This window comes from Beta vulgaris, chromosome 2 (assembly GCF_026745355.1).
Source record: "Beta vulgaris subsp. vulgaris cultivar EL10 chromosome 2, EL10.2, whole genome shotgun sequence".
Lineage (NCBI taxonomy): Eukaryota > Viridiplantae > Streptophyta > Magnoliopsida > Caryophyllales > Amaranthaceae > Beta > Beta vulgaris.
In genome coordinates this window covers 33,010,728-33,154,906 of record NC_079203.1, presented here as the reverse complement: position 1 = coordinate 33,154,906, position 144,179 = coordinate 33,010,728, and the positions used below count along the sequence as shown (strand labels likewise).

Genomic DNA, 144,179 nt, shown 5'->3' with positions numbered 1-144,179 from the left:
CATGCAATTTGGGGAATTACACAAAAGAGATCCAGAAGGATTACTCTTAAAATGTGTAGATGGTCGAGAAGCTTTAACCCTCATGGCAGAATTCATCAAGGACCGTGTGGTGCTCACCAAAATGGCCTAAAAATGAGATGGTTGTTACATGAACATGGTTATTATTGGCCTACTATGAGAATGGATTGTATAAATTATGCTAAAGGTTGTAAAAGATGTCAAAAGTTTGGACCCATTAGTAGGCCTCCAGCCTCAGTGTTGAAGTACATTCTTAAGCCTTAGCCATTTAGAGGATGGGCAGTAGATGTTTTAGGAGAAATTAATCCTGCATCTTCTAAAAAACATTCATACATCCTAGTAATTACTGATTATTTCACTAAATGGGTAGAAGCACAAGCTTTTGTTAAGATCAATACACAGGTTGTGATAAACTTTTTGGAAGAAAAGATATTTACAAGATTTGGGGTTCCAGAAACCATAACCTTTGATCAGGCTATAATGTTCAGAAATCCTGATTTATTGGATTATCTTACCCAATTTGGGATTACTAAGTTGCATTGAACACCCTACTATGCTCAGGCTAATGTTCAAGCTGAGGCTACTAACTAGATCATAGTAAAGGGAATCTCAAAATGGTAGATAATAACCCTAGGAAATGGGATGAGTTGTTGTTATATGCTTTATGGGCCTACAGGACCTCTAAAAGAGAATCAACACGAGTTACTCCTTTCAACTTAGTTTATGGACATACTTCAGTAATCCCTGCTGAAGTAAATATAAGATCTTCTAGAGTAGCCCAACAAATAGGATTTTCAGGAGATGATTACTCTCATGCACTGAATATTGAAATAACAGATGCTCTAGAAACTAAGGAAGAAGCCTTAGCTAAAACGAGAATCCAAAAAGAAATGGTCGGTAGAGCATATAATAAAAAGGTAGTGCTAAAAGAACCTCAAGAAAATTATAAGGTTTGGAAGATGTTTCTACCAGAAGTAGCTTATAAAGACCCTCAATTAGGAAAGTTGTCACCTAAATGACAAGGTCCTTTTATCATTCACAAGAAATTATCTGGAAATGCATACCTGTTGAAAGATATAGATGGCAATGTAGTAGATAGGGCTTTAAATGGCAAATTTCTTAAAAAGTACCATCCCTCTATCTGGGAACAACATGATCCTGTGTTTCAACAAAAACATGCAGAATTGTTTCAAAGATCCAAGGATTTACATTATTACAAAACTAATGTTCTTAGACGTTCCAGCATTGTCTAACAGCTAAGCTAAGATTTTTTATGGCTGACCAAGCATTACAAAGTTTTTCCCTTTGGAGAATCAAGCTCTGTTGGACTGCTATTTCCTTGAACATTTGTTGCCTCAAAGTGGCAAGTTTGGCACGTCCTTGGTCCAGTTTCCCTTTCTCAAGATCAATGGATCTCCGAAGGGAAGATTTCTCATTATAATGCTTATTTCTTCTTTGTTAATCTCAGCCAGACGGTTCTGTAAGGACTGCCTTTCATTAGAAAGAGACTTCAATTGATGATCATAAGAGTCTAAAGACTTTTGGGTCTGTGCAGTGAACTTTTAAAACATTGGCTCGGGCTTCCAAAGAAGTCACTTCTTCTTGAAGTTTATGAATAATAATTATAAAAAACTTGAGAGATTGAACTCCTATTTAAGTATTACATTGTTGAAGAAGAAGAGTTTCCTTTACATAGTCAAGACAAGGTATCCGATAATCAAAGCCTTAGAATATTAAAGATTCCAAAGTCTGCTTAAGAGCTTGTCTCGAAGCTTGATCATGAGGATTTTCTGAGAGAGTAAGACAAAGATTCCATATCTTGTCTTCTTGCTTGATGTGTTGTTCATCAGGCTAGAAGCAGGTTGTTCCCTCACAACAATGGACAAGCCAACATTGACTTCTTTTCCTCCATCAGACTCTTTCATCACACCTGCTTCTTGATTGCTTCCCTCTGCATCATAAAGAAGAGAAGCTAAGTTAGCAAGATAGTGAAGTATGGTTTTATGAGGATGTGTGTTCCAATAGAGAAAGTCTAAAATGAATCTATGAGGAAAAGAATGCAAACCAATCGCAGAAAAGGATTGTAAAGATGAACAATCCTTTGATGGAGGAGTGTCTTCAAATGTCCAATATCTAAAGGGATGACATCTGTTAGAATCTCTTCCCTTAGAATAGAGGGGTTTGTTATGACAACCGTCGAGGAAGGAGGAGAATCTGGAAATTCAAGATTCAATGGAATTGAATCCATAAGATCTTCGTCACCTTGAAAGAAGAATTTTTCTTCAGCAGATGCCATGTTATGATGCCTAACTTCTCCTTAGGGGGCATTGTCTTTTTCCAAAGTACCTTATCCTTCCAAAGCAAGGACGGCTGTTGACTTCAATTGGAGGCCAATCTCACTTGGTGTAGAGACAATGGGCTCATCAGCATGTGTAGAGTTTCGTTCATCAAAATGAGTACCCTCCATATTTTATCCCGGACTAACTGTTGTGGGAACGTATGCAGCAGTTGGACTGATACAGTTGAGATCTGAAGGCTTCCTAAGTTTAACATTTGTCGGCCTTCCGAAAGACGGATCATCAAGATCTTTAGACTTAGACTTTGTTGGGCCAGATGCACCTGTAATGCACAATAGATTATGCAAAAACAGGTTACTGCTAAAAATAAAGCTCCATATCAAGGAATAGAAATAGATGTACATACCTGTTTTGGTTCCTTGAAGTTTTATTTTTGGGAAGATTTAAGATATGGTCTTAGCATCCTCTTCATTAGAAGAAACATCAAAGTGCTGGACTTTAGAAGATGCTTCTAATTTGGGACGTTTTTCGTAGGAATGTCTCAAGGGTTTTGGATCTAAGGGGGAGCTAACATCTTTTTTCATGGAGATCTTCTGAACAGATTCAGATTGCTCCACTAGCTTAGGGGATGAAGTACTCTTGGAAATAGAGAGTCAATTATAATCTCTCTTCCTAGCAGTTCTTTTGGGAGGATCGATTTGCTCCATTGCTTCCATAGTCTAAATGTCCTCTACAGTTTGGACATCTCCATAATAGACTCCTTGATCATTGCCAGCATCATATTCATCTTATGAAAGAGTGGGCTCAGGGATTTGTTTTTCCACAACATTTCCAGTATAGCTTGCCATACCTAGAGTATATTTCCATTCCCTTAGTAATTTTCAACTTCTTCTTGCCAGCTTTTGCTAAAAAGTAATGAAAGGTAAAAAGAAATTAAATAAAACATCTTCTCCTTAAAAAAAATACTAAGAAGACAGATCACTTACCACCTAGGAAAAGTTGATCTTCAAAGTATGCTATAGCATCAGCACATTGTTAATCACTTAGGAAGACATGATCCCACCATGTTTGGAAATCTTGAACAACTTCAAAAACCCATTTCCAAGGAGTAATGGACATAAGGGTGATGTTGAGAGTGTTGCTTCGAAGTGCTTTACCTTCTTCAAAACGACCCCTTGAAATTTAAGGATCATTGCGGGTCAGGAAAAGGATACGACTAAAATCTGAAGTAATCCAAACTGCTTAGCTACTAGTTGTGGATTATAAACTACAAAACCATAAAGTATTCAGGTTCAGCTGCTATTAAGTCACTGGATCTAAGGACACTACTCCAGAAGTTCCCACTGCATATGGAACTAGAGTGAATGTCTAAGGATTGCATCCATTCAGGCACTACATAAAGGGTTATGGCTTTTCCTTAACATAAGCAGGTTCCTTACCTAGGAAGACGTTCCAGTTGCCAAGGTGGCGATAAAATACCAAGAAATGTGAGAAAAGTAAGCTGGGTGCCAGACTACATCTGGAAATATGAGGTTGAAGCCAACTTGACCATAGCAGCTACGGTCTTCAAGCTTGGAAAGGAATGAAAGTGGATCAAAAGAAAGGCCTTCTCCATCTATTCCCTTAGCTGCTTCAAAAGTAGGAGGAGGTTTAAGTACCAACAAGCTTGAAAAATATGTATGGCCCGAGCAAGCTAAGAGCCACAAGTAGGGTCCAAACCCCTTATCAGTGGAGAAAATGAGAGATTCAAAGGTAGGAAAGCCAAAGCCTTTGAAAGATTTCCTACTTCTAAAGAGGCATCTGTAAAGTTATCCTAATAAAATAGGAGCTAAATCAACTTCCTCAAAAGTGTTGGAGATATTAACAGTTAAAGATAACCATAATGTTACTACACCTCCAGCCCTGGACATCATCAGTCTGGAAAAGGCAAAGGTAAGGAATAATACTTCCTTTTGGGGAGTCACTGCCTCACTTGAATCCTTACTGGTGAAGAAGTCAACAAACCTTTGAAAGCCACACTTGCTAGCACTGCAAAAGGACTAGCAATTTGGCGAAAGATAGATAGACATTTACTATATAGTTCATCGTATTCTTTCACATGTTGAAAGATAAGGCGGTCGATCCCATACTTACCAATGGGAGAAGTTCCAGTGATAAAAGCAATATCAGCTAAGGTTATAGTCATTGGTCCCCATTTGAACAAGAAACAATTGATGACAGAACCCCAACAAGCCAAAAAGGCAGTAGAAAGGGCTCCATCAAAAGGAATATTTTCATAAGAAGCTAGTTTGGTCCATTTATCATGAAAGGGTTATATGCGCACAAACCATGCCCTTGCATCCACTGCTGAAATCCAACCTTTAAATGGTTTACTAGATAAAGGCTAATGTAAATGGATAACTGACCTTGAAGTGAAAGGAAGCGTCCTAGGTTTACAATATTCTAAGTTGATGTGATCTAAGAATTGGTAACACTGCTCCAGTAGGTTGATGATGTTGGTTCCCTAGCTTAAAAGGAAATCCAGGTCCAATAGCAGCCGTTTTATCCTCTAAGGGCATATCAGGAGTATTAGAACGTTTATTCGCATACCAGAATACTTGGGATTTATAGTGCCTAAGGTTCACCTTTATGGCGTTGCATAGTTGACCAGCAGCTTCAAATTGCATGGAAGTGGCCTTTGTGGCCAGCGCCTCACTAATTTCGTTTTCACGGTGAGTCCTGCTTCTTTAGACATGGTTTATTTAAATTCAATTGATATATGTGAGTTTACGAAAGAATCAAATTGGTCTAAAATATTTTATGTTTTCCTGAAATCCTTAAAGGGATATTAATGGAGAAGACAACCGAAAAATAGAACTCATGTAGGAAGCGTGTCATTTTAGTCTGGGTCATCTTTTAATGGGCCAATTTAGCTAATTTAACGTGAAGTTCTAAATATAAGGGTTCAAGGTCATATATAAATCCATTTTAAATGAATAAGTGACTAAGAGGCCCAAAATTTTAAAATGTCTGGTTAAGGCCCACTTTAAATCAAAGAGGCACGATTTTTAACTTAAAAGGTTTTCAAGAGATGACAACTTTCCTTATAAAAGGGAATGATGTAATGATAAAATTCATATCCATATCCTGATCTTTCCACAGTCAGAACTTCTCATCTCCCCAACTTTTTCTCTTTCTCTCGCACAAAATCATCATGGATTCCCAGACATCTTCAGACTTCTCTCTATCTGATAAGGTTAACTCCTCAGAAGTTAACCAGCCTCAGCCCCAGGGGCAAGTCCCTCTCCCTCCTCCTATTTTCATAGAGAAGTCAGAGGAAGAGGAACAAGAGGAAAAAGAGGACTCCTCCACTGAAGAGGAGGAAGAGGAATCATACGATAAGAGGGGAAATCCCTTCTCCTCAGAGGACTCCTCCTCTGAACACTCATCTTGTTCTCCATCAAATGACTCTGATGGAGATGATGATGATGATGAGGAGGAAGAGGAGGAGGAGGAGGAAGAAGAAGAAGAGGACATCCCTCCACCTTCCCACCAAGAGGAGGAGGAAGAAGAAGAAGATGACCAACCTCCTGCAAAGAGGAGGAAGGTCCATGGGATTGGCAGTCACTCCGAGGCCAAAAATGATTATGGTCCTACTGAAGGAGACACTTAAAGCAATGATTATGAGGCTGACTCGGACGCCTACAAACTGTCGTCTCCAAAAAATTAATGTAGCCTAAACTTCGGAATTTAGAATTAGTTTATAAGTTTAATTAAAGATTTTTAAAATCTTTAATTTTGTCTAGGTTGTATGCTTTTTTTTATTTTTATCTTTTAATGAAATATATAAAATATATTTTGGTTTATCTGTTGTGCAATTTACATTATTGCGATTTTATGTACATTATTCATTTTTTTATGCATCTATATTTGTCCAATCAAAAATTAGATATTTAAATAAGATGAATGGTTTACAATAACCATCACATCAAATAATGCATGTCAAATTAATTCCAATTAAAACTTGGAACATGATTACTTCTAATAGTAATGATGAAACTTCCACTTGTACACACAATTAAAGCTAATTGGTTACCTCTAGAAATGTACAAATGCAATTCAAGAGTTAAGGGACACATTATGGATAATCCATGTTTACCCACTTTAACCACTAAGGGGCTAAAAATTGGGGATATGGAATCACTAATCAGATTTAAAATAATTAAGAAACTTAATTAAATATTTATAAAAGAAACGTGACCCTTAGTTATCCCTAACAAATAGGAATAACTGTTTAAAGGAATATATTATAAATATATCATTAAGTTGTTAAGTTTGATCACTGCTATAAAATCCCTTACTCTACACAAAAAAGTTATACATTCCAAAACAATGGCCAATCCTCAAGTTGAGAGTATTCGTAACTTTCCTGGAGAATGTTGGAGGCATAGATTCAACATTGACATTGTTAAGGAAGATTGGGAAGAATTCAAATAAATTGAAATCAAGAAGTGGCATGAAAAGGTTCTCAAATATTTTGGGGAGGCTTCAAATATCCAACCATGAGATATAGAAAGAAAGACTCTAGTGCCACAAATGTGGGGAATAGCATAGTTTTCTTGGCGACTAATCTGTGGCCCCTACTAGGAAAGAAGGATTTACCCAACCTTCTAGTAGTTTGCAAGGCTTTGGGTGAAAACATTGCCAAATAATTTTTTCCTCCTGATCTAGCCTATATGTACCATACCTCTAGATCCCTCCAATATGAAAGTTCTCACAGAATAGTCTCCTTTTTCCAAATTCCCTTAGCACCATCACCCGCTCCTTTGCCGAATATCGTTTCAATACCCTTAACCTGATCAAAAACCTCAATACCAGTAAATGGCCTACGAGTAACCCCTTCCTCAATTTTCCTATCGAATGCCTTTTTCTTATTACGATAAGGATGGTTGCGACGAAGGAACTTTCGTGTCCGCATATAAACTTCTTTGTGACAAGTAGAAATGTATTTAGATTATGTGTCGTCGATGCAAATCGGGCGTGCTTTCTTCCTTTTGTTCTTGTACCCGGATAAGTTCCCATAAGTAGGAAAGTCATTAAGAGTGTATAAAAGCATGGTAAGCAATGTGAATACCTCATCAGCATGTGCATCATACACAGAAACTCCTTCATCCCACATTTTTATCAAATCACCAACAACTAGTTGGAGGTAGACATCTATGTCGTTTCCAGGTTGTTTCGGCCCTGAAATAAGAATCGACAGCATGATGTACTTACATTTCTTGCACAACTAAGGAGGCAAGTTGTATATAACTAGAAGAACCGGCCATATACTATGTTGAGAGCTAAGAGTGCCAAATGGGTTTATCCCATCCGTACATAGGCCAAGCCTCAAATTTCTATCCTCGACACCAAATGTTTTATGCAGACAATTGATACATTTCCACTCATGAACATCAGCCGGATGTTTGAGAAAACCATTATTTTTCCTTCGTTCTGCATGCCACCTCAAGTTCTTAGCATCGTATTTTAAATGAAAACATGCGCTAGAATCGTATTATAATAGGAAGATACCACATCACCTTTGCTGGAGGCCCTTTCTTATGAACAACCCCTGCACACCGGTAACGCGACTTCCCACATCGAGGACACTCATTCATATTTGTATATTCATTTTGATATAGCACACAATCGTTTGGACAAGCATGTATCCTTTGGTACTCAAAACAGAAGGGACAAATCAGTTTCTTAGTATAGTAGTTTGACTTGGGTATAGTTCATGGTCGTCCGGCAACATATCACCAAATGCTTGCAACAAGGAAGTGAAAGTAGTGTCACTTATACCGGCTTTCGTCTTGATATTAAAGAGTGTTATCATGGCTGTCAACTTGGTATACCTCGTACAAACGGAATACAACGGTTTTCGAGACGCCTCGGCCATGCACTCAAAAATACGAGGTTGTTTCCCAGCATGATCATCCACCCCCTCCATCATATCCTCGATATGGTTCCCATCATCATCATCATCCCCTACTTCAATATTCTCATATTCGTCCTCGAGGTTCTTGTCATTCTCAATGACATCAAACTCACCTCTTTCATGCACATCGTTAACAATAACATTTCGACCATCATATATACCCTCCTCACTGTGCCAAATCCATACATGGTACTATTGCCTAAACCCACGATGAAATATATGTTCCATCAGCGACCCAATTTTACTAACCATGCCCACATTACTACAATCAACACAAGAACAATAATACCCCTCAGTTCTTGTTGCAGCCTAATGACTTAATGCAACATCACAAAATTCAAAGACCCCATCCACGAATTCACACGTGTCACATGTACCATACATCCATGCACGATTCATTTCAATCATACCTCTAATTAAACACAAGCAACAAGTACCTCATGTCAATAACGAACTTCATTACATGATTAGAGTTTATGAACGATGTACATTTAATGGAATTAGGCATGCTTTCCAAGGGTCCTTATCACTGCAACATAACCCATCCTTAGATGTCTAATCTCACTAGTGAATGTATGTCTTCTTTTCGATTCTACGAAAAATTCAGCAGCATTTTCCTACAGTCTCCAAGTACACGATGTAGATATATAGTTACTTATATCTACATATGTACCCAGAGAACAAAACTAAGGAAACGACGAGCCAAGATTTTCCGCAATAGAATTGTAATAAAGACATACATTCACCACCCAAGTGAGATTAAATATCTAAGAACAGTCCCAAATCAGGGACTATTCAAGCATTACTCTTAATGATTAAGTCTCGAACGGGTATCTAGGCATACGATATGATGATGCTTACATAGGTTTTTAAACAACAAATCATTTTACATATAAATTTATTTTAATGATACATATATACATATCTGCACATATAAACCAATTTACTATAAAGAAAGTGAAATATGAGCAATACCATACCAATATCAAGGTTGTAAATAGGGAAATCGAACTCAACACTCCGTCACTAGCTATCTTCAATAATAAACAACAAAGTTTAAAGTTAAAATTAGTATAAATTAGCAAATCAAACAAAACAAAACAAAACAAAACTATAAACTAAGGGCCCGTTTGGTATTACTGTGGTTTTTGATTTTCAAAGTCATATGATATACGTCTTATAATGAATAACAAATTAGTCAAATTTATTGGGAACATTATGAATTTGAAAACTGACAACTAAAAAGTGAAAACCACTTTTTCTGGTTTCATGTTTTTGGTTTTTAGTTTTCAAAAAAACCGAAAACTGAAAACAAAAAACAATAACGAACGGGGCCTAAACCAAACTAAACTAAAATAAACAAAACTAAACTAAACTAAATTAAGCTAAGCTAAGCTAAACTAAAATAAACTAAACTAAACTAAATTAAACCAAACTAAACTAAACTAAACTAAATTAAACTAAACTAAACTAAACTAAACTGAACAAAACTAAACTAAACTAAACAAAATAAAACAAAACAAAACTAAACTAAACTAAACTAAACTAAACTAAACTAAACTAAACGAAATTAAACTAAACTAAACTAAATTAAACTAAACTAAACCAAACTAAACTAGTTACTAATTAAGTACACAATAACAACAACCACCATAAAAATAACAACCACAACTACAACAACCCCACCAAAGCCCTAGTTTTTTTAGCCTATAAATCAAACTAACTAGTTAAACTAAAATCAAAGTAACTGAAATCAATCAGATTTAAACCCTTTAACAATTATACAACCTAATTTCACTAATAATTATTCATAAAATTACAATTAATTATAAATTTTATGGGATCACAATAAAAGTAATGAAATTTTAGTTACCTAGCTACGAAAAGGTGGAGGAGGAATAATGTAGTTGTTTAGGGGAGGGAGAAGGAATGTAGTTGTTATGCCGTGCAATCTAGCTAGGGCAACAGTGGTGGCGCGCGAAGCTAAGGCAGTAGTGGTGGCGCGGCTAGCTGGTGGTGGAAGCTTCGGGTGCGCAAGTGGTCGGCGATGGTGGTGGTGCGCAAGCTTCAGCTAGTTGGCAGTGGTGGTGTGCAAGACTTAGGTGGTTGCCGGTGTAGTGTGGTGGTGCCCGGAGCTGAGGCAGTGGTGTGGAGCTCATGGAGTGAGTGCAGTCAGTTTTGAGGGAAGGGAAAATAAGAGCTGAAATGAACGCGGGATTTTTTTGGGGAGGGAATTAGTAACTGATTTTTGAATGCGGTCCCAAGAACCGCATTAGGTTCGTGAAAAACCGCATTTGTTTTACAATCTCTATTAGTCCTATTGTGGACCGCATCAGATTGTTCTGCCAACTTTTTCTCCCATTTTTTATCTTGATTTTCGGATGTGGATTTACAAAAACTACAGCTATTACTAAGTGACATATAAGGTTTTTCCACTAGTGTTATTTTACCAATTTATTCTAACAAAAGGATTTTAAGTCGGGAAAAAAAAGGGTGTACTAGCTAACAAACATGATGTTGATACTTTATCCACTTTTCACATTGCATATTTACAATGTCATTGGTATTTATTTTAATGACTTGTAATCATTTATAAGTAGAAAAATCCCATGTCAATGTCCATGGTAATGAGAATTTTTCCGTGAGCATGTGTTGTTCTTCATTAATTTGCATTATCGCGTTCGATGTATTAATTGAGAATATATGTTTTTAAAGAAAACCAGATGTTTTGGAATGAGATTTTCTTCTACGTCAATAAGTAGGGTATTTTTTATACAATGTTTTTAGATAAATAAATATGAATTCCTTGTAACAAGAAGGAATTTCGAAGTTTTTTCTTACAAAGTATGAGACTGGATCTCATAACCTCTAGGATAAAAGGTGGTTCTAATAGTTTTGGGCCATCACATACTAGTCGTTTTTTATACAAATTATATATTGTGATTTGATAACCTTACTTTCTTTAGTATTTTCTAGCCATGAGACAATAGGGTTGTCTGACAATAATTTGCTCATCATTTCCTTATGTTGTGTTCACTGGATCAACCTAATTAATGTAATGAATGGAAAGTAAAGCAGAAAATGTAGGTATGATTTACATACGGAGGTGAAGCTACCACGTCATAGTTAAGATAGTAAGAAAATATAACGTTAGCCTGCCGGCATCTCTGAGTCGAAAATTTTGAATCAGTTAGAATTTTGAATCGTCTTTGTTATGGCTGAATTTTTTGACAGGATGACATTGGCGCTATGACGGGATGATTCAATGACGTAGTATCATCTGACGTAAGGACACAGAAGCTGCAAGCCAAAGACATAGCGGAAGATGTACAATTAAGAGCTGTGCATTGAATGGTAACGGTCAAGCCAAATAAGGCAAGAGCATTTTTAGCCATAAATTCAGCCGTTAGAAAGGACAACATTGAAGACGCAGGAGCGTGAGCATAGAAGATTCTCCATGATTCAAGCATAGAGATTAATGTAATAATTAGTGAATTGATTATTGTATTCGTTAGAAGAAAAAGCCAAAGAAAGAAGAAGGCATATAAAAGGTAGAGAGAGGTGAATGACATGTTTTTTACGCAACATTGTGAGAAAGACATTAGAGTGAACTAAGCATTCTTGTAAACGACGATCAGTCACGAAGAAAGATAGTGAACTATATTAGTTTGGTGGATCTCCAACCACCCGCGGTTTTTCACCCATCCTCATTGGGGTTTTCCGCGTCACCACTTTTGTGTGTTCATCCCCTTTGACTCCCCTTTGCATTCTTTTGTCGCATCGACTTTAACATCATCTGGTTGACACGTCCCACAAACTTCAATTTCATCAAAAGTGATAAATTTTAGCATAAACAATTTGGCGCCCACCGTGGGGCATAACCAGACCATCTACTATTCAAAATCCGTCAAATGGGAGAAGCACCTAACCTCAAGGAAATGCGAAGGCAGTACGAGCAAATGAGAGTAGAGATGTTCGAAATAAAGCAAGCTAACGAGCGTCTAACTACCGACTTTTCAACATCACAGGAGAGGATCCAGAAGTTGCAAGAGGAGTTAGCATCGTCCAGGGCCTCAAAAACCCGGCGTCGAGAAAATCTGAACGACATCCCTTTTATGGGGAATCTCTCTGAGTCGGATGATGAAGAGCCTAAAGATGACGAAGAGCCCGAGGACGAAGAGCCCTTGAACAATGAAGAGAACGACCAAGGTGAAGGAGAAGCGAATCTTATGACAAAGCGCATGGCTCAAATCGAAAAGCAAAACAAGTGCTTGATGAAGCTCATGTCTCAGCTCCCCGGAGCCCCAACACCAGGCATCGTGGAACACCCCGACGGCTATGCAGAGTGACCCTCCATTGATAGGATCTCAAGGGCCGTGCTCCCCAAGAAGCTCAACCTGGCTACCTTAGCTGCTACTTATGATGGTTCAACCGATCCAGGCGAGCACGTCGCGCAATACAAACAACGGATGTGGCCAGCGTCAATTCCCTGGCATTTGGTAGAGGCATGCATGTGCAAGTCGTTTGGAGCCACCCTCACCGGTCCCGCTCTTAAGTGGTTGGGATCTCTCAAGCCAGGAAGCATTTGCAATTTCTCCACCCTCGTCAATAAGTTCTATGAGAAGTTTGAAGGCAGTCGGAGCCTGAAGTATCCGTGCCAGACGTTCAAGGAAGTCAAGTCGCGAGCATTAGCACAGATGAGGTTGGAGGAAGACGATGCCTTCCTCAACACCATATCCACCCGACGCGCACCAGATACTCCCGCCGATCGGAAGGCCTTTGTCCCTAAGAAGAACAACAGGCGAAGTCACCCTTATAGCCATTCAAACCAGGTAAACAATGTTACTGACGTTGTCGAAAATGCAGGTAACAACTCAAGGACGGAGTCGTCAACCTTCCCTGCTCTAGACTCCTACGGATTTTCCGTTGACGTCGGAGGCGTCGTGAATGCCTTATCTAAAATCGGAGCGCCTGTTCGTTGTCCGAAGAAGAGGACCGTCCGGAAGCGCAAAAAGATCAGTCAAAATAGTGTCAGTTCCATCATGACCATGGTCATAAGACGAAGGAGTGCATTGCGTTGCGACGAGAAGTCGCGTTCATGCTCAATAAGGGGCATCTTAAGGATCTCTTGAGCGACAAAGGTAAAGCGTCCTTTGGAAGAAATACCGCACAGTCCGACCCTCATGCGTCTCCCACACATTTAAAGGTAATTAACGTCATATCTGGTGGATCTGATGTATGTGGACTAACGTATTCCGCAGCCAAAAGGTTAGCAAGAGAGGGTACCCCCTCGTCCGCCGTTTATAAATCTTGCAGGTCAGCTGAGGAGCACAAGCTCGAAGCGATGGCGATAACCTTTGACGATGACGACGTCTGCGACGTGGAGCATCATGACGGATTAGTCATATCCCTGACTGTCAGCAACTGCTTGTTGAAGTGAGTATTGGTCGATGGGGGCAGCTCAGCCAACATCATATTCAAAAGCGCCCTCGAAGGTATGGGTCTGTTTGATAAAGATATTACTAAAAAATCTACTGTTTTAGTGGTTTCAGTGGAGAGCTCAACATACCGTCGGAGAGATCACACTGCCAACGCTAGCCAAAGGCGTCAACCTCCCAACCAGGTTCAACGTTGTGGACTGCCTGTCAGCATACAATATCATTCTCGGTACCCCATGGATACATACGATGAAGGCCGTCCCTTCAACCTATCATCAGTCACTGAAGTTTCCTACCAAATGGGGCGTCCAAGAAATAAAGGGCGAGCAGAAGTCTGCAAGGGAATGCTATAGTTCGTCACTCAAACCCCCAAAAGCGACTATCTAGCAATTAAAGGATGGGTCAGCGCCCGACGCGCCCAGCGAGCAGGACGTGGATAAGTGATGCTCGATCCATCCATCCCCGATCGCGTCGTTCGAATCGGAGCGACATTGTCACAAGAGATACGAGGTCAGTTAGTCGATTTTTGAAAGCTAACCAAGATTGTTTTGCTTGGTCCCATGAAGACATGACAGGAATCAGTCTGACGTCATCACGCATAAACTCAACTCGACCCGCTCACAAGCCTGTAAAGCAGAAAAGACGCAAGTTCGCTCCTGAAGGAACCAAGTCATCAATGATGAGGTCCAGAAACTGATCGATACCGGAAAGATCCGCGAAGTAAAGTATCCAGATTGGCTAGCCAACGTCGTGGTGGTCAGCAAAAAGAACAGGAAGTGGAGAGTCTGCATCGACTTCACAGATCTAAACAAAGCATGTCCCAAGGATCCATTTCCTCTCCCTCATATAGATGCAATGGTCGATGCCACAACCGGTCACGAGCTTTTAACGTTCATGGACGCGTATTCCAGGTACAACCAAATATTGATGCATCCGGACGACCAAGAAAAGACCGCGTTGTTACATAAAAGGTATATATTGTTACAAGGTTATGCCTTTTGGTTTGAAAAATGCAGGTGCCACATATCAGCGCTGGTTAATCAAATGTTTAAAGATCAACTGGGTGACACTATGGAAGTGTACACGATGATTGCTCGTCAAATCCAAGCAAGCAGGCGATCACATTCAACATCTGTCGGAGGCTTTCGACGTATTACGAAGGTATCATGAAATTAAATCCTACTAAGTGCACCTTTGGAGTGTCCGCAGGAAAATTTCTAGGGTACGTCGTGACGCAACGAGGAATTGAAGCCAGCCAAGATCAAATAAAAGCCATCATCAACATTCAGTCCCCACGAAGCGTCAAGGAAGTGCAAAAGTTGACCGTGCCGTGGCTGCGCTAAATCGTTTCATATCCCGGTTATCTAGAAATGTCATCTATTTTATGACGTCCTGAGAAAGAACAAGGGTTTGAGTGGACGCAAAACACGAAGACGCGCTGCAAAAGCTGAAAAGCTACTTAGCGTCGCCGCCATTGCTGTCAAAGCCGAATATCGGGGAAACTTGCAGCTCTATCTTGCGGTAAGTAACGTGTCCGTCAGCTGTCCTGACGCGGGAAGCGGAGAGCCAGCAGCTACCAATCTACTATGTCAGTAAGTCTCTGCTAGACGCGGAGACCAGGTATTCTTTTAGAAAAGCTCATTTTACCATAGTCGTAGCTGTTAAAAAGCTTAGGCACTATTTGAAACACATATGTTGTCGTTATGACTAATTATCCTTCAAGTCTGTCTTGCGACACCCAGAATTGACGGTCGCATGAGCAAGTGGGCAATAGCACTCAGCGCGTACGACATCCAGTTTCATCCAAGAACCGCTGTCAAGTCACAAGCTTTGGCAGATTTTGTGGCAGACTTTAGCCCAGAGCTAGAAAAGCTCACAGACGACGAAGTTGCAAGGATTAATCAATTGAACGACGACTCCTGGATATTGTTCGTTGATGGATCTTCTAATTTTCGTGGTGCAGGTCTAGGCATTGTGCAAGTCACAAGGGGCATAGTACGAGCCATTTGTGTGAATTTAGAGCGACGAATAACGAAGCCGAGTACGAGGCGCTCATAGCCGGAATGACGTTAGTAGAGGACATGGGAGCGAAAGCATTAAAAGTCTTTCAGCGATTCACTATTGATAGTCAGCCAAGTCAAAGGCGAATTCGCAGCAAAAGACTCTAAAATGGCCATGTATTTAGAAATAGCTCAGAGTAAAAGTAAAGTGTTTAATTCGTTTGACATTTTGCAGATACCTAGGGACCAAAATACACAAGCGGATGCATTGGCCAATCTCGGATCTTCTTTAAGGGGCGTTTCGTTACGTCCGTCCCTATGTTCATTTGACAAACCCTGCTATCCAGGAGTATGGGGAACCGTCGCAACAACGACCGATCAGCCTGAGACAATCATGGGGTCGTCAATAATGTTGATAATCCGCATAAAAAGCGACCTGACGACGAGGAAGTAAGTGTCAGTTGGACAAAGCCATTTTATGATTTCCTTGATAATGATGTACTCCCAACAGATAAGGCGGAAGCACGCAGATTTTGTTTCAAGGCGTCGCGATACGTATTCATTCAAGGAGTATTCTTCAAAAAATCTGCCCCAGGCCCCTACCTACGTTGTTTGGAAAAGGAGCAGTGGGGGCAAGTCCTGAAGGACATGCATGACGGCACCTGTGGGAATCATTAGGAGGAGCAGCTTGTCAAAGAGTATTGCGCATGGCTATTATTGGCCAACAATGAGGAAGGACGCAATAAGGTATGTTGCCAAATTGATAGTTGTCAACGACATGCAGGTATGACGCACAAACCTTGTGAACTTTTGCATCCTACTCTAACACCTTGGCCTTTCATGAAGTGGGGCATGGACATAGTTGGTAAATTACCTCCACCCCAGGTCAGAAGGTCTTTATGTTGGCACTAACTGACTATTTTTCTAAGTGGATTAGGACGGTTCTTTTCAACGGTACGCGATAAGGAAGTGTTTCCTTTATATACACTAACATTATGCAGTTTGGCGTCCCGTCCGAGATAGTATGCGACAACGGGTCAGTTCTCAGCAACGAGACAAGACGCTTCTGCGATGAATGGGGCATAGCTTGCTAACGTCAATGCCAAGATACCCGCAAGCCAATGGACAGGCGAGTCCAGCAACAAAACGATCATTGACTCTTTGAAGAAGCGGCTCACAGCCAAGAAAGGTAATTGGGCGGAGGCGTTGCGTTCCATCTTATGGGCTAACCGCACGACACCACGCACCGCTACCGGACAAACTCCGTTTTCACTAGTCTATGGTTGCGAGGTTGTCTTTCCTTCGGAGGTGAGCGTCCCAACTGCGAGATGCAGCCTAGCGACGGAGCGACGGAACAGGGATGAGTTGATTAAAGACCTAGATACCATTGAGGAATTGCGTGACGCAGCGCTGGTGCGCATGGCGGCACAACAGCAAATAGTAGCGAGGAGCTTCAACAAAAACGTCCAAGCCAAGTCCTTCGTCGAAGGAGATTGGGTCCTAAGGAAAGTATTCCAGAACACACAAGAGGCTAACGCTGGCAAGTTAGGTAGAAGTGGAAGGACCATATCAAATCAGTAAAGTAGTAGGCCATGGAGCCTACCAATTGGTCCGACGTGACGGAAGCTCCGTACCTCGTAGCTGGAATGCCACACACCTTAAACGATACTACTTTTAAAGCTAAGTGATAAGCTTTGTTTTCCCATTTTAAGAAAAAAAAAAAGAAGAACATGTTGGTAATGCTATTATATCTGGGTCACTAGGTGTTAGCGACCATAGTGTTCTCTCACTGGGTACTTGTTGAGTTGCAGGCAAATTGTCCCCATTCAACTTATTAACGTCCCCGACGATTTTCACAAGGCACAGGTTAGACTTGCATCTTGCCACCATAAAAAGTGTTTGATCTACTGTTGCTAACTAACGTTACGACAGGGGCACAACATTTTAAAGTGATAACTACCGATGACATTTCAGCCATCTCCCTGACGAATACATGTAAGTTGTATGTATTTCCTATGTGTATTCTAAAAGTCATTTAGTCCAAAACGACACGTCTGAACGACCAGTGCGACTTTTATTAAGTCCAAACAATACGTCTGAACGACCAATGATGACTCTTATTAAGTCCAAACGACACGTCCGAGCGACCAAAGATGGCCTATTGGACGCCTGGCTAATACTCTAGAAACATAAGAATAACGACCGAGACACATGCATGTGACACACAGTAGAAACATAAAATTATCTATGTTAAAAATTCAAAAGCAACAAAGTAAAATGTCACCCCCATAAGTGACCCAAAAGTATAGTGCAAACAGTCACTCCCTTGAGTGACTTAAAACGTAGTTTGATTAAAAGTTTAAACAAAAGAAGCACGACGCAAGGGACTAAGAAATTAAATGTCAGGAATCTTCTAAGCTTCCTTCCCCTCTGACGCTTTAGCTGGTAGGACAGTGGCTGGGGCTTCTCTCTCAGTATCAGGGTCAGGAGGCACATCTGACGCTATGAACCCAGCACAAGACGGGGCGTTTTCATCCACCTTTGGTGAAGAATCCGCTGTCGCAGCCAAGTCCTCCTCATCCATAAGATCTTTCATTGACCCCGCGAATTGGATGTATAGGTCAATGTCCTTCTGTGGCGTCCACGACGCCATCTTCTTCATTAAAAACTGGTACATCAGCTTATCCCTGACCCTAGTCGTCACCTCAACCTCGAGCATGTCCAGCTCGTTCTTCTATGCGTCGACACTCGCTTGGAGCGTCGTGATCTCATGACGAGAAGACTCCTCCAACTTAGTCGCCCTCTGCCTTATCTCTTCTAGCTCCTCCCCATTCTTCTGCAAAGTCTTTTTCATGTCTTCCATGGCCTTCTTGCAAGACTCCACCTCGTCGCTTTTGGACTTTGCATCCAATTCAGCCTTCTCCATTCTCTGCTTCATGGTCAGATGACCCTTCAGCAGAGAGATCTCCCTCTTAGCCATTAGGAGATGTTGGGAAGACTGCACAAAAGATATGATACGCGTCACTTAGAGAGTCACAAGTTATTGTCGTAAGTAGGCATAATGTCTGAAAAAGGAAATCGGAAGTCTATACCTGAAATAGGAGTTCCAGGCCATCCGACATCATGCGAGGAAGAGTATGTTCCTTGATCCTTTCCATTGCGCTAGGAAAAAGGAACCTGTCTGCTTCAGGCCATATGGACCATTCCAACGACATGAAGTCATTTGGGACGGTCACAGAATAGGAAGGACCGCTTTTGTTTGGGGGGACTAGGAAGTCAGTCTTGCGCGTCTTAGACGCAACGTCCAGCTTGTCGTCCAAGTGAACGACAACCGTTGTGTCCTTCTTAGACGACGCTGACGCAGCGTCAATAGAGGACTCCTTCTTGCGTTGGCGCAGCATCTCAGCCTGTGCCTGCCCATCTAGACTCCCCCTAGGACGCGATTGAGACGAACCTGTCCGGAAGTGATTAAGTCGTTAGTATACAACTTTCCATGGTAGAATCCTACTAAAGAGTAAAAAGCAGAGGAAAAATCTAAACTAGATAAACTAACCAGAAGCCATAGATGAACAACTGTCTTGAGAAGCAAAAAGAACCCTTCTGAACTGCCTGTCCTCCTCCGACACCTTCAGAAACTTGTCACAGAGACTCTGAGACTCGTCGCGATTTGACAACAGTTTTGGATTAAGACCTGTAGTAGAAACGATGTAAGAATGGTGTTAACGACACATCACGAATTTAGAAAAACTGAAAATAAACACACCTTCGGTATTCCAGCCACCAACCAGAGACGCCCCGGCTTCCCCTAGCGACGATCTCTTCACAAAAACAAACCTGTTTTTCCAACCTCTGTCATTTGACTATATCCCCCCGACCAGAGGTTCTAACCTCGCCTTTGCATGTAAAGCTATCCTATTTTTCGCTTTGACCCTAATTTCATAATGTAACAGCAAGTCGTGAAGCGTGAAGGCTTCATCCCATGATGCCGTCACCCTGTCGATGACACTCAGGATCCTCCATACTTGGGGCATAATCTGCCCTGGGCTGATTTGGTAGATCTGCATTAAGTCCCTTGCCAGAGGGGTGAAGGGAAGTCTAAGACCTATTTTGAAAGGATATTCATAGAGCACTACCCATTTTTGGGGACACGACTCTGGGGGTTCGTCAGGTTCAGCATTTCTAATGACAGTACTCTCAGGCAAATTTCCTAAGTCTAAAAACCTTAAAAGGTCCTCTTCTGACATAGTTGACAGTTCGTCCTCATTTCCTACCCTTAGTTCTACAACTTTTTCTTTCCCTTTCGATTTCTCTTGGTTTTTCACAAAAGTCCTAATGTTGCGTCTACTGGGCGCCATGAGAACGATAGAGGAAGAGAAAATAGAGCGAATCAAAGGAAAAAATGAGCGAAAAAGTGCGAAATTACCTGGTGTCAGCGATCGATTTTTCCGGCGGAGAGAATAATGAAAGTTAAGGAAGTTGCCTTACTTAAAGAAGAGAGAAATATTTGATGAAATTGGAAGTGAGGATTGAGTTATTTAAAAACCGCCTTAGTTATTTATGCCAACTAGAAGTAATCATGACAATTGGACCAACAGTTATAATTAAAACGACAATTTAAACAAAAACTACCTTTTGCAGTTGGTGACTCTTGAACTACAAAAGATAAACCGCTCAAAGCATATCTCCTTTCCCTCCATGCGTTTCTTTGGAAATTTTCTTTCTTTAAATTGACAAGGGCGAGATTTCTTGCGATTTGTGATATCTTGATGACTTGTGTAGGATTTCATTTCATTTGTTGATGTTTTAACAATTATTTCATGGCTTTGTGTCACCCCAATTCAACAATTGGGGGCAAACTGTTATGGCTGAATTTTTTGTTAGGATGACATTGACGTGATAATGCGATGATTCAATGACGTAGTATCATCTGACGTAAGGGCACAGAAGCTCCAAGCCAAAGACATAGCGGAGGATGTACAATTAAGAGTTGTGCATTAAATGGTAACGGTCAAGCCAAATAAGGCAAGAGCATTTTTAGCCATAAATTCAGCCGTTAGAAAGGACAACATTGAAGACGCGAGAGCGTGAGAATAGAAGATTCTCCATGATTCAAGCATAGAGATTAATGTAATAATTAGTGAATTGATTATTGTATTCGTTAGGAGAAAAAGCCAAAGAAAGAAGAAGGCATATAAAAGGTAGAGAGAGGTGAATGACATGTTTCTTACGCAACATTGTGAGAAAGACATTAGAGTGAACTAAGCATTCTTGTAAACGACGATCAGTCACGAAGAAAGATAGTGAACTATATTAGTTTGGTGGATCTCCAACCACCTGCGGTTTTTTACCCATCTTCATTGGGGTTTTCCGCGTCACCACTTTTGTGTGTTCATCCCCTTTGACTCCCCTTTGCATTCTTTTGTCGCATCGACTTTAACATCATCTGATTGACACGTCCCACAAACTTCAATTTTATCAAAAGTGATAAATTTTAGCATAAACAGTCTTGTATGAATTTTTTGTAAGCTTTTGGCAGTGAAACAACAATAAATACTTTATCTCGGCAGTGAAACAACAATAAATACTTTATCTCTTGTGACAACTTGTCCCTCAACTTTTTTCTACATGTTATGGCCCAAGGCATAACCCCGTCAAAAATAATGGAAAACTTTAATTGCTTCAACGTCTTCTTGCCACATTATTACTCTTTGTTTCTTTTGTTCTTCTTAATTGGAACTGGGAAAAATCCATCAGCATTTTATGTAAGAATATGGCTGTGACTTGCGATAGAATGTAAAATTATTGGATCCTACATGTAGAGTAAAATAGTATGAAAATTGAACAAAGTTAAATTAAATAGGGAATAAAATAAAAGTAACAAAAAGAATGGATTTATGGGCCACAATGTATGATGATCATAAAAGAGCCATGGGCCAAAAATCATGATTATTCTATCCTGATAAGTTGAGAGCTCTTAAAGAAGAACTCAAAAAGTGGAACAATAGTGATTTTGGTATGATTTATGATCATATAAAACATGCGAGGATAAGATTAATTATTTTGATAAAATTACAAATTCTCGTTTTTTGTGTACTAACGAATTGTAGATAAGGAAATAGGCTCAAATGGAACTATGGTCGTGGCTAATGCAACACAAATATTATTAGGTTCAACTCTGAAGGGCCAAATGGATCAAGGAAGAGGACCGAAACACTAAATATTTTCATACTCTTGCATCAATCAATAGTCACAAAAATCAGGTTGAGAGAATTATTGCTGATGGTGAATGTATTCACAAGCCATCTGAAATTAAAAAGGAGGCAGTGGCATTCTTTCAGAATATTTTTCACGAAGAGCATGTAATTAAGCCCACTTTCAATGACTTGGGCTTCAAATAACTCTCAGTCTAGGACTGCTCCTCCCTCATTGTCCCTTTTTCTCGAGATGAAATTGTTGTCGCAGTTGTATCTTGTGATTCCCAAAAAGCATCGGGCCCTGATGGCTACAACTTCAAGTTCATCAAGAGTTCTTGGGATGTAATCAAGCAAGACATTTACAACATTGTTGAGGAATTTTGCGGTTCATCTAGACTACCACAGGGCTGCAACAGTGCCTTTAACGCAATCATCCCAAAAATACAAGACCCACAAGGCTTTAAAGATTTTCCTCCGATAAGCATGATCGGATGCTTGTACAAACAAAATTGTCTCACAACTATTGGCTAGGCGCCTACAAGTTGTGCTGGAACGCCTCATTAGTCTTAGTCAGCCTCCCTTCATCAAAGGGAGACAAATTCTTGATGGTGGGCTCATCGCTAGTTAATTGATTGACTCGTGTAAGAAGTGTAAGAAGGAAGATGTGGTGTTGAAACTAGACTTTCACAAGGCGTTTGATTGAATCTCTTGGAGCTATTTGGATTGGATCCTTGGGCAAATGAATTTTCCAACTTTATGGAGATCTTGGATCAAAACATGTGTTGTGAGTGCTTCGGCTTCGATTATCCTCAATGGCTCTCCTACTTCCTCATTCAATCTTCAAAGGGGACTTCGGCAAGGGGATCCCCTATCCTCTTTCCTCTTCAACCTCGCGTTCGAGTTAATCCAAAAAGCTATTTTCAAGCGACTTTGGGATGGGGTTGAGATCTCAAGAGGTGGTATAAAAATTTCAAACCTTCAATATGCGGATGAATTCATTATCTTTTTTCCTAAAGACATGTATTCCCTCATGAACATCAAGAAGACCCTTATAATCTTCCACCGCGCATCGGGTTTGCAAGTTAACTTTCATAAATGCAACATTTTAAGATCAAATTTGGATCCTTCGTGGCTCTACTTGGCGGCAAAATCTTTGCAATGCAAGATTGGTTTCTTTCCCATTCATATATCTTGGACTACCAATAGGCGGTAACTCGTCCTTATAGAGTGCTTGGAATGCGATCATCGATCGCATAAAAAAAGTTGGCAACTTGGAAAGGTAAGTTGCTATCTCTTGGAGATCGTATCACCTTAGTTAAACTTCCCTAGCTAGCCTCCCATTATATTACATGTCCTTGTTCCCCATCCCTGAAGGAGTCATAACAAATATAGTATAATTCCAAAGGCAATTCTTTTGTAGTGGTGAAATTGGAAAGAACCATTTTCCTTTGGTTTCATGGAGTTTAATTGAATTGCCAAAGTATTTAGGAGGCCTAGGTGTAGGGAATCTTCTAAAATGAAATTTGGCACTTATTTTCATGTGGTGGTGGAAGTACTTCAGTGAACCAAATGGCTTATGGCACAAGGTCATAAGAGATAAGTATGGATACTCATCATACACAACAATGGTTGAGTTCTAGATCCCCAACCATGGCGGGCCATGGAAAAGCGTTTGCTCATCTACGCTTCATCATCCCACTAACAACTGCTTTGCAAAATATAATGTGAGGAAGTGGATGGTTGATGGCTCCTCTACTCACTTTTGGTTGGACATTTGAATAGGCAACTCAGCACACTACAAGGAAATAGGTTTTGGGCAACAAAAAATATTCGTTGCCCAATAGGACAATTTCGTTGCACAAGGGTTTGGGCAACGAGATTTTTGCGCGCCATTTTCGTCGTCTAAGGTTCGACGCCCTTTCCATTTTAGGCGTCGAATATCATGTTCATTGCACAAACTGTAGTTTGGGCGTCGAAATGCTTTCGTTGCACATAATGCTATTTTGTGCTACGAGTTTTTTGTATCATTGCCTAAACTTGACATAGTTTTGTCACGAAAACTTAACTTTTGTTGCCCATATCATGGAACTTTGTGTAACAGTCACTATTTGTCGTCGCCCATTGTGTGTTGTAACCTTAACAGAATGCTATCTTGGGCAACAACAATTTCGTTGTCCAAAGTACTTTACGCTACGAATTGCTTTACATAATTTTAACTCTCACGCTTTATTCAAATAACAATGTGTAATACCTAATTAGTTACCCAAATATTCATATATAAGTATATTAACTTATTTAAAAACAAAAGTATGATATAATAAAAGAAGTATTTATGGAATATCAAATTGTAGACAACCGGTGAATACAAAATAATCTTCAAATTCGACATCCAACGTAACTTAAATATCTTACAAAATTCAAAGTAAGTCTAAAAAAGTTATTTAGCACTACCTATAATCTACAAAGAAATTCACATAATCCAAGCCTTGTCATACTTCATATAGCTTTCCTTTGCTAATGTGGGAAGATAGTCACGACCTATTATTCCCGATACAAGCGAAAACGTTAAAATTAGGCACCCATGTGATATAAAATGGCGGGGGGGGGGGGATGATCTTTTTTTTCAACAATGGGTTCCCAGGGTGTCTTTTTGAAGTACTAGTAAGACCACATAAAACTAACACCCCTAAAAAAAGGCAGGGTGAATAACCTTATTTTTGGTCTTCCAAATAATCTGACATAGTATGGTTCCTGTTCCACTTCAATAGGTTTGGATGTAACTTCAATATGGTGTTGGAAGAACGAGTGGCTCATTCATCTACATATTATACAACAAATGATTACATATATACCAAAAGAAATATATAGAAATTAAGGGGATCCTTTATTAGGGGTTTTCCGAATTTATTGAATCTATGAATCAATTAACTAAAGACCATCGAGAGAGGATTTAGTTGATTGATTAAATGATTACTCTTGAGGACCATTCGAGAGAGGGCTCGAGTATTTTAGAGGGAAACTAAACCTTGCATGATAATCTCCATTTCTTCACAATCGCATCAACAATCATTGTTCATTCTTATTCATACTAGTAACTTTAACTCTAGTGTCTTCCTATTTGATAAATTAAATCTTGTTGTTTTCTAGTTCTAGTTTTTAGCTAGTCATAATTGTTACAAAACCTCTTTCAAACCCTCAAATACCATTCAATTAGGTAGTCAGGACTAGATAGACTTTAATCAATTCCATTTTCCCTGTGGATCGACCCTTGACTTGCCCTTACTATTCTCTTAGTAATTGCTTGTTAGGATTTATAAATATATACATTATTTTCGCCATAGATTGTGAACAATTGGTTGGTGATGTATTAAGTTTTCACATATGCTACAACTGCATGAGAAAGTAATCAATTAGGAAAAAATCTTAGTAAATGAATGTAGTGCGACCTGCAAGTATGATTACAAAATACTAAAATTTAAACCAATATATGCCCCACTGACCTACTCTCAAGCAATTAAATCTGCAAATGGATCCGAAAAAAAAAACATCGGCACACTACACTGTAACATAATTTTTCTACATGAGACCAGCAGAAAGCTGCTATAGGCAAGTACGGGGTATGTCTATCACAGGAATGAATTGCGTTCAAATATTAAAAACAAACCATGGAAGATATAAACACCAAAAGTAGACTGCTTATGAGAATCTGAAATTTCTCTTTCTGTCAAGTTAATAAGCCTTTTAAAGAACCTTCAACACTATCTAGTTTGACAGGTCTTGATATCTTTTAATTATGTTCATTACAAGAGAAGAGGATATCCACACCACCATCTATATACAAAAATTTGCCTCTACCTATGACAACCATATATTGCTACAAAATAAGAACGGATAGATATACAGATTAACACAAGTACAAAACCAGTTCCCACTGAAATGAATACCAAAAATGCATTTTCAATAAGCAATCATAGTCCACATGCAAAAACTAAGAGATCAACGAAAACATGAGGGCCAAGAATAAACTCCACGCTTTTTTATTTAGAAAGAAAAAAGAAATGGTGGCCAGGGAGATGGTGAAGGGATGGGTTGCTTGTTGCTTCTGTCATTGCCCACAAATACTTAGTTACTAAAAGGGGGAATGTAATATTGGCTTTTGGAAAAAAGAGAAGAGATTTCCTAATTTGGGATGTATTGTATGCAACTAGCGAAAAAAAGCTCAAATGCTCCAGTCAAAAAGCCCACAAATGCTCCGTATTTCACGCATAGCAGACGTCATGCGAGCATTTGACCATTTTACAAATGCTCCGGTTGTTTTGGGAAACCGGAGCATATGACTATCAAATGCTCCGGTTATTAAGGGAAAACCGGAGCATTTGTAGTGCAAATGCTTCGGTTTTCCTTAATAACCAGAGCATTTGCCAATTATATATTTTTTTCAAAAAAAGTAGAGCTCACTGATGCTGTTCAGCAACAGCAAGCATCAAGCTATACAGCAGCCAGCACGTTTGAAAGACATGTCTAGTTGCAGCAGATTGTGCAAAAACCAGACAATTGTGGATGAAACACCTCTTGGATGGCAACTTATTTTATAATAGCGCTCCAAAAACCATGTGTGCACACATGCACAAGCACTCTAGCGACAAGTTAGGAGTATCAAATAGCTAAAAAACAAAACAATATTCCATTTGAAACCTACCCTTGGTCAAAACTGAGATTACAATTAAAAGGTATGGAGAATCTGCTTATTCATAACTCTTTAATGGCTTCCTAAATTTTGTAAACACAAAGATCTTACATTTATACAATGGACTACAATTTGAAGGCTTGTATAATTTGTCAGATGATGCAACCATCGCAGCTACAAGTAAAGGGAGTTCCCCATCCCCAGTCAGTTCCTCCCTCACGTATCTTAACCTGAGAATTTTGGATAAATTATAAAATAAGTAAAAAGCCAATCATCATAAAAACCTGCTAGTAAAAGGTATGATATTATGATTCATGATTATTAAAAAAATATCAAAGATGTTGAAGAATGATTGACAACGAGAACATTAAAATATAGATGATTACCAATCTCCCAGGAAGAAGGTAGTAAAGAACTCTCTCCGGCCTCGTAATCTCGGACATCATCTTCTTCTCAAGTAGCGCTAAATCAAGTCTTAGCTTATGGTATTCTGCAAATCAAGTCTTAGCTAAATCAAGTAGCGCTAAATAGCCTCGTAATCTGTGAACCATCAATACTACGAACTTTAATGAACCTAATTAAGGATAAGAATGTCATATCTATTTTGGCAAATAACTTAGACTTTGGTGTTAACTGTTAACCAAACCCAGCCAAAATGCAACGAAATTGACAAACGAAGACAAACAAAATCAGACAATAGGAAGGAAATTGGGTGATTACATGGAACTCTAAGCCAATAGAAAAAGGAAGACGTTCTTTTAATTGTTTTGATTCACTTCAATCTAACTGAGTGTCACTTGAGCAAACTCAAAATTCTACTATTGCAGTCTAGGGAGCCCACAATCGGGTTATTAATTAACAAGGCCATGAAAGTGAGCTAGTTGTCTGTTAGTTTACATGTTGCCCAAAAATAGAAGTGAAATATACATAGGTTTTGATTTAAAAGCCGTCTACCATAACAAGCTTTAGTAGTTAAATTAAAACTTCATTAAGGAGTGGAACTAAACACATAAAAGGGTTAACCTGATCTATATTATCGCATCTTTTTAAAGGCATCACAAGTAGATGATCCAGAATCAGAGATAGTTTCAGTTTAGAAACAACCACAACCTGGTATTTATCCTATTCAGGCTAGCTTAGAGTTGGGGTTAAACTACTACAGAAGCTGTTTCTAAACAGCCATTTCTTTTCATCCAACAAAAATTGAGTAAAAAGGCATACAACAAAATGAAGTCGGAGAAAATGAGGCCTAAAATTGATGTTAGAACATTAACTTTCTACATATATTAAGGTTCTGAAGATACTAATCTATACTTTTTAATCTATAAAAGCAATAAACACAGGAACCAAAAGGCAGAACTCTGTGGAGTTAAAATTTTTTAAGGTTGGATATGACACTACAAGAAAATGCTACATTAACGACGGCTGGACAGCGACGGCTAGTAAAACAGACGGTATTAGGGTAAATAACGACTGCTTCAAACCGATGGCCCCCACCGACGGCTTTTAACAACATCACCGACGGCTCAAGCGGATGTTAATATCAACGACGGCTTAAAGTCGTTGGTGCCTGTACTATTTTGAATTTCGGATTTTTAGGATTTAGGCGATGACTTCAAACCGTCGCTGATTTAGATTAGGCCGTCGTTAGTTAACACGACTTAAAACCCCTGCTTCCTAACCACGACTGTTTTTCAAAATTTCCTCCTTCCCACTAAGTGTAACTCGTTTTTGAAGAACTTGGGTTTGCTAAGCGCGAAACAACCGGCGAAACATTGAAGGCAATTCCGGCGACCGGGTATCATCGACCGGCGACAAAGACCACAATTTCGACGGTAATTTCTACCCCTCTTTTTTTTAATTTTTTTTTTTCTTTTTTTACCCTAAAAATTGGGTTTTTGGATACAGTTAACTACAAGACGCCGCCTACAAGACAAAGGCCACAAGACGCCGGCGGAAATCAGTATTTTAGCCGCCGCCTCCTCCGACACACAATTAACTACATCACGACCGCCGCCTACGCTGCCTCCGCCGCGCGAATCCGTAGCTTTTATCTGGTAATTCATGTTGTTGTTTAACAATTGTTGTTTGTTGTTGTTGTTTAATTTGTTTAATTTGTTGTTGTTGTTGTTGTTATAATATTTGGTAATTAGTGTTGTTGTTGTTTAATTTGTTATTGTTGTTGTTTGTGGTTGTTGTTGTTTGTTGTTGTTTGTTGTTGTTGTGTAAGCATTATGCTGTTCTTGTTTATTGTTGTTGTTTATTTTGTAAGTAATGAGAAGTGCGAGGAAGTCTTTGTTCTTGTTGTTTGTTGTTGTTGTTCACTTGCAAAAAATGAAGGATTCTTTCACATGTTTTGCAATTTGTTGTTGTTGTTGTTGTTGTTGTTGTTATTGTTGTTGTTGTTATTGTTGTTGTTGTTGTTGTTGTTGTTGTTGTTGTTGTTGTTGTTGTTGTTGTTGTTGTTGTAATGTTATAAATATAGTTTAAGCATTATGTTGTTGTTGTTCTTGTTGTTTACTTTTAAGCTTTGTTTTCCATCAGAAACTACCACATTTTGGTTAGTCATTTTCTCTGATTCTTGCTTCTTCTCCTTCTGTTGAAAAACAATTCACAAGTGTGTCTAGCTTTTATCTTTAATTAAGCGAGAAACCAGGCAAACAGAGAAAAACAGGGGAAATATAGAAGTGAAAGAAAAACTTAGAGAGAGAGCTAGTTGAGAAAAAGAGTTGTAAGAGAAGACACAAGTAACTTAAGGGGGGATTTGTCAAAAAAAAAAAAAAACTTAATGGGGGGAAGTGGACTCAATTTATAACTTGTTCGAACCACAAACGGACGAAACTACCACAACCTTTCCAGCTTTTTGTAAGAGTTACTTTCAAGTGCACAAGTCTTTCTTTTAATGTGCATTTTATTTGTAGAAAAGAAAGTGATTTAGCATAATAACAAATTCATATCAAGTACTTGTGATTAAAAAGGTAGAAACAATTCCTTAAGTTCATATTGTTGTTGGTTCGATATTTGTAGATTAGCACAAAGTCACTATCATGTAATGTTATAAATATAATTTAAGTATTTAAATAAATATGTTTACATCGTCATGTGCCTAGAATTGTAGAATTGTACGTAGGTGGGTTGTTAATGACTATTGTGATTGAAATGGTTTAGTATTTGTAGAATTGGTCACTATGAAATGGAAGGAGCGTTGGTGGATGTATGATAGATATGACAATGGGCGTAACTTGAGGCCCGAATTCTTGAGGGGGGTTGTTGTTTTATATAGGTAATCATGTCTAATCCTAAGGGGCGCGGAGGTCGAGATGGCTTAGGTGGAAGCCAAGGTCGTGGGCAATTGATTCCCAGGGAGCTTTTTGAGTCACCAGGAGCTCCAGAAAGCTCGAACCTTGGCTCTGAGACGCAACGAGATGATTCTCAGGCACGTGACATTGGTGACCACGTATCGGAGATGCCGAGCAGCCAGAGGAAGGAAGCTGAAGGGTCAAACAGTGCATCAAAAAGGGTTTTGAGCCCTACTGGATTGTGGTAAATTTCTAAATTAATATATGATTCATAATATTTATATTTTCAATGATATTGACAATTTAAGTGTTTGTTTTCAATTTAGGTTTGATGATAACAAAGTTAGCGGGTCTATCACTGACATTTTCCAGGGTCATTTTCGAGAACCTTGGTTTAACTACGGTGAGGTGGACGATGCAACAAGGACGCATTGGTGGAACTCATTCACAGTATGTATGAATCAAATTATGAAGAATTAAATTTATTATATTAGTTTATTAACTTGTTTTAATGTTTGTTAAAGGGTCTTTACGAATGGGCTCCTGAGTTAGATGGCCAAGTGAGAAAAGCATACCAGATGAAAGCTGGAAATCGTTTGAGAGATTTGCGGTATTGGTTGCTCAACAAAGCTAATGAAAGGCCAAAATGGTTGGGGAAAACCATTTATGAAACAATGAAAAAGAAAAGTCGGGAGCCTGCATTCCTCGAGAAATCTGAGAAGGCGAAGAAGAACCGAAGAGGTGGCTCCATCTCTAATCCAGTTGAGCCGTCGCACTTTCAAGGTTCCATCTCGGCGGCACAACATGCTAAAAAGATGGTAAGAATGTTTCATATCTATTTCTTAGTTTGAATTTCATGATTTTTTCTGTATATGTAAAAAATAAAGTCTATGTTCAACAATGTGTACTGGCAAAGAGTAGAGGAGGAGTACTCCCTACCGCCCCCGAGTTGTTCTTGAAGACTCATTTCAAAACTGTTGCTGGAAAAGGAGAAATTGCAGCAAACAAGAGAGCAAAACAAATTTCGGTACATACCTTTAAACATATATTTAAGGCATTATAGGCTATTTTATTTGAAAAATGAATGAATTTGAGTAGTTTTAAGTTAGTTTGAATCATAAACACCTCAAACATCCTATATATACTTAGTTCTCAGTGTTAGATTATAGTTTTCATTGAAATTACAAAATATAGGAAAGTTAGAACCAAATATAGGTCATTTAGCTCATTTTAGCCCATATTGCTTGAAAATGAATGAATTTGAGTACTTTTAAGTTAGTTTGAAGCATAAACACCTCAAACATCCTATATATACTTAGTTCAATGTGTTAGATTATAGTTTTCATTGAAATTAAAAAATATAGGAAACACTACAAAAAAAACTACATATAGAGGCAATCCAAAATTGCATCTAAATATATATTTGTAGCCTAATGGTGTTTAGAAACAATTTTTTGGTTGCCTCTAATTAGTCCGTCGCTAATTATAGGTTGCCCCTAATGCCACGTTTTATAGGCAGACAAGTTATGGAGCTGCTAAAGACTCTTATGTTTAGAGACAACCATATGCCTGTCGCTAATTATAGGTTGCCCCTAATGTCGCGTTTTAGAGGCTGACAAATTATGGTATCTGCTAAAGACTCTTAAGTTTAGAGGCAAACATATGACTGTCGCTAATTATAGGTTGCCCCTAATGCGTCAGTTAGAGGCAGACAAGTTATGGTGCGGCTAAAGACTGATATGTTTAGAGGCAACCATGTGTCTGTCGCTAATAATAGGTTGCCCCTAATGCCACCTTTTGAGGCACACAAGTTACAATTCTGCTAAAGCCTCTTACGTTTAGAGGCAACCGTATGTCTGTCGCTAATTATAGGTTGCCCCTAATGCCACCTTTTTGGGGCACACAAGTTATATTGCTGATAAGACCACTTATATTTAGAGGCACCATAAATCCATCTCTAATTATATGTTGCCTCTAATGCAACCATAAGTTAGTCGCTAAAGGATGTTTTTAGGTGCAACTTTTGACATTTTTATTAAAACTATTAGGGGCAACTACACATTTTACAGTTTAAGATTTATGAATTAATACATATATATGCTATAGTAATACTAAAAGTAAACAAACAAAACAATTTAATGAATCAATAAAAAGCTACTATATAGATAAAAAATAATTGTCATTTATATAAACACCTTAATCAACTAACAAGTCTAGTTGGTTGTTCATAATTGTTACAGTAAAAAGAAATTGGAAACTACAAGAGAGAAAAAAAAAGATATCTAATAGTTTGAATAGTGTCATTCCATTTTTCAATTGCCTCAGTCTTTGTTAGTGTCATGCTATTTTCTTCCTCATATTATTCTTCAATTGTTTGAATAGTTGGATTCCGCAAGCACCTGCAACACATGCATATAGTAAATATTAGTTTAATAACAAATATTAGTTTAACAAAGTTGTAATAACTTGTACAATAATTGGCTTAGCCGGTAGTAGTAGCACGCAGTGGCACGACAACTTGCACCGGAAACAACTAAAAAGCATAGCAACCGCTGCAATAACACAAGATTAAGTACATGAACAACAATGATCATGCAAAAACAAACATGAGCAAGTCAGCAGCACAAACCTTTCCAGATTGACCAAAAATACTTATTTAACAGCATCAAAGCCACAACTAGAAGGATTCAGGTAGCAATTTTATTCACCATTATTTACAACTGTTATAGTAAAAAGAGCAGTGATTTTTACTTTTTCTCTCCTGGCCAAAATCGGTGATTTTTAGGCTTGAACAAGATAACCTCAAAACTATATATCAGTAAAAAGAGCAAATTCATTCTGTTCTCATACATGACCTGAACAAACTCTAGAAAACCTCACACAGAACTGAACCTTATAAGTCCATATTCTAGTCAATAGGTGCTATCACTGGTATCCAGGGCTTAAGGAAACAGAAGAAGCGCACCATTTAAAGCCATAGCTCTCCATCGAACTCACTATGCATTTAATGTTCTCTTGACAGTTTCCACATACTCCCATCTCATTAAACCAATTAAAGTTCCTTATAGCCATTGGTTATTTTCTTAAGTCTATAGATAAACCCCTGGGAAGGATGTTGGAGTGAACATTGTAAAAGAGGAAACATAACCTATTTTCCCCTTTCGTGAAATTCTAAAATTTCAGTTTTTCCCTCCAAAAACTTCAAACACCAATATGTTAAAAACCCACTGACCAATGTCCACCTTCCCACTTTCTCACGAAAACATAACCTATTTTCCCCTATCTGATTTCTCTCTTATCTCTCGTTCTTAACCTCCATGATCCATATTCTACATCTCAACTCTCCTCCAATAGCTGAATCAATCCTCTCTTGTATCGGAAAGTTTCTTCACTTTAACAATAATTCGGAACAATCAGGGGTTAAATTTTTTTATTGTGCGTTCATTTGGACTAAGTTGAAGCAATCACTTATTCCGGGCATTTTTGTTGAGGTCCAGAAACGAAAAATGGTATGAGGGATCTCAGATATAAGGGCTTCTTCATTTTTTGCAAGAGGTGTGGTAGAAATAGAATAGGCCATAAAAAAAACTTTTCTTGCACCACTTCGTGGGAAAAGACAAAATCTTTGATTGACAAAACCATTACTCAGGCTTGTAATTCAGATGTCTCGGTTATGTTTTAAATTCAAATGTCTCTCTATACTCAAATAGGCTGGTCGGTTTTGGTTTGAAGTCTCGGTTATGATTCAGTTCGATTGGATGAACCTCGAATCCCCCGACCCCTGTGTGTCAAATTCGCGATGCCCAGTTGAAGATTATCGAGCGTCGTCGTGATTCGAATCATGATAAAGGTAAAATTTGAACTGGAGGTGCACTTATCTGTTTCATGTATAATTTTCCTTATTTTCCTCTCCACCTCTGTTTTTCTTCGTTATTCTTTTTTATTTTTCATATTGCAGTGGTTTGATTTTAGATTTTATTAATTATAGGCATTGGGTGCTATTTATTTCATTCCCCAATTGGAATTTCTGGTTTCTTTGATCAAAGCATAAGTTAAATATGGTGCTCTTGTTTTTGCAAGCAAGATGTTCGATAAAATGCCTATGAGAAATTTGATTACTTGAAGTTCCTTGATTTTGGTTTACGGTCAAAATGATATGGTGGTTCTGCCTTATGCTCTAACTAGTGATAACTATGCATTTGGTAGTGTATTAAGTTATTTCTACTTCAGCTGTTAATGATGTGTATCAAACAAAACAATTCTCTTGTCAATATTGTCGGGAACATAGCATCAAATTACCTGCGTATGATACATCAGACTGATCACATCCTTTTCTTATTAAGCCCCCTTCCCGTTGACCTCTCTCTCTCTCTGCTGCTTGCTCTCTGTCCCTGTATATATATATACATACATATATTACACAAGCACACACAAGTTTTTCTGTCAGATTACTGAGCTTGGCATGCATGTGTATCTTTGTGCTTGTGCTTGCTCTATTGCCTGATTTACTCCTTATCTGAAAAGGTTTGCTTCTGCCTGCTTATACTGTCGACTGAGTGTGTCGTTTCCTTTTCACAGTGCTGGAGCATCTGTTGGCTAATTGAATTAGGAACACATTTTTGAGGCAATGTATTTGATTTCATATTGCTTCACAGGTAACTATATTCAAGCAGCGTGCTAGTAGATTGGCATCCCTCAATGCAAAGCTGATTGGTTGTTTTCTCACTTCCAGATTTTAAAAAAAAATTGAAACTCTATATGTTATTTTTCTTTCTGGCTAAAGTGAAGCTATCCTTTTGTTTTGTATCTGGGTTAAGGATGAAGAGAACCTTTGATTAAAATTCAGTCTTCTAATAAGATTCTGAAACTTTGTATGTTCAGTAGTATATTTTTAGGATACATTCGCTTGATCTCCTGTATTCAGTAGTTTTTTCCCCTCCTTTTCAAGGACTTAAATTTTTGAACTTTGGTAGTTTGACGAGAGTTTTAGATTGACAACAGTAATTTCAACTATGGCCTGTATCCTTAAGGTATCCTCTACCTTTGTGCTAGTTAGTAATCTCTCCTGTATGTTCCTTTTGTTTTTTTAGGAGTTCTTTCGGAATTTTTTTGTTTTGGTTTTCAGATTGTTTTGTTTTGGTTTTCAGATTTGTGAGGAGTTGTTTCAGATTGTTATTTGTCATTTCTTTTAAGTTTGTTGTATTTTTTGGTAATTATTGTAAGACTATGATGTTTATTGAATATATGAATTTGATGGATAGTTTATTGGAGTTATTTTTGTGTTGTAATTTTTGTTGAGAATTACTGTAATATTTAAATTTCAGAAAAAAAAAACTTAAGTAGTTCATCAAATGTCTGAAAAATTATATTCGAACTCAAATTAAAGTATGTGTAAACTACAATATTGAAATTTATAAACTTATAGTTGTGAAATCAGTCATTACCTAACCTTGAATTTTTATGGAAGATTCAACTTTCTTCAGTTTCTTATCTCTGACTTTTGTAGTAGTGAAATTGTTAAAATTGTCTTTTATGAAAATCCAGTTTATCAGTTCTCAATTTTCTGTTCTCATAAACAATTATTTTCAAATCAATTTAGTTAAAGTTAATTTAATTGATCAGTTCAGATATTTTAATCTGAAACCAATCTGATTCAACTTGATATAATTCGAATAGTACCTACACCCGACATCTGATATAATCCGAATCCGCCACAATCCGATATTGAAAGATCTAAAATCCGAGTTGCCAGAAAAAGACTATCCGAAATCAAAATAATATCAACTCGTAACAATTGTCTATACAATAAGATTTGTCAATGTAAATGGGTGAATTTAACATGTTTTTTTTAACCTTACATTATTAAATTTTTAATAAAAAAATAGTAGATTATTATTGGAATTTTAATATCTAGAATAAACTATTGTTCATTTGTGGACCTTGTGAGTGTGTCCCTATGAAATATTATATGACACTATATACATGGCTTTAGAGACAACTAACTAAATTTGATGCTAAAAAAATTGGCTTTAGAGACAACTAAATTCATGTGATGTTAAATACATCGCTTTAGAGACAACTAACTACAGTTGATGCTGAAAAAATGGCTTTAGAGACAACTAAATTCATGTGACGCTAAATACATGGCTTTAGAGACAACTAACTACAGTTGATGCTGAAAAAAATGGTTTTAGAGACAACTAAAGTCATGTGACGCTAAATACATAGCATTAGAGACAACTAACTATAGTTGATGCTAAAAAAAAATGGTTTTAAAGACAATTAAATTCATGTGATGCTAAAAATATGAATTTAGAGACAACCAATATTCATGTGATGCTAAAAACATGGTTTCAGAGGCAACCAACATTCGTTTGATGCTGAAATGTATCTTTAGAGGCACCAGAATATACTTGACACTAAAAACCATATAATTAGAGGCAACCATGTTTATGTGATGGTAAAAGGGGGTTTTAGAGGCAAGTCGGCCAAATGACGTGCCTCTATAGCCAATTTTTTTTGTAGTGAAAGTTACAACCAAATATAGGTCATTTAGCTCATTTTATGCCATATTGCTTGAAAATGAATGAATTTGAGTACTTTTAAGTTAGTTTGAAGCATAAACACCTCAAACATCCTATATATACTTAGTTCTCAGTGTTAGATTATAGTTTTCATTGAAATTACAAAATATAGGAAAGTTAGAACCAAATATAGGTCATTTAGCTCATTTTAGCCCATATTGCTTGAAAATGGATGAATTTGAGTACTTTTAAGTTAGTTTGAAGCATAAACACCTCAAACATCTTATATATACTTAGTTCAATGTGTTAGATTATAGTTTTCATTGAAATTACAAAATATAGGAAAGTTAGAACCAAATATAGGTCATTTAGCTCATTTTAGCCCATATTGCTTGAAAATGAATGAATTCGAGTACTTTTAAGTTAGTTTGAAGCATAAACACCTCAAACATCCTATATATACTTTGTTCAATGTGTTAGATTATAGTTTTCATTGAAATTACAAAATATAGGAAAGTTAGAGCCAAATATAGGTCATTTTGCTCATTTTAGCCCATATTGCTTGAAAATGAATGAATTTGAGTACTTTTAAGTTAGTTTGAAAATAAACACCTCAAACATCCTATATATACTTAGTTCAATGTGTTAGATTGTAATTTTCATTGAAATTACAAAATATAGGAAAGTTAGAACCAAATATAGGTCATTTAGCTCATTTTAGCCCATATTGCTTGAAAATGAATGAATTTGAGTACTTTAAAGTTAGTTTTAAGCATAAACACCTCAAACATCCTATATATACTTAGTTCAATGTGTTAGATTATAGTTTTCATTGAAATTACAAAATATAGGAAAGTTAGAACCAAATATAAGTCATTTAGCTCATTTTAGCCCATATTGCTTGAAAATGAATGAATTTGAGTACTTTTAAGTTAGTTTTAAGCACAAACACCTCAAACATCCTATATATACTTAGTTCAATGTGTTAGATTATAGTTTTCATTGAAATTACAAATTATAGGAAAGTTACAACAAAATATAGGTCATTTAGCTCATTTTAGCCTATATTGCTTGAAAATGAATGAATTTGAGTACTTTTTAGTTAGTTTGAATCATAAACACCTCAAAAATCATATATATATACTTAGTTCAATGTGTTATATTGTACTTTTCATTGAAATTACAAAATATAGGAAAGTTAGAACCAAATATAGGTCATTTAGCTCATTTTAGCCCATATTGCTTGAAAATGAATGAATTTGAGTACTTTTAAGTTAGTTTGAATCATAAACACCTCAAACATCCTATATATACTTAGTTCAATGTGTTAGATTATAGTTTTCATTGAAATGACAAAATATAGGAAAGTGAGAACCAAATATAGGTCATTTTGCTCATTTTAGCCCATATTGCTTGAAAATGAATGAATTTGAGTACTTTTAAGTTAGTTTGAATCATAAACACCTCAAACATCCTATATATACTTAGTTCAATGTGTTAGATTATAGTTTTCATTGAAATTACAAAATATAGGAAAGTTAGAACCAAATAGAGGTCATTTAGCTCATTTTAGCCCATATTGCTTGAAAATGAATGAATTTGAGTACTTTTAAGTTAGTTTTAAGCATAAACACCTCAAACATCCTATATATACTTAGTTCAATGTGTTAGATTATAGTTTTCATTGAAATTACAAAATATAGGAAAGTTAGAACCAAATATAGGTCATTTAGCTCATTTTAGCCCATATTGCTTGAAAATGAATGAATTTGAGTAGTTTTAAGTTAGTTTGAAGCATAAACACCTCAAACATCCTATATAGACTTAGTTCAATGTGTTAGATTATAGTTTTCATTGAAATTACAAATTATAGGAAAGTTACAACCTAATATAGGTCATTTAGCTCATTTTAGCCTATATTACTTGAAAATGAATGAATTTGAGTACTTTTAAGTTAGTTTTAATCATAAACACCTCAAACATCATATATATACTTAGTTCAATGTGTTAGATTGTACTTTTCATTGAAATTACAAAAATATAGGAAAGTTAGAACCAAATATAAGTTGTTTTTGCTCATTTTAGACCATATTGTTGGAACATGCGTGCATAAGAGTATATTATTTAACCAAATGCAGGAGACGTACAACAAGAAGCTAGATGATTGTAGCACTCAAGGGTCACAGCCAAACCCTGATTTGTTGTATTGGGAGACAGTTGGTGGGAGAAACAGAGGAAAAGTGCAAGGGTTGGGTCAGGGAGATCATTTGTACTACAACTCTTCATCTGGGCGAGGAGGAGTTGGCTCTTCACAACCATATGAGCCATCGATTTTTTCTCAGCTAGAGGCGCAGGTGGAGGCCAAGGTCGCTGCACGGATGGTAGAAGTGGAGGCAAAGGTCGCAGCACGTCTGGAAGAGTCAAACCGGGCCCTCGTGCAGGAAATGATGCGGAACATGACTAACTTTGGCCACTTGTTCTCATGTTGCAACACAGGCACCTCTCCACAACGCAGACCAGAGGATGACCCGGGGTTTGGTGGTGGCGGCACAAGTGCTACAGAGACACCCGCCACAGTGTAGTTGGTTTGGTTTTGGCAACTAGCTAGATTACAAACTTATTGTTTCCACATACTTAGTCTAACTTTATATATGCACTTAGTGTCTATATTTATCGGCATATATCTAGTTTTTTTTTTAGGTGTCTCGGTATATTTTTTTGGAACTCGACTTTTACTCGATTTCCTGACACCGAGATTTATTTTGCGTACATATAATTCATCAATGTAGCTTGTTTAATTATAGACATTTAGTGTCTAAATTTCCCGACATTGGGATGTATTTTGTGTACATAAATCTAATCTATTTCATTTTTAAGTTGCATATTTCTTTAGTTTTTAATATAGAATGTGATCGAGGCGACGCAGGAACATGTTTAATGTAGTATATATTTCAGTGTTGGCGTGCAGTACAGGTTTAAGTATAATTTTGGAAAACATTATTATATTATTTAATATAATAAACTTGAACCAACGACGGCTAACCAGTCGTTGTACAAGAGATCAATAACTGCCAAGGAATTTAAAGTCAACGACGGCGTCCGGCAATCAGCGACGGTTTAGAGCCGTCGGTGAAACACCGACAGCTACAAACCGACGTTGAAGTAGCGACGGTCTGAAACTGTCGTTGATACACCGACGGCTACAAACCGTGGGTGATAAGTATTCAACGACGGCCCTCCAAGCAGACGTAGAAAACCGTCGTTGAGAAGCCACCAACGGCCAAACCGTCGTTATTTTCTAATTCAACGACCAAAACTGCAACGTCAGTTAGTTAACGACCGTTGGCCGTCAGTGTTTCATTTAGCGACGGCTTTTGAAGAATCAGCGACGGCTTTAAGCGGTCGGTGACTGGGCCTATTCTTGTAGTGGATGAGACTGTGGGGTATGAATGTAATGCTCTGGAAATTGTTAGAAAGGTGAGTCACAAAGTAACAGGAGGTAGCCTAATTTATTTGTTTCCGGATAATATTAGTCGCTTTGGTGCTCTATTCTCTTGCTTTCCTTGTACTCATGTGAAGAGGGTGGTGAATGTAGTTGTTGCTCGTATGTACCCCAAATGAAGAGGAGCTTGTTGTACTGGATAACTTTCCCCAAGGTATCCAAGCCTTAGTGGCTTCTGATCTTGTATAACGAAAAGCTTCCCCCTCCCCCCCCCCTGCTTGACTCTTGAAATAAAAAAGTGCATATAAGATAACACTGTTTGGTCCATGTCCAAAATAAAAAAATCTAGAGAGTCAAAAGGAGGAGAAGAAGTTAGGAAATCAGGTATTGAAATGGATTTAGGATCAGATAAATCAGTAATAGCAGGAAGATATATTTGAGTAGGATAAATCTTAGACAAAGGAGTATTTGTGAGAAAAAAGTGATGGAATGGGAAATGTTTTTCGAAGAAAACAACATCTCTGATAGTTATCTTGTGTTTTACAAGATCAAGAAGTTTATAAGCCTTTTGAGCAAGGGATAGCTAAAAAATATACAAGGATTCGCTTTGGGATCTAGCTTGGTTATGTAAACTGAAGTAAGTGTTAGCATAACAAAGACAGCCAAAGATTCATAGATGGCCAAGAGTGGGCTTGTAACTAAACAATTTTTCAAATGGTGTAATGTTATGAATGCTTCTGAGAGGCATTCTATTGATCAAGTAAGTAGCTGTTAAAATGGAATCTGCCCAGTACATGGAAGAAACCTTGATTGAAAAACGAGTAAGGTAGAAGAAAGGAAAGAAAGTTTACTATTGAATAAATATTATTTTCCTCTTTTTCTTTTATCTTATAAATCGAAAAAATTCCCATTGTTTACCTAAATTCCCAACACTATGTAACTTGGTAGTTAATGCGATTACTTAAATTTTATGTTTTGACTAATTAGTTAAGCATTAAAAATATATTTTATCCTTTCATTATAGTTAGTTAGTCATGGTTTAGTTTTTACCACTAAATAAAACATGGTTAGTTTTTAGGATATTACAATCTCTCACTATCCTTCACTTTCCCTCACTTTCCTCTCTCATACTCGAACCCTAAACAAACCACCACCACCATCTCTCACCCTCGTTCACCATTTCTTATTGATGAAATTTATGATCTAACACTTTAGATCATAATCATTTGGAGTATTCAATCCAAATAAATGAGAAGCAAAGGAATGTATAAATTTGATTTCATTAATATAGAGAGAATCGTATTATCTCATAAGAGAATGAAAATTATATTATGAAATCTAAATTAGATGATTACAATTGATAGATATATATAATTACATAGGAAGCTAACAAACTGTAGAGAGAGAATAACTAATCTCAGCTAAGCTGTATTAGTTAGTTACAACATAAACAACAGAAAAGCTGAGCTGGCTATTGCTGCTTGTTGCTTGGGTTGGCTGGGCTTCGTACGCTGGTTGGGCTTTGCTTGAGCTGGTAATCAGTAGGATTAGTAACTCCAACACTTATCTCTCACCGTCGAAACTCAAACAACTACCACCACCATTTCTCACTCTCCATCACCTCACCTCTACTCTGCCATCTTTACGCTCCCTCACCTCCGCTATCCATACTATCTTTCACCTTCGCCACCTCTGCCATCTCTTCTCTAACTCACCTCCGCCTAAATTAATGATGTAACAGCTCGCTCTTCCGAGCTGCTAGTGAAACATACTCAACAACCATATACTAGAATCCAAATATTAATTAATAAAATCGCAGCGGAAAAATATCCTTAAATACACCAATAGTTGAACTAAAATTCCCAAAAATTATATACAACGATATATAAATAACTATTCTCGAACCAGCTATCTAAAATACAAACTCAATCCTTAATCTAGGACGACATCATAATCTTGCTTCATTTCCAATTCCGAGCTCTGAATATCAAACCTTCAGGGAGAAAATACAAAACAAACAAAATTCCAAAATGAGTGGAAAACTCGTAAACTTTACTTCAGCCCGTTATAAATATTTTATTTGTCAAACCATTTTCATCTTGTTACAACGTTGGCATAGCTCATTCTCTTAAACAAATCAGTGGCAAGTACGGGCTTTGGACAAAGGACAAACGCTGCCTCTAAGGTTCGTTATGGAGCCTAGCAATACTACCCGCAAGGTTTGTTATAGAGCGTAGCCGACCGTATCAGGTCAAAAGAGTAACCATCCTCCACCCATACCTTGCCCACTTTCTATTTTCAGTTCATAAACTAAGCCAGCAAAACAGTTGCGTATTGATAACATCGAATAATGTTTCCACAATCCACACATTCATAACTATGGCCATAGTACGAAGTTATTTAAGAAACAGAATAGAAAGATCATATACAGATGGGCATGAGTAAATGATTTTACTGAACATAAAAGTTACCCGAACTGCAATTCAGATTCCACCAACATAATCTCCTTCATAATCCCGAATGGTTCTTCATTCCAAAATCATCCTCCAATAATAACCTCACAACCAGAACGATAATCAATAACCAATCTTAACATTCTAAACTAGAAACATAATCATAACCTTTCCTAGAAAAGATATAACCATCATACTAGCCATAACACTTCTAAAAATGAACTCTAACTAATCTAAACTAAATCTGCAAAACATAAACTAAGCAATTCTATAACTTCTACACTTATCTCCAAATATATCAACTCCAACAACATAACATCAACACAATAACAGAACAACAACAACAACACTCCACCACCAACAATAACACCAACACATGGCCACCAACAGAGCTTCGGGAGAGCAACAGCAGGGAAAAAACAACAACAAGAACAACACTTCAACCCAACAACAACATCAATTACATTTACAATTTAACAACAACAAATCCACAAGAGGAAAAACAAGACAAGAAAACTACCTCTGCTCACTTGGAGCAGGGAATAACACGCACGGCAGGGGAGCGAGCTGCTGCAAGCATCGACAGCAGTGGTGCGCAACACCATCAACCAAGAACAACAGCAGCCCGACAACCGACGTCCACCGAACAGCAGCACACCGACGAACATTGACAAACAGGGCAAGTGCGAGGAGGACGAAGAAAAAGAAAGATAAGCAAGGCGCCGCAACTCGACGCAGCCGCGGTGGCCCGACGCGAGCACAGTGGTAGTGGTGGCGCGAAGCCGCGAAAGAGGGGAGATGGAGGTCAAGTTTCACGGGGGTTCTAGGTTCTCTTTTGGGTTTTCAGTTTTGAGAGAAATGACGAGAGAGAGAGAAAGAACTTGGGGTGGGTTTATTTGCCCATTAACCGACTAAAATAAATGGAAGGAAGGAAGACCGACTTTGGCTTTCTAATTTACGAAATACCACTCAACTAATTACACAAACCCAAAATACAAAATAATAAAAAAAAAATAATCTCATATAATTAAATAAATAAATACATTACAACTCGACAAATAAAAATCACATTCCACAACTCAAATAAGATAAGAAATTTCGAAATAATATTAACTTAATAATTATGTTTCACATTTAAATAAACGCTCTTAAAAACAGGGCTATTACAAATGACGACATAAACTATCACCAACTTCTCCTTATTTCATCCTCAAACTTGTTCAAAATGTCGTCAAGTTTTTGAGGATCTAGTGTTTGTAATGACAGATTTTAGTTGTCGTTCTCATCAACGACGCTTAGTGGATCTAGAGTTTGTAATCTATTAAATTTTTAATTTCATTTTTTAAATTCTAAAATTTATGTAATTCCTTAATTTTTGTTTTCGTTAATTAATTTTTAGTATTTATAAAATTGTCCATTTTTGTAAGCTTTTTGTAATTTTATTCGGTCTGTTTGATCTAAGATTTGTATTTTCGTAATTCGTTAAATTTTCATTTCATTTTGTATTTCTTGAATTTTTTTATTAATTTATTAATTTTTGTTCTTGTTTTGATTAATTTCATTTGTCTAATTTTTTGTAATTCCTCAGTTTTTGGTTCATTTCAGTTAGTTTTTGATTTTGTTGTAATTGGCTAGTTGGATCTTGCCCAGTTCCTTTTTATAATTTCATTGACTAATTTAATCTGTGTGTCATTTTTTCTGTTTAGTTTCATTATTTATTTGTATTTGATATGAATCCTTGTATATATATAGATGAGCTTTGAGTGTCGTGGTTCAAATCATGAATGTGAAATTTGTATTTAAGCTCATTTTAACGAATGAGTTAGCCGTTTCTATACTAGTATTAGCCAAACAACTTTATGGGAACTTTTATTTCTATAACTATTTATCATGATATGTTGTTTACTAATACTATTTGGAGATAAGTTATATGATATTAAATCTAATCTATGCCACTTACTCTTTCCTTCAAAAACGATACACCTCTAATTATTCAGACTCACTTGATCCTTTAGCGGTTTAATTAAATTACATGGTCGGCCACATTTCACCCTTTGAGATAAATAGAACAAAATATACCTCGGATCTTCCGCCTGTATATATACTGAAGTCTCTGAAATACGACTACTCATTTCGATGATATCTATATAATTAATGTACAATATCAAATTGATCAATTTTTAAAGAAAAATAAAATCATGGTCGGAAAATATAACATGTATAACTACATACATACTCCCTTCTAATGGAAAAATCCAATTCAATGAGGATTTGAGGATTTGGTTCATCTCCTGTTGCAGCCTCCCTTCCTCCACCATCCCATTTCGTTGCCTCCTATTTCTCTCTCTTTCGGTCCCACTTTCCGCCCTTCCACGAATTCCGATAATGGTGCGTCGAGTCCAACTATGATGTGGTATGGTAATGCGCAGATAAGTACATGCACCCAAGTGCATGAAGAGCATGGTGCACCCTTTTCTAAACTACGTCGTTTTATTTTTAGAGTCTATAATTTTAAAAACTTATTGTTATTTGCTTCCTTAAATTTTGGAACTGAAGATTCCTTTTTTCAAATTTAAATTTAAAAGGTATATGTTCTTTTACCTTAAGTGTAGATGTTCATTTACTATATGTTTTTTTCATTATAACCTTTTCTCTTTTATAAATATAAATTTACACGTTCTTTATTATTAGTCGTGTGTTCTTTTTTAAAGTAGAAAAGTTGTTGAGAAAAGTTCATGCCCTTTTATATAAATGGTATGTTCTTTTTGGGTGCACAATAAGCATTGTGCACTCTAGTGCATAATCCACGCTTTGATGGTAATGGTGGTTGACTGCGCGGAGATGTGCGACATAGGAAGTGGATATTTTGCCTCTTGAGATTGAATCCATCTTTCTCTGTAATCTCTCTCCAATCATCCTAAATTGCTTTCGTTACGCACCTAATCATATAAAGACATTGATTATCCCCAAATTAATTTGAATATTTCTACCCCTATCGCAAAGCTTGATGATTAGTATTTTCCGCAATCTTATTTTTGTTGATTGGCTTTCACAAACTAAGCAAGATACTGAGTTCTTTTGTCAACATTGAAAGCACATGGGAGGAGCAGATTATTATGACATAATAATATAAAACCATTGATACAACATTATAATAAACTACTCCCTCCGTCCTCTATTAGTTTACCCATATTCCTTTTAAGGGTGTCCTTTATTAGTTTACCCCTTTTTTTTTTTGCAGTTTTTAGAATGGGACCACAAACTTTTCATCACACATATATTCAACTTTTTTTTTGGTAAAAGGTAAGAAATTTTATTACCAAAAAAGCAGATCAAGCTCCACTAAATAACAACCATAACAACAGCATAAAACAACAAGCGCAACAACTACAAAGCAACATAAACACCCCAAAACACTACAAAAAAACTACATTACACTTTGTTTCTCCTACCCTGTACCCATTCCTTATCATCAAACACTAGTGGTAAAATAAGGAAGGGCTACGCTAAAAAAGGCCCTTAGGGCTGTGCTTTTTTACAGCAGCCCTTTCAATAGCAGCCCTTCAGTTATTAAGTAAGGCTGCGGTTTACAAGCGCAACCCTTCTAAGCTTGAAGGGCTGCAGCCTTCATTAGCCCTCCTACTATGAAGGGCTGCGCTTTTAAAAGAAGCGCAACCCTTCTTAGAAAGAAGGGTTGCGCTTTTTCCAACAAGCGCAGCCCTTCTTAGAAAGAAGGGTTGCGCTTCTTCCAACAAGCGCAGCCCTTCAAGCATGAAGGGATGCGCTTTTAACAACAAGCGCAACCCTTCTTATTAGAAGGGTTGCGCTTGTTGAAAAGCGTGCAGCCCTCCTTGCTAAATTTTTTTTTTTTAAAATAAAAATCATCCTACCCACAGCCTGCATACCCCATCCCACCCACAACCCCTGCCCACCCCAGCCCACCCCCTGCCTCTGCCCACCCCTGCCCACCCTAGCCCACACCCCCTGCCTCTGCCCAGCCCCACACCCACCCAGACCTGCTGCCCATCCCAGCCCACACCCCTACCCACCCCTACACCCACCCAGACCTGCTGCACACCCCCTACCCACCCCCACCCACCCCTGCCCACCACTGCACAGCCCCATGCCCACCCCTGCCACACCCCTGCCACCAGCCCTACACCCCATCCCAGCCCACCCAGCAGCCCTCAGCACCCCACCCCCACCCCCCACCCAAAACCTCCCTTAGACAAAAAAAAATGCAAATGCAATAATATATGACAAGTGGAGAAAGGTAATAATTAACTTCAAATATATATTAATAATGTAAAAAGTGAACATAGAATTGATAGAAACTAGTACATTCGAGCTAAAATGTATCATATGCAATCATCGGTAATGTGGGACGCCAACTTATCCCAAACTTCATCTATTTCTTCTTTGATGAAGTTCCTCGAACTTGGTGTGGAATTCTTATAAACCTTGCAAAACAACCAAGGAATAAACACATATATAAGAATTCAATCATTTTACCGTAGTTAGTAGTTCTGAAAATGACATATACCTTCCCGAAATTCAATCAAAAACAAATGCAAGCCTGTAAGTCTACACACTAGTTATAATATATCTTATTTTATCATATTCAAAAAGAAAATGAAGTTAAATGACTCGAGAAATAGGAATTGGATGCAAAAAGGCATAAATAGGCCTAAAATCACATTTATGTTCCTGATATACAATCAACAACAAATGGAAGCCTAAAAATCTACACAATAGTTACATTATGCCTCATATAATCATGTTCAAAATGAATTTGGGGTTAAATGAATCAATAAATATGATTTGGAAGCGAAAAAGGCAAAAATAGGCAGAAACTAACATATACTAATTAATTAATAAGTTACATACATTTTGAAGATCATCAACATGTGTGCAACGGTTGATGATATCGAGCATGAACCTCATGACGTAATACCCACAGGCAAGTCCACCTTCTTGTAGCGGACACTAAATTCACCAAAGGATGCAATAAATGACATTGATGTTAGATGTGTATTATGTGTTTCTATGTAAGGAAAAAAAATTAGTCATGTTACCTCGACTGAATGCCAAACCGGAGATTTTGGTGCTCGAAGTCCTATTGCATTGACATCCTTCATCACACTACATCAATAAATTATTATAAGATTAGATGTACATTTAATATTAATAATATAAGTGCGCATATATTGAGTTTCGATTAGGCTACCTATTTAACAATGATTTGACTAGTAAGGGCGGTTTGTTTGTTTACGCAAAGAATCAAAGTGGTAGGCTTCGTTACGTGACAAACATATTGCAATCAGTGTCCAATGATTTCTACAACAATAAAATATAGTTATTATTAATCGTAGAACAACTAATAGGTCAATTTAATTAAGGTAAAGTGAGTTTAAGAAGCATATGATTCAATATAAGGAAGAAGAATGACCTTATATCCAAGACGAGAACATGCTTTCCAAGAAGACTTGAGATAGTCTTTCACCTCCTTTTTGTTTTTTAAGCAACTGTCATCTCGTACTAAGCTTGGACATAACCAAGCAATCATTGGCTCACTAGATGCAATCAATTCATTGTATAATAGCCTGAGAAATCATATTGATTAAAAGAAAACTTACTTATTATGGAAGTTAGTTGGATTGAAAACTACTTAATTAAGGCATATATATGTATATATAATATGCATATTTAATTTATATACTAAAGTATTACCTCATGAATGTTTGTATCATGGAAACATTCAACTCTTCCCAAGTAAGAATTCTTTAATATCACCTTAGAAATGAAGGTCGATGTATCCTCAAAGTAGTGGAATTGGTGGTGCGACAACTGAATCTCAATCATTGTTTCATCGTCTACATCGCTACCGCACTCATGTAGCCAAAAGCACGCAGAATTAAGGCCTTGCCCCACCTCGATCTCCGTAATGAGTCGACACTTTGCCATAGAAACATTTACTTTCTCCACTTCATCACGTCGGCCTTCCTGAGGTGAACATGCCTTTTTTTCCCTTACTGCCGGCCTTCCCCGAACCTTAGTAATTAGTTAAATTAAAAAGATATTACTGACAATCATATATATATAGGAACTATATAAGAAAATAATATAATATACAATATATATTATGTTAATCATTGTACTTCATCTGGTAACCGCACCAATGCACGCGGCCATAGAACATAACTGCCAAGGGCATCAGTCACTGACTGTAGACCAACTTCTGCATTCGGCAGCGGAAGAGGTAATTCTTCGAAACCGGGCACAATCTCTGAAACGCTGACCACATAGTGAATATCAACGACTGCCGGGTTGTGCAATCCTACCCGGTCCCTATGGGGTTGTACTTGGCCATAAGCAACGACAATGAAACTGCCATGACGATCTCCTCGAGCTAATAGCTCACATGGTGTCTCTTCCTTTAAAAAAAACTCTATTCATAGTTAGTCTATGAAACACATATATAGTAAGAATTTCATGCATTTAAGAACAATAGTAACGATATTAAGTAATTATCGTGAACTCCGGAACTGGATCAGGCTGCGTAGGAGCACTGCCCTGCTGGAAAGCACCAAAAATCGGTAAGCCCATCTGCGCCAAAATGGCGTTGAAATTCTGAGTCATCTCCGATCTGAGCTCCTCCCGAATTTTGGCTTTCATAGCCTCCACATCTATGGAAGCTGCCGAATTGACACTGGAGGCACTGGATTTTGACGTAGAAGTGTATTGATCATCATACACCTTTCTCACCCCGAGGCGGACACCTCATGCGCCCCTCACACGTCCATATTTGTCCCGTCCTAATGTCTCGTGTAAGGCATCAATTTGTCCTTTACGAGTGAACTCACCAGCTGCCTCCTTTTCCTTCAAGCCAATCTACATAAGGATAAGAGAGAAATGCTCGTGAGCGCAAAAGTTATATTATAAGTACCTTATCAAAAACTTATAATATGTACTTACAATGGCATTAGCTATCTGTTTTGTTCCGGGATCAGGCAAGACTCTATGTCCCTTTGCATCAACCCCATACATCGAACACCACCAATCGAGCACTCTATCTGGTTATCGAGGCTGTGCAACTATTGTCGTAGAGCTAGTGCCCGTTGCCTTTGTCGACCCAATCGTGGGGTAATGGCTATACATACACGTATCTCTTGCCTGACCGTACCACTGAGCACCCAGATGGTGATAGTACTTCCTAGCTTTTGCATTCGCGCTACTTTTCTCACGAGATGCCTGAAACACACAAATATAAACAAAGGTTAGTATGTGTTATACAATAATATTGGATCTAAAAGTATTAAATCTTAGCTAGTAAAAATTCTTACAACAGCTTCGGGGTTGTTTTTTGTGCAACAAATGCTGCCACTCCTCAGGTGTGATATGCCTCCATATCTGATATGGAACTTGGAGGGCCCTCAAATGATGTGTCCGGTGAAGCCTCAGAAGAAGTGTGTGTTCTCCCCCGTAGATTTTCTTCTTCTTTGTACCCCACTTTTCTCCGCTTCGTGATCCACCCCGACACTAGCTTGGCCTTGAAGTCTCGAACCTCTGGGCAACCGCGGATAGAAACACATTCTTCTTGCTTCATCATTTGAATATTGAATTGATTCTACAAAAAACGCATTTCACAAATTAGTAAATATTACATAGTATATTTAACTAAAGTGTTAAGATTGTAAACGTTATTGTACACGAAGCTTACCATAGTATCTTCCCAAATCATCTTTTTCAAAGACTCGGGCACCTCTTTCCATGATTGCACTAGTAGAAAAATGCTAATTTGCGTCGGACCTAGGAGCACCATTTGCATCGGACTTAGGTCCGACGGCACAAGTCTCGACGCAAATTAGTGATACAGATCTGCGTCGGACAAGGAAACAACGCAGATGAATGGCTATTTGCGTCGTATCCTTGTCAACATGCGACGCACATCACAAACCTCCGCATCCGAAGCCCAAGGAAGACTAATGTGCGTCACACATGGTGCCACATGCGACGCACATTATTCTCCTGCGTCGGATCAAGTAGGACATGCGACGCAAATCTTAGATTTTTCAATAAAAAAAATAAATACCCAACCATAGCCTACACTAAATAATTGCAGATATGGCAGATCTAACACAAAAAAAATACAAAGAATGAAATACACTAACGAATGATGTTTGAAATATATACAAGCAGATCTTACACACAAAAAAATGAAATAAAAAAACCCAGAAACGAAATAAAAAAACCCAGAAACGAAATGAAAAAAATTCAACAAAAAAAAAAATCAGATCTAACACAAAATATAGTAAAAAAATGAAATACAATAAACGAGATACAACAAAATACGAGATCTAACAGAAACAAAACGAAATTAAACGAGATAATAATAACCAGTGAGCCTCAAGGGTACAAATTGTCTTGCGTCGATTAAGAAACGAAAAAAATCTAACAAATATCAAAAATGAAAAATTCAGATCTAACATACAAAAAAAAACGAAATTAAAAAACTAAACCTTAAAAAAAACCAGATCTAACAGACAGAAATTTCACTAAATATATTTTTGAAAAAAAATACAAATCGCCAAAAACCTCGTTCTTCTTCAAATCTCGTTCTTCAAATCTCTTTCTTCAATCTCTTTCTTCAAATCTCGTTCTTCAAATCGCCAAAAACCAGATCTAATAGAAAGAAATCTCGTTCTTCTTCAAATCATGCTTCTAAGAAAGAAAACGTGCTTCTGATCGAGAATGAAAATGCAGAGAAATCTAAGCACGAAAATCGTGCTGAGAATGAAATCAAAACGAAAAAGTGAGAGAGAAGATTTTGAGAGAGAGAAGAGTTAAAGAGAGAGAGAGGAAATCTTGGAGAAAGAGGGGGGAAACCGAAACCTTGGGGAGAGAGAGAGCAAACGTTTGAGAAATGCGACTGATAATAAGAAAGTATGTTTGAGAGTTATAATAAGAAATTAGGTTAGAGAGAGGATATAAAACACGAGGTTGGGTTGGGCTTTTAATCTACGTCGCACCACGGGCTTCATGCGACGCAGATTACTTACTATGTGCGTCGTAGCAGGAGCATAATACCCCCACCAATCTTGTTGTTTGATGTACACACTATGAATCCATTTTATCCACAAAAGGTCTTCTTTTTGAGACACCTGCCAAACATACTTCTCCATGGCTGATAAGTTCCATATAATGCAGTCTCTAATGCCCAATCCACCATTTTTCTTTGGTTTGCACAGATCTACCCAAGCTACAGGAGGAATTTTGTGGAGAACTACTTTTCCTTCCCACAAAAAAGCTCTGCAAATCTGTGTAATCTTCAACATAACACCTTTTGGGATTAGAAAATTTGAGCCCAGTATATGTGTAAGCTCAGTAGCACAGAGTTCACTAGGACTACCCTTGCAGCATAAGATAAGTTTCGAGAGCTCCAGCAAAGAATTTTTTTCATCATTCTATCTGTCAACATATCACAGTCAGCCTTAGTGATCCTTTTGGATGTAATAGGAATCCCTAAATATCTAAATGGAAATGCACCCTTCTGAAACCCAGACATTTGCACAATTCTCTCATGCACCTCTACAGACATATTTCCAAAGTACACAACAGTCTTTTCCTTCACTAGTGGAAAAATGAAGAAGGGCTGCGCTGAAAAAGGCATGTAGGGCTGCGCTTTTTGACAGCAGCCCTTTCAATAGCAGCCCTTCACATTTTAAGTAGGGCTGCGCTTTTTAGGTAAAAGCGCAGCCCTTCATAGCTAGAAGGGCTGCGCTTTTTAGGAAAAAGCGCTTAAAAAGCGCAGCCCTTCTAGCTATGAAGGGCTGCGCTTTTACCTAAAAAGCGCAGCCCTTCCTACCCAAAAAAATAATAAAAAAAAATTTTTTTTGACATTTTTTTACTCATAATCTCACATTTTCTGAAATTAAACAGAAGATAAGAGAAACGAAACGAAAATGAAAATACTAAACCCAAAACAAAAAAAGAATGAAACGAAAATGAAAAAAAGGAACAAAAACATTAATCAAAATAAACAAAGAGAAGAAATTATAGATCTGAAAATACAAGAACATTAATCAAAAAAAGATGAAAATACAAGAACATTAATCAAAACAAAGAGAAGTATACAAGAACATTAATCAAAACAAAGAGAAGTATACAAGAACATTAATCAAAATAAACAAAGAGAAGTATACAAGAACATTATAGATCTGAAAATACAAGAACTACCTCCAAACATTAACCTAATAAGGTTTAAATACATGAAACAAAACCCTAATACATAATTTAAGGGAAAAAAAATTCGGAAAAACTTAAAATGCCTATTTGGAGGCTTAAACGAACTCGGATGGCTTAAAAAGCCTAAACGTCACAGCACAGCGGTGAGTTTGACTTGTTGGCCCGTTCCGCTTCCGAAAATGTATCACAATAGGCAATCGGACTCCATCGGCATGTTTAGTGCAAATCATTTCAGGGTTTTTGTCGCAAATATTTATGGGAGTTTTTGAGAGAGAAGAGAGGATGAGAGAGAAGGAGGAAAGGAATAATGAGGGACGTGAGAGATGAGAGAGAATGAGGGATAATATATTTGACGAATCCCGCTTAATATTTGAAGCCCGCGAACTTTTTTTATTTCAAATTTTTTCAGGAAGGGTTGCGCTTTTTTTAAAAAGCGCAGCCCTACATAGCAGAAGGGCTGCGGTTTTTAAAAAAGCGCAGCCCTTCTTACCTACAGAAGGGCTGCGCTTTTCCTAAAAGCGCAGCCCTACTAGGTGAAGGGCTGCGCTTTTAGGAAAAAGCGCAGCCGATCTGCTATTTAGGGCTGCGCTTTTTAAAAAAAGCGCAGCCCTTTCTGTTTTTTCCCCTAATGCTTACTCGCAGCCAGACCAGAAGCCTCTTGAAATGCTTTCAGAGTTCTAAGCAATAAATCACTGAGTTAACTTGCCTTTTACAAAACATCATCAAGTCATCTGTAAACACTAAGTGGGTAAGTTTTAGTGGGGCACATCTATTGTGATATTCAAAATCACCTTTGTTGCTCATCCTTTTGAGAAATCTTGACAAGTACTCCATAGCAATCCCAAATAGTAAAGGAGATATGGGATCTCCTTGTTGCAACCCTTTTTTTCCTTTAAAAAAACCACACATGACACCATTAAAGCTCAAGGAAAAGCAAGGAATTGTAATACACACCATTACCCACTAAACAAATTTCTCCGGGAAATTCAAAGCAACCAGCAAATCTCTTAGGAAATCCCAATTCAGAGAATCACAGGCTTTCCTAAGATCAACCTTAATCGTACATCTAGTAGGCCCATTCTTCCTCATGTACTGTTTCATCAAGTCTTGGCACAAGAAGATGTTATGCATAATAACTCTTTTCTCCACAAATGCACTTTGCACAGGGTTAATGATGTGTGGTAAAACAATTTTCAATCTCTGACACAGCATTTTAGAAATAATTTTATAGAGCACATTGCAACATGCAATTGGTCTATATTTAGTGACATCATCAGCTTGCTCACATTTAGGGATGAGGCACAAGTTAGTAGCATTCACCTGCTTTAGGAGCTTTCCAGTTCGAAAAAAATCCAAAACTGCAGTGATAATGTCTTGCCCAGTGTAGTTCCAGGTCTTCTTAAAGAACCCACTTGAGTACCCATCAGGCCCAGAGGCTTTGTTGTCATCAATATCAAACAATGCTCTCTTCACATCCTCCCTAGTGAAGACCTCACATAACCCTATCTTCTGCTCATGTGTAAGAAGAGGCCCTTCATTCACAATTGATCTGCTCACCTTTGCTTTCCAACCCTCTTATGTGCCAAGTAATATCTTATAATACCCAACAAAAGCCTCCTCAATCTGCTCAGGGGATTCCTGCCAAGCACCATTTACATCCTTGATTCTACTAATATGGTTTTGCATCCTTCTCTTCCTCAGACACGCATGAAAGTAGGAGGTGTTATCATCTCCTCCTTTAAGCCAATCACTCTTCACCTTTTGTTGCAAGAAGCTCATTTTAGCCTTATTTAGGAATTCAAAAGTCTTCCTAGCCTCCTCTTCAGCTGTGTGCAACTCTCTATTTCTAGGATCCTGGTGTATTCTCCTCTGCACCTCCACAAGTTTCACTAAAGCTGCAGCAGCTTCATTCTCAATATCTGAAAATTTACTCTTATTCAAGGCTTTAAGCACAGGCTTCAACTTTTTCAGCTTAGACACTACCTTGTACATAGCTACACCATCCACATTAATCCCCCAGGTTGCTTGCACCTTGGCCATAAAATCTAGGGCATCCATCCACATGTTATAGAACCTAAAAGACTTAGGTTTAGACACCACTGACTTCACCAATTTGATCATACATGGCCAGTGGTCAGAAATACCCTCTGGAAGGAACTTAGCACAACAGTTTACAAATGTATCCATTCATACATCATTTGCAAATACCCTATCAATCTTAGAGAAGACTCTATGCTCACACTCCTACTTATTAGACCAAGTAAAAAAAAGATCCAGAAATTTGATACTCCGTTATCTTACAGTCCCTCACACATTGCCTAAAATCACCTACTTACTGCTAACCCACTTCTATCCTCCAAGTTCAGCACATTATTAAAGTCCCCCATCATTATCCACGCCCTCTGCATATGACTCCCTAATTGGCAAAGCTTACTCCATAACCTCTGTCTCTCAGCTCTATCATTAGAACCATAGACAATACTTCACAATGCACAAACTGATCCCCTTGACACCTTATATCTACAACAAACATACTAGGTAACCAAGCCAGCCATATTCTGCCACCTGGATGATAACTATAATTTTCATATATTCAACTTTTAGTATAAATAATCTTTTCTCTCTCTTTGTATGCCTCACAATACTATTCCTCCTAAAACTTTGTGCCAAAGAAAGGGGTAAACTAATAGAGGACGGATGGAGTATTAATTTAGGCAATAACATTGAAAATTATGTTCTAGTGCGAGGCTGGAGGTGGAGGTGTGCCTGTGAGGTCTGGAGGAGGGTGCCCATCTTAGAAAGTGGGTAATTTGGACCACAAAAGTCGTGAATCTTAGTAGAAGATGAAGGTAAGGTACACCAGTGAAGAAGAACCATTAATGGCGGCTCCTAAACACACAAATTGGTGAGAATATCTCACTCTTGATTTCCCACAAAACCACCAAACCCACCACCACGAGGCTAGGGAGGGGCAGTGGCAGAAAGGGGTTCAATTTTTATGGATGGGGTGAGGATGGTTGGGTGAGGGGTTTGAGGGCAGTGGGTTGTGGGGTAGGGGCTAGTCAAAGGGGATTAGGAGTTGTTGTAATGTTGTTTTAATTAATTTATAATTAAATAATAGAATTTAGGTGCTTAATTAAGGATTTAACTTTAAGACACATTAAATTAGTTATTAATCACACAATTACGGTATTCAACTTGTATTTGTAAGTTACCAACAGGTAATGATCCATTGTGAGTAAATACACCACAAAAGTTCAGATTATTTCCAGAATTTCAAAAGTTGGCACCATTTTGAATAGACTGACCAAAGGTGGGACTAAAACTATCAATTTTTCTTTTATTTGACATGACACTTTAATCTTGTTTTATGCTCATATTTCATGGAAGTTGTAGCAAAATGGCCCATATTTAATACTTATTATCATTTTTACATGGAACATTGTGGCCACATTTAATAAGTTCCTTAATTCTTTTGCAAAATGAGAAACAAACACTATAAACTAGGATGGAGGGAGTACTAAACATCTATACTTGTATATTAATAGTAATTTAACTACTGTACAAAAATAGTCAATATATATATATATATAACCCAAAGCAAACATTTGTCATGCTGCCACATGTTCTCCCTCCTCCCTATTAATTGACTAAAAATAAATAATAAAAATGTACTCCCTCCGTTTCCTAAAGATCTTCCCTCTTTCCGTTAAAGGGTGTTTCCAAAAGATCTTCCCTCTTTTGCTTTATTCCTTATTTGGCAAAACAAATTTTTCTATTTACCCTCTCATGTCACTATCATATGGTCCACCATTACATTATTAATTCAATTTTACTCCCTTTCTCTCTCCTACTTTAACCCCTTTTTATTTGTTTATTTATCTTAACCCCTTTCTCTCTCCTACTTTACTCACACCATGCCCCACACAACTTGATTTTCCTTGGTATCTGTAGGAACAGTAAGTGGGAAGATCTTTAGGAAACGAAGGGAGTATGTTCTAAGACTCGAACCCACAACATCTCCTTTGATAAAAAAAAAAATACACTAACCAACTAAGATACAAGCTCATATTGATTTTTTTGTTGTAAGTAGAAATAATTATGCTTTTTAAGTTGACACACCAATTCAAGTTATACCTTAATTGACTTGTCAAGTAAAGGAGTAATGTTTGGATAAAAAAAAGTAAATGAATAATATACTAATATATCTCCCTGATACAAGTTATATTACCTATCAAGTCTCCGTTTACCATAATAGTGATAATAAAACATCAAATCAACTTTACAGCATTATAAATCTCTAATGGATCCACCGCACCTTAGTTTATACTTAGCCTTTTATAACACAGAAAACACAATATTACCTAATATGAAGAAGAAATTTGAGAGAAATATATATATACAACTAGTTTTCCACCCGTGCAAAAATGCACGGGAAGTTTATTTTTTTGATTTAATTTTGTATATCAAATATGATATGTGTATATATTATGTTATATATGGTAAAACACTACAAGTCTGCATGTAGCAGTTGTTGAAGAGGAAACAAGAAAAAATCATGTATCTCAATGAAGTGGATGAACAACACAAATGAATTATTAAATAATAGTAATAATAAGAGTATTGTAAAAACATTTTGAACCACGTCTTTGTACTATACATTTGTGATAACATTTAAGTTTTCACGTTCTTTATCAGCTATTAATATTTTTCAAACCCTTTTTGCTATTAACTCTTGATACGACAATATATATTTAAAATTATATAATACGTCCCTTGATATCATGGTATATATACTTGTAAATATGTAATGAAATAGTATAAACATAAAAGTACAGCATGCAACCAAGTTAGGCTCGCAATCAGTTCAGGTTGGGTTGGATTCGTGTTTGGGTTTACTAAACATTTAATAAACAGATTGAAATACTCAACCTTGACCCGACCTATTTAATAAACGAATTACCCGTTTAACCCATTTAATCATAATTTCATTATCCAAAAAATTAATTATTTACTTAAAAGTACATATGAGAGAGTTCACTATTGAAAGTATACATGTTTAATATTTCTTAAAATAATTATGACCTATTTTAGCAATATTTACTTTTTTAACCATATTTTAGATTTACCAATATATTTTCGAGAATTTTTTACATATTCGTAAGTTAATAAAATTAAAGCATTTCAATTTCGAGTCGAAAATGTCAACCTCAACCTAACCTATTTAATCAATGGGTTAGAAAATCTGTCAAAGTTCCAACCCTAACCCGCTTATTTTGGGTTAGGTTTGGGTTGTATTTCGTATTGAGTTAGCTTTTGCAAATTCTACATAAAGTAGTGACATTATAATTTACACTGTATAGTAAATGTAAATTAACAAAAAAAATTAAAGAGAAAAATACAATTTTCAATTTAGTTTATTAGAAAAATAACCTGTAATTCATCTTATCAAATAGACAATAAATTTCATTTATATTGTAATATATAATTGAAATATATATTGTAATGTATAAATTTTTCTTACTAATATATATCTAAGAATTGAATATAGAAATATCTTACACGATATTATTATCTTGTAATGTCAATAGTCTAAAATAGGTTTAACCTTAAAACAAAGAACTAAATGGGCTTGTTATCTAAAATGATATGATATTTTATTGAGAATAGTCGAAAATTGGCTTACAACCCGTGCGATGCACTATAATGAAATATAAATAATTATCTATAATAATCAGTATTATTGTTATTATTATCCATATAAATGATCAAATGGTACTAAGTTAAAAGTACATACATTGCTTAGTTTAATTTAATCAACTTTAAGTAATAATTAGTGGTCAAACTTGTCTCAAACTCGCTTTAAGTTCATGTAAATTTACTTAAAATGAATCTAATTGTTTATATCAATATCGTTATATATGAAAAAATGTCTATCCTCCCTATATATCATGGTTTCATTTGCGGGTTAGCAAAATATATGATGATAATTAATATTAATAACATATATCTAAGAAAAAAAAATGAAAACCCAAAATTTTTCAATTTAGAAATTTAGTATTTTGTGATCTTTACATTAGAATCATGAATTGATCATACACAACTAACTATTGAAATAATTTAACAAAAATATAAATGAGAAATAAAAGATTATTGACTTGTGAAATAATTTATATCTTCATTAAAAGATTAAGATTATCTGGACCCGTGCATAATGCACATGATTTTTTTTTTTAGTTCTTAAATATATTTTTTTTATTCCAAAATTATTGAAATGACTACATTTAAAATTGAAAGATTATAAATTGTAAATTTATATTTCATGATATAATCTTTTCATTAGGGCTGTCAAAATTAAAGCTAACCCAATATGATAACACGACTTCTATCTAACCTGAAATTTTTGGGTTAAGGTTAAAATTTTCGACCTGAAATAAAAAATGGGTCGGCCCAATCCGACCAGAAAAAATAATGGGTTATGTTCAGGTTGAATTTTTCAACCTCAAAACAACCCGAATAATCTGATTTAAAAGTGGGGTCAAATTCAAGTCAGGTCAGCCTGAAATAAACTTTACTTTTGTAATTTTTATAACCTATTTTATGTTTATCTAACTTGTATTAGACCAAACCTGTTTCTTGAATCTTCTAAATTTGATTAAGTTGACATTTGAATTCAAGACTCACTCAATGTGTTGAATTATTGCAATGATTAAATTTGAAGTCATGTCATTTTAGGTTGGTTTCGAGTCAACCTGAAACCGAAAAGGTCGGGTTCAAATTCTGATTTTCGACCTGAAATCAGAATCAAGTCGGGTTTGATTTAGGGGTAAGTGACCCGAAACATAATTCAGGTGAACTTGAAATTGACCTAACTCGAACTGATCGCTACCCCTACATTATTAATGTAGACAAATAACAACACGTAAAGACAATTATTGTATACTACTATAATATCTAATAATAATATACTCTAGTGAAGTAATAATTAAGCATTTTAAAAAGTTGTGAAAATTATCTATCCTGCAACTCCAAAATAAATTGTCTACATTATAAATCAAAACCTACGACTAAGGGTGTGTTCTCTTCCGTATAAAACAACTAAATTGAACTAAAATGAATTGAACTGAGTTGATTGCAACTAAACAGAACTGAAATGAACAGAACTAACTGCAACTAAATTGAACTGAATTAAATTAACTTGACTAATAGTAATGAAAATAAATAAATTATGAGCTGAATTGAAATAAGAGTTTGTTCTCTTCGGCATAAAACAGCTTAACTGAACTGAATTGAACTGAACTGAACTGAACTGAACTGAACTAAACTTATTGGAGCTGAACTGAACTGAACTGAACTGAACTGAATTGAATCAAATTAAATTGAATTAAATTGAATGTAATAAATATATAAATAATATTTTAAACAATAATAATATGAATATTAAATAATAATTATAATGATAAGTAGTAATAATGAATAATAATAATAGTATTTTGGATATTTTTAAATGATAGTTATAAATAAATAATATTAATAATCATAAATTAATAATAATAATAATTAATGATAATAATGATAATTAAAAACTATTATTTTATATTATTTGTATTAATATATTAATACTTGATGATGATATATAATAAAAATAATATCTAAGAAGTAAATTAATATTACTATTTTAATAATTAGATTTAATAATATAAAAATATTTAGTAATAAAAATAATGATTAGGTTGGACTTCGAAAATTACATCATAAACCGTCTTGACACGATTTGATTGGTTTATGGGCTAAAAAAAGTGGGTTTCTTTGTGCTTTGACCTAAACCATGTTCCTCCTAATAATAATAGTAATAACAAGGAGTAAAGCTCTAATAAACAAAATAATAATAATAATAATAATAATAATAATAATAATAATAATAATACTTAATAGTAATGATATATATGTAAATAATAATAATAATAATAATAATAATAATAATAATAATAATAATAATAATAATAATAATAATAATAATAATAATAATAATAATAATAATAATAATAATAATAATAATAATAATAATAATAATAAGAGTAATTAGAAAATAAAATAAATTATACCTACATAATAATAATATTTAACAAAATGGTTATAAAAGAATGGAGCTGAGCTGAACTGAACTGAACTGATTGGAGCTGAACTGAACTGAACTGAACTGATGGGAGCTGAACTGAACTGAACTGATCTGAATTGAACTGAAAATAAGCTGGGGAGAACATGCCCTAAATTGAATTGATTATAACTGAACTGAACTGAACTGATTGGAAATGAACTGAACTGCACTTAACTAAACTAAAAATAAGTTGGGAAGAACAGGCCTCATATTTGATGAATAATATTAGATGCAACTAGAAGTACTCTAAAAGTTAAAAATAAAGACAATGAAGAGTTGCCAAAAGAAAACAGGAAAATTAAAATATAGTATGAAGATTGAAGACCATATGTCAAGGGCTATCAATTTTCTATCTCCTAGTCGCCCTCTGTCTTCTGCCTTCTTCTTTCGTTCCTCTGCCTCCATGGCTCATGGGTATGATTCTGTCTTCTTCCTCCTTTCCTCTGCCTCCATGGCTCATGGGTATGATTATTGTTGGAAAATTCCAGATCGCCAATCTCTCGCTTTAAACTTATTCTTCCCTCTCGGTTCAAAATCGCCAGTTTTTCTCTTCTTTTGTTTTAATTTCTCTTATGAACCCAAATATCTCTAACCTTCTCTCTTCAGTTCTCTTGGATCAACTCAACTTTTTACTTGATTTTAGCTCAAAAGTTTTAAACAACAAAACCTATTGAATTATCTCAATTTTGTGAGTTCATTTTTTTTAAATTTTGTGTTTGGTTTTAATCTTGCTGGGTTACTTTCTCTTTACTCATTATGAGTATATGACATGGAGAAGAGTTTGCTTTCAATTTTTTTGAACAACAAAACTTATTGCTTTTATCTCTCTTCAGTTTTTGCGAGTTCTAGATCGAGGTTTGAAATAAAGTACTAAATGTAAATCATTGGCAGATGTTTGAATCTATCCAATGGTTATGATCAGTTTTATTAGAGGTGGGTGAAATCTTTATAAATGTAAATCATGCATCGATTGATCCTATAAAATAATTAGAATTTTATGTTTGACACTCTCCTTAAGAATAATTAGGATTTTATGTTTGACACTCAATTATAGGTAGGACCAGAAATGGAACATGTCTCTACGACCCGAAAAATGATATTACAAACTTTGCCGTATTGAATCAACTAATTTAAAAGGACCTATCCATTGTATAATATGAGTTTGTGCGCGAGTAATTGATTGTCTTAAATAAGACACTTTTATTTACTAGTTGTTATTATTGAGTAGTAAAATATTTGTTTAGCTCGTATTCCCAAAAGGCGGTACCTACAGAAGGTGTATTGAGTGCATTAGGCAAATCAATTAATAACGATGTGCAAACACGGTTTTTTTCCTGATAAATTTCATTTGCAAAAGAAAGTACATAAATAAGTTTATTTCAAGTGCAATTCTAATAGTTAAGTTAACAACTTTGATTCAATACTTATTGTAACTTGAAGCTTTTTTGGAGTGTTTTTAAAGCGAATCTACAATCTATTCCTGCAAGATATAGAGTATACTCCATTGCAGCACCCTGTTCATGAAAGTTGATGCTAACAGTGGGTAGTTATACATAGAAACAAGGATGTGAGCATGATGTTTTAACCGCCTGCCTACGCACGCGGCACTCCAAAATAGCGTACTTGTGATATTTAAATTACATTGGTTTCAAAAAGCAAGATGGTTGTAAAGTAATTATTCCAAATCCATGGGTACTTGCTGTTTTGATTGCATGGGGTAAAGCACAAAAGTAAGGTGTACCTCCACAATTAATTTGTGGTTGTTTGAAGTGCAATTTAAAGATTAAATGTAACAATTATAGAGAGTTCTCTAAACTGACACTTATTGCTTAGTTGTAATTATTTCACATGTCTCTAAAGTGCTTTTGAAATGGAGCTTCAACATACTCTCAGAAAATTTATATAAGCTCCCATTGCATGATCATATATCTGACATCAAGGGAAAAAAAACAAAAGTATCACTCATAAGTTAAGTATATAGTAAGATTTGAGCGAACCTATATAATTACACTATAACAAAATAGAAATTATTTTATATAGTACGACTTCATCGCACCTAAGATGCAGCATGTCCATCAAGACTCGTATCAAATAGCATTTATGTCGTCAAAGAAAATAAAAAACAGAAGTATCACTCTAATCACAAGGCGTTCATGTTTAGCAAGAATTTAGATAATTGAAAAATATAGTAATGTTCAATACTTAATTTTAAAATTTGTCAGGTGCATCTTGTCACTGCATAGTGTAATTGCGGTACTCATAATTTGTCAGATGCATTTTAGATTTCAATACTTTACACATGCGGCACCCCAAAATAGTGTAATTTCGGTATTCATAATGTGTTAGGTGTAATTAGTACGATAGCATTTTTGCAATTGATTTCAAATAGGTAGTAAGCACATGGTGTATTTGAATTGCATTAGGCAAACCACGGAGGGTATGTGCTCGTATTAAAACTGGTTACACGTCCATATAATGTTGAAAAAAAAATACATGATATTGGTATTTAAAGTACAATTTAAATGCCGTATCTAGCAATTTCCGATAGCAATAAAATGTTGAACTGGTTAGCGTGGAGGGTTCCCACATGTCTTTGAAGCATTTGTCAAATGGTGGCTTGACTTACTAACGTAAGATGTTTATAATGTCTCAACGTAGCACCCTGTTTTTGGAAAATGATGTGTTTGGTATGACTTGGATTAAAAAAGTCGTGGTCTTCAGTTCATGAAATGTGTTGGCAAATTCCTGGGTAGAGAGTGCAAGTCCACAAGGACTTAGATACTTAAAATCTAAAGACATTCCACCTTTTAATTCACATAGCCATGAATGAGAGAAGTAGTAAAAAGTAATTCACATAAGACCCAAACTAAGAACAAAGATAATTTAAAATTTAAAGACATTCTAACTTTCAAAATAGATTGAATTCACCTAAACTATTCCAGTTCATTGTGAAAACATAAGTAGATGTTGCTTTCTAACAAAGAAAGCATTGTACTCATCATGTACTTTAAAGGAAAAATAGCCCATTTGAAGCTTAAGATTACCAAAAACAATATTAAAAAAGCACATCGATGATATTTTCACAAAATCTACAAAAGGAAAAAAAGTTACACATGTCCAACTTTACATTAAGATTACCAAAAACACTCAACATTGTATTGTTGCTCTAATCCTCTCCATTCTTCACCCTCCTTCAAATGAATACTTCAATAAAAAATATAATGTAATTTGTGGTGATGAGAGGATCCTTGACAATGACGATCTCAACATTATCCTTCTAAAAGATTCCTCTTGTGATCATATGACTGATTCTCCCAAATCCTGTGTAATTTCAAAAAATTCAAGATTGTTTGAGATGAAAGCATCAACACACACATATGTTTGAGTTCGAATTAGAGATTTTTAAGAAAAAGAAATCAACATTAGCTAGAATCCCTAGCCTTCTAAACTTATGATGCAGGTATAAACAACAAAACAACTTTAAATCTAGCAATAGTACATTAACTTGATCCCATTTGAATCACAATCACCTTTAGAAGATATACAAGTGAAATAGAACGCCTCAAATATTTTGTCCTTTCTTTTTTAATCATGGACTAATTACTTAATTAAACCGGTCTAGAATTAATCAAGGTCTAGCTCTTAACCAACTTCATACAGAATTAATTCAAGAATTGTTCCTAATATCTAACTATTGATCGATATTGGCTTATGTATCAAATAACATGATAGTTTATATAGGTCTTGAAGACAACCAAATAGAGAAAGAAATGGAATTGGGATAAGCATGATGGTGAAAACAAAAGCTTAGAATCAAATAAGAGTTCATATGTTCTTTAATGACATGTTACAAATATTGAAGAAATAAGCTCTTGCTTTTATATCAATGCTTCGATGACATGTTACAAAGATGCAAGATTATTCAAAACATGGAAGAGGGTTTTGGTGAAGGATTTTGGTGAATTTTCGTGAATTTTGGTAGAATGATTTGAAAGAAATGGAAAAGGGTGGTAGAGGGGAGGTTGTGGTGGTGGTTCTTACGGCAGTTTTAGCAGAGTGGTGGCGTGGTGGTGGTGGCGGCAAGGTGATTGTGACGCGGACTTTTCCAATTTAATAATTATTGTAGTTTTTCTAATAATGTGTGTTTAGTTATTAAGATACAAGGTCAAAAATCTCCTCTGTGCACTTGACTCTTTATTTCTCCTTTTGTTATTCTGACCTCCTTCTTTCTTGTTCAACCTCTAACATCTTTTATCTTCTCCATCACTCTCAACCACTCTTCTTTCTACCATCTCCCTCTCTCCCCTCCCCTTCCCAACTAATAGACTAAGTGAATAGTAAGATTTCAACGATCCCATACAATTAAACTAATAAGATGAAAGAGATAGTAATTAATAAGGCTAGTTCCCCTCCTATATACACTCTTCATATTAGAAAGTCCCCTCTTACTATCATCATATTAGAAAGTCCCCTCTTACCCTCATATATACCCTCATCATATTAGTAAGGCTAATTCCTTCTTCACATTAAAAAGTTTCCTTCTACATGGTCTCTCCATCGTCTCGCTTTTTTTCTCTCCTTGTCTAGCTCCCTCCTTTCCTTTGCCCTCTTTTCACTCATAACAATTCTGGGGTATCTCACTTAAGTAGTTTGATGTTTATCTTATTTCTTATTTCAATGTTCTAATTAATCGTCGTAAAAATGTATGTTATGTCATGAATATCATAAAGCAATAATTGTTAAGATGGACTCCCTACAAGCGATTTTAGGGATAAGATTGAAAGAACTCAATATTAGCAAAGTAATTTTTTTAGAAAATATAATTTAGAAACTGGAGCTATACAAACCTTCAATAAAAGCCAAATGACATCTTTGGCTGTTGATACATACTCCTCTGTGAGATTTTCCACATAAACGCCAGATTTGACATCTTCCCTTATCTGTAATTGAATTTACAAAGCAAGTCTATGATCAACACACCAATTCACCAACGTGGCAGCATAAAATCAGAGAATCGGAGAAGCCATGATTCAAACCTGAAGATTCTTCTGAGTTGGATCCAATAAATCTGTAATTTGTTCATTGTAAATCTGCAACACCGAAATGTAATTAGTTGTATATAATTGCCTAATCAGACAAATGGACACATCAGGATCATCACCCTACCTCAAGAAAAGAGCAACAACACTGATACTTAAGTTGTTTGTCTGCGTGCTTGATTTGTTCTTGGAACACCACAAAACAGAGAAAAAAACAAAAACTTTTATACAACAGTCTCTTTTTGATACACCTTAGCACAATAAAAAGGATATGAAGTTGACCTCATTTATTCGAGCAAAAAGCAGTTCAAACACACGAGGTTTTAAACCCTGTTGCTTATTTGCGAGGTTGTCTTACAGCAAAGCATTGGCAGGTCCCCACATTTTATATGTTTTTCCGCTTCCCGTCTAATTAGAGAAATTCAGTACCATATGATTAATTAGTAACTTTCAGGACACAAAAGCTTTGCTTTTCCAGCTCAACTGTTAAAAAGATAACAAATTAGCAAGATAGTGTAATCAATCACGACTCAAGAATAACAACTCCCACAGACTATTAATTAAAGATAATGAATGCATGTGATTCTTCCAGAAAGATAAGTGTGGTTCGTTTCTGAATTCAATTTTTTTTTTTTTTTTTTTTTGCATAGCACTTTGGAATCAATTTGTTACCAGCAATTTTCCAAAGGATTGGGAAATGATGATATTTCATTCTACCCTTGGAAGTTGTAGCCACAGTACGAAAGTATGACTGACTCTCTCTCTTAAGCAACTTAACATCTTAATGTTTGTTTTATGATAGAAAATCTCAAGCACTATCCTCCATGCCCCCAAAGAGAAAGCAAGAGAGGTGAACAATTGCATCATGCGCAAAAGGGTGGCAAACCACTCTTAAGGACCAAGTTCACGTTATGATCTATTCTATACTTGGCTCCTTGCCCTCCAAATTGAAAAAAAAAAAATCAAACTTTCTATACTACAAAATAAATTTCACCGAACCTTCCTTTAAGCTCGAACAAGTGCACTTTGCTTAAAAGATCCAAAACTCTTATCCACCAAAACAAAGAGCTTTTGAGGAACCAAGCGTGCTTGGTGTAGTTGGTTGGGGATTCACTTTGTAACCTAAAGGTCACAAAGTTGAATCCCGCCAACTGTAGTATTTTAGGATAGGGATTCCTCTTACTTATGATGTGTGGACATCACCTAAAAAGCAATTGATTAAGAAATGGAGGATTAGTAACAGTTTTCCAATATTATTTGAACAATGAACGCACACAATACGTCACCCCACCAAAGAAATGGAGGGATTAGTAACCATTGCCACTCTCAGTACGCTGCAGGACCCAGAATTCTCCCCCATTTATGCTTCATGTGCCTACCCAACATCATAATTAGATGGCAAAGTGTAGTAACATGTCAATTTGAAGAAACACAACATCAAAATTGTATCAACATTAAAATTTACAACAAAAGTCACGTCTTGTTTCTTAGATTAAATGGGCAATCCGCACTACTTATGAGTATCTTCCTACATGGAATAGACAACTTGTAACATTTCTATACGATCTCAAATTCAATATCCTAACTCATCCTTAAATGCTAAATTATTTAACAAACGATAGCTCACCTCCATATTCACATTATAGTGGCTATTGAGTAGATACAGAGAGTCGGAATCCATGCACTGCTACAGATATCACAGTAGAAACTATCAAAGTATGCAACTTAGTCATTGACATCATCAAGCTAAAAACCTGCAGTATAGAACAGGCTTATCTAAAATGTCAGTATGATATGACCCAAGTATGCATCCTGCATTCCAGAAGTGCTCTGTTGAGGATAGTTCTTGAGTTGGAAATCAGCTTTAAAGTACATAATTCGATATGAAGATGCCTAAAAGAGTTTATACCTTATTAGTAATGATATCAACAAGGCACATCACCAACCTCGTTTGCGGTCATGGCTGAAAAAAACGGGAAAGCGATGTAAGCAGAATGATTGACAAAGGCAGAGGCCTACCAACATTATTAGAGAAAAAACTAAGGCAATTGACATAAATGTGTCAAACCTAGAGGTACTGTAGGAGAAGTGCCCAAATCGAAACTCATAAAAGGGACACCTTTCACTTTCTTAGCCAAACACTCTCCTTTGCATAAACATCCTATCGCGGGCTGTGACAACAAAACCTGAACTGAATTAGTTAAAAAAACCTACTGCCTGTGTTTTCTGGTTTTACAAGGTGACATCTATCCTATTCTAGTTTCACAAAGAAAGAGAAAAGTGGGGCAAAGCAAATTAAAAAAAGAGAGAAGCAGCTGGGAAGCCGAATTAGTTAAATTTTTGCAATTGTCAATTAGTTAAATTTCTTCGATTTTTCTCGCAATCTTCCATTTTTAGGTGTAATTTGGGTTCTCCCTAATTCCAAAATAGTAAAGTTGAAATCAAAGGAGGAAAAAAAGGAGGAATACCAGAAGAATTGGAGATGGGAAGCCGAGAAGAAGGCTGAGGTGTCTAGCTTGGCGATTGAGGTTGCTGTTGAAGCTTGCAATGGTGACTCGAGGCTCGCTGCCATTGAGAATATGTCACAAAGGAGAGAGAAACTACACCAAATGAACCTCCCATCCATCTAATAATCAAAACAGACCCTTCCGCAAACAAATGAAGCATAGAATCAACCAACAAGCAAGGCTAACAACAACAACGGCAGTAGAAACGCAGGGCAACAACAACACCATAATTCGAATTACTAAATGAATTTACGCTTTCGTTTTTTATGCGCAGGTAATGATGAAACTCCAAAATTCGAACTAAAATTATCCAAATCTTGGGAAAAACACGAAACCCAAAAAAATCCATGAGAAATTAGATCTTAATTGTAGCAAATTCGAAAAAGCATCACAAGATCTAAAACAAATAGCAAATAAACCCATAATCTAACTAAAAGAATTGAAATCAAATTATTAAATATATGATGAATCTAAATATATCATTCTTAAGCTAGTATGTGTAAATGTTCATAGCTATATTAAAACATGCACCAAATATCAGTTAAAAGTTCCATTCTCACCCAGGTGAAAGCTCATCATCAAATAACACCGTTTCAACATCCAATGCATCAATTGCACTCTTGATCTCATAAACCTTGCCAGAGCCAATGTATGTTCTTGGATTTGGAGCAGCAAGCCTAAATTGTACAGTAGAAACTGGTGTTATTTACCGATCATAAACCATAACCAAAATTGAAAAAATAAAAGGAAGAATGTACTTGGCTGAGTTTCAAACTGATAATTGCGCTCAGACAAGATCTCACAAGTCATTACACACTAAGAAAGAGAGTTACCCACTGATGTAGCAATATACTTGACTGATGATTCCCAATGAAAAATAAATATACCAGAAAGAGATATGAATAACTACCCAACTCGAGTTTGCATGAGCAATAATAGAATGGTGAGTGAGGAATCTTAAGAGTAGATATATGCAGTGGAGTAGAGCAATCATTTTTCCTTAAATTACCTAGCTTGAATTAAGATTTTGTTTTATTATGGTCCTCTTTGCATTAGGATGTATAGAAAGTGATTTACTTAATCTTGAAAGTTTGAAACCAGAAGATTGGATCTAATAGTTATATATGAGTATACTATTGAATCTATCTAATTTAAAGAGTAAATGCCAAACAAAATTGGATTTTGATTCGTCTCTAACTCTAGCTTTAGCTTTAGTTTGAAAAAGTAGACCGATAGTTGACAAGCCACCAACAAATATTTAGACAACCTATGTCATATCCATTAGAAGTGAAGAATTTAAAGTCCAACCTACTAATTCTAATGCAGATCAAAAATCTTGATGCATAAGAATATTATCATTTCTCTTGATCATGAGAGCTTACTAAGAGCGTAAAATATGAGGAAATGGAAATAAGTAGCTAGATAATTTAATCAAGCATGAAAACAAAATTCCAACAAACAAAAATGAACCCATAAATGAAAAGTCATCTTGAGAGCATCTCTTTCAAATGTAAAACAAATAAAAGCGAAAAAGCAAGATAGAGAGAAAGAGAGAGAGAGAGGGAGAAAGAGAGAGGAGTGTAAGTGAAGAGAGATGATAGAAGTATGAGAGAATATGGAAGAGACGGAGAACAAAAAAATACAAAAACGGCGAGTGTAGTAGCAGAAGCTAAGATTCAATAATAAACAATACCAGAATTATAGCGTCAACAAGCATGTTACTTTATAGTAGTCGCAAGGGGATAGTGGTGAGAAATGAGAACCCAGATGCTAGTGACGGGGAAGCAACAACCTAAACAGCAAAGTCTTAGTGTCGGAAAATAAAGGTAAATTATATTATATGATTTGGCTCAAAAAAAAAAAAGTTTCAATACGATAACGAAGCACCAATAATAGAAGAGTCAAACTACTACTAAGCCAGTATATTCAATTTGATATTGCTAATTAGTCAATTTCTAAGAAAGGGGAAAAGGCTTAAACTTCAAAGCTTGAACAAAACAAGATACATGAAACAAACCAAGAAAGAGAATCTTGTTTGACCCCAAATATTTACTTTCAAGTAACCAATATATTTCAAGTAGTAAGAAAATCTTTTTATACACCAACTAATTTCATTTTGGTGCTAAATGATAATATTTACATCAACAAAGAGATCGATGAAGATATAGAAGTAAAAGAAAGCATGGTTTCATATGAGTACTAACCCAGGAACTATGGGTAGTGAGACATGCCAAGGTCGTCTTTGTGTGACATATTCCAAAGGATTCCTGGATTCCTTTTTAATCAACCTTTTTCTAATCACCTTAAATCACATATAGTATAAACAAATCGCAATATTATTCTGATATGATAAGGAGATCATCAATATTACTGGATACAAACCTTCAAAAGGATTGGAAGCTTATGAGAGGTGCGGCATGAAAAACGACAATATTTCAAATAAAACTACAAGATTTAGGAATTTCCTAGATATACTACCCTTTCTTCCACATATTCTTCTGAAAGGGTGTTTGTGTATGCTTGAATTTTCCTAGATATACTACCCTCTCACGCCAGGAAAAGACTTTGCAGGCAAGCTATCATGGACAAGTTACACAAATTGAACGAATTACAACCAATAAAGAAAAAAGATCTAAAATATTTAACCTCTATCTAGTATCCAGCTACACAAATTTAACAAATATTCACACGGCTATAATAATAACATCACCAAATGCTTAGATTGTGGACCATACCATGAGGAAATTCTTTATTCCTTCTCCACTGGATTTCTATGTGATCTCCAGGTTGTAGATCATTCAAGCAATCAGATGCATGAAGATCATGTGGTGGATTATCTATTGGGGATGCCCTTAGTCTTTCCCATTGGATACCACTTTCAATTGCCACTGCCCTTCTTCCATGGGGAGGATACCTGCAACCATGAATACAACTTTAGTCTTTAGATAATTTCATGAATCAAATATTCAAATGCATGGTGTTCTTCATTTTTTTCATGCTCATAATATAATGAAGGTTCTTTAGAGATATAGAAGTATATAACTAAAATGTATAACTAATGATCCACAATAAAGTTTCACTATGCTTCTTACCTTTCCGGGAAGTATCAGTTTGGGGATCATAGCTAAGCTCAGCATCATAGCAGGACAACATAAATCCAACATGACCATTCTGTCAAAAAAAATAGCATACCAAATTCAACTTTATTTTAGAATTGCACAAAGACGAAAAATGCCTTAAATTGACACAACAAAAGAAACCTCAAGCAAAAAAACTTAAGATAATTGAGTGTGATAATTGATCAATACCTCACGGTTGTAAACTTGAGGTGGGAACCAGAACTTGCCACTTTCAAGAGCCAAATACCAGGACATAACAGTATCAACCAGGGGAGAATTTGAATCATTATTACTATTACTTTTGTCAAATCTTGATGTAAACCATGTCAAAGGCCATACATGCCAAATGAATTTGATCAAACCTTGAGATTTTTTCCTGAAGAAGGGTCGAATTCCGGCTACAAGCAATAAACCATTGCCACTCTCAGTACGCGTGGCCCAGAATTCTCCCCCATTAATGCTTCATGTGCCTACCCCAAAGGTGATCACTAATGCACCTTTCCCTCAAAGAAGTACAAAAAGCTGACATACTACACAACCCAACAGGGGAAAGCTTCTCTAAAATACAATCCAATGCTAGTTCAGGCGAATGAAGCATAAAAGGTAACAACTAATAAAAGATGTACTACAAAGTACTCAAAAATTCACAAAGTACTCAAAAACAAAGATGTAGGTAATAAAAGAAGTTTGTAGTTAAAAAACCAAAACAAATCACAAAAATCATAATCTTAAAAAATAAAATAATAGATGCGAATACTATCACTGAACTTTAGATCTCAACTTCCTTTAAAAAAATGAAGAGAGAGAAAATGGAAAGAAATTCAAAACCTTCTTACGCTAATCTGATCTTAAATATTTGACCAGGAATCATTCTAATACCTGCTTACACAATTTGCGACTGTGAAATATTTGAAAGTCATTCCAGAATTCAACGTGGAAATTGGGGAGCTTCACGGCTATGGCAAAAACATTAATTTTCTTATTTTGAGATTAAATCTAAGTTAAATTAGATAATTCAGATACTTTTAATCAACAAAGAGTGAGCCTAGGACATCCTTCCGACTCTGAAATTGAATGTATTTGTAGGAAAAAAATTATAAAATAACAAAAGGAAAAAATTGATGAAATTGAATAAATTTGTAGAAAGAAATTAGAGAATAATACAAAAAGGACACAAACCTGAAGAACAAAGAGACGACGAAGAAGGATGACGAACCCGCTAATTTTTGACCCATGTTGAACCCTAATCTTGCGCACTCCACGATTCAGGATTATTGTGCTTTGTTAATCCGAAATTTAATTGTGTTATTGAGAGATAAGTTAAAAATTCCTACAAGATCAAACCCTAGAATTTGAATAAGAGAAAAAGGAGAGAGAATTTGCTGTTGTGGGGAGGAAAAGCCAGATCCAGAGACAAAGAAAGAAGAAAGAGGAGTGGTGAAGACTGAAGAGGACAGAAGAAAGGAAAAGAAAAATCGTGTGGTTAGGAGTGAAAGAGTGATGGATGGCTCAGATTGTTTGGCTGCTTATGAACAGTGAATTTCACTCTTTTAAGACTCAGAATACTATTCATTTGAACAGTAGCATCATTTGCCACTTTTAAAAGGTTATGGATTATGGATATACAAGTGACTTAGAAGAGGTAACAACTACTCCCTCAGTCCCAATTTATTTGCTACATTTTGCCATTTAGGTGTGTCCCAATTTATTTGCTACATTTGCAACTATTTCCATATATAGTACATAGGTCCCACACTTTATTTACAAATTTGTCATCACTCACTCCTTGGTTTTTGTAAATATTTCCATATATAGTACATAGGTCCCACAATTTACCTATTTGCTTTTTTGTTGATTCTTATTATGGCAATGGTCCCCACTCCCTCCTTGGTCTTTGTGATAAAGCAAATGTAGCAAATAAATTGGGACGGAGAGAGTATTATTTGTTTAAATATGACTCTTTTTTTTAAAAGAGTCACCCATTTTGTGTGATTGATATTACAATAAATTTATTATGCAAGGCATAAGTCCCACGTGTACTAAGCCCTTTCTTTATTATATCTCATTCGATACCAAATAGTAATTGAATGTTATGAAATATTGAAGGTCTTCACATATCATTCAAACGTATACGCTGATATGGAGACATGTAATTTAATTAATTTCATAAGCAAATAATAAATGAATTATAAGCAATGACCCATTTGATTTACAAAACTTAATTCATGTAAGCAACAGACTAGCAACATCAAACAACGATAGCCTGTACACTTGCTTCTTCTTTTTTTCCTAATGACTTGCCTCGTCTTGCACAGCAAAATCTAATTTTGTTTCGATTTAACCGAACACCCTTCTAAGTTGTAAGCCGAGAAACTACACATTTAATCATTTATCATTGCGATACCGTCTCATAAAAAAGGGTCAAACATACAGATCGAATTTTATTGCTTTGCAACAGTAGAATCATCAATCTGAGGCCAAACACTCACCTTCTCTTTCTCATATTTGAGATACAAAGCACTTGCAGCAGCCATAAAATAAACCTGAGTAAAAACAATTGCTGGTGTATGATACTTCACCACGCTCTTTCCAGTAGCCAACTCTACCAACAACAATGCCACTAATCCTATACCCGCAAGCCGGCCATTGACCCTCTCAGAATACGGGCTGAACCCGAAATCAACCTTCAGACCGCCCGAAAGCGGTTCTTTTAACGGAACGGGAGGAAGAAAAACACTACCACTTCCACTTGAACCCGACCCAGGTTCTTGCTTTCCCTTCTTCATCTTTCGTGTTTCGGCCTTTTTCCCAGTTCCAGACTTGTACTTTAGTCGGACTTGAGAAATCCGGGAGTCAAAGTCGTCAGAAGTAGAGGAAGGTTCCGGGTCGGATGCCGGGTCCGGGCCCTGTTCAGATGTTGCTTTGGGGATATGTGTGGAGGTGGGGAACTTTGAAAGGTGCAGGAAGACGTGTGGACGAGGATCATTTGTATATAATGATGTATTTTTGACCGCAACTTTTGACACTGCTCTCGTCGTCGGTCTAAATAAGTTCACGTTTAATCGTAACGAATGGGTTGATGATGGTGAAGAACATGCTAATGACGGAGCTGCTACTGCCATTGCGAATTTGCCAATGAATTTTAATTTTGGTGGTGGTTTTTTTTTGGGTTTGGGGTTAGGAAGAGGGGTGCTCTGGGTGGATGTTTGAGTTTCTTTGTCAGAAAGTATGTGGTGGATAAGGTGTTTTGTGGACGCTTTTTTGATCTTTTGTTTTTCAAGGCCCTCCTTGAAGGGAAAAATAAAAAAACATTTGACTGCCTTTTGGTAGAGGAAAATTGATTCCAATAATTTAATATTTGCACAGTTTGCTGAATTTAATATATTATTTGGATTATTTTAGAATAAAGCTAACTTTGGTAGATATCTTATCAAAATACTCTAAATTCTTATTTTTCTTGCATACAATAGACACAAGATGAATTGGTGATGACAAAAATAAGAGTTAAAATTATTTTAAGAAGCTATTCAAAGTTGTGATTATCAAAAAATAATAAATAGTTAGAAAAATTTAGCGAACTGATTAAAGGTTGGATTATTAAAATCAAATTTTTCGAAAAATTAATGTAATTCTTATTAGAATAATATATATTTAGATTCTTCTAATATATTAGTATTTTTTGTTATGTTTTGTATTAGGAAAGTTGACTTTGTAAGTTGGTAGTGCATGATATGTTGCCTAGTTTGTAGATTATTCTAGGAAGTATATACCTCTATTAGGGCGTGTTCTCCCCAACTTATTTTCAGTTCAGTTCAGTTCAGTTCAGCTCTAATCAATTCAGTTCAGTTCAGCTCAGCTCTAATCAGTTCAGTTCAGTTCAGTTCAGCTCCATTCTTTTATAACCATTTTGTGAAATATTATTATTATGTTGGCATAATTTAATTTACTAATTACTCTTATTATTATTATTATTATTATTATTATTATTATTATTATTATTATTATTATTATTATTATTATTATTATTATTATTATTATTATTATTATTATCATCATCATCATCATTATTATTATTATTACTATTATTATTATTTAAATATATATCATTACTATTAAGTATTATAATTATTGTTGTTTCTATATATTATTTTGTTTATTATAGCTTTACTCATTATTATTACTATTATTATTAGGAGTAACATGGTTTAGGTCAAAGCACAATAAACCCATTTTTTTTAGCCCATAAACCAATCAAATCGCGTCAAGACGGTTTATGATGTAATTTTCGCGGTCCAACCCAATCATTATTTTTATTACAAAAATTTTTTATATTATTGAATCTAATTATTAAAATAGTAATATTAATTTACTTCTTAGATATTATTGTTATTATATATCATCATCAAGTATTAATATATTAATACAAATAATATAAAATAATTATTATTAATTATCATTATTATTATTATTGTTACGTAGTATGAAACTAGTAAGCTAATACAACAACTCCCAACTTCAGGTTCTTAATTTGGAGACTTCTACAACAATGATTGGGCTCGGATCCTAATACTGAACTCCGATCAGCAACCTGCAAAAAAGGGACCACCCTGGAGGTTTGGGTGGTATTTCCTGCTCCGATGCTTAAGTCAGATATCAGGGATATGAAGGGACTTTTAGAGAGAGAAAGTAGAGAGAGAGAGAATTTATGGCAGAATAACAGTACTATGCTCTGAAAAACGTACCTTTCCCCTGATTTCAAGGACTATTTATACTGTTTGAGATGACTGTTGTACCTTGATGTCACCCTAATTTAGGAGCATCTGATTGGCTAATCAGTAAAATGGTGACACGTGGCAGGCATTGATTGGTCAACACACCTCATCTTTATACAGGAGTATAAGATGCTTTAGCTGGGCCTAAGTACAGGTTTGGGCCATAAGAGTGATTTTAATACCTCCTTTTCTTCAGAAAAGTGTACTTTAGCCCACATAACTTTCTGACCCATGTACTTTACCTCCATAAGCTGGTGTCACTTGTAAGGCTAGGATGGAGCCACGTGTCATCTTGGTAGCCCTTGATTTTTAGGCTACACCATTTGCCCCTTAAAAGAGGAAGTTACCATATAGGTGCCAAGACGGTTGATTTCCTCTTTTTACCGACCTGGAACTGCCCTTCTTTCTTTTCAAAAAAGAGGCGCCATTTTGCCGGTCTCCACAAGTCAACTTTCAAGGGCAACGATTACTTTTACCGGATGAGGGGGTCACTTTCACCCCTCTATAAATATGTGAGTTTGTCGTTTCTGAAATCATTTTAACACTGCTGAGAAATTTTCTAGAGAGAGAGACTCCGCAATTTTTATTGAGCTTTTTTAGAGAGCGAAGTTACTCCCGTCCAAGCTCTTGCATTCTGCTACTCCGTTCGTCCGAAGTTTCATTCGTCTTTGACATTCGTCCGAACTTTCTCTACAGGTATTTCCTCATTCATTTCTTTGTATTTTCAAGCATATTTTAAGAAAATGGATTCGTCCTCTTCATCGAACAATCCCGGCCACTCAGGGGTTGGTACTAACCCTAGAACAGAGGGCCTGTCTTCCTCGGCATCTTCTAGAGTTGGACCTATCTCGGGCGGACATGCATTCTTTATCTTTAGTCATGGACGGCAAAGTCAGACGACCCAGTCTTTACCTGTGCAGGGTAATCTGGCGCGCGTCAAGCAAACAGCTCGTATCAGATGAGGGGTTAACCTGCCGGCCTCCAGCTCATAAATGAAGGCATCTACTGGATGGATTCCCGCTGATGGAGAGCGAGAAGTCCAAAGCGCTCGTCCTGCCGACCCAAGTCCTTCTCCTTAGCTCGTCCAAGAGGGATCCGAAGTTCGTGGTTCTCCAGACCCCTGCCCGTCCAAGCCATGGACGGCCTCAGATCAGTCGAACGAAGCCGAAACCTCTTCTAACCCTGTTAGCGACTCAGACGAGCCATCCACAAGTTCTTCTGAAATAATGCGGCGTCTTGGCCCCTTGTCTGACCCTAAATACATCCTAGCCGAAAGCGGCTGGCTAGGACGAGTAGGTCCTCACCTTGAACATCTTTCTTCAGCCATACCCATGCCGGGGTATCGGTTTGTTCTTCCTGGCCGGGAGGACACTATACTTAGTGCTCCTGCTGGCCACTTCGCTGTTTATCGTCTGGCTTTAGATGCCAGGCTGCGTTTTCCATTGCACCCCTTCATCAGCCGCCTCCTTTATTACTATAACATAGGACTTAACCAACTTGCCCCAAATCCATGGCAAAACATTTTGACTTTCATAGTCGTCTGCGAATTTAAGGGCGTTGATCCGTCCATGGCTGCTTTTTTGCAAATACACTACGTCTCCAAGGTTCCCAAAACTGTAGATGGGGCCTAGTTCAGCGTCTGTAATCGTCAAGGCTTCATGACGTCGTGGGACAAGACGTCCAAGATGCATGCTTGGAAAGCTGAGTTCCTGTTCGTCCAAGCTCCCAATGAGGCGGTGGCCAGACGATACCATTACACTAATCGGGCTACTACCAATGCTGGACGAACAACATCCTTTCTGGAGCTTGAAAACAGCTCGGCTGAGCAGTTGGTGGAATACTTCAAAATCTCGGAGTATTCCATCAACGACGTCTCCTTCAAGGGTCCGTCCAATTGGATCCCTTCCAAGGAGATGTTTTACAATGACGATTTCTTGGTCGCGGCTGGCTTGCGGCGGGTCGAGGATAGAGGTATACCTTGTAATAATTTCCAAGTAAATGCCCTCGTCCTATTTTCAGGGTCTTAACCATGTTTCCTTTTCTTATGCAGACTCGGCCAAGGCGAAACTCAGAAAATCTTGGAGAGGAGATATGAGTTCGTCCAGGTTCACAAACAAGGAGTTCAGAAAAACTGGTGTTGAAAAAAGGACGGACACCCTGGTATGAATTTTTTATTTATTTCTTTTTTGCTGGACGAGTCTCTTCTTTGAAGAGCAAAACGTCCTGAATTGCCTCTAGACGGGCTCTCCCTCTGGAGGGCAGAACGTCCAAAGTTGATTTCGGACGACCTTCTCCTTCAATGACTAGAGCGTCCTGAAGTGGCTCTGGACGAGCTCCCTCTCTATGGGGAGAACATCCGAAGTTGATTCTGGACGACTTTCGTCTTGTAAGGACAAAACGTCTTGGGATGGTTTGGACGAGCTACCTCTTCGTGGAGCAGAACGTCCAAAGCTATTTTTGGACGTCTTCCTTCTTCGAAGGATAGAACCTCCTGAGCTTATTTGGACGGTTTCCTTTTTCTTCCATTCTTCTCTTTTGATTAATCATTTTACTTAATTTTTTCAGAAAAATGCCCCAACGTCCAAGGCGTTGGCGGAGAAGGCGGCCTCCAAGAAAAGACCGACCACCACCAGTGATGCTCCTCCTCCAAAAAAATCAAAGGGGTTCACAGCAAAAAAGAAGAAACCATCACGGCCTGCTCCAAAGCTCGTGGTCAATATTCCTGCTGAGGACGACCCTCCCAAGGCCGAGGAAATGGCCTTGGTCACCTATACGGGCCCTGTCGGCCCACTGGCCACTGAGCATCCGGACGCGGCTGCTCTTTTGGACGGAGCAGGGACCCAACCTGTCATGCCGGACGCGGTTGTGAACGGGTCCGCCTATTCTAGGCCAGTTGCCAAACTGGTTTCCCAGATGCTGGAGGCATACAGGACGGCCTCCCGATCCTCTGGTGAGTCTTATTACTCGAATATAGTTAGAACCCTGCGCGTTGGTGGGCGGCCAATGAGTCCCTCCAACCGTCAGACTGTCGTTATACCCGTCAGAAATACTGACGAGTCACCTCTTTCAGATAAGGGGAAGGGCATAGCTGAAGAAGCTTCGGCCGGCTCTCCAACTCTATCTGATGATGAGTCTTCGGCCGCTTTTTCGAAGATGAGCTCGGCTGACAGAGAGAAGCTCAAGCTGGAGCTTTTCAAATGCTTCCCTGAACCTTACATCAAGGGTTTGAGGGGAGCCTCATCACGGCATGTCGGCTGCATGTCTCAACTGGCTACAGAGGTAACTTTTTCCTTGGACGTTTTGAATTCTATACTTAGATACTTCCTCCATTCCATAATAAATGAAACACTTCTCCAAAAAAGATCTCACATAAAGGAGAGAAGTGTTTCACTTATTATGGAACGGAGGAAGTATATTTTTTTAATTTTGCATCCGTCCTAACACTTTTCGTCTTTCCTTTGACAGCTCTTTGCTCGCAGCTTTATTGCCGAAGACTGGGTAAGGCAGCTGAGGAAAGAGAACAAAAAACTCTTAACTGACGTTACCAAAGCTGTCGACCATGCCCATTTTTCCATGGCCGAGCAGGAGTTACTGCATCAGCAGTCAAAGGTGGCCTGGGAAAAGCGGTCAACCGAGATGGAGGCCCAAATCAGAAATTATCTCCTCCGGCTGACAAGTCTTCTGGACGAGAAGGATGCTCTCCAGGACGAAAGGAATGTGGCCTTGTTGGTCGCGACGGAACTCAGAAGAGAGAACCGCTATCTCCGAGGGAAGAGCAGTATGCTGAAGCTGGAACTTTCGGCTACCGAGGAGGCGGCCAAGGAGGCTATGAACGAAGTGATTGAAACTTCGAAAACTTGGGTCGTGCAGGCCTTTAAAATGTTGGCTGAAGAGGACGACATCCCTAGGTTTGTTCGCCGGCTAGAATTTCAAGAGAGCCTGCACAAGGCTAACATTAAAGGGGAGGAACCCCCCGTCTTCCAAGAATCTTCAGAAGATGAGGCGGAAGACGAAGCTGAAGCCCAGGACGAAGAGAACTAACAACACTCCTCCGGATGCTTAACTTTTCCCATTTTCCATCTTGGTCGCAGGCCACTTGTAATTTTTTGTACTTTTGCTTTAGATTAGCTTGTAATCTAACTTTTAGATTAGCTTGTAATCTTTCCTTTTATTTATAAAAGAGCTATCTTTTTCCATTTCCAATGCTTTATACTTTCATGCACTAGACGCCTTGTTTTGATCAAATATTTATGCCTAAGTAGGAAAGCAATTCGTCCTAACACACTTCATCTGATCCAATGGATCTTTGTGGCCGGATATATCAAGACGCTTATCAGTTGCCTAAGTTGAAAACTTGTGAGTGTAAAAACTGTTTAAGTAAATAACTTGTTCGGCCTGAATTTTGGCTATCATTCGTTATTGGAAAAAGATTTAGTTACTTTAATAATTTAGGTCCCTATATGCCCCCCTTCTTGGACGAGGAGGTCTTAGTGACCTTCCGTTGCTTCAAGAAGGAAACAAGACCATAATTTGCTTAAATAAGTTGGACGTTTTATCACAATGATTGTAACCCGTCCATCTTTGTTAAATTGTGAAATAACTTGTTCCTTTACTAAGGTTGTTATTTCTAAGTTTGGGCCTTTGGACGGAAAGTAGGATACCTTTACTAAGGCGTCCTAATTCCAGCCGACCTTGTTTAGGAGACGTTTAACTCTTTAAGTAAACAGACTGTCGGCCGATTTTATGTACTTATCCATATTAGGATGATAACATGTTGGCCGATCTCCTAATAGAAGGTGTTTTTACTTGCTGCTCTGTTATTAGTTAGCTTTGGACGATAGTATGTAACTTAAGCAAATAAATCAAACAGAGAGACAGTCATAGGAGGGAAGTAGAACTGCATTATATGAATTTTGCTTGACGAAGAGCCAAGGTACATGTATACATTTCTACTTTTTTTCATTGCCAGACACTAAGAAAAGATTACACTTTTTCAAGATATCTTAAACATAGTATTTTTTCAAAGTATCAGAATTCCACGTCCTAGTAATGGAACGTCCGTCCATGCTTTCCAGACGAAAGGTGCCATTCTGAACTACTTCGACGATTTTTTAGGGTCCCTCCCAATTTGGAGTGAGCTTTCCTAGCTCCTTAGCTCGGCCTACTGCTTCCATCTTCATCAAGACGAGATCTCCCTGCTTTCAGCAACGCAACCAAGGCGTCCTTGGTTTCAGAACTCAAGACGGATCTAGTCTTCAATGTCCTCTCCGGACGCTCTGGTCTTAAACAGATTTCTACTGGGCTTTCTACTGGCTCTAGACGTTCTAGTCCCAAGCTCATAATTGCCATAACTTCCTCGGATGAATTCTTCTCTTCTTTTATAGCCAAACACCTCCTTTTCTTGCTGGGTAAGAGCATTGACAGCTTGCCCTCTTGCAGAGGCTTTGCCTGCGCTTTCTCTACCTCATGCTTCAACTCAAATATATGCCCTTTCACTTTTTCGGCCGACTCTTCCTCTATGGCCTTTGGCCGTTCTGATTTCTCTTTCCAGGACGATGGTCTCAATGTAGTAAGGTAGCATTCTCTTGCCGCCTGCTGGTCTCCATACAAAGACCCAATTTTCCCATTATCACACTCAAATTTCATGAGCATCAGGTGAGTAACAATGACAGCTTTGATCTGATTTAAGGTAGGTCGTCTGAGGATGACGTTGTATGCCGTCAGATCTCATATTATAAGGAACTTCACAAAAAGCGTTCTTGCAGCTTCTTTGTCTCCAACTCTGACGGGTAGGGTAACCGTCCCCATAAGATGAATTACCTCCCCACCGAAACCAATGATCGGATGATTTACTGGAACCAATTCATTTTCATCAAACCTTAATATTGAAAGACAATCCGCGCTGATGATGTCGGTGGAACTTCCTGTATCAATCAGGATCCGTCGCACCCGGAGATTAGCAATCTTCATTTCCGCCACCAGCCGGTCGTCATGAGGGGTTCTTATCTTTCCCCGATCCTGCTCACTGACCACTATATTAGGGAAGGGATCAGCCTCTCCCTGATTGGTGAGCATTACCTGGCTGAGTTCCCTTAGATAGTTTTTATGGCCTCGAGTTGTTGGACCTCCAGCCGCGAATCCCCCACAGATTACCATTACAACATCTTCATGAGTACTTTCGTCATCTTTCCTTCTTCCTTGACGAGTATCTTTTTTCTGGAATTTGCTTCCTGACGAAGGTAGATAAGAGTTCATTTTTCCCTTTCGGGCCAAATCCTCCAATGCTCTCTTGAGATGCTTGCACTCATTCGTCTCATGACCATAATCCTTGTGGAAATGACAGTACTTACTTTTGTCCCTATTTATGTAGGGTGTTTTCATCTTTGCCAGCGCCTTGAATTCATGCTGATCTTTAATTTTCATGAGAATGAAATACTGATCTTTGTTGAACTCTATGGGCTCAACTGAGGCTGCCGGCTCAGACCTCCTGCTCCTCTTGGACGAGGTGGTCATTGAAGTCATCGCCCAAGTTTCAGCTTTCTTGGGGAGACTCTTTTTTGGCTGAACTGCCTCTTCAGCTTTCTTTACCTCCGGCTGTTTGGCTTCTGCACAAACTTCTGTGGCATGGATGAATGCTTCGGCTTCTTTCAGAGCTTCTGTTAAGGTTGTTATTTTCTTCTTCACCAAATCAAACTTAAAGCTACCCGGTCTTAAACATCGGATGAAGGCGTCAAACGCCACTCCAGCATTCAGATCCTGGATCCGCAATGCTTCCAGGTTCAACCTCTTCACATAACTTCTTAAGGCACTTTCGGCCCTTGCACTACCTTTCCTAAATGCATGCTTGTCTTTTGTTCTTGACGGTTTGTCATAAATGGCTAGTGAACAAGATACTAAGCTCAGTGAAGTTGTTCACTGAGTTGGGAGGTAAATTGTTGAACCACTTCTGCGCCACTCCCTTCAATGTGGCCGGAAAGTTCTTACACCATGTAGCATTGTCAACACTCTGAACGTACATCTGGTGTTTGTAAGCTGACAAATGATCGTCTGGATCCGTTGTACCATCAAAAGGCTCAATCGTCGGGAGTTTAACCTTTGGGAAAGGAGGAGACTCCATGATTCTGACCGAAAAGGGAGTCGACCAATTAATCTGGAGTGCCCCAGCCTGACCCTTAGTGGGTATGAACTCCCTGCGGTACTCCTTCAATACTGTGTTTGAAGAGATGTTAGCTAAGGTCTGACGCCTATACACCATTGGCTACAAAACTGTCTTCTCTTGCCTTGGCTGAATGGCCGAAGGTCCATGACTTCTTCCTGCTGTTTTAGATGGAACTCTCAGTGATAGATCTTTCATGTAAGGAGTAGAACTGGAGGCTGAATGCTGAAGAGCAGCAACCCTCTTGGCCTCCAGGTACTCTCTAGCGTCCGTCTCCATCTTGTGTCCAGTGGGAGGAATATTATCTCCTGGACGGACTACCAACTTCTAGTCCATCTTCCTCCTTGACTCGCTAACAGGTGGCTGCTTTCTCTCTGGCCGTGGTGGCCGGCTGGTCCCTGGACGGCCTTCTTGAGATCTTCCTCTGAGTGGCTCAGCAGCCTCCCTTCCTGGGCTTATCTGAAAGAACAACATGTTGCTCTTAATCTGCTCTTCCATAACAGCGGCCATTCTGGTTTGGAAGTCGTTTAAGACAATTTCCAGGTGACCAGCTGTCACTGGACGATCAAGATTTTCCTGGATGACAGGGGTCACAGTCCTTCCCTCAAGATGAATGACAGCATGGTGCCTGTCCCGTCCTCAGGGTGGCCTCTCGTCATCCACAGTATCCTCTACTTGAACCCTGAAACTTCTATTCCTTGCCACGTTTGATGAGTGACAATCCGTCATTGTTGCGTCTCCCCGCAGACGGCGCCAAATGTTACGTAGTATGAAACTAGTAAGCTAATACAACAACTCCCAACTTCAAGTTCTTAATTTGGAGACTTTTGCAACAATGACTGGGCTCAGATCCCGATACTGAACTCCGATCAGCAACCTGCAAAAAAGGGACCACCCTGGAGGTTTGGGTGGTATTTCCCCCTCCGATGCTTAAGTCAGATATCAGGGATATGAAGGGACTTTTAGAGAGAGAGAGAGAATTTATGGCAGAACAACAGTACTATGCTCTGAAAAACGTACCTTTTCCCTGATTTCAAGGACTATTTATACTGTTTGAGATGACTGTTGTACCTTGATGTCACCTTAATTTAGGAGCATCTGATTGGTTAAGCAGTAAAATGATGACACGTGACAGGCATTGATTGGTCAGCACACCTCATCTATATACAGGAGTATAAGATGCTTTAGCTGGGCCTAAGTACAGGTTTGGGCCATAAGAGTGATTTTAGTACCTCCTTTTCCTCAGAAAAGTGTACTTTAGCCCACATAACTTTATGACCTATGTACTTTACCTCCATAAGCTGGTGCCACATGTAAGGCTAGGATGGAGCCATGTATCATCTTGGTAGCCCTTGATTTTTAGGCTACAACAATTATTAATTTATGATTATTAATATTATTTATTTATAACTATCATTTAACAATATATCCAAAATACTATTATTACTTATCATTATAATTATTATTTAATATTCATATTATTATTGTTTAAAATATTATTTATATATTTATTACATTCAATTTAATTCAATTTAATTTAATTCAATTCAATTCAGTTCCAATAAGTTCAGTTCAGTTCAGTTCAGTGCAGTTCAGCTCCAATAAGTTCAGTTCAGTTCAGTTCAACTGTTTTATGCTGAAGAGAATAGGCCCTTAGTGTTCACGCTTTAGATTTGCTCATATTTTTTGTATAATGTACTACTTCTTTCATTACTATTTACTTGTAATATATCGACTTCTATATTATTAATCTACTTATCTTTGATTATCTAGTATGATTTATAATGTATCTCTTCCGTTTACAAATTAAATAATTGTTACACACTTTTTATGCATGTCATTGCCCAGCTTTAAGGACTTATATCACAAAATGTGTATCCCTCCAGTTTTTATTAATTTACCCACTTTTGTGGACAAAACGTTTATTAGGAGAAATAGATATGTGGATCATAGAAGAAAAGAGAGGGTATTAATTTATTGACATATTGTTGTGAAGTTAATGTTGTGGGCCAAGAACATTAGAGTGAGAAAGTAAATATAATAATAAACAAATGGCATGACCATTCTAAAAACAGAAAAAATGGGTAATTAATAAGAGACAGCCCAAAAAGTAAACTGGGTGAACTTATAAAAACCAGCGAGGATAGATTTATTATAAAAAATACATCTTAATAAAATATATATTAAGATCGAATCTAACAAAATCTTACATGATAATGTTTTTATTTACAAACAAATCACAAAACAAAGGGCAAAGTTGAAATTTGTAAATAATGTAAAATGTTAAATTGTAACAATTAAAAAAGACGGAGGCAGTACAAAATTAAAAATATATTCATGTAGGATCTTATTAGATTCGTCTCGATGTATACTTTCAAATAGGATTTTTTAACTAGAATAATACAAACTTTTGTACATACTTTTGTCACATTGCCCTACTGTAGGAATTTTGAAAAAAAGTATGTATTATTTAAAATAATCAAAAGTTTGTATTATTGCGAGAAAACAGGTAAAAGTTTGTATTATTGTAGTTAAAAAATCCCTTTCAAATATCCACATTTTTATAATTTTTAATTGAACATATTAATAATGAAGATTGCAATAGGAAGTGTGCAAGTGCAAATGTTGCAGTAATATAGTACATTAAAACAGAGAAAACATTACATAAAAAGCTGACACTTTTTTGCAAGTTAGAGATAACATTGCATATAAATAAATTCGGATAATTTTACAATGACTACGTGCATTTTTATTGTAGCTATGATAACCAAAAATCTCAGCCACTCCAGCCTCAAAAACCACCCTCCTCCACTCCCTCATCCTCGAAATACACATAACCCAGCCATAACCACCATGAACTCTACCCACCAAATCCTATCAACACCACACTCACCACCACGAATCTCGAATCACCCACATAATAAAAACCGCAAACCACCCCAATAAATCACCAAAGCAAAACATCCCCACCATTATTTATGGGTGGGGCTAATTTCGGGGTAGGGCGGTGGATTTTAGGTAAGGGGTTAATTTCTTGTACGTGAAGGGTTGTTACGGGGGTGGGCGATGGGTAATGGGTAGGGGGTTTGATTTCGGGTAGTTGAGGGGTTGTTGTGCGTGTTGCGGCTATTCTATAGGTGGGTGAAGGGTTATTTTGGGGTGGAGGGGAATTGATTCGATTGGATGAGGTGAGATTTTGGTGTTGGTGGTGGTAAAAGGGTAGGTGGCAGTGGGGGTAGGGTAAGGGAGAAAGATAGTGGAGGGAGAGCAGTAGAGAAGAATGAAATGAAACACTAATAACATAATTGCTTATTGCTACGGTGATATTGTTGCGGTTTTACCCATATGCAGAAATATATCACGTAAAAAGAAAAAAAAATATAAATAACCATATTGCCGCGGTTTCGGCCGAAAACCGCAGCAATATGATTTAACATGATTTTTTTTGGAAAAAAAGTTGACTATTTGACCAGATATATTGCTGCGGTTATTGTCAAAAACCGCAATAATATATAAAATAATATTAAAAAATAATATTTTAATATATTGCTGCGGTTCTTGCTAAGAACTGCAGCAATATCATTAAAAAATATAAATAAAAAAAAGTATAAAAGATGCGTGTATTAGTTAGGGTGTTTTTCACTTGTATTCTCTCATCCTCTCAACCTCTCACACGCCGTTACCCTCCTCTCAACCTCACTCTGCTCTCAACGTTTCATCTCTCCTATATTTTCTGATCTCACCGGTCCTTCGTCGACCGTTCTGAACGACTAACACCGGCGCTCCCTTCTCTATCCATCCATTCGTTCGTTCAATTCGTCCAACCTCTTCGTCAGCCGTTCGTTGTTCGTCCAACCTCTTCGTCGGCCGTTCATTCGTTCGTCCAACCTCTTTGTCGGCCGTTCGTTCGTTCGTCCAACCTCTTCGTCGGTCGTTTGTTGTTCCTCCAACCTCTTCGTCGGCCGTTCTTGTTCCTCCAACCTCTTCGTCGGTCGTTCGTTGTTTCTCCAACCTCTTCGTCCGCCGTTCGTTGTTCCTCCAACCTCTTCGTCGGCCGTTCGTTGTAGGTGTTCTTGGCTCGTGGCTCCGGTCTGTCGCGAATTCTTCAAGTCCAGGGCGATTTTTTCAGTTTTTAATTGCAGTTTTATTTTAGGATTTTGTTTTTTTAATTTTTCAGTTTCTTATTTTTTTTCATATATTTTTGTTTTCATTATATGTTTTGTAATTAGTTATTTTGTTGTAACTCTTGTTTTTTTATTTCTGCTTTTTCATTTTACTTTTTGATCTTTTGTATTATTTATGTAACTAGCTTTTTATTTTTATATATTAATGAGATTCATATGTCGTTTTATTTTAAGTTCATCCGCGAATTTGTGGATAGGGGATTGGTTAGTGGTTTGATTTTAATCTTTAAAATTTTAGTGCAAAATCCAAAAAAAAATAAATAAATATTATTTTTACCTGTACAGGACCTATTGCTGTGGTTTCGGGCAACAACCGCAACAATATATGTTGTATTAGTCTGATATAAAATAATTATATTGCTGCGGTTTTGCCTAGAAACTGCATCAATATGTTCCAATATTGTTGCGGTTAAAAACCGCAGCAATATATTATTTACCTATTAATTGTTGCTCGCCCAAAACCGCCGCAATATGCCACTTAAAAACCGCAACAATAAGCATTTAATCTACTATTGAAAAAAAACGGAGGAAGAAGAACCAGAGCAAGCAAGGAAGAAGAAGTAAGTGCCACGTAAGCAATTTACCTGCATCGACAAGTGACTAATTGGTCATGCCCTACTAGATGAACTTTGGCAAAAGTTTGTATTATTGCGAGAGAACGGGTAAAAGTTTGTATTATTTTAGTTCAAAAATCCTTTTTTTTTATCTTGATGTTCATATTTGTTTTTTCCGTTAGTCTATTCATGTAAGGTTTTTTCCGCTACTGTTAGTATAAATGTCGTTTAAAGTTACCTAGTAATTGTAAAACCTACTTTGCATTGTTCGAATTATTTTTAAATCATTCATAATTAGAATTATTAACAACCTAATAACTATAATTGTTGTTGTTGTTATCAATTTTTTTTTTATCTTGATGTTCATATTTGTTTTTTGATAGTCTCGAATGCACACATTTAGCTATTACTATGTGCAAGCATGTATTATAAAACTAGTATTTCGGCTCAGGCCATGCCGCATGTTAGTTGCAATTATCAAATATTATTATTCATAATCATAAATCTCATACTTGATTTTATTAGCTTTTCTTAATATTTTGTCTAGTGCAAAATTGAAAAATAGACATCATGGCATGAAATATTTTTTAAAAAAAACTTTTAAGAAATTAGGGATAGAAATAACTAATAGAATTAGGGTAAAGAGAATGTTATTACTTAATAAAAGTATAAAAAAGCTTGTCTATGTCTTAATGATTGCATATAATCATAACACTTTGTTATGTTTTACTTTAAAATATTAAGCATTGAAACTGTAGTGGATTAGTAGTTAAACTCTCATATTTTATATCAAAGGTTATGTGTTCGAATCCTAGTAATTACATATTATTTATATTTTGAAAAGAGAGTATAAACATGTGTATTAGAAAGTTGAGTAGAGTGTCACGTGACACCGTTCTTTTAATAGACACACCTTTTAATATATTTGTATAGATGTTGAATTTTAAAATACCTATTGCATTGAATTTAACAAGATCATACATAATAATATTTTATTTTGACATTAGATGACATTAAATGAAAATTGCAAGCATTCAAAAGAAATCCTAGAAAAAAGTTTCTAAACTAAGACAATCTAATCAAAATAGTAGGTTATATTAGGCTATTAGTTTGCTAGGCTAAGCAATTTTGTCTTTTCAGAGGAAAAGAGGATTCTTCTTAACTAGGTTATGTTGTTTTTCTATATATATATTTTTTGGTGAATAAAAGGAGCTGAGCCCCAGAACAACACCCACGAGTTTTTCTATACAATGTCAATACACATACCATATTTATCTTTCTAAAAAATTAGTTTAAAATCAATAAATTTGTCACGAACAATTTAAGTCAATTATGTTTGACTCACATTAATTAAAATATCAAGTGGATCGATTACGAATATTTGGTGAATCAATTAGATTAATTATTAGAGAGTTCATGTGCCTTAATGGGAATTCACATGGGGAATCCAAATGTTGGGTAGTTTAGTGACGATAAGATCTTAATTGATGCTCTGTGGAATAAAGTCATAAAAATTGCTGGGTTTGCTTGGATTTTTGATACTATAAATCATACCGTTTTGCAAGGAGGTGGTATGTATCGCCTTGCTAATTTACCCCATGTAGAAGCTCAAGCGCTCCTCGATTCTCTATTTGAATTTAGCACCATAATTTACATTGGTTACTGTTCTAACAGATTGTAGTAATCCCATTTCCTCCCTTCAGTCAAGTTCTATTACCCCTTGCTCCATCTCCTGGACTTTCCGTTAGATTTTAAGCTTGACAAATTAAATAATTTACACTTGTGTCTTCTCCTCATAGTAAATCGTCAACAAGTTCACAAAGCACATAATATGTCTAACTTTGTGCACAAACTTGTACAAGATTCACTGTCTAATTTAATTTGTTATGGTACCTATTATGTTTTCTTTCCTGTTTTGCTTGTCTCCCCATTGCAAAAAAAAAAATATATATATATTATTATCACTTTCTCGATACTTCTATTTCTTAAAAAAGAATTGGTTGATCTCATGTCTCCCAAACTAATTTCGAAGAGGGTAGGTACACATATTGTGTGGTTGATCTCATCTATCCTATCATAATATTAAATGAAAGCGGGTAGGTACACTCTTTTTACAAAGGGAAAATGGAGTCTCTATATATTGACATATCCCGCCACCATCATCTATATACCATCACAAGTGCACAACTACCAAACTAAATATTCCATACACACTTTTCTTGTTAGTACCAAACCAGAGAGTAATCCCCTCCTCTCCACCAATATAAGGCACAAAAATGGTAGAGATCATAACATCAACTCCAACATCAACACCAGCAAGTACATTCAAATGGGCAAAAGATGGAGGGTCAACCGAAACAATCCAACCAACCTACATCCTATCCGAAGAGAAGAGGCCACAACTCTCGGAAGTTGCGCCAGGTTCGATTCCTTTGATCGACCTTTCGGAGCCAGAAGAGATAATAAGGGAGAAAGTGGTGAAAGCTTCTGAAGAATATGGTATATTTTACTTGGTGAATCATGGAGTTGATCCCGAGCTATGCAATGAGACGTTGAAAGCCATTGTTGAATTCTTTCAATTGCCTCTTGAGCAAGGAAGAGGTCTACTCCACAGCACAGATCACAAAAAAGATGTCAAGATATATAACTATCATGAACCTGATGGTGATAAGCGTGTTCCTGGTTGGAGTGAGGCCTTGACTCACCTCTGGCATCCCTCAGATGATTCTTTCCTTGATGCTCTCCCTGCTAATATTCCTCCCCAATATCGGTATCATTTTTCATCCTTCTTTTCGAATACCTAAATAAAATGCAACGGTTTAACTTTTATACTATTTATTAACTCTGAATATATTTTCTATGAGCATATAAAACTTAGTATAAATTTTATTATATACGTAAAATGCTAATATGATAAAAAATAATTGACAGTGAATTGATACGCACATATGCAAAGGAAGTTGGAGTGTTATTTGCCAAATTGTTTGGGTGGCTATCTGAAGGATTAGGACTAGAAAAGGAAGCATTAGAGAAGAATATGGGAGAAAAGCTCAAATTCTACAAGATGCAAGCAAATTTCTACCCACCATGCCCAAACCCAGAACTTACCTTAGGATTGCCTGTTCACAATGACATGGCTGCCCTCACCATCATCCGTCAAACTGAAGAAGTGACTGGCCTTAACATTATTAAAGATGGCAAATGGATGGCCGTTGAGCCTATTCCTAATGCCTTCGTCTGCAATATCGGAGATACTGTCGAGGTAATTTTTTACATGTTTTTTTATTAAATGTGGAAGTTATCAATAATTTATATTTATCAACGTATTAATATTAGTACCTAATAGGTTGTTCGAATTGTATTTAATTTTGGGGCTGAAGTCATATTGTGGCTAATATTTCCACTACATTTAAGAGAAAAAAAATTCAATCTATATTAGTGTAAAAGAAACTTTCATACTTGGTCGCTTAAAGTGAGTCAGGTTGATGAAAGATCAAATTTAGTAATAACTAACATCGTGTGTTTAATACATTTATTGCCAGAACCGTTCAATTAAAGTTAAAATGAGTCATTTTTCATTAAAATTTATCACTTTTCTTAGTCAAGAAAGGTTACTTCAAAATAAAGGAAAACTTGTAACCTTCATTTAGTCACTTTCATATAATTAAAAGTGACTATTTGGAACAAATAATTTACCCTATTTGATAGATAACTTTTTGTGTTAAATCGGGTAGTTTTATACAAGTGATCCATTATGTACTAAACTTTACCCCATTGTACAATAAATTAATATACACATCGGTCTCATATAAAAAATTGGTGATTTAGCCATGTATCTTCGAGAATAATTGGGTTATTTAATTAGACAGTAGATTGAGTCAATTTTTGGTAAGTCCAAACACAACTAGTAAAGTAGTCTTATAAACCCAAAACCAAATTTCTACAGATGCAAATAAGTTGAAATGGAGTACTGCTTTTTAATTACTCAAATATTATGCATGATTAATAGTCATATAATTTGTTTTGCAGATATTGAGCAATGGAAAGTATAAGAGTGTGCGCCATAGAGCATTAACTAATAAAGAAAATATAAGAGTGTCATTAGCGTCGTTTGTGGCACCAAACAAAGAAACTATTGTTGGACCGATGAAAGAGATAGTTGATGAGCAGCACCCTCCTCGTTACGAGACCTTTCTCTATGCTGATTTCCATGAAAAATATGTCAGACCATGGTTACATCCTGGCAAGTAGATGAAGATAGGAATCATCACGTTGGTCAATTTGCTTTCCGACTTATATCACTTGGCAGATTGATGATTGGATCCTAGATGTTGGAACTGTTTTATTCAAAATAGTATTGAAGTATATGTTTTCGCTCGTACGTGTTTTGCTGTCTTAAGAAATAATTTGATGGACTTGTGCATTACATGTCCTCTAAGCTAGTGCGCCTTTTATTGTATTCTCTAAATAAATGCATGTTTGGTTAGGTTGCTTTTTTAAATGCGAAAGAGGGGAGAGACCCCTATTTGGTTAGGTTGTAGACCAATTGTTTTTTATGTTTATGAGAACTTGTTTTTTCTCGCACGTGAATTGTACGATTTTATATAGAGTTAGACTTATTTTCATGACCTTTAAAAAGTAGCAAATGCTGCTACTATTTAAATCAATAATGTTATGAGTCATATTTTCTTTAAATTCACTATTCATAGATCTTAGCAAATCTCAACCCTCTATCTATCCTTCTATTTGAATCACACGTTCCCTTCTTTTTCTCCTCTTCTTCACGTCTACCAATATCTCTCCTTCCATCCATCCCCTTTCCTCTTCGAAATTGAAAATTTTATGAAACCCTAGATTGCCACTGGCCGACTCTCACTTCCACCACAAATATCAAGCTAGTGATGATTTGCGACTTCGAGTGCTGGAAGCATTTGATAACGACGTCGATGCTGGTTCCCAATTCTCTCTCCTCCGACATCATCTTCTCGAATTTTCTATTCAACAACGATAATTTAAGAGATAAATGCAAGATTCTTGCCAACACTTATGGCTCCGCTTTTCCGCTCAAGATGGACCTTGTTCGCCAAATTCTTTCTAGGTTTTAATATATATATATATATATATATATATATATATATATTTCTTTCGTTTAGATTTCTTTGATTTGAGTTTTTTTTTCTTTATCGTTGTTTTTGTAATTTCGCCTTAGCTTTTAGTGATTGCTGTAAATTTGAATATGTTCAATCGAGACTGGTGCAAACCTTAAATGATATCTTTTTGCCGATTTTTGTTCTAAATTTTCGTGTGTTATGATGCTCAATTTGTTGCTAGTACTTAATCAACAATGATCGCTTGCCAAATTTTGTATTTTATACCTTGTGAATCTTAAAAGCGGAAATTTTCGCTGGTTTCATATGTTAGGAAATGGTTTATCTTTATTATATAAGGCAAGGGGGGAGCAATGGTGTCCTCTTTTGAAACGCCTATTTTGCCCCCCTTCCCTTTCTAAATTACGAAAGGAATGTCAAAATCAAAATCGGCACTCAAAGAAAACTACCTAAAATAAATTTACAACACTCACTCAAAAATCACTTAAAAGAAGAAACTTTACAATTCACCCATACAATTGAGAAAATCACGCAAATCACTCAAATAATCACGAAACTTTATTTAAACTTAAAATTAACATACAAACTAAAACTAGCTAATAACCTAGAACGTCAATACATACAAAAATATATACAAAAATTTACTTACAAATCACTATTCTCAAGAACCATTCACAATTAATGGTGGGTCATGATAAAAAATAGAGGTGAATTTGTAGTGAAATCAAAATTTAGAAGTTAGACAAGGAAAAAAATTATTTACTTTTTTACAGTGTTTCCTATATATAATGAAACTTTTACATATATTTGGACCTATTTTTTTTCTATTAAGTGAGAGATTTAAGTGACATAAACTAAACCAATCAAATTTTGCAACTAGAAACAATTATAGTTCGTATGTCTATGTTCAAATTGTGACTCTTATGCCGAAGAAAATTGAGTTTCTGTTTCGAAAAAAAATTCAAGCACGCATCGCGTGTAAAAAATTGTAGTCGGGATAATTGATTGTCACCTCCTACAGCAAATGGCATCTTGTGCTAAATCTTCCATTGCCTATGAGTCTAAAACCCTCGAGCCATTCCCTCTCCCACCCCTCCCAATTTCCATGCCTATCATAGCACAGAAATTGTACACCAATTTATCTTCACCTTCACTAGCACTTTTTGCAGAATTTTAAAAGTAAACTTAAAATAAAACCATCTTCTGATTCGAGGTTTCCAAGCAAAGGTTCATCAAGATTTAGGTCATCGGATGGTATAACCATGACGAGTATTGGCTAATCCGACCATCAAAGGTCCTATTCAAGATGCGATGAACTCTGACAACTATGATGGTAGTAAAACAACAAGAATGAGAGAGATACGATGACTGTGAAGTGTGAGAAAGAGAGAGACGTGGTGGAAGCAATGGCTAGGAAAAATAAGGGATGACAATGAGCGTGAATTGTAGAAGAAGAGAACAAATGTCCTACTTCTATAATCTATTTCATAGAAGGCTTTATTAATTGGCAACAACCAGGGAGAAATGGAACTCAAAACTTCTGTTTCTTTCGTTATTGTCAGCAAACAATCGGGGGGAATTAAGGGACTTTCTTTCTGTTTCATTTTTTTCTAATTCTCTCCCAAACCAAACCCCCCCCCCCCAAAAGGCCTGAATCAAATTGGCCCTAATTGGTTTCTTGTAATTTTCCATTGTTTGACATTTATATGTTAGCTAAGTCTTTCTTCGTCTTTAATTTATTTGTGATAAAAAAAACATTTTGAAGCAGAACGGACATTTTTGTTGCATTATACCTGATTTTTCTCAATAGAGGCTATACCTACTGCTGTCTAACCTTTACAGTCTTCTTTTTGCTGAAGCTTAGGTGATGGGGTTTTGAGTTTGGAGATTTGGATTATATGTGTCTATCGTCTAGAATGAGAACTAGAGACTTAATTTATAGTTTATTTCTTGTCAACGATCTAAATGCCTTATTTTTCTTATAGAACTTTTTGGCTCTATGTGCCAGTGGTTACTATGATGGGACCATATTTCATTAAAACATCAAAGGTTTCGTGATCTAGGAAGGAGATCCAACGGGCACAGGCAAAAGGGGTACCAGTATATGCGAAAAAAAAAATCAACGATGAGATAAGAGAGTCTCTTAAGGTATATTATGAACTATATTTAGTAATGTTTCTAATAATTGGATATGATGTCGTTCCTTTTTCATTGATAGGTTGTTCTTACACATTAGCCCGATTAGATTTCCGTCTTTAGACACGTAAATCTTACATATGGATGAAAGGCTTGTTAACTATTTTTCTACTGCTGAGTGAGTGTTTAAACTTCTTTGATCAAGTTATCCAATGCGTCTGATGTTTCTTCTGAAAGTTTACCTAGAACAAGAAATAAAAGCTTAGAATTTACTAGACTTACGAGGCCCAAGTGGCTTTAATACTTAATCATTGGATTGGTAGAGTTTGGTAACAAATTCAAAAATCAATGTAGGTAAGTCGGAAATTTAACATTGATATCGAATATAACATGTTGACAATAACTTTTAAATGATTATGTGTGGAATCACATATCAGTTACCAAATTGGAAAATAATTTCCATAAACTTTTGCAATGTAGTGTTTGAAATCAGAGTTGGTTTGAACGTGTAAAATTACTGTTGGAAACTACAATCTTACATTAATTTCTAATTGATGTGTTTGCTTTATGAAAAAGAAGATATCAATGAACTCCTATAAAATGGTTACGAAATTTAACCAATTGTTTTGACCGATATCGTTGAGAAATATGAATCTGTATTATCGAAGGATCCTTCCCTTCAAAGATCAAGTTAGTTCCCCTCTAAAGCATCCCAACATTTTGTTTAAATTGTTTGCTTGTAAGATTTTTCCCTTTTTAAAAATATCAGCCCATTTTTTCCTTTGTGAATTGTTTTACTTTTGTAATATTTTGGAGTTTGTTTATTCTTAGGTTTTATATGTTTCTGCTACTCAAATTTCCGTATTTCTTTATGAAGTTTCTATTATTTGATTTCTTAAGCTTTCACCTTTATGTGTTAAATTTGGTTGATTTGTGTATTTTTTGCAGATTCAAAGGAACAACTTTGTGTTTATGATTTAGATTGTTTCTGTACCCCTGTTGCCTGGTTGTATGTTCTCTGTCTCCAATTTTCAGTTTTAGCAATTATTTACGGAAAATGTGTCCTTTTCTAATTTATTTATGTGGTTCACTAATTGTGATAAGATCGATGTCTTTAAGTCCATCTATTGAGTGTTAATTTAGCTGTTTCCATGTATTAACTGAAATGTAATACTCAACTTTTACAAAGTTCATTTTTTCCCCTATATTTATTATTATTTTTCATATATATATCTTTAAGTCCATGCATATATATCTTTAAGTCAGCATATTGTTTTGTTTTCTAAGCAGCCTCCTCGTGTTCCAGAGCATAATGGACAAGTTCTTGAATCCTTAAATGAGGAAGATCTCAATATTGAGACTGGAGTATATGATCTTTCAAACAATGAAGATGGATCAATGACTGAAGAAGAAATTATTGAGCCGCCAGTTCAGTTGAATCAGAGAGCGAGTGTCATTATCACTTCAGGGCTACTTGTTCCTCAAGATGATGCACCCAAGAAATTTTATGCAGCAATTGTAAGCCTGCAACTCATTTAATTAGTTTTAATTTTTACTTCTCCGGAAAAATTAAACTGACAAACTGTTAATTATAGTTGAAGGCAATAAAGAAAAATTTAGCACCTATACCAATCAAAGCACCAACCACTAACGTCAGGGCCAAACCTCCAAGTAGGAACCCGAAGCAATTGTGAAATCTGCCCCATTATCTAGGCCATCAGTTTCAACAACTGATACTAGTCTTGGGGAAAAAGATATACCCGTGGGAGGTGCTTGATTCAATTCTTTAATGTTTTGTTGTATTGGTTATATTTTATTCAGAGGTTTGCAATATTGAAGATTTGGTTTTCTTATTTTGCTTTTAAACCTATTCAACAAATAGTTTTGATTATCAATTACTATAAATTTAATTTTAGATGTTTCCCCCGATATAAATCTCACCTTGGTCCAATCACCCTTGTATTTAGGATTTCTGTTTTTGTTGTATGTTCTAATTAAAAGGTGCAATGCATGAAAGGTTTAAACGACTTTAAATTACTTATAGCTTTTACTTTGTTCATACCACTATCAAGAGCATAAAAAGTGGCAAATGCGTGCTTACTTCCAGTTAGTCTATTCCATGATATGTTTTATAGTCAGTTAGATACACATGCTGAGTTATACAAGCAGATACATGTGCGTCTTCATGTCATCTATATAGCTTAAGTAAACTATTCTTCTAAGAAGGATGGTGTTTCGGTATCGAAAACGGTGCCGGACCCTTTGAGAGTTGTCCGACAGGAGATGGATGTCCGTGAGGGATCTGCAACAATGACAAACGTGAGCTACCCTCGGGGGTGTTTCGAGGAAACCCCCTCCGACGCTCAAGTCAGCTAAATACTCAAGAGGATTCTAGAGAGAGAGAGAGCTTAGAGAGAGAGAGATAGGCTATTTTTAGTATGAGAGAATGTACCTGCAGGAATAGTACTGGATGGCTATTTATAGGCGTACTATTCACCTGACAGGGCGTGTAATCTTGTGACACTTGTACTGTTGTGATTAATCTTGTCAGAGGGAAGATTCCCTTTACTTTGTCGTTTTCTATGGCCGCGACGGCAGTCTCGGCGCGAAGACAAAAGATGATGTTTCCTCTTTTGCGAATCCACGTCACCTCGGTTTGCTCCCGGGCAACTGGTAATGTCCGCTAGCAAACTTGGTCATACCGATACAACTAGCCCCCCAGCATCTTTGGCGGTCGTGACCGTCATGGATGTTTTAACTTGGTGACGTGGATAGATTAGGGTTCCATTGCTGATTGGTTCTCTTCTTACTTCCACGTGTCATCCTGGGGTGAGTCATTGGTTTTTGAAAAAGTGTAATCATTACTTGACTCTGGAATCCCGCTCGTTTTTTCCTTTTTAGACATTAGGGTATGTTGTATGATCGACACTTGTCGTTGATCCGTAGAGGCAGTTGATACGGTTTTAATCCTGACCTCTTATTTCGGTATTTAAAAGGAAAATTCCTTTTCATTTCCACTTTTACTCAACTTCTTCTCCTTCCTTCATACTCTTCTCTGGTTTTCTCCATTTTCTTGAGAACTCTGAAATCACTGTTTCCTGGCCCTAGATTGTTTCTTTTGCTTCGAAATTATCAAAGCTTGTTGCTTTCCTTCACCTTCTTCACAATTTCAGAAAAAGTTTGCTTTTTGGCTGTGTTTCTGGGTTTGCTCTGTGGGAATTCCTTCATCGTTGTTGCGACATTTTTTCCGGCGAACTTTTGCCTGAGAAGCGGTTTTTCGGGGCGTCTTTAACTTTCACGTATGTCTCTGTCCAGGTATCTTTTGCCTTTTAGTTTTTCTTTTCGTTTTTCGCTTTTATTTTTCTTCCTTGAAATCATGTCGGACCAGTCAGATAGTCAGAACTCTTTAGGAACTAACTTTATGACTGAGAGTGAGCCCTCTTCCCCTTCCCTTCATGGCGGGCCCAGCTCGTCAGATTCTAGCCCCCGAGACGGGAGGACTCGCCTCTTGGCCGACCTTCCTCTTACCTCTGACCGGGAGAAAGAGCTTAGATCTAAGTTTTTAAACGACCGTTCTTCTCCCGAACTGGCCAACTTGACCACTCAGTTTTTGACCGCTAGGATGAGTGGGGACAATCAAACACTTAAGGAATTGAGACACCAAATTCTGGCCCGTAGGACACTTAGGCATCCTCCCCCTGATGCTGTTTCCGGTCTGGATGTTCAACCCTTGAGGGAACATGCCTGGTTGGAGAGTTTAGCGGATGCTGGCGTCGTGACCGACCCCAGTGTCTTTGACCGTCTTGGCCGAGACCCAACTCCTTCTCATTCCTCTCACCCTCCTGTTGTCAATTTAGGTTCTGATAGCGACTCAATCACCAGCATGGATACTGATGCTCCTCCCTCTACTTTCGACCGGGACCAGGGTTTTCTTCCCCGCCAAATTGACATAGGTGAAAGCTCCAGTATGCCTTCCCCTTCTCGTCCTGAGCCCATTCCTGTCCGCAACGATGTTCTTCATTCTGGGATATGGTTGCCTCCCGATTATAGTCACGGACCCAAGACCACTGTTATCTGTAAGGTTTGGCGGTCAGCAGCTCTGGAATTAGAATACTGTAAGGTGGCGAAGGAGTTGTATGGCTTTCCACCTGAGTACGACCTGGTGATCCAAGCTGAGGGAGCCAGGGTAGTTGATTGTCCGGCAGGGCATGTAGCCATATATGCCCATCATCTTGAGTTTGGGTTGCGATTTCCCATGGACTTGGTGTTGGTGAAGATCTTGCAGGCTTTCAATGTCTGCCTTGCCCAACTGACTCCATTGGCCGTGAGGAATATCATTGCTTATATCTGGGTCTGTCGCTACTTAGGCTTCCCTGAGACCTTAAACTTGTTCCGCCACCTTCATTGGCTGAGACGGAATGGCTCTGCGGAAAGAGGATGGTGGTCTCTGATGACGGCCAAGGACAAGATAACCGTTTATCCAAAAATGAGCGGCCTGAAGAGTTGGCAGGGAGCCTTCTACTGTCTTAAGGTCCCGGATGATTTTCCTCTTCGCCGCCACTTTACCAAACCTTATCCTCTAATGGACGACGTTCCCAAGTATGATCTGTCCGAGGCCGAGAAGAAGGCTGTGAAGTATTTCGGCACTATGGATATGGTTGTTGAGGGAGAGGAGACCGAAATAAAAGCTCCCCGTATTTGGCTCCCACATGCCAAATACATTCTGGGTAACGGACCGCTGTCTGCCGTCTTTCTATGCCGGACTCATCCAGAAGGTGTGTAGTGTTATTCCTAGTCCGGCATTATACTTGGAATTCTTTTTGCTTTTATTCCTTTTTGCGTGCTGACGTACTAATTGGTTTACATTTTTCTTGTATTTGCAGGTGACGTCAGCTTAGATTTGGAAGAGTTGGGGTTAGACGATCAGTTACGTCCAATGTCTAACATCCCTGAAGAGCCCGTTTTTGACCATGATACCGTTCATGGTTTAACTGGTGGTCCGCGAGGCGCTGGCCGGAATACGGGACGGGGTGGCCGTGCTGGACGGACTGTCTGCCGTGCCGGTCATACATCGGGTCGTGCTCCCGGCCGGGGTGAGCCAACTCCATCCCGCTCTGCCATCCAGGTTCCCATTAACCGAGGTGGTAGCACCACCTCGCGTCGCCGCCCTAGGGACCCTGAGGTTGAAGTTCCTCACAAACGTCAGTCTGTGGAAGTTAACTCTGCAGACGTGACCGTGACTGGGGACCAAAGGCTGCCTACCTCTCCTGCCCGGGGACCGATGCCGGAGGTTCAGTTATCTCCTTCTTCCCTTCTCCGCAATCCCGGGACTGCCGTCGGATCCAGCTCCTTCACCCTCCCCCGCCAGAAGGTGTATGAGCTTCTGAGCCGGCCGAGCTTTCTCTCGGACTTAGGTCCGGGAATCTACTGTCGGGCCCAAGAGTAGATTGAAACTAGTATCGTCCCTCTTTGTGCGTCCGTGAAAGCTGCTCTGTTCCATCCTCCTTCGACTGCTGGCCAACTGTTTAGGCCAAATCTGGACGTGAGAGAGGATGAGTCCATTTTTGCGGACATCCCGGCCAATGGTGGTACTTTGGGGTACCGCCTTCTGAAAGGACTCCAACTACCTTTTGACCGTCCGGCAGATAAGTTGGTGGCGCCCGCTGCTCAGTTAGCTCACGACCTTGTCGTGGTAAGTGCATGCATTTTTCTTTCTTGCTTTGTTTCTTGTTGTTTTTTTTTTTTTTTTTTTTTTTTTGACTCTTTTTTGTGCTATGCTTTCAGGCCGGGAATTCTGCTGTTGAGCTTATAGCTCAATATTTGGAGTACCAGCGCCTGGCTGAGAGCGCTGGCGGGACCATCCAAGGCTTGGAGGCCGACAAGATTGGCCTTTCTGCTCAGATCTCTTAATTGGAAACCAGTCTGGAATCTGAGAAGAAAGCCAAGGCTGAGGCTGATAAGGAGCTGGGGAAGCTGCGCTTAAAAGCCAAAGAGCTAGGGGACCTGCAGCTGAAGAACTCTAACTTGGAAACTGCTCTCAAAGCGTCCAAGGATGAGAGGGAAACTGCTGCTGCTGAGGCCCGTCAAGCTGCTGTGGCGGACTTCAAGAGGTCTGAGGAGTTCGTTGGTCTTCTCGGCGAGCGGTATGACGGGGGCTGGGTGGCCGCTAAGAGGTGTGTCTGCCACTCCCATCCCAGCTTTGACTGGGAGCAGATGGAAGCCGCCTTTGGCGAGGGCGTCCACAGGCAACCCTTAGCAGATGAGCCCTATATCTGCTCCGAGGAGATTATTGCCAACATTTTGCCTACCGCTGAAGATGATGCGCCTCCTTCATGAAGACTTTGGCGGTCATCTTCAACCTCCTCTATAGCGTCCAATAGCTTGTAATAGTTTAGATTGTCAGCCTTTGAATGTCATGTAAACCTTGTTTTGACTTTTGCTACTGGATCCATAAATGCCTTGTTTTGAGTGGCTGACTAATTTTGTTTGTAGTTGGCCGCCAAGCCAGTAATTTATGATTTTCCTTTGATAGACAAATTTTCCTTGTATTCAATTTGAAGTTTTTGTGTCCGTTACGCTATATTAGTAATGTTCGTTTTGCTCATCGTGTCCGTTTAACCTTTCTGTTTTGCAACAATTGTTTGGCCTGTCATTTGGCCGCTATCGCTTGTCTTGCCTGTTATATGGCCGTTAGCGTTTATTTTGCCTGTTATGTGGCCGCTAATGTTTGCTTAGCCTGTCATATGGCTGGCACGAGTACTTAGCCTGTCATATGGCTATTAACTTTATTTAGCCTGTTATATGGCTGGTATGAGTACTTAGCCTGTCATATGGCTATTAACTTTATTTAGCCTGTTATATGGCTGGTATGAGTACTTAGCCTGTCATATGGCTATTAACTTTATTTAGCCTGTTATATGGCTGGTATGATTACTTAGCCTGTTATATGGCTGGTAACTTTTGTAACAATTAGTTCACTTTACTTAGCGAAAATATGGGGAGTAATGGACAAAGATAAACAGAATATATCGGAATGCTAACAGAGTTTTATTTATGTATAATGCCATCAAAGGCTCTCGGCCCATTACATTTCTTTTGGACTACACATAGTATTTCTTAAGGACGTCAGCATTCCAGCAGTTCTTCAGCTCTTTCCCATCCATTCCTTTGAGAATGAAGGATCCCGGACCTATCTTTCGAGCTACGATATATGGGCCTTCCCAATTGGCAGTTAATTTACCCCTGCATGAGCTTTTCCAGTGGCGGCTGTCCTTCGCAGAACTAACTCGCCTTCAGCTAACGGTCTTTCCAAAACCCTCTTGTTGTAGGCTTTACGGATCCGGTCCTTGTACACCGCTGATCTCAGCTCCGCTTTTAACCTTATCTCTGGCAAGAAATCCAGATCCTCCCTTAGTGCTTGATCATTCCTTTCCAGGGCCTGATGTTTTATCCGGTAGGTGGGCAAGCCTACTTCTACGCGAGCACTGCTTCTGCACCAAAGTAGCTTGAAAGGGCTTTCTCCTGTCGCTTCTTTCTCAGTTGTCCTATTTGCCCATAGAACAGTCGGTACCATCTCAACCCATTTTCCTTTAAACTCATCGAGCTTCTTTTTCAAGGCGTTCAAAATTTGCTTGTTAGCGGCCTCTGCCTGACCGTTACTCTGGGGGTGGCACACAGCGGAATATGCAAATTTCACGCGGAAGTCCGAGAGGAAAGCCTGAATGGGTCTGCAATCAAACTGGACCCCATGGTCAAACACGATCGCAGCCGGGATGCCAAACCTAGTCATGATGTTCTGCCAGATGAACTTTTTTACTTGGTTGGCCTTTATCTTTGCTGTCGGCTCCGCTTCGATCCACTTCGTGAAGTAATCTATACCCACAATCAAGAAACGCCTTCCTCCCGTCGCAGCAGTGAACGGTCCCAAGATATCCATTCCCCACTGTGCGAATGGTATCGGACATAGAATGGGCTGCAAGTCATTAGCGGGCCTATTTATCACCGGTGCAAACTTCTGGCACTTATCACATTTTTTCACATAACTTGCGCATCGGCCAACATGCTGGGCCAGTAGAATCCAGCTCTGAGTGCCTTTAAAGCCAGTGCTTTACCTCCAATGTGGTTTCCACAGACACCCTCGTGGATTTCTTCCATTATCTTCACGGCCTCGGCAGATGTTGCGCACTTTAACAGTGGCAGGCTAAATGATTTTTTGTACAACTCGTTCTGGTATATCACGTACCAATTTGCTTGTTTCTGCAACTTTTTGGCGGCCATGGGATCTGCTGGGAGCATTCCTGTTTGCTTGTACTTCACTAGCTCTGTAAACCATTCCCCTTGTTGGTCAATGCTGTTTATCACGGCCACTTTCTGGGCAATGCTTTTTTCCTTGAGGATGTCAACCGTTCCATTCCTTCTACCTGGAATGAATCTGAGCTAGCTAGTTTAGATAGGGAGTCCGCTTCATGTTCTCAGCCCTTGGAATGCTTCTACTTCAAACTGTTCCAGCTGTGATATGACTTCTTTGGCTTTCTCCACATACTTAACCATGTTGGGTCTCGGACCTTAAATTCTCCTTTAAGCTGACTGCTAACCAACTGTGAATCTGTTTTCAAAAGGACGCTTTTAGCTCCTGCTGCAATGCACATTCTTAAGCCAGCAATGGCTGCCTCATACTCTGATTCATTGTTTGAGGCTGGGAAAGCAAATTTGATGGCGTACTCGAAGGTGTTTCCTTCTGGGCTGGTTATCACAATACCGGCCCCAGCCCCGCTCGCGGCCGAAGAACCGTCTACCTCCAGCATCCATGATTCTTTTTCTTTTATCTCTGCCTCCTCATATGCCTCAGTCATGAAGTCCGCCAGTGCTTGTGCTTTTATGGCCGTTCGCGGCTTGTACTGAATATCATACTCCGACAACTCGATGGCCCATTTCAATAGGCGCCCAGAGGTGTCCATCCTTTGCAGAGCTTTCTCCAATGGCTGATTTGTTAACACCTGTATCGGATGACAGTCAAAATAGGGCCTTAACTTCCGAGCCGCTATAATAACCGCCAATGCCATTTTCTCTATCTGCTGATACCGGCTTTCTGGGCCGTTAAGGATGTGGCTGACAAAGTATATTGGATGTTGCTGTTTTTCCCTTTCTGTTATCAGCACTGCCGCTACCGTTTTGGGGAGGCCGAGATGTACAATTGCAGTGTGTCTCCCGCCTCGGCCTTGTTATTGTTGGCAGCTTTGCAAGGTGCTCTTGACGGCCGAGAAAGCTTTGCTCTGCTCTTCTCCCCATTCGAACTTTTTATTCCCCTTAGCAATGCGAAAAAACGGAAGGGCCTTATCAGCCGACTTCGATATGAATCTCTCAAAGCGGCCATCCTTCCGTTAATCTCTGGATGTCTTTGACGCCTTTGGGCTCTGGAAGGCTCAAAATTGCTTGAACCTTGTCCGGGTTCGCGTCAATGCCTCTTTTGCTCACCATAAACCCAAGAAATTTTCCTGCTCTCACGCCAAAGACACACTTCTTTGGGTTCAATTTCATGCTGTATTTTCTCAATGTTTTGAATGTTTCTTCCAGATCCACCAGATGCTCTCGGTCCGTTTTACTCTTGACAATAGAGTCGTCCACATACACTTCTATTTACGCCCTTTCTGAGCCGCAAACTTCTGGTAGGTTGCCCCAGCGTTTCTCAGGCCGAAAGGCATTGCCTTATAATTGTAAACACCCCCATCTTGATGAATGCCGTTTTCTTACGGTCCTCTTTTAACAAACTTGATCTGATGATACCCTGAGAAGGCATCCATGAAACTCAGTAGTGCATGTCCGCTAGTAGAATCCACTAGCTGATCTATCCTTGGCAGAGGATAGCAGTCCTTAGGGCATGCCCTATTCAGGTTTTGAATCCACGCACATACGCCATTGGCCGTTGGCCTTCTTCACCATGACTACATTTGCCAGCCATTCAGGGTAGTCACAAGGCTCGATAAAATCAGCCGCTATCAGCTTTTCTACTTCTTCTTTGATGGCCTTATTTTTTCGGCCGAGAAGGCTCTCTTCTTCTGCTTTACCGGTCGGACTGCGCTGTCGACGTTTAAACGATGGACCATCACGGCCGGGTCTATTCCCGGCATCTCGTCCGCTGAGAATGCAAATATGTCAGCATTTTCTCTTAGGAGAGTTACCAGGTTTACCCGGACCTCTGGGTCCATGTCCATCCCGACCGCGACCGACCGAGCAGGATCATCTGCCAATCTTCTTGTTAGTTCTCCATCAGGCTGTGGCCTCGGCTCATCCTCTGGCCGGGACTCCAACTCTTCTAGCGGCACTTCTTACTCTTCCGGACAGTGATACTTCCTCTTCTTCATTACTTCTTCTCTCCTCCTGAGTTCTTCTCAGGGCCCTCCTCTGTTTTCTTGAGGGGGTTCCGGATTTTCTACCGGAAACCTTCTGGCCGGTTGCTTTAAGGTTGTTAAGTAGCATGATCTTGCCATCTCCTGATTCCCTTCAATCTTGATGTGATCCGTCATTGGAAACATACAACATGGTCAGGTGGTAAGTTGAGACGACACCTTGGACGTCATGAATGAAGGCGTCCAATGATTGCATTGTATGCTCCCGGAACATCCACTACCAGAAACTCAGTCATGACGTCTCTGGCTGACTCATCCTCCCAATACGTACTGGGAGTGAGATTAACCCTTCTGGCACCACTGATGCCCCTGTGAATCCAATGACGGGATATCGACCGGCTTCAAGTACTCACGGCTCAGCATGAGCTTTTCGAATGTTGATAGTACAGAATATTGCGGAGTTTCCTCCATCCACCAAAATTCTATGTACCAAACAGTTTGAGACTTTCAGTGTTACTACCAGCGGATCATCATGAGGATACACCACATGCTTTGCATCCTCCAGAGTAAATGACATGGCCGGCATTGCTGGCGGATTCTTCCATGGCAAGCTGGCGTTGAAATTGACTTGATGTCGGAACTCCTTCAAACTCGCCTTTGCGCCGTTAACATTTCCTCCATGGATAGGACCCCCACTGATAACGTGGATCTCGCTGATCCGAGATTGAACATTTCGAGTCACGGGCTTTACAAGATCACCTTCTTTTGTCTGGGCCTTGTACTGACTGAAATAACCTCTTCTTATCAGATCCTCCAGGTTATCTTTTAAGTGCCGGCAATCCTCAGTTATGTGGCCGTGATCTCCATGGAAATCACACCATTTACTTTTGTCACGATTTTTGTGGAACATCTGTCTCGGACGTTGCCACTTATCACTGTCCTTATTCATCAGAAAAATTTGGCTTCTAGAAGTGGTGAGTTGAGTATATGCATCGACCCTATCCTTGCGTTCACCTCCTTCCCGGCCACTCTTTTCACGATCTCTGCGATCGCGATCATACCTTTCATTCTCCCTGTCTCGGTCATTTCCCCTCTTGACCATGTTTGACTCCTGCTTTCTTTCCTCTCGGCCCCGATCCGCCTCGCGGGCCTTCTCCTTCTTCTTGTCATCTTTCTTTCCAGCCTCCCTGTTGCCTACAGCCTTATCAAATTCTTCCCCTCTTATATAGTCATTGGCCTTGCCAAGGACGGGACCCAGGGTTGTGTATGACTTTCGGCCCAGATAATTCCGGAAGGGTGATCCCTCCTTGAGTCCTGTCATTAAGGCCAAAACGGCCACGTCCTGCTGCAGTCGAGGTATTGAAACTGCCTCGACATTGAAGCGGCCAATGTAGTCCCTCAGGCTCTCATTTTCTCCTTGTTTGACTGACAGCAATTCCCCAGTGGTGCGCTCACGGCGCCTATTGCTTACAAAGTGCGTACTGAACATGGATGACAGCAGAGAAAAGCTAGAGACGCTACCTGGCTTGAGACTTTTGAACCATGTCTGAGCTATTCCAGTCAAGGTTGAGGGAAAGACTTTACACCATATGGCATCAACTTGAGTGTAAAGGAACATATGTCCTTCGTAGGCCGCGACGTGATCATCGGGGTCTGATGTGCCATCATACTTGGAGGACGGCATTTTGATTCGTGTCATAGGATGATTCAGTATCTCCGGAGTGAAGGGGGAGAGCTTAGGCTTGATCAAGAGGTGACCGCCAGCCGAATAGTTACTAGCACCAACGGTACTGTACTCACGGCGGGAGTGACCCTGCGTTTCTTCTTCAGAATAGTATACCTCCTCAGTTTCCAGAATTTCCTCCTCATAATCAGATCGGTCTATTTTCTTTTCCATTTCCCGTCCCTCTTTTCCCAAGGACTGCATTTTTCGAAGCGGGGTCCCATCCGCGTTCCTACCAGCCATAGCCGGTGGTCGCTTACAGGTACCGCCAGAGGGTTGGGGAGGAGCATTTTGTTGAGGATTACCTGTCAGCATCTGGATGAATGATGCTACCGTTTGCAATTGCTCGGGAGAGAATTGACTTAGCTGTGCCAAGTTGAATGGTACGTTGGTGTTTGGGGTTTGCTCCTCGTTTCCCGGTGTCCGGTAGTGGAACTGTGGGTTTCCCAACGCACCAGTGATGACTGGCTGCGAGGAATTCTGGCCTTGCTCAAACTCAGGCTGACCATGGGTAGCGTTGTTTGTGTCTTCCATGACTGATACCTTAGAAAGGGTGAGGTCCCCTCCTTCTAGCGCCAGTTGTTTCGGTATCGAAAACGGTGCCGGACCCTTTGAGAGTTGTTCGACAGGAGATGGATGTCTGTGAGGGATCTGCAACAATGACAAACGTGAGCTACCGTCGGGGGTGTTTCGAGGAAACCCCCTCCGACGCTCAAGTCAGCTAAATACTCAAGAGGATTCTAGAGAGAGAGAGAGCTTAGAGAGAGAGAGATAGGCTATTTTTAGTATGAGAGAATGTACCTGCAGGAATAGTACTGGATGGCTATTTATAGGCGTACTATTCACCTGACAGGGCGTGTAATCTTGTGACACTTGTACTGTTGTGATTAATCTTGTCAGAGGGAAGATTCCCTTTACTTTGTCGTTTTCTATGGCCGCGACGGCAGTCTCGGCGCGAAGACAAAAGATGATGTTTCCTCTTTTGCGAATCCACGTCACCTCGGTTTGCTCCCGGGCAACTGGTAATGTCCGCTAGCAAACTTGGTCATACCCATACAGATGGATATTTTGTTTAGAGTGTGGAATCCCAAAATTTTGGTTGGACGCGTTATAAAGTTGAAGGAGCGAAAAGCAAAGGTTCAAGCAAAGGGGTATATCGAGGGGTGAGAGGTATCCTTTACATAAATCTCTCTCTCTTTTTTGGTATGCAAGTGTAAGATATGTAGTCAAACCATGAACAATTTACAACCTAATTTCGAGGAAACAAGGAGAATGCCTCTTGTGACCAGAACAAAAACAAGACAAACTACAAGAAGCCCAAAAAAAAAAAAAAATTAATGAGTGAGGTTTCTATACTAACTTCTCTCTCTCTAAGTAACAGAGTGAACTGTGTCATAGGCTTTTTAGAGATCTATGAGACTTAACTTTCTTCCTGCCATAATGTTTCATTAGGTCTTGCAATGCCATGATGTTGTGAGTGATATATCTACCATGTACAAACCCACTTTAGCTTGCCATGATCAGATCTGAGAGGACTTACCTCAATCTGCCACACAAAACCTTTGTTACACTTTTATACAATGTGTTACATCATGAAATGGGTCTGAACTCATTAATATTGTGTGGGCACTTGATCTTGGTAACCAATATTATATAGTTTTGTTCACTTCTTTCAACATGTTCATTTCCTATAACACATCCAATACAACATCAATAACTTCCTCCCCCACAAATAATGTCCATGTACCTCTCTAAAAATGTGTACCAAAACCATCAACTATTGGAGCTTTACAACTTGGGATAGATAGAAAAGCCTTATTAACCTCCTCTATAGTACATGAAGCACTAGAAAATGTTTATGTATTCATTTGTAATAAGAGGGCCCTCTAGGATTAATTGAATATTGTTAAGCTTCTTACCATGTTATCCTGACCCAAAAGAGATTCATAATACTTCATAAAAGCATTAGAAACACCTTCAAACATGTCTTGCCAATTACCTTCACCATCATATATACTATATACTTGGTTCTGGATTCTCCTTGGTCCAATACTCTAGTGAAACAAAGCTACATTTTCATCTCTAGCTTTAATTCACTCCGATTTTGCCTTATGAGCCAGAATTTTGTACATGTCTGATGCTTGATATGATAATCTTTCACAATTGCTAGTTCATTTTCAGCCAACAATAAATCTCCAGGATGTTCATGCATTAATTTTTGAGCTTCAATTATCTTATTGTATGCTCGAATTTCATCAACTTATAGGTCTAAAAAGCCTTCTCTATTCAGAGATTTCAAAGCCTGCTTACATTTTTCAGCTTCCTTACAACCCTATACATTCTTGTAGCTTGAACTTCTGTATTCCAAGATGTTCTCACCGTGTCTTCAAAAAGAGGAGAAAGTCTTCTCATAGTGTAATATTTAAAAGGATGATTGTCTTCTCTTTCATCAGGATAAACAATTATCACAATAGGTGAATGATCAAATTCACCTTCGCTATGAAAAGAAGCTTATGATGTGCTAAACATGCTTTGGCGGGCATGGTTAGCTAATACTCTATTCAACTTGGAAAAGGCTCTAGCATTACCTTGTTGTTTATTATTCCATGTAAAAGAAAATCTTGAACATTTGATATAACTCATATCACAATGTTGCATACACAAAATCATATCCGTTATTTAAGCATTTCTCAAATGAGAGTCAATTCTTTCATATGTGTTCATCACACAGGTGAAGTCCCCACACATGATCCATGGTTCTGCAGTGTGTAAAATTTTCAAGTCCTCCTATAATTCTTCTCTCTGTAATCTTTCATTGAATCCATAAAAGAATGTGTAAAAGAAACCAATCCTACCACCCACTGGTTCCAAGTAACAATGCAACAATTGACTTGTTGCTTTTATAATATTCATCTGAAAACATCGAGGTTTCGAAGATAAGACTATTCTTCCACCATTATGGAAGTTTGAATTAGTGATAAAACCACCAACCACTGAACATCCTTTGGTAAAGGCTACCTAAATTGACAGCATTAACCTTCATTTCTCATAGGCTAACAATACCAGCTGAAAGTTTGTGAGTATATTGTGTTACATCCTTTTGTTTCTTGATATTATTAATGCCTTTAACATTCTAGCAAAGCATTTTATGTATTCACAACAGGAGGCTCCCCCCTCTTGATTATTGTTCAACTCCAGCACCCACAATGGTTGGAGCCTCTTTGTCTTGATGTTCTATCAACTTGTTCAGTACTTGATAATAGTTCTGAGCACTAGTCTTTTGTAAACTGGAAGATCTTACCCTAATAGGCTTCAAAGCTTTTTGAAAGCCATCAGGGTCTACCTAAGGTACTTTTCTAGCTTCCGCACTCTTCACCACAACCTGCTGTGTTTTATCACCAGTGTCCTCCTTGCCTTGAGTCAACCTTGCTTCCACCACAAGTTGTTGCTTAGGCGCCTATATTTTCTTCTGTTTTTGCCTTCTACAATCCTTGGTTAAATGACCCATCACCTTGCAATGCTGGCAGTGTTGTGGCATCCATTCAAATACCACTGGGATAGGTGTAAGTTCACCAGGTTCATTCTAAAATTGGATTGAATCTAGGAAATGTTGATCCAATTTAACATAAATCAAAATCCTTGCATATTGCAGCTTATCTATATTGATATAGTGGGTGATAATGAAAACTAAGTAGTGGTTAGAAAAATAATCCAGACGAAACAAAGTCGACTTTGTCAAATAAGTAGTAGCATGAAAAAAGACACCATGGCAACAGAGATAGAGAAAAGTACCTAGCTTGGGAATCTGATGTATCCACATCATCGACATTAAGTGGACAAGAGAAATCAAATACACCCAAATAGTGTTTACCCAGATATGAAAAAGCAGAGCCATAGCATGAGAACCCAAGAAATACCAAACAAAATCACACGAATAGTACTTAAAAGAAACTACAATAGAAAAGCATTAATAAAGTCAAGTAGAACTAAGAAAGTGTAAAAAAAAAACCTAACCAGAATGAGAAAAGGTTGAGCAAAGTGAAAAAGGCAAAAATGATTTAAACAACATATAAAAGAGTGTAAAACTCAGTCTTAAGCTCTAAAAATTATGAGTCAAGTATCGGTATCAGCATGCATCCAATCCCATTCTGTATCATCATGTTCAAAGTCTTCCTCATGGTAAATTATATACAAAGCATCTACGATGTCAGTGATTTCCACCAATCTTACTTCACCACTAACTCTTGAATAAGTATCACTTGCATCCACATTAGGTATGTCACTACCACTAAAATCAATAGCTTCTTCCCAATAGGTTTCCTCATTCATTGTTTCCTCGAAGTCGAATAAGTCTCTTGGACCCGTTGCATGACATAGTGAATATCATGTTCTTGTGGATCTTGTACATAAAAAACCTGATGAACTTGTGAAGCTAACACAAAAGGATCACTTTGAGAACATTTCTTTTTGAAATTGACAAATGTAAGCCCAAACTCATCAACATTTGTAAGAAACCATTGACACTTAAATAACACGACACTAAATTGAGACCAAAAATCCAACTCAATAATTTCTTGTATTACACCATAGTAGGTAACGTCTCCATCCATGAGATTTCGATCCCTTGAACTAGCAAAACTTGAAGTCGTGGCTATTAAAGTGACTCCACTATTTTGAGTCTTTATACTTGAATCACACCCCTTTGTGCAAAACCTATAACCATTCACAAAATATCCCATGTACCTCCTAGCCTTAGTGTTAGGAACCTTAGCCAACCAAAACAATTGGCCATCAACTTGTTCTCTTTGAACCTTTTCTTGGAACAAATCAATAAAATTGTTGCTATGACTTTGAGCATCATCCCATCTACGCTTTCGCCTATGGCTATTTACTAATTGTTGATGTTCTCTAAAATTTATAGAAGATATATGTTATAAGTAAAATGACAAAATGTAATAAAAAATAAAAAGCATAACTTTTACTTACTCTATATATTTTTCAATAGCTGTATTGTTGCAGTTGAAGATGATATATCTATGTGCTTGCTTCTTACTTATAACGTTTAAAGATAATCCTTTTCCTTTTCTTGTCCTTTTTCCTCCAATAGGATGCCCTGCCTTTGGAAAAATGGATGAATCATCTTCACTCTAGTTCATTTCACATTGCCTAGCACATCTTCTATCCAATCTAGTCTTTACACCATCATGCAAATATCTAGAACAAAATGTCAAGCATTCTTCCATCATATAGCCTTCAGCTATGCTTCCTTCTGGACGACTCCTATTACGGACATAAGATTAACTTACCAAGATACCTCTCAACAAAGTACATCCAGCGATACTCCACCGGTCCACTATATTTAGTTTTATCAACTAAATGACTAGGCAAATGAACCATAACATCAAAGAAGGCAGGAGGGAATATCATTTCGAATTGACAAAGTATTTCAACAACTTCAGATGCCAACTTGTCGAACTCTTTGAGGCCAAGAATCTTGCTACATATGCCACGAAAGAAGTTTCCCAGTCTAATTAAAGGTACATCAACACTTTTCGGCAATGTCTTTCGGACAGCAAGTTGCAGCAAGTGATGTAGCAAGACATGCGCATCATGGCTTTTGTAACCAGTAAACCTTCGTTCTTTAACTTGTACACATCTTGTTATATTCGATGCATAACCATGAGGGAGCTTTGCGTCCTTAAAAACTTTAAGAAATAAATCCTTTTCTACATTACCCATTGTAAAAGGTGCTGGAGGCACTAACAAGCGCTTACCATCTTCTGAAGGAAAAGGGTGGAGATGTGGTTTTATGTTAAGATCCATCAAATCGAGACGTGCCTTAATGTGGTCCTTTGTCTTTCCTGGAACGTCCAAGAGTGTGTTGATGATATTATCAAAGAAATTCTTCTCAATATGCATGACATCAAGATTGTGACGATATTTAATATTATCCCAATATTGCATTTCCAGGAATACATACTTCTTTTTCCATTTACCTTTACTAAGTCCTTTTTTTCTCTTTCCAAAATCATTTACAAAGTCTTTCAATTCATTTAGCAGATCAGTACCCCATAAAGGAGAAGGTGCAACTCTATCCTCCACTTCTCCACTAAATGATTTTTTATCGTTCTGCCAAGGATGGCCCATATCAAGAAGCCTTCGATGGTCCATATAACAATTCTTTCCACTGTGATCTAAGTAATGAGGTCTTACATCATGGTTATAGCTCGGACATGCATAATTTCCTTTAGTAGTCCATCCAGGCAACATAGAATATGCTGGAAAATCATTTATCGTACCTAGTAAAGCGGGCATGTAATTGGAATGTCTGCTTCTTAAAAGCATCATAGGTCTCCACCCCATCTTCCCACAATTCCTTCAACTCATCAATCAAAGGTTGCAAATAGACGTCTATGTCATTTCCAGGCGACTTAGGCCCAGGAATTAACAAAGATAACATGAAATATTTAGGTTTCATTGACAACCATGGTGGAAGATTATAATTAATTAACACGACGGGCCATGTGCTATGAGCAACGCTCATAGTCCGAAATGGGTTGAATCCATCGCTAGCAAGAGCCAACCGAACATTTCGTGGATCGATCGCAAAGGTTCGATGTGAAGAATCTAAGTCCTTCCAAGACTGGCCATCTGCTGGATGCCTAATGTACTCATCTTGTGTTCTTTTTTTGTCATGCCAAATCATTAATTCAGTCGTCTTAGAACACATATATAATCTTTGGAGTCTAGGTTTAAAAGGAAAATACCTTAAAACTTTTGCAGGGATTTTATCAGACTTCCACCTCGATGTTTCACACTTAGGACATACATTATTTCCTTCAAATTCTTTTCTATAAAGAAAACAATCATTGGGGCAAGCATGTATTTTTTTATAGTCAAGACCTAAATTCCTCACAATATTCTTAGATTTATCAAAAAATTTAGGAAATTGAGCCATAGGAAATGCCTCTCTCAACAAATCTAATAGATCAACGTACCAAAGGCCACATTGCTTATACCATTAAGACACTTGAAAAGATATAAGCGAATAAGGAAAGACAACTTAGAGAAAGTTTCACAACCAGGATATAACTCTTGCTTTCCTTCTTCTACCAACTTATAAAACTTTCTAGCCTCTTCATTTGGCCCATTTCCATTCTCTTCACCTACATTTAACCCTTCATTCATATCTCTAAAAGTATCTTGCAATAATCCATCAATATCATCAAAACTATTAGCACAATAACTTTAATTCGTATTGATGTTGTCCTTACATGTAGAAGAAGATGCTTCCTTGTTTGTGACCCAATCGTTAAATCCTTTCACAAATCCATTAACAATCACATGATCATATATTTCATCCCTTGAATAACAAAAACGCCTACAACACCTTTTGCAAGGACATAAAATTTGTCCCTCAATAGCAACGTTGGGAAAAGAATAGTCAAGAAAAGCATTTAAAGCACTTTTAAATTCCTCAGATTCTCTAGAGCAGTTCATCCCGTTTTGATCCATCAATGAAACAACAACTATACACCCAAAAAGATAAGTAAATAACATAAACAAATTAACATACAAGTACTAAGATTAAAGATAGAGTACTAATAATGAAAGTAACAATAATTAATAAAATATTTCAGAACTTGGAAAAAACATGGAAACAATAACATAATAGAGTCTCAATTTTCAAGAGTATAAATAATAATAAGAATTTTCCAATTAAGCACCATGACATTTATAATACCTTTATTTACAATTTTGAATGAGTTCACTATTTACTATAGCATACTGCAACATCCAAGTGAAACAACCAATCCCATAATCTATGAGTTAAAAGAAACACAAGTGGATCACATTACGATAAGTAGAAACACAAAACTTTAGGGAAACAACAACAGGTGCTTTAGTTTTTGGTGCAGATATCAATACCTTTAATATCAATGTGCTGAAAATATAAAGAGGGTTTGAGTTGGCAGCATTCACAGTTTGTCTAATGTACTACTCATAGGAGATGAAGAGACTAGAGGCACTAGCACAAAAATACACATGCATGACAAGCTCCCTTATTTGAATATATATTGCAAATGTGACATAAGAGACCACATAAATTTAAAAAAGTATACCCAATAAGTGAATGTCAAAAAAGATCACACAAGCTAAAATTTACATCTATTGTCCAATTTGAGCTAATTAAAGACATCACAAAATATAATAGGCACCATAAAACATGAGGGAGGGAATAAGAGAGTTCAAAGAAAACTACATAAAAGGAGTGGAGATTAATTTTAAGGGAGAGGTAAATGGGAACATGAAGAAGGTGAATAATTATGCATCTCGCCAGCTATGTCTTTGCACGATATTTGTCCTATTCTGCATTGTATAACAATGCATAATAGGACAAATACACTAGCTGATACATTATGGCTTCAGATTCCAAGTCCTATTCTAATTAGTTTTGTATGATTCTGATGTTTTGTATAATTCAGATTCCCAGTTTTGTATAATCCCAAGTCCTATACATTATAGCTGATATTTCAGATTCAAAGGATGAACAGCATGTATAATTCAATTTTGTGCTCACTAACTGTTACTGATTTTACAATTTTCTAGAAAATGTATAATTCAATCTATTTTTTTTGTTTTTAATTTCATCGACTCCGTCTACATTCAGACTTGAGAATTAGTTTTGTAGATATCTGATGTTCCTACTGTTGGATTTTATTTGACTACTACGTTTAGTTTCTGGGATCTGAAAAGTTTTATGACTACTATTCTTTTGAGAATACATGGTTAATGGTTTTCTGGCAGTTTTCTCTAGAAGTATAAGAAAGTGAAAATCGAAAAACTGTGCAAGATTACTAATGCAGGAATTCGAATGTGTAAGTAGTTTTCATTACCAGAATCTTTGATGCCTAACTTTCCTTGTTTTTTGTCCTATAAACTTTCTTTTTTAAATTAGGAAAAATTGTCAAGAATAAGTCAACCTTTGCGTTGACCGCTTTTAACAAGTCAACCTTCATTTATTCCAGTAGCAAGTAAAGCTTGTACATGATTTAGCTTTTAACAAGTTTTTTTACTTATGACCTGAACAACCCCTGCAATTTTGTTCAGTTTTAATAGGTGTGTATTCTAAAACTCATTAAATTGTTCCCTAGAACATATTTGCACTGCTTGAATTTTATAAAAGTTCCGTGAGAAACTTAAAACTGAACAAAATTGTAGGGGTTGCTCAAGTCATAAGTAAAAAAACTCGTTAAAAGCTAATTCATGTACTAGCTTTACTTGCTACTGGAATAAATGAAGGTTGACTTGTCAAAAGCGGTCAACGCAAAGGTTGACTTATTCTTGACAATTTTAAGTTTAAATTATTCATGATTTTGGCCAACTCTTTTCCTTTAGAAACCTCACAAATTAATGGATATCTCATTGTTGAGGCTAATGGAGGTCTTAATCAACAAAGGTCTTCGGTATGTCCATATTCTCTCTTGCCCATTCCTCTATGTATTTTGCTTCTACAGTGAGACTAACCTATACTTGTTTATCATACTATGAATTCTTCAGTCTATGAAAGTCACCACAATTAACCATGAAACATCAATGGGATCTTTATCTTAAGCAGTAATGCCTCTAGCCTTGATTTCTAGCAGCATTTTACTGACACATATGTTAAATCCAACCACAAAGCTATATTATTTTACATCAACACTGCAGTAATGCTACATAAAACGATAGTAGAAAGGTTTGCTAAGAACTATTGAATTAATTCTACTCAAATGGAAACTGTAAATAATAGGATGATATGATTGCACTAGATGCACTCAGATTCTCACCAAACTACATAGCAAATTTGATCGTCCGATCTCTCAAAAAGTGGAATGACCCAGACTCCATCTGTTGTACTTTCCAAACTCTTATCGGTAGTTATGGAGATAGAAGAACCGAAAGCACATAATTCAATAATATAACATACAACAATTTTAATAGAAGAACCGAAAGCAATTTCAGCATAAACAAACGTAGAACATGGTTTGCCATAATTCAAGATTACAAAAGAAACCATTTGGTGAATCAGATACAAACATGCAACAACAATAATCAACGGTGACGAATTACTAACAATGAATGAAAATTACTAACCTTGTTCAATTAAGCTAATTTCGGAAAAACCCTAACACAATATCTTCGCCCAGTCGCTAGTTGAGGAATCCAATAATCAACCGTGAAGAATTCAAGAATTGAGAGTGAGAGACAGAGAGAGGGGAAGAATTCCAGAATTATTTCATAATTTCAGAATTTCAGAATTCCAGAACCGTTTTAGTCGTGCGTGATTAAGCTTGTGAGAGTTGAGGGTTTCTCATTAAAGTTGAGAGTAGAGGGAACCAAAAAAAGAAAAGAGCGCGTTCTTTCAATATTTGAGGTAGCGTTGCTATAGAATGCTTAGTTTTCTAATAAAGTTATAAGCGTTGCTGTAGTTGTTTATAGCAATGCTTTTATCAATTTTAAAAACTATGAAATTATTAAATTCGAAAGCGCTGCAACAACTACCTTAACGCAACGCTTATAAAAACGTTGTTATAGACACATTGCTATAACCTTTTTCTCTTGTAGTGTCCACGTCATTGAATTTAGTGACCAACACACTTGTATATGTAACCAGTTTTAGTCATTTGGTGATTAGACTAAGTAATCTAGAATATCAATTATAGTTGTTCTCCCACTGTTATCATATTCTTATTCATCCACTATTTTAGGTTGCGGCAATGACATATTAATTGATGATTAAAAGGTCTTAAAGAACTAACCACTAAACAAGCCATGTACTCAAGTGATGCATACTGATTGCTTCAATTTAGGGAAATTCACTATGAATTGTCCCTGTACCTAAAGTGTCACCAGAGATTAAGTTCTTGTGCCATCAATTTTACAATGCACAACACATGGATATATCTGACCAATACTAAACCTGTTAGACAAAAGAACCTTTGTCCGTGAAGGGAAGGGGAACAAAGACCAAAGAGTTAAACCAACCTTGAAGAGAAGTCCATTTTTATCTTGAAAGAACAAAACTCATTTTACACCAGCATCATGCCTGATCAGAAGGCGTTAAAAATGAAATCAGAATATAGGAGTCTTTAACTTAACATATTAGAATTCACCGTAAGTACTTAAGCAACAACATATCTTTTTGAAGTTGGTTCAAAGTGCTTTTTGAATTGGAGGTAATTATATACTTATGGACTCCAATCTACATGGCAATACTTCACTACAAGAATAACCCTCATCAACGACGGGAAATCCTGTTGTTAATGAGCAGTTTCTCGTCGCAAAAGCCTTTTACGACGAGATTACCGTACCGTCGTCCGCGGTCACAAAAGGCTCCGTCGCAAAAAAATTTACGACCAGTTCAGATGGGTCGTCGTCATTGAGTATTTACGACGAGGCGAAAAACTCGTCGCAAAACGTTTTGTATCTGCGACGAGATTAAGGGTCGCAATTCAGTTTTTTAAAATTCAAATGATTCTTTTTACGACCAGAATTTCTTGTCGTAAAGCTCATTTTTGAAAGTCATTGTTGACCTAACTACGACTAATTTCCGGTCGCAATTATACTCTTGAAACTATTTCATTACACCACTAACGACCATATTTCTTGTCGCAATTATTTTTCATGCATTTCTTGCAACATATTAAATGATTTTTATAGCACCTTTTTACGGCCGCATTTGTTTCCTTTTTTGCCGGACCAAATTGTTACATTTTGCAACCATTCTTGCTTTGCATTCACTATATATACCTGTAAACCATATACCACTCACTCTGAATATCGTGATAAAACATAATTCATAAGTACATAGATGTCGAAACACAAGTACCAATAACAAAAGTATCTATAATCTTAGCCAACGGTTCAATACGATAAAAAAGTCTAGAGAATCTGCCAAAAGTTTCACAAACTAAAAAACCATAACTATTGTAGTTCTTCCACATTGTAGAAAATGTCATAACTCGCAATGTTAGTCCATATCGTTCCAACTCAAGCTTCACGTAAGGATCTCCTCCACATGTCATTGCTACTATTAGTTTCGCCCAATCACGAGTCGCCTCGCTGCTAATCCCCTAAAACAAAAGGTAACAAATTATAAATTACAATGTATAAACTTTTAACACATAAAAGACAACCATAATCGCTCTCTGCAGCTTGTTTTAGAAAGACTACCTCAAATAATTACTAAACATCCTACTAATGTCTAATAAGTAATAAAATATGATAGAGGCATTAAGAAATGGAAGGAAGTAATCAAGGTTGACAATGACATTCCAATGTTTTTTTTTTACAACATATTCAAACAAATGAGCCCAGCCAAACCGATAAAATTTGAATAGTCCAATTTAAGACCCTATCGGTTCTATTATTGTTGGCAACCTTCTTGGTTTGGTGAGTAACATGATTTGCTAGATGTTGCATGTTTCTCCTCATCAGCTTTTGGTGCCTTCCGGTTTGGCATTATTAAATTTAGTTCCATGGCATAAGCTCTTGTGAAATATATAGTGCACTTTTCTACTGCCAACCTCTTTAGAACCTGTATTTGATGCTCTTGAGAGCTTGCTTCTTGGAGCTTGTATTATTATTTGGGAGAAGTGCAAACTACAGAAACCAGATAGGAAATAGGAAAGAACTATAATGATGTGTTATAAGTTTATAACTTTGAGTGACTAGCTAGTAGCTAGGGAAACTGGGAAAGCACCATGAGCTATGAACCATAAAGAAGCTATTTATAAAACCTGCTTTTCGCAAAAGGAATTATGTTACCTACATAATCATGGAGGACCATATAAAGTTCCGACCAAATTATTTACAATAACAGCAAAATAAACTCAGTATCATAGTGATTTTTTTCTCAGTTGATGAAGAGTTTGTTTTTCTTTTTGATCAGTTCGACTACCTAAAGAGTTTGGAAATAGAGGAGAAAATCAACAAAATCAGAGATGGTGCCAAACTGCTAACAATGCACTGTTTCTTTTGTCAAACCAACAAGAAAATATGGATAGTTCAATGTGGTGACCTTTCAGCAAATTTGCAATTGTTCTAGAAAAGCAACTAGTGGAAATAGGTGGCTATGGTCCAATATAGTTATATAAGTAATAACATAATGAATGCATTTCATGGAAATCGTATAAAAGACCAAAATGCAGATCTGTCCTACATTTTATGAAGTTACTTACAAAAGGGATGCAAACTACCATATCTTACAATTTAAATTTTTTAACAAACTAACATATACCTTCGAATGATTGCAAAGCTTCTTGAGGGATGTAATATATGCTAATACTTTCAATCGCTTTGTTACATCACTGATAACCCTTTTCACCTGATGATAAGAAAGAAAATAATAGTTATTTTTTTGCACCATTGCTGAGAGAAGTTGTGACAATAATTGTCTATATGATATATAGTGCTATCGATTTAGATGTTGCTCAGAATCTATAAGAAAATTTATCAAATCCTAAAAGGAGAGCTTGACAGTCACCTAGTGGCTGCAAAATCAGTCTCAGCACCCTTTTTGGTCGTAATTCAATACATCCCCACATATAATCATCCTTCAACTCAAAAGTCATGAATGCATTGTATTTTAGATGGTTTATCAAATAAGTGGAACTAGAACACTGTTGGAAATTCAAACCTTCCATGTCATTTATTTTCTGCTGCTAATATCAGGTCCTTGTACGAAATGTTCACCCAGATGCTACATGAAGATGCTACATAAAGTGTTGCAATAGTGTTCATATTTCTGAATTACCTGTCCAATATCCACATAGAATAAAATGATATATTACCTCAAATTCTGGCTTCTGAATATCAAATGTGTTGAATAATGGCAACTTGTACCTGCATGACCAAGTTAAAACAGAAAAGAAAGTAAAAGACAACAAGCACATAAGTATTGCCTCTCATTAGTAGTATAGCTTGGTATATAAGATATTAAATATTGCCAAGTAGAAAAGAGACACAACACAAATGGAAATATAATTTAGTAGCTTTTGTAAACACCTTCCCTTTTAAAATATCCTTGCACTTACCGTATATATGTCGTATAAAATTCAGAATAGTGCATCACTCTACGAGCTGGACAATACAAAATCAATTTACCAAATTATTAGTTTACATTTTACACCTAACTAGAGAAAGATTTTTCGGCTTAATCTTTAAGAATCCACAATCGAGACCATGAAATTGATCCTAATTCTACAACTAAATTCCCCTAGTCCATGATCATGATTATTAGCTATCACAGATTCCATTTCACTCCCACGTTTTAATAGCTTAGGTTCCATCATTAAAGAATCATCATTAGCTAGCATTAACAATGAAGGAGCAATAAGGAGTACTTCTTCATCAAAATCAGTAACAGAGGAAGAGTAAAACAGAAGCTTGGAAATGATTTAACAGAAGAATCTTGATAATCTTTTAAGAGGTAATCAACAGATTTAACAGAAGCCTATATTAATTGATTTTAAACCATATTTCATTGTCATTGCTTAAAATTCATTTGGAAAATGTAATCACAAAATTGATACGAATGGGAAACACATAGGTCTTGTTATCCTTTACCTCTTTCCATCACCAGAAACAAAAGGGGGGCAATATTTGACCTTATGGCCACACAAACAACTACTTTTATTCCAAAAATGAACCAAACTTATATTTACTGAATTACCAAGTAACATTGTAAATTTGTTTGATACCCTTCATTCACAATTTTTTGATTCTCTAGATGCTTTTATAAGTATCAAAAGAAAGCTGAAAACAAATATATATTCTCGTTTATCTGATCCTCAAATTATTTACTTTCAACTTCTTATCAATCATTCAAACTATCAGAGCAAATACAATCTGAATCTTATCCAGAACAGCATTTGACTCCAAACTCACAAAATCATGGATAGACAAACAAAAATCAATTAATAAATGAAAAAACGGCACAAATCAAACGGCACAAATCATAGAGTAATTTTCAACATCAAAGGGGTAATGATACTCAAATTACTTCTTAACAGATTATATTAATGATACTCAAATTCTAATAAAATCAAACCAAATGAACATAATACCAGCCAAATTCGACAATTGTTCTTCCAGTTTTTATGTTCGGTTAATGAAATTCTAATAAAACCAAACGAACAATACCAGCCAAGATTATGAAAATATTAAATCAAAATTATGCCTTGAAACTCAAAGAATAATACCTAATTCGCCTGAATCTGATGCCCTGAATCCAGTCTAAGAAACGCTCACTCTTCTCGCCAATGGAGAACAACAAAAACATGAAGACCGTCAATTTCGGCGAACAAAAACAAAAGAGAACATCTGATTTTGGCTTTATAGCATGAAGGATGGAGAAACTTACCAGATAATCTGAACAAACGATTCACCAATTGGAGGAATTCGGATTAACAGAAGACTTCGCGAGTGAAGAAGCTCGAAGAAACCGCAATGGAATAGTGTAGGGTTTTTTTATATTTTGGGAATTAACAAAATAATAATAATTTTGTAATTTAATAGTCTTTTACAACCGTGGGTTCGGTTGTACTTACTAACTATATGGATGTTAAAAGTATTAAAAAACCGGGAAAGTTCCCGCTCGAGTTTTTTCGCACAAAATCGGACTTTTTACGACCAGGTTTAACCGTTTACCACCAGATTTAAGACTTGTCGCAACAAAACCTTAATATCTACGACGGCTTTTAAAACTCGTTGTAATTGCTACCTTTTTACAACCGGATTTCCGCACGGTCGTTAAGGATGGTCGCAATTGCCATTCATTCTTGTAGTGCTTTATTTCATTTAGTAACCATTAAAATTGTATTGGTAACTAATCTATGCCATTTAGTGACTAATTTAAATTATCACTACATACTTTTTACAGATACATAAAATCAAGACATGAAAAAAAAAAACCGTACAAGACTATGGCAGAAAAACTAGTTGAGATGAAGAAAAGGTGTTATGGATAGGAAAGCTCCAGCAAAGGAAAAAAGACAGTAACCATCTAGGATACCAAACAAAAGTGAGGCAAGAACATCTCCTCCCGTAACTGAAAAATAAACAACTGTATATGAGCCAGAAAAGTGGCTAAAAGAAGGAAATCCAACCAAACAACCTCAAGGATAGGGAGGGAAAAGACATAAACAACCTCCTATAAAGGAAGAAAAGATCACTCTCCAAAAGAGTTACCTCAAGGAAAAAGAATGAAACGGGAAAAACAAAAGTACTCCAGACGATTCACCACAGTCACGTCATGGAAGAATAGTAACAAGGCAAATGAAAGGATTCAACACATTCACCTCAAGGGAAACTCGAGAGCAAACTCCTCCAAAGACTATAATAAACACTTCTCCAAAGGTATCAACAGATTCACATGAAGGAAAGGGAGGAAAAAGAAAGAAACAACCTACTAATAATGCTGAAAAACTTCATAGACCGAAAGCACCTCTTGCAAAAGCAAAGAAAAAAGGAATACAACCTGTGAAAGAGATTGACCAAGGTGATTCTCCAAAAAAATTCTGTAAACCCAGGTTTAAACTTATTGCACACTTGCACAAGTATTTCATTCATGTTCTATAATACAGTATCAGTTGACATTTTATGTCATTTAGTAACTAATTTAATTCTATTGGTCACCACTTATGGCACTAACTTATATTTTTATGGTACTTATGGCTCATTCAACTTTTATGTTTAAATTCTGTTTTCTATGTCCATTATTCAATCCTAAAACATCAACCTATTACAAAAAATAAGTTGCAAAACAGAAATAGGGTTATCACTATATTAAGTCATTATTTTGTCAATATTAGTCATTTTGTATCCACTTTATCTCAATTAGTGACCAGTTTAATTTGTCAGATGATTAATATGGTGGTGATTTTTGTTATTCTTCCAAATTCTTTTATATGGCTAAAAAAATTCTGATTTTAACATATTGTTCTCCTAGTGAACTGTTCAAGTTGAATGAGCAGCTCACTACATAACAAATATTGAATGTGGAATTCATGGAATTTGGAGGATTGCTTATGTTGAAAACACATGCATATTATCAAGGGACGGTGGACTGGCTTATACAACAGTATAATGGGAGCAGCCACTAGTTTACAGTTGATGCAACTTGGGGATGCAACGTAACTGAAGATGATGTTTATGACATCTTTAACCTGCCAAAAGAAGGAGATATTGTTGTCCAAAACTCTCTTGCCAAAAGAGATAATCCAGATGTTTGGACGTAAGACCATTGGTGTATAGAATTAGAATGTATTGATAATGCAGAAATAAAGGTATCTAAACTAGAAGATATTGTGAAATTACCAAATGGAGGGTGCAAATTCCAAAGCTATTATCCTATGTATGCAGTCTCAACATTTCCACTTCTACACCACGCAACAACGTAGACATGGATATAACAAAAGTCATTTTAGATCCCACGTAAATCCCAAAATTGAATTGTTGTCGATATGTGTTTGAGAAGTTGAACAGCCTGTAATAATTTGCAACAAGAAAGGAACAAAAAGTGTAGGTGGGTGCATCATCATACTTTAACTTATTGACTTCCACTGTTTACTTTGGAAGGGAATGCAAACACCAACATCACTTCCACTAATCCATCATTGGACATAAAAAATAGTCTGTGAGTGTGTGCTAGAAGAGGTTGTAGAAAATAATAGCAAAGGAGACAGATTTAGTATGAGTGAATGGGATACTTCACTGTTTCCAATCTGACTCAATCCAAACAGGAAACTGAGCATGAAGACATTAATCAAGATCCTCCAGTGCATCATGATCAAAACCCTACAATGACGGTACCAAAGCAATAAATGGCACTAGTAGAATAAATGCTATTTGCTGCGGTCAAAAAGTGGCCTATTGTTGTGGTTTTAGGCGCGCAACAATTAAGGGGGCATCAATAGGTATTAATTATATTGCTGCGGTTTTAAACCGCAGCAATATTAGAACATATTGCTGCGGTTTCTGGACAAAATCGCAGCAATGTATATTTTTCTAATAATAAAAATGCAGATATATTGCTGTGGTTTCTTCCCAAAACCGCAGCAATATACACATGGCAGGTAAAAAAATTTTTTTTTTTCATTACTCAAAGGCATAAAGTTTTGGTAGTTATAATACACTTATAATATAAACATTTTTAAATCCAAAGAGACTATTACAGTACAATAACAATACAAAAGTAATTAACCCAAACTGCCATATATTCAATAAAAATGATATTTTACAAATCATAATTACAAAATATAATTAAAAAATATATTCACGCCTCTACTTTTGTTAACTCACGCAATATTGTAACAAAAAAAAATATGAAAGAAAAGAGGGAACGATGTTGACGGAAACATATCTCATTCGAACGAACAGGAATGATGAACGACGAACATTAGTGGTGGAGACGACTAAAAAAAATCTCATTCACAGTTTATTAGGCCACATGGACGCGCGCAGTTCCACCTTGTTCCAATGATAAAGCTTAACAAACGATTCTTAAGGAAAAACAGCCTGCAAAATCAACAAGATCATCTCACTAAATAAAATTACAAAATCACACTGGTAAAACAAAATGGCAAGACCTGTACACCAATCTTCTAACTGTTTCATCCAACATCATCACTTTTTTTGGACAATCTTGGAGTTCTAAACTGCTCTACAACTTTTAGCACTGACGTCTTCAAGCCAACAACAGTACAATATTGCGTGAGTGGAGAGGAACGAAGTTGTGGAGAGATGCGAACAATCTGCGGACTAACGACGACGACGAATGACTCGAGACGAACGACGGAGAAATATTGCGTGAGTAAACAAGACACGAACGCCGACGGTTTTACACGTTGTGAAAGCGGTTTTCCGGCAGAATGGTGGGAGAAAACGAGGAGAAAAAGAGAAAGGAAGAGAGAGGAAGCGAGAGGAAGACAGAGGAAGAGAGAGGAGAGAGAAGATGAGGGAGGAAAGGAGAGGCATGATACTCTGGTAGGAGGAGAGATAGAAATCCTAACTTATTGAAAGAGGCGTGGTATTACGAGAGGAGGAAACCTTACAGGAATCTCTTTATAATAAAATTTAAAAGCCTATTGCAGCGGTTTTTTTACGAACTGCAGCAATAGGTTCAAATAATATTATTTTAATATATTTCTGCGGTTATTTTCAGAAACCGCAGCAATATGTTTGGTCAAATAGTCAAAAAATTTCAAAAAATTTCCGTTTAAACCATATCGCTGCGATTTTCGACCGAAACCGCAGCAATATGGTTATTTTATATTTTTTCTTTTCTTTTTGCGTGCTATATTGCTGGGTATAGGTAAAACCGCAGCAATATCACCGCAGTAAATAACATTTATTCTACTAGTGTGGTGATCACAAATTCTACATAGAGGGTAATAATAATCAAGCTTTCCAAAGGTACGATGACTGATGAAGAAATTGAATAAACTGCAAAAGATGTAAGTATTGATTCTACTTTTACACTAGTGTTTATTGTAAAAATTGTGAGAAGTAATCACTGGATTACATTATATTACAACTAAAATTGAGGAAGCGTAGTTTAAATTAGTTTTGTTACCATTTTAATTAATTTAGTTACCACTTTAATTACTTTTGTCACGAGGTTAATTACAAAGTATTGTCGTAATATTGTTGTGAGTCAACATTAGTTCCACTAGGTTAATATATTATTTGAATTAATTGCAATGATGATACTTGGAAATTTAACTCCCTGTTGATCAAGCTCGCCTAAAATTGGGACGTTACCTAGAGGTTTACTATAGCATGCACACGCGAAGGTTGGAGGAGTTTAAACACAGGAAGGAAGATTTTAGGCAAGATGTATCACCCACAATGACTCAACTGTTAGAGTTTCCTGAAGTTCTTAAATGTATTGATCACATTAAGAAGCTCCTAATAACGACATAGTAAGCACTTGTAGACATGCCATCATTTGACTTGGGTATACCCGAATCGAAGCAACCAAAGCAACCCAAAAACCCAAATAATAAGAGGATCAAAGCAAACTTGTTCACCAAGTGTTTACCAGATGATCAAAGAGACACCAAGAAGCAGCTGACGCAGCAACTGAAGTACCACAAAAAAGCTATTAGAGCAGTGTCTTCTAGAAAACCAAAGATTTGAGCACTCACATCTTTGGAAATATATATTATGCATTTTGATCAGATGGTTTTTTGCACGAATGTTGATGCATCATTTTCCAATCTATCAGGTTATATTTTGATATGTCAATAACTTATGTAAATATCAAAACTATGGGCGTAGTAAGGCAAAGTTATATTTTTGTGACCACTTAAGTCATTAGTCACCAATTTATGTTAATAAGAGACCTAGTGGTCACCAATTTATGTTAATTAGAGACCTAGTATGCAAAACTATTTGTTAGTATTAAGCAGAAGTGTGTAATAGCCTAAATTTTTAAGCAGGTTCAAATATTTTGTTATCTATATTAAGTCTTCATCAGGCTTTGGTCCTTTAAGTAGTTAGAATTCTCTCCAACATCATACTAGGACACAAGAGGATAAGAATTCTTAATGGTTAAGAAAGCTTGTGGATAAGCACTATTATTCTTAGTGGTTAGGAAAGTTTGTGGATAAGCACTATAATTTTTAGTGGTAAAGAAAGTAAGTGGATAAGAACTAACATTCTTAGTGGTTAAGAAAGCTTGTGGATAAGCAATATCATTCTCAATGGTTAAGAAAGGTCAAAGAGGATAAGTACTATCATTAACAGTGATGAAGAAAGCTTTGAGAACCAATAGATAAGTTAGAAAGTCCTTGAGAGCCTTAAACAATAATATTGTGAAAATTATATGGAGATTGTTTTATCGAGTAACGAGAACTTCCAGTTAAAGAACCTTTCGGGGTTGAATCCGAGCTTAGAACCTAACCAAACTTGATATATGATATGCTTGGGATGTCTGTAGGTTAAAATGGTCATTTATGTCCAAGAATTACGTGCCTCATTAAGGTAAATTGCTTACATAGTAGAAACTAGCTAGCTGAAATTACAGCTCATACCTATGCTCAAAGAAAGCTGCTTAACAGCTACTTAAATGTCGATTTATCAAAACCCTATGTATGCATGAAAGCCAACACCTAAGGCTAACACCTCAAGCAAGAACCACCCATAAAATCCAAGAAACTGACCTCGCCCAGAATAGGTTTCCCTCCCTCGGGGGTACCGCCAGAACAAACTATAAAAGCCTATTCTGGGCTTTCGTCTCTTTTCTCTTATTTTCTCCTCTTGGACACCCACTTTTTTTTACATATAACTCTTCTGTAAATCCATACCAAGTAGTTCAAGCTTTGGTTCCAGTCATTAGACCTTAAAATCATATAGAAAACCTTGCTAAAAGATCACATAAGTTACTGTAAGTTCAACAGATTATACTTCTTGTGTTTAAGCTTAGTTTTTCATATCTAAAAGCTTGTTTAAACTAATCTTTAGCATTTTATAAATTCAGGAAAAGCTATAGTAAGAGTAAAACACTTGGGATATGAAGTTTTAATTGCAGGGCCGGTGCTGACAATTCATGGGCCCTAGGCGAGTTAAGATACATATATAGGCCCTTTTCTCAAAAAACGTACTACCATTTTTATATTTAGTTGTATTATATTCGTGTTTTGAATGTCTTTCGCCGATATATATAACTATCCTAACTATTTTGTTTAGGTAAATTGAAAAAAAAAGAAAATAGTACTGTATATAAATTCCACATGCTTATCAGAGCTCTTTGCTTTAAACTTCCCCAATCTAGTTGTTCTCATATTTCTTGTTTGACTTCTCAATAAATACTTTAAGTGGAACATTTCAATAATCCTAAAATTAAGCAAACATATAATCAAGAATATGAAGATAACAATTACACCTAAGTCCTACAGCAATGGAACTCTCGATTTCGATTCTTGAAGTAAAATATGTTGTAATTTGGAATTTGTTATTTAAATTCTTTCGACAAGACAATACAATAAAACAAAATATAATATGGATTGTAATTTAGTATCTTAAAAAAAAGAACCAAACAAACAAATGACAACATATTTTCCTTGTCCCATAGATATATATATATATATATATATATATATATATATATATATATATATATATATATATATATATATATATATATATATCATATCAAAATTGTTTTAGGCAAATTGAACTACTAATCTATGAATGGTAAATCTAGTAAATAACCATAATGTATTTCCTATAAACAGGTAAATGCAACTGAGATGAGAGAGTTAGGGAAACATACATCAAATGGTAAGAAACTCGCCGGAAATGGTGGAAGTTACCGGGAATTTTCAAATGACAATGGATGTTGATAATGTGATTATTTGTTAATGAATTTATTTTTGCCTCATTTAATTTCTATAAGGAATAATTACACTTGATAATATTTTGAAAAACTTGGAAGCTCAAAAGGGAAGAAAGAAGAGTTAGGACAATAATGGTGAATTGCAAAAGTTTAAAAGGTAAAGTGAGTGTTGTTAATTTTCTATGTAAAAGAAATTAATTACTCACACCTAATAAGCAATATGCATTAAATAGGAAAGGTTTTACTTTTGCTTTCCTTTCCTTACCTTCTTCCGCTTTCCTAACCTGCTAGTGAATTTTTTTTTTTACATCTGGGCCCCTTGTAGGCATGGGCCTTGGGCCATTGCCCCCCCAAACAAGGATCAGGGTCGGGCCTGTTTAAGTGCACTAAGCAACCTACGTGAAGATACACACTTGGTTTGGTTTCAACCTAGAGATTTCCCTACCTATACTTAGGTGATTATTTCTTTCTAGTGGGAATCATGTTTATGAAATGAATTTACTTATGATGTGTATTTTGTTATGTGTATATTGAGTATATAACATGGATATAACATGCTAAGGTTCAATAGAGATGTTTTATTTGACCTAAACAACACTTATACACTAAGTCGTTACGGTTATACTTCAAAATGGAAGGTGTTTAGTAAATGGACTTGTGGAGTAATTGGGATGATTAAGGTGGAGTTGCTATGTTGTTGCTGTTGTGGAGTTGTTGTGGTGGTTGTGGTGAAGTTGTTGTGGAGTTGTTATTGTTGTTGTTGCTTTGTTTTAGTAGTGTTCTTGGGTTATTATGGTTTTGTTGTTGTGGTTGAGGTTATGTTGTTGATTAGGCATCATCGTTGTGAGGTTTTGTTGATATTTGTGGTTAGTTATATGATCCAAAGATATGTAGAATTAGTTTACATAATTTAGAATTATGATTTTGGAATCATGGTTATGAAGTGGGATGCTAGTTATATGGTGTAGTTAGTGTTATTGAACTTATAGTTGGTCCTGAATTGAAGGCCAAGTATCTAGAATGTAAAAGATTGATAATTTGTGGCTTGGGAAATAGTTGTTGTGTTATTGTTGTGGTGGTAGTGTTGCTCTTGTTATGTCGTTGTTGTGACTGTGTTAGTATCCTGTTCAGTTTTTTGTCCCTTTTGTTGTGGTGGTGGTGTTGTTGCTTTATGATTGTTGGTGCGTGTGGTTGATGTTGTTGTTGTTGTTGTGATGGTTGTTGTATTTGTGGTGGCTTTTGTGGAATTGTTGTGGTGGATGTTATTGGGTTGTTATTATTGTTCGTTGTTTGTTTGTTGTTGTTATTGTGGCATTGCGTTTTTGTTGTTCTTGATTTAGGTGAAAGTTGTGAGTTAAGTCTAGTTAGTTTAGTTTTATAATTAGAATTCTCATTCTGAATTAAGGATTATGAAATTTGCATGCTAGTCAATGTAGCTAATGTCATTAAAGTTATTATGTTAAAAACTAGTTTTAAGTATGAAAACCCTACATCTTCTCAACTATCAAAGTAAGGATGATTGAAAAGAGTTGATAAGAGTTCTGAGTATTAAGGATGAGTTGAGAAGAGTTTTGAGGATTAAAGTATGAATCTTTAAATATCTTATATTATACATATGAAAGTGAGGCATGAACATGCACCCGAGTTAGGGCGGGTAGAGTCCCTAACTGTTGCCTTCCAGCAAGGGCAAATTCATGGCGTTATAGGACATGTCCGGATAAGTCTTACAAGCAGAACAATAAAAGGTGGGGTGACAACCCTCAACAGTTTGGAGACAGTTGGTACTGCGTGGTACCCCTCTCCATTCACGTTCATGCCAAACGATTTGATTTTTTTGAAACTATAGTAACTGAGTTGAGTGTGATTATTTGTTATTATAACTATGTGTTAGTTTTCAAAATACACCAAAACTTGTATTTTCTATTACATAGTGTGTACTCAGCTTTGCTGATATTGTTGTCATTTATGTGGCCCGTCACTTGGTGGGTGGCAGAGTCAAACTTTGTTACAGGATTGTGTTGGGAGCCAAAATCGAGCTGAGAGCAAAGTTATGATTCAAATTGTGTACTATGGGATAAAGTATGATATCTAAGTTTGTGTATAGAAGAGTTTATTTAGAATTAGTTACAATATGGATTTTTGTCATGGAATTTGAGATTCAATGACTATGTAATTGAAGTCGTATATAAAGGATTTTGATTTGTGGGTCATAACCCACAGGTCCAGGATGGATTTGTAAGGTTATGTTTCCGTTGCAAGTAAATATTTAATTCGAGGCTAATTAAGTATTGATTGTGATTAGTGAATCTTAAGTGTGTTGAGCTAGCAGCTCAGTAATCGGGCTGTTACAAATGGTATCAGAGCAACCCTGCGACCATGTGCTGAGTTAGCCACATAGTAGGGGTAAAAGATCGTTGGGAATGTGTGACTGATACTTGGGTAATTAGAGTTTAAATTTTAAGCTATAGAATAAGAATAAGGTCTAGATTTGTGTAAAGTTTTGTGAATAAGAGTATGGAGTTCGAAGTTGTGATTTGAGGATATTTGAAATCTATTTGTTGGGAATATTGAGAACTTTTCATAGAAATTTAGTAAGGGCTATCGGAGGTTGTATTGCTTGATATATGGATACTTAAGGTTCATCTATGAGTTTACGTTTTGAGATTCTGAGGACGAAACTTATTGTAAGGGTGGTAGAGTGTAATAGCCTGAATTTTTAAGCATGTTCAAATATTTTGTTATCTATATTAAGTCTTCATCAGGCTTTGGTCCATTAAGTAGTTAGAATTCTCTCCAACATCATACTAGAACAAAAGAGGATAAGAATTCTTAATGGTTAAGAAAGCTTGTGGATAAGCACTATCATTCTTAGTGGTTAGGAAAGTTTGTGGATAAGCACTATAATTTTTAGTGGTAAAGAAAGTAAGTGGATTAGAACTAACATTGTTAGTGGTTAAGAAAGCTTGTGGATAAGCAATATCATTCTTAACGGTTAAGAAAGGTCAAAAAGGATAAGAACTATCATTACCAGTGATGAAGAAAGCTCTGAGAACCAATAGATAAATTAGAAAGTCCTTGAGAGCCTTAAACATTAATATTGCGAAAATCGTATGGAGATTGTTTTATCGAGTAACGATGAACTTCTAGTTAAAGAACCTTTCGGGGTTGAATCCGAGCTCAGAACCTAACCAAACTTGATATATGACATGCTTGGGATGTCTTTAGGTTAAAATGGTCATTTTTTTCAAAAAAATACGTGGCTCAATAAGGTAAATTGCTTACATAGTAAAAACTGGCCAGCTGAAATTACAGCTTAGACCTATGCTCAAAGAAAGCTTCTTAGCAGCTACTTAAATGTCGATTTATCAAAACCCTTTTTATTCATGAAAGCCAACACCTAAGGCTAACACCTTAAGCAAGAAACACCCATAAACTCCAAGAAACCGACCTCACCCAGAAGTGGTTTCCCTCCCTCGGGGGTACCGCCAGAATAGACTATAAAAGCCTGTTCTGGGTTTTCGTCTTTTTTATCTTATTTTCTCCTCTTGGACACCCACTTTTTTTTACATATAACTCTTCTGGACATCCATACCAAGTAGTTCAAGCTTTGGTTCCAGTCTTTAGACCTTAAAATCATGTAGAAAACCTTGCTGAAAGATCACATAAGTTGCTGTAAGTTCAACATATTACACCTCTTATGTTTAAGCTTAGTTTTTCATATCTAAAAGCTTGTTTAAACTAATCTTTAGCATTTTATATATTCAGGGAAAGTTGTAGGAAGAGTAAACCCCTTGGGATAAGAAGTTTTAAGTGCACTAAGCAACCTAAGTGAAGGTACACACTTGGTTTGGTTTCAACCTAGAGATTTCCCTACATATAGTTAGGTAATTGTTTCTTTCTAGTGTAAAGCATGTTTATGAAGTGAATTTACTTATGATGTGTATTTTCTTATGTGTATATTGAGTATATAACATGGATATAGCATGCTGAGGTTCAATAGAGATGTTTTATTTGACCTAAACAACACTTGTACACTAAGTCGTTACGATTATGCTTCTAAATGGAAGGTGCTTAGTACATGGACTTGTGGAGTAATTGGGATGCTTGAGGTGGATATGTTATGTTGTTGTTGTTGTGGATTTGTTGTGGTGGTTGTGGTGAACTTGTTGTGGACTTGTTATTATTGTTGTTGCTCTGTTGTAGTAGTGTTGTTGGGTTATGGTGGTTTTGTTGTTGTGGTTGAGGTTATTTTATCGATGAGGCATCGTCGTTGTGAAGTGTTGTTGCTAGTTGTGGTTAGTTATATAATCCAAAGATATGTAGAATTAGTTTACAGAATTTAGAATTAAGAGTTTGGAATTATGGTTATGAAGTGGGATGCTAGTTATATGGTGTAGCTAGTGTTATTGAACTTATAGTTGGTCTTGAGTTGAGGCCCAAGTATCTAGAATGTTAAAGGTTGATAATTTGTGAATTGGGAATTAGTTGTTGTGTTAATGTTGTGGTGGTTGTGTTGCTCTTATTATGTCGTTGTTGCGACTGTGTTAGTGTCCTGTTCTGTTTTTCGTCCCCTCTGTTGTGGTGTTGGTGTTGTTGCTTTATGATTGTTGGTGCGTGTGGTTGATGTTTGAAAGTGCAAGTGACACTCAAGAGGGGGGTGAATTGAGTGTTTGTCCGAATTTTATAGATTTTTCGATTATAGTAAGAACAGTAAAAGAACAGTTCTCTAGCAGCGGAAATAAAAGCAACGAATAAACAATACAAGGATTTAACTAGGTTCGACTTCTAATAAGTCTACGTCCTCCACTCACTCACTCTTTTATTAATCAACTCAGAATAACAAAAGAATTACACTCAATCACTTATGCACCTATGCACAAGATGATTCCCCAACTTCCACCTATGGAAGTTCGACCCAACCACCAACTATGATGTTTCAAATGAAGTTGATCCCCAATCAACTTCCCCAGCAAACTGACCTCACAATTTGCTCACTTATAACAAATTTTCTCTCAAGAACAAACAGCCTGACACGCTTAGAATGAGAGTAATTTAAGATTTATGTGGTATTCGATTTATGCTTAGATTTGAGAGTTCAAGAGATGATGTGCTTTTGTTTAGAGTATTCTAAAAATATGCGTGCAAAAGCTTACCCGTTTGTGTGCTAGCATAACTCCTTAAATAAGCCTTTGGTAAGTAAATGTTACATGATCTTATGAGAGTATATTTTCCTCGGAAGTATGGAAATTATTCCAAGGAAAATATACTCACTGATTTTATTTGATAATAAATAAAATCAGTATAAGATCATATAACACACTTACTATACTTAAGAAATCTTGCTCACGCAACAAACCATGCATCCGTGTATTTTGAAAATCAATTTTGCGCGGAAAAAAAACTTTCCTAAAATAGGAATGCATGAAATAAACCCTAGAGGACTGGTTCAAATCTGTTTCTAGACTGTTCGAGTCAACCAAGTTTACTTGTAGTTGTGTATGACAAGTAACCAAGGTTTCTTGTCATCCACAACTAACTCATTTCTCTAGTTTCAAACCTTTATAGTGCATCAACACCTTTATACCACTTACATTGCATCTAAGACCTAAATGCTACAACAGATCTTGGTCTTCATGCAATTCTTCAAGACTTGGCTTCACAGTTCGTCTTTCTATCCATTGAACTCGTACTTTGGCACCTACATGTAAACAGAAATATGCATGTAATATAATAGTTCAATGTGGTTTGTCATCATTCAAAACTTAAAACAGGGAACTCAACAAATTCCCCCTTTTTGATGATGACAAACCCTGAAGTTCCCCCTGCAAAAAATATCATTAGTTTTGAGAACTTTTTCAAACAAATTGAATTCTTAAGATAAGAACTCAAGGCACTGGTCTCGTACTGTTCCTGCAGATTAAGCATCATTTACAAGTACACCAGTTCACAACTAACTGACAACAGTTTAAGAAAGAGTTTCTAAGTACCATAGGCAAATACTAATTAGACTCAGAGCTCTTAGACTTAAACATGCATTCGCAAGAAGAACATCAGTAGTTGTTCAGACTTATTTCTAAGCATTAGGGTGAAAAGAAGTAAAGTGCTTTGAATACACTCACTTCCAGACCACTTCTGATCTGTCACCTCTAGCAAGGCACTCAGCCTTGCTCTAGTTGCTGCAACACACACAGGTTGTAACACCAGACCTGATTCCCCCTAAAATTAGGTGGGAAATATCACAGAACTTCACACATGCTTCCCCCTTTTGGCATCAGCAAAATAGATCAAGGAAACAAACAAATCAGCAAAAAACACAACCAGTAGATAAACTACTAATCATATGAAGTTCATGCTAAATAGGCAGCTCAAACAACATTCTAGGGATGCTGATGCTACCATTGTTCCTGCAAGTACAAAAGCTACAGTCCTAAATAAAGTTATTACAGACCAGTAGTAGACCAAATTACATAAGATCAAAGTTTTTGTAATTTGGGAAGGGGGGTAACCAGATAGAAAGTTCAATAAAAAAGAGGTGTTAGCAGCAAAATAGAATGAGAAGAAAAGAGAAGAAATCAATCAGCTCTAGAGTCGTTTTCAGTCCCATCATCTTCTTCCTCCTCAAGATCTGAAACATATTCTGCATTTTCTTCCTCCTCCTCTTCTTCTTTCTCTTCCTCCTCTTCTTCTTCTTTCTCTTCCTCATCGTCTTCTTCTTTCTCTTCCTCGGAAACCAGTTCATCACTTCATTCACCAGCAGCATGGATGATCTTCCTTTGCCTCAAATCCTCTCTACCCTGAATACCAGCTTTGTCAAGGAGAACCTCAACTCTCTTGTAGGATTCCTGAAGGGCAGTGCAAAGTTGAGTAACACTATTCAGCATATTCTGCATATCTGGTCACTCAACTGCTTCACCAAGGCATTAGTAGCCTGAACTGATTCCGTACTGGTCCCTGCACCAACTGCGTCACCCTTTGCTTCACCCTTCATTTTCAGAACACCACCTGCATATGGCATGCCCTTCTGACCTATAATCTGATTCGTAAGATGAGACATAGTGCCATAAGCTCCCACCATACGAATTTTCCAATGATGAATACTAAGGTCAGCCATCCTCCATAGGGTAGTACATGCTTAGCCTTCTCCACACAGCAGATCATGTGACCCAACATCATAGCAGGGAGGTTGACTGGAATATGTTCCATGAGACAGTATATAAGAATACTATCCATCAACCGTACACTCATGCGGCCTTGTGCTCTGGGAAACACAATCTTTGAGGCTATGGTATGAAATATCCTCATGATGGCTCCCTTAAGTGGCCAATGGTGTACCCCTGCTTAGGGTCAGGTGGACCAGTGAACAACCTGGTCTGGATCTGTTCTACTGTGAGTCCTTTAACTGTGGGTCAGTCCTCCCTTGAGTACACATCGAGTCCCTTCTGTGGGACTTGGAGAATTTAAGCCAAAACTTCTCAGATAAATTAATGGGAGTGCCCTTAACAAAAGCAAAGTAGGACCCATCGTCCTTAGTATGCAGGTGTTCATAAAATTCCTCAACCAAAGGCATAAACACATCAAGTTCTTTGCAACAAAAACAGACCATTTCTGAAATCTAAAGCTTCCTTAACCTCATGCAAGAATTTCTGATCAACCCAACTCTTGCAACAAAAAACCAACCAAATAGACCTATCCCTCAAATCATACAAAGGCTCGGGAGTGATAGACTTACTTTTCTTGGGTTTAGAACCCTCTGCACACAATAGCAGGCACTTCCTCTTTTTGTCAGCTAGGGAACCGGTCTGGTTCTGGTTCCTGCACAATCTCCTTGCCTTTGGAAGATTCAGCACCCTTCCTAGCAACCGTCTTTACCTTGCGCCCTTGCTAGCAACAGCCTTAACACCCTCCTTCTTAGAACTTCCCCCTCAACATCAGCACCTTCCTTCTTCTTTAATTTCTCCACTGGTTTGGGTGTGATTTAGGGGTAGAGTTTTGGTTGGTGGTTTTGACTGGCTGTTTTGTGGAATGGGTTTGGTAACCTCTTCTCAACAGACTTAACCGCTTTTGATGGCGGTTTCTTGCAGCAACTTTCTTGCTGCATCTCTTTCTCTGTGTTTCAACTACAACATCCTCCTTCTCAACTTCTTCTTCCTCCACTCCTGATTTTCCGGTTCTGACACCCACCGGCTCCGACTCCTTTTCCGATTATGACTCCTCCATCTTCTCCGACTCCTCTGGCTTAGACTCCTCAACCGGTTTTGGTGTGGGAGCCTTTGATTTTGGTGTGACAGGCTTTTTGGGAGTGGTGGTTTTTGTAACTTTGGAGTGGCGGTTTTGGTGATTTTGGCGGTTGATTTTGGAATTACCGCTTTTGTGGTGGTAGATTTTGTGGTGGATTTTGGTGTAGTTGTTTTTGTAGTGGTGGATTTTGTGGTTGCTGGCTTCTTTGAATTCCTCCGTATTAAAGGTTCTTCTTCCTCATCTTCAACCTCTTCCTCCATAACCGGTTCCCACGGTTAGCACACCTTTTGTTTCTTAGTTTCAATTTCGGAGATTCTTCAACCTCCTTTTCTACCAACCTAGAACTCCTTTTTTGACATGATGAGACTGAATTCACTCTGTTTTGAGCACTTAGAACAAGAAAAGAAAACTTGAACAATTTGTGTTTCAAGAATTCGAGAAAGAAAGAATAGAGAAGAATTAGGGTTTGATCGAGAGAATATAAGCAAAGAAAGAAAAGAAATCAGGAAAATATGTGATCAAAGAATAAGAAAGAAAATAAGGAAAGTATGATCACATGCAAGAATATATATAAGATGGAAGAAAAAACAAACGATATATCCGTTCTTCGCAAACTGCAGTTGCCTTAATTACAACCGTCACTTCATTTATTTTCCTTAATTTGAAATTTGAAAAATATTCAGAGAATAACCGCCTCAAGAATCTGGTTCCCAAGTGGTCTGCAACTGGTCTGTGCCAACTTACCTTTATTAAGACTTATGCTTAAGTACCCAAGTACTAAGATGATCAGTTCAGCATCGCATAAGAACTTTGTAAGCCCTAAAAAGCAAAAGAAAAAAAATACAGAAGAAAAAAATATATACACAAATTGACATCATTTGACTAGCCAAAGGGACAAGTCAAGACCTAAGAGCTCATTGTCTAATCTTAATCATACCCAACAAGGTACGAAGCTTGATGAACACTTCTCTGCTCAAAGGTTTTGTAAATATGTCAGCTAGTTGATCTTCTGACCTGCAAAACTCCAACTCAACATTACCTTTTTCAACATTGTCCCTTAGAAAATGATGCCTAATCTCAATATGCTTGGTTTTAGAATGCTGGACAGGATTTTTCGAAATATTGATTGCACTTGTGTTATCACATAAAATAGGAACACTTCCGAAACAGACCCCAAAATCCTTTAGTTGTGACTTTATCCACAAGAGTTGAGCACAGCAAAAAGCAGCAGCAATGTACTCAGACTCAGCTGTGGATAGGCTACAGAATTTTGTTTCTTAGATCCCCATGAAATGAGACAAGAACCTAAGAAGTGGGCCATTCCAGAAGTACTCTTCCTGTCCACAATAAAACCAGCAAAGTCAGCATCTGTGTATCCAATGAGGCTCATGCTGCTGCCCTTTGGATACCACAAACACATATCATCAGTACCATTGAGATATCTAAGAATCCTTTTAACAGCCTTTAGGTGAGATTCTTTAGGGTTGCTTTGAAATCTCGCACACAACCCTACTAAAACACTATATCTGGCCTACTGGCTGTTAAGTAAAGCAATGAGCCAATCATACCTCTGTATAGCTTGCCCTCAACATCCTTTCCCTTCTCATCAAGGCTCAATTTTGTAGAAGTTGGAATAGGTGTTTCATAGGACTTGCTATCTTGCAGACCATACCTCTTCAGCAGCTCCTTGAGGTATTTCTGTTGATGGATCATGATTCCATCTTTGGTTTGCTTGATTTGAAGCCAAGGAAGAATCCAAGTTCTCCCATCATACTCATCTCAAATTCGCTCTTCATCAAATCTGCAAACTCATTACACAAATCAGGTTAGTAGCTCCAACAAAATATCATCAACATATATTTGGACCACTAACAGATCAGTTCCCCTTTCTTTCAAGAATAGTGTCTTGTCAACGATCCTCTCTTATAGCCATTTTCTAAAAGAAAACTGGAAAGTCTCTCATACCAGCTCTAGGAGCTTGTTTGAGACCATAAAGAGCTTTGTCGAGTTTAAAAACATGATTTGGCAAGTCACTATCCTCAAAACCAGGGGGTTGCTTTACATAAACATCTTCTTTCAAATAACCATTAAGAAAGGTGTCTTAACGTCCATTTGAAAGAGTTTAAAGTTCATTTGAGCAGCAAATGCAATTAATATCCTGATAGCTTCAAGCCTGGCTACTGGAGCAAAGGTTTCATCATAATCAATTCCTTCTTGTTGATTAAACCCTTGAACACTAGCCTAGCTTTGTTTCTGACTATAATTCCTGAATCGTCCAATTTGTTCCTGAACACCCATTTAGTTCCAATAACAGACATGTTCTCCGTCCTGGGTTCAAGATGCCATACTTGATTTCTCTCAAACTGATTGAGTTCATCTTGCATGGCTAGAACCCAATCTGGATCCGTTAAAGCAACCTTATAGTCAGTAGGTTCAACATTTGATAAGAAGGAATAGAATGCACAAAAGTTTTGCAAAGTAGAGTTCCTTGTCTGACCCCCTTGTTAATGTCACTAATGATTAGATCAGTGGGGTGAGAGGACTTGTACTTAAAAGATTTGTTCATATCAAAGTTTGCATTTGTGCCTTCTAATGTTGAACCTGTTCCTGTACTGGTTCCCCCTGTCTCATTGTTGTTTTGAGCAGGTGAACCAGTTTCCATAGTGGTCTCATTGCATCATCTTCATGTGGATGAGCATCTGAGTCACTATCTCCTTCCCTTACCTCTTGAGCTACCTGATTCTGTGCTGGACCAGACTCTTCCTCTCTATGAGAGTTGTGTGGTGAGCCTGGTTCAGCACCTTCTCATCCTTAGCTCCTGTAAAGTTCAGCATACCAATTTCGAACTCATCACATCTTCAACCTGCACATGCTTGCTAACATGTTAGTCTCATCAAAAAGACATGGATACTTTCTTCAACACACAAGGTTCTTTTATTGAAAACTTTGTATGCCTTGCTGTGTGAAGAGTATCCAACGAAAACAGCCTCATCACTCCTGGATCAAACTTGTCCAAACTTGATTTACCATTGTTGTGTACAAAACATTTGCACCCAAAAATACGTAAATGTACAATGTTTGGTTTTCTTCCCCTAAGGAGCTCATAAGGTGTTTTTCTTCAGTAAAGGTCTCAACATTACCCTATTCAAAATATAACACGCAGTACTCACAGCCTCAGCCCAGAAGTTTCGAGGAAGACCACTCTCTAGAAGCATTGTTCTTGCCATTTCTTCTAGAGTGCGATTTTTCCTTTCAACCACTCCATTTTGTTGTGGAGTTCTAGGAGCTGAAAAATTGTGAGATACACCATGATCATTACAGTAGGTTACAAAGCTGACATTGTCAAATTCAGAACCATGATCAGACCGGATAGAGACCAGTTGATGACTAATCTTGTTTTGGACTGTTTTACCAGAATTTAAATTCTTCAAAAGTTTCATTTTTAAATTTAAAAAGATTGTCCAAGTGAAACGAGAATAATCATCAACTAACACAAACACATAACTATGACCATTTCGACTTTGCACACGCATGGGCCCACACAAGTCCATGTGTACAAGTTCGAAAGGTCTAGTTGTGCTTACAAACTTCTTTGGCTGAAAAGAGGACTTGACATGTTTACATTTAGCACATTCATGACAAATATGATCTGCAGCAAACTTGATGTTAGGTAAACCTGTCACCAAGTCTTGAGATCTCAGTTTATTGAGCAAAGAAAAACTTACATGTCCAAGTCTCTTATGCCACAACCAATGATCATCCTTTATAACACTAAGACAAGTGGCACTGGTCTTTGGAATCTGACTTAAAAATGTTATGTAAACATTGTTATGTCGAAATCCCTTGCAGACCAGTTCCCTTGTTTCAGTGTTGACTATATGACAAAGATTGGTTTCAAATTCAACATGGTTTCCTTTGTCACATAGTTGAGAAATGCTCAAGAGGTTATGTTTCAAACCTTCTACAAAGTAAACATCATTAATAGCTTGAGAAAGTGTCTTACCAACTTTACTTTACCTTTAATCAAACCTTTGCTATTGTCTCCAAGGTGACACTTCCTCCTTCATAGGCTACGAGTGAGAGAAATTGACTTTTATCTCCTGACATGTGTCTTGAGCAACCACTGTCCAAATACCAGTATGGTTTTGCTCTCACTCTAACCTGCACGAACAAATCAAGGTTTAGTTTTAGGAACCCAGATTTTCTTGGGTTCGTTGTCCTTGGAAACTGGTTTGACTATGTCCTTTCTAACCCAGATTTGTTTTACATTGGTCTTCTTTGTTTTATCATGTTTTCCAATGTTAGACCAATTGTGTGTGTGACCCTTATGATAATGGGCATGCACAATTAAATCAATAGTTGACAATGTCAGCTCAATTAAACCTTTACTATTTACAATGTTGCAAAGGAGTTTTAACCCAATTCCACTTTTCAATTTGGGCCTCACGCTTCTTCCTTTAGTTTTATCCCAAGGAGGATAAAAAACAATAATGGTAGAGGAACCTGATGCAGTTGATCCTCCAACACCTGATTCTGAATAATCTAATTTAAAACAGCCAGCATATCAGCAAGATAACGCATATAACCCTTCTCCATTATTTTTCTTGTCTTTTCGTTGTCATGACTTCTTATTATGAGTTAGGACAACAAAAACAAAACAAAATATACAGGTTCGTTATGCACAATTAAATCAATAGATATCTAACAAAATGTACTAGAACCCAAATACAAAAATTTGTGTTACTAGTGGATTCTTCTACAATTGAATCAACTACTTGTAGTTGATTATGAATGATTGCATCTGCTGGTTCATTTTTATTATGTGATGCATCAATTACTTGTAGTTGATTATGAATGATTGGATCTGCTGTTCATTTTCATTATGTGTTGCATCCGCCAATAAAAATTCTTCAAAACCTTCATTCATTTTAATATCCAACAAGAAGTCAGCATATGAATTTGAATTCGAAAATTCATTAACTGAAATTAATTCAAATTTGAACAATCATGAATGCTAAATTTCCAAATCTAACAAATAATTCAAACACATTACGAAATTGAACAAAATCTTCTCCAAATTAAACATAATACAAGCGAAATTATGAAGAAAGTACCTTAATCGAGCTGAAAATTATAGCAGCAGCTATATGCAGCCCTAAGGGCTGAATATAAGAAGTTAAAAATGAAAATCTAAAGTACTGTGAGAATAATTTTCACAAATAGCTGCTGCTATAATTTACCAATTATAAAAATGAATATAATCGAGCTGAAAAGTACCTTCTCCAATATAAGAATTTGTGTATAAATATATATTTTTTGTTTTATTTATCTGTCATGTTTTACCATCAGTTATTCTTTGTTGAGAAACTCTCTATTTATTACCATTTCATGAAATTAGAATAACAATATTTTTTTTACAAGGATAAAAAGAAAGATATTAGTCAAGTATGACTCTGATAATATATTTATTATCACCATTTTAGATCCTAAACTCCTTATGATAGTTTGTGGAGTAATTGAAAACCTAAAGTACTTTTATTCTGATATTACTTTGGTTATTTAGTTTAGAATAGATAAAAAGTTATTACACGCATATAAAATACAATTTTGAAATTACTTAAAACATTAGATAATATATTGTTTTTAAATGACACTAAAAAGGACAAAGGTATTGTATAAAATGAATAATCTGTTTTTCAGTTTACTTATTGAATAAGAAAAAATTATATATAGCAAATATAACTTTTTTTTTTTTTTTTGACAACGGAGAAACATACAAGGAAATAAAAAGAAGAGACCTGCAAAAACAACTACAAAGCAATACAAAGAAAAAACAGAAAGGAAAGAGAAACCCCTTTAGATCATCATCCGAAATCCATTTTGTGTTGTCGACACCAGAGAGCTACTTGTTGGGCCTCCGTGATCTGGGAAGGGCTCACCTTGATAACTTGACAAGTAGGCAGAGACAAAGCTAAGGTCCTGACTGCATCAATTGTCCATTTGATGTGGATGTCGGGGCAGTCGTTGGAAGTCAGCGCATGGATGAGCTCGTTCGACGTCGTCAAGAGAGTAATATGTAGATAACCAACCTGCTGAGCCTAATGCACTGCTCTCAGACAAGCCATGACTAAAGCAGCGATGGCAGATGACGCATAAGAGAAGCGTCCATACTGCCGCCCAGGATGATCCGACGCAGTGC

At 37.2% G+C, this 144,179-nt stretch overlaps 8 protein-coding genes, 2 long non-coding RNA genes and 1 pseudogene across 12 annotated transcripts in view; 3 read left to right on the top strand and 8 right to left on the bottom strand.

The window, feature by feature from the left end:
• The first annotated feature begins 28,037 nt into the window (after nt 1–28,037).
• LOC130590370 (uncharacterized) lies at nt 28,038–39,047 on the top strand. Its single transcript, XM_057392591.1, has 5 exons — nt 28,038–28,428; nt 28,558–28,650; nt 29,877–30,136; nt 30,219–30,342; nt 38,555–39,047. Exons 3-5 carry the CDS (start codon nt 29,883–29,885, stop codon nt 38,996–38,998), a joined length of 822 nt encoding a protein of 273 aa, XP_057248574.1. The 5' UTR covers nt 28,038–28,428; nt 28,558–28,650; nt 29,877–29,882; the 3' UTR covers nt 38,999–39,047.
• LOC125494963 (uncharacterized) lies at nt 33,100–35,162 on the top strand. Its single transcript, XR_007271249.2, has 2 exons — nt 33,100–33,742; nt 34,471–35,162. It is a non-coding gene; the product is annotated as an uncharacterized LOC125494963 (long non-coding RNA).
• A 14,472-nt stretch (nt 39,048–53,519) lies between the features above and the next one.
• LOC130590496 (uncharacterized) lies at nt 53,520–54,743 on the bottom strand. Its single transcript, XM_057392957.1, has 2 exons — nt 54,165–54,743; nt 53,520–54,065 (listed from the first exon to the last, which is right to left on the bottom strand). Exons 1-2 carry the CDS (start codon nt 54,741–54,743, stop codon nt 53,520–53,522), a joined length of 1,125 nt encoding a protein of 374 aa, XP_057248940.1.
• Nucleotides 54,744–63,643: 8,900 nt separating this feature from the next.
• Nucleotides 63,644–68,570, bottom strand: LOC104884198 (uncharacterized). Of its 3 annotated transcripts, XR_008968066.1 has the most exons (8): nt 68,222–68,570; nt 67,822–67,924; nt 67,663–67,716; nt 67,381–67,507; nt 65,881–66,161; nt 65,751–65,804; nt 65,562–65,654; nt 63,644–64,035 (listed from the first exon to the last, which is right to left on the bottom strand). It is a non-coding gene; the product is annotated as an uncharacterized LOC104884198 (long non-coding RNA). The 3 variants fall into 3 exon arrangements; XR_007271248.2 differs by lacking the exons at nt 65,751–65,804; nt 65,881–66,161 and having other exon boundaries at nt 63,655–64,035; nt 68,222–68,560; XR_008968065.1 differs by lacking the exons at nt 65,751–65,804; nt 65,881–66,161 and having other exon boundaries at nt 63,656–64,035; nt 67,700–67,716; nt 68,222–68,559.
• Nucleotides 68,571–68,797: 227 nt separating this feature from the next.
• Nucleotides 68,798–72,461, bottom strand: LOC125494817 (F-box protein At2g32560-like; annotated as a pseudogene).
• Nucleotides 72,462–73,753: 1,292 nt separating this feature from the next.
• On the bottom strand, nt 73,754–74,647 carry LOC104886911 (hypothetical protein). Its single transcript, XM_010671452.4, has one exon. It carries the CDS (start codon nt 74,499–74,501, stop codon nt 73,821–73,823), a length of 681 nt encoding a protein of 226 aa, XP_010669754.2. The 5' UTR covers nt 74,502–74,647; the 3' UTR covers nt 73,754–73,820.
• A 7,231-nt stretch (nt 74,648–81,878) lies between these two features.
• Nucleotides 81,879–83,406, bottom strand: LOC125494816 (uncharacterized). The gene is made up of 2 exons (XM_048638644.1): nt 83,136–83,406; nt 81,879–83,029 (listed from the first exon to the last, which is right to left on the bottom strand). The coding sequence occupies exons 1-2, from the start codon at nt 83,404–83,406 to the stop codon at nt 81,879–81,881; spliced, it is 1,422 nt and encodes a 473-aa protein (XP_048494601.1).
• A 6,768-nt stretch (nt 83,407–90,174) lies between these two features.
• Nucleotides 90,175–92,629, top strand: LOC104886913 (flavonol synthase/flavanone 3-hydroxylase). Its single transcript, XM_010671453.4, has 3 exons — nt 90,175–90,815; nt 90,977–91,307; nt 92,075–92,629. Exons 1-3 carry the CDS (start codon nt 90,322–90,324, stop codon nt 92,294–92,296), a joined length of 1,047 nt encoding a protein of 348 aa, XP_010669755.1. The 5' UTR covers nt 90,175–90,321; the 3' UTR covers nt 92,297–92,629.
• Nucleotides 92,630–106,044: 13,415 nt separating this feature from the next.
• LOC104884166 (uncharacterized) lies at nt 106,045–107,892 on the bottom strand. The gene has a single exon (XM_010668765.3). The coding sequence runs from the start codon at nt 107,890–107,892 to the stop codon at nt 106,045–106,047; it is 1,848 nt and encodes a 615-aa protein (XP_010667067.3).
• Nucleotides 107,893–111,683: 3,791 nt separating this feature from the next.
• Nucleotides 111,684–113,628, bottom strand: LOC125494815 (uncharacterized). The gene is made up of 2 exons (XM_048638638.1): nt 112,673–113,628; nt 111,684–112,266 (listed from the first exon to the last, which is right to left on the bottom strand). The coding sequence occupies exons 1-2, from the start codon at nt 113,626–113,628 to the stop codon at nt 111,684–111,686; spliced, it is 1,539 nt and encodes a 512-aa protein (XP_048494595.1).
• A 30,450-nt stretch (nt 113,629–144,078) lies between these two features.
• LOC125494813 (uncharacterized) overlaps nt 144,079–144,179 on the bottom strand; it is a 1,131-nt gene continuing 1,030 nt past the window's right edge. Inside the window, exon 1 of the mRNA XM_048638636.2 lies at nt 144,079–144,179. This exon is cut by the window's right edge and continues 1,030 nt beyond it. Coding sequence (XP_048494593.2) covers nt 144,079–144,179 — 101 coding nt within the window.

Coding starts and splice junctions, on each gene's coding strand:
- LOC130590370 (XM_057392591.1), top strand. CDS start 29,883: ATGTCTAATCCTAAGGGGCGCGGAGGTCGAGATGGCTTAGGTGGAAGC. Junction 30,137..30,218: donor TTGAGCCCTACTGGATTGTG/GTAAATTTCTAA, acceptor TTTTCAATTTAG/GTTTGATGATAACAAAGTTA. Junction 30,343..38,554: donor ATTGGTGGAACTCATTCACA/GTATGTATGAAT, acceptor AACCAAATGCAG/GAGACGTACAACAAGAAGCT.
- LOC130590496 (XM_057392957.1), bottom strand. CDS start 54,743: ATGGATACATTTGTAAACTGTTGTGCTAAGTTCCTTCCAGAGGGTATT. Junction 54,066..54,164: donor AGCAGATTGAGGAGGCTTTT/GTTGGGTATTAT, acceptor ACACATGAGCAG/AAGATAGGGTTATGTGAGGT.
- LOC104886911 (XM_010671452.4), bottom strand. CDS start 74,501: ATGGCAGTAGCAGCTCCGTCATTAGCATGTTCTTCACCATCATCAACC.
- LOC125494816 (XM_048638644.1), bottom strand. CDS start 83,406: ATGGTGTATAGGCGTCAGACCTTAGCTAACATCTCTTCAAACACAGTA. Junction 83,030..83,135: donor TGTTGACAATGCTACATGGT/GTAAGAACTTTC, acceptor CTTGTTCACTAG/CCATTTATGACAAACCGTCA.
- LOC104886913 (XM_010671453.4), top strand. CDS start 90,322: ATGGTAGAGATCATAACATCAACTCCAACATCAACACCAGCAAGTACA. Junction 90,816..90,976: donor AATATTCCTCCCCAATATCG/GTATCATTTTTC, acceptor AATAATTGACAG/TGAATTGATACGCACATATG. Junction 91,308..92,074: donor ATATCGGAGATACTGTCGAG/GTAATTTTTTAC, acceptor TTTGTTTTGCAG/ATATTGAGCAATGGAAAGTA.
- LOC104884166 (XM_010668765.3), bottom strand. CDS start 107,892: ATGGAAGACACAAACAACGCTACCCATGGTCAGCCTGAGTTTGAGCAA.
- LOC125494815 (XM_048638638.1), bottom strand. CDS start 113,628: ATGTTGCCTGGATGGACTACTAAAGGAAATTATGCATGTCCGAGCTAT. Junction 112,267..112,672: donor TGGATGTACTTTGTTGAGAG/GTATCTTGGTAA, acceptor TATAAATTTTAG/AGAACATCAACAATTAGTAA.